The 137012-nt window shown below is 37.2% G+C and overlaps 3 protein-coding genes and 1 non-coding gene across 5 annotated transcripts in view; 2 read left to right on the plus strand and 2 right to left on the minus strand.

Moving 5' to 3' along the window:
* The window catches only part of LOC140160497 (uncharacterized), a 317603-nt gene extending 311040 nt beyond the window's left edge, over positions 1 to 6563 (plus strand). Inside the window, 1 exon segment of the mRNA XM_072183731.1 lies at positions 5783 to 6563. Coding sequence (XP_072039832.1) covers positions 5783 to 6443 — 661 coding nt within the window. The 3' untranslated portion in view covers positions 6444 to 6563.
* A 39916-nt stretch (positions 6564 to 46479) lies between these two features.
* On the minus strand, positions 46480 to 120338 carry LOC140160500 (bifunctional epoxide hydrolase 2-like). The gene is made up of 19 exons (XM_072183733.1): positions 120232 to 120338; positions 107122 to 107231; positions 106297 to 106381; positions 104883 to 105039; positions 98935 to 99131; positions 97845 to 97967; positions 97288 to 97356; positions 96641 to 96736; positions 94900 to 94978; positions 93903 to 93964; positions 92543 to 92628; positions 91022 to 91136; positions 89714 to 89788; positions 88575 to 88626; positions 62159 to 62261; positions 51036 to 51105; positions 49980 to 50060; positions 48376 to 48431; positions 46480 to 46708 (listed from the first exon to the last, which is right to left on the minus strand). Exons 1-19 carry the CDS (start codon positions 120238 to 120240, stop codon positions 46624 to 46626), a joined length of 1710 nt encoding a protein of 569 aa, XP_072039834.1. The 5' UTR covers positions 120241 to 120338; the 3' UTR covers positions 46480 to 46623.
* On the plus strand, positions 88772 to 88845 carry Trnat-ugu (transfer RNA threonine (anticodon UGU)). The gene has a single exon. It is a non-coding gene; the product is annotated as a tRNA-Thr (tRNA).
* A 5455-nt stretch (positions 120339 to 125793) lies between the features above and the next one.
* Positions 125794 to 132539, minus strand: LOC140160501 (uncharacterized). 2 transcript variants are annotated; one of them, XR_011859987.1, is made up of 5 exons: positions 131951 to 132536; positions 130577 to 130664; positions 129242 to 129317; positions 128590 to 128660; positions 125794 to 127830 (listed from the first exon to the last, which is right to left on the minus strand). XR_011859987.1 is itself a non-coding variant. In XM_072183734.1 (3 exons), exons 1-3 carry the CDS (start codon positions 132100 to 132102, stop codon positions 127648 to 127650), a joined length of 423 nt encoding a protein of 140 aa, XP_072039835.1. In that variant the 5' UTR covers positions 132103 to 132539; the 3' UTR covers positions 125794 to 127647. The 2 variants fall into 2 exon arrangements, 1 of the variants encoding a protein (XP_072039835.1); XM_072183734.1 differs by lacking the exons at positions 128590 to 128660; positions 129242 to 129317 and having other exon boundaries at positions 131951 to 132539.
* Positions 132540 to 137012: the final 4473 nt, after the last annotated feature.

Below are 137012 nucleotides of genomic sequence, written 5' to 3' on the forward strand. Positions count from 1 at the left end.
TTTTTTAAATACATTTTTTTACACATTTAAAATAAAATGCATATCAACATGGAGGCATTGCGGTCAACGCTTTGTGTTCAGAACCATGCTAACCATGAATGGTGAAATTGTAGTTGGAACTGTATTTTTAGTTGCTGAAGAATATTGTCAAGTTTTTCTGTGTGATGATAATCAGCCATTATTTGGCTCTCAGATATCTGTTTGCCAATGTTTCTGATTGTTTCACTACTTTACTGTACTTGCTCATTGAGTAGGTGGAGGAATGGCAAGCTATACACTCTTAGATAAGGCAGCCATTATATATAGGGGTTCTACGGTTGTTTGATGGCATGTAGAACTGTATTCATTTTTAAGCAAAATTGACCAGTGATGGCGCTATTTATCTTAAATCTTGTTTGCATCTTTACAAGGGATAGACACTTGTATAAGGGCATTAAAACATCATAAAAATGAGTAACATAAAGCAAGAAATTGTTTAACTACTTTTTATCATGAAATGAAAGGAATAACTCATTAGGCCTATTTACTAAATTAAATTTAAAATACATGTAAATAGCGCCCTCAATTTTCACACAAACAGTTTATAGGATAAAAATTACCACAAAAAGGCAGAAAAAGATGACAAATTTGATAAAGAAGAGAAAATCTAAGTTAAAAATAGCTACAAAAATATGTGTATATTAGAGTGATAGCTGTTGGTGTTGTAAAGGTCTAAAATGTAAATTATTTCATGATTTGTTAGAAACATTAATAAATGGTCACATCAAACAACCGTGTGTCCAGGACAGCTAGGTTTTGTGGATATTGCCCAAAATGGTTCTTTCTGGCTTTCACAGAACTTTTTCATGTCTAAAATAGTTCTTTCTGGCATTTGCAGAACTTTTGGAGTTCTTTGTAGAACAGCTAAAGAACCTTTTAGGTCATACTTGGAACCCTTTTTTCTAAAATGCTCTGGACATTCCCAAACTTAAACTTTGTGTATGCTTTTGTGCAGCCTATAATATCAATTGCTCTGTAAGAACAAACTCAAAAGAAAGCTTATTCATATATGCTCTGACAAATGATAACAAATCAGATTTTATCTATAGATCTGATCATGGTTTGATTATAAACGGATGTAGTTAGAAATTCATTGCCAAGATTATAAGATGACACTGAATAAGTTCACCTCTATTTCTCCCAGATTTTTAGGATTGATTCTAAAATATCACATGTTATGCATGTGTGATATGAATCAAGACACTTGAATATTCCACAGACAGTCACATGAATAGTTTTATTATAAAATGATAAGGCTATTCAAATTGCTGGGTACTGCAGCTTTTATCAAGATGAGCTGGGACTTCAGCTAGGTACGTTGCTTCTTTTGTTTATAATGGCTCTGAAAAGAGCTGTATATAGAAAGCTGCTCCTTTCAACCTCTCAAGTAATGGGTCTGAAGAAAGCCATTGACTTACATATTGAAGAGCTGCATATAATAGGTTGGTGATTGTCTTCTGAAGAAATGATGGCTCTGGAAAGAGTTGTTTATAATAGGTTTGCCATTGTCTACTGATGAATTTGTGGCTCTGAACAGAGCTGTTTATAATGGGTTGGATATTGTCTACTGAAGATTGGTGGCTCTGAAACGAGCTGTTTATAATGGGTTGGATATTGTCTACTGAAGAATTGATGGCTCTGAAAAGAGTTGTTTATAATGGGTTGGATATTGTCTACTGAAGAACTGGTGGCTTTGAAAAGAGCTGTTTAGAAAATGTTAGCTCTTGTTTACTGCGGAACTGGCTTTGAAAAGAGCTGTTTATAATAGGTTGGATATTGTCTACTGAAGAATTGGTGGCTCTGAAAAGTCATATAGAAAAGATTAGCTCAAAAGATTGTCTACTGAAGAAGAAATTTTAGCTGCAGAAAAGAGTTGTCTAGAATTGGCTGACTCTAGTTTACTTAAAATTGATGGTTCTGAAAAGTTATTGAAATCAATGATCTAAGGCGATCTACTCTTATTTAGAAATTCATTTGCAGTCCATCCTTCACCCATTCTACATAAGTATTCGGTAAAAACGACATGAAATTCACTGGATATGTCACAATCTTATCAGTTATAAGCAAGTCTATTTCGAGTTACATAAAATATTCATGTGTTATATTACTATGTATCAATGTTATAAATCAGATATAATATTAGATATATTTCTAACAAATTATGTGAAATTAAATAAATAATAAAGTTGCTACCTGGATACAGGTATATCTTTATATAGCAGGCTTGGCACACTGTTTCTGATTATAATTCATTATAATTCTTTCATTGAAACCTAAAACAAAATGAAAGTATAATCCTCAAGAGGATTATAAATTGAACAAGAATTCAATAAAAACAAATAAGTTGAGAATTATATTTTGCAATGATCTATAATCTGCATTTGCATTCATTGATCACATGTGCTAGCATCCAGGTACTGATACAGGGTGTCATCTGTCCGGGGCCAAGGGGGAAAAAGAGAAGAAAAGAGAACAGGGAAAGGAGAGGAAAGAGAAAAGAAAGTGGTAAAAAGGAGAGGAGGCATTATTTGGTCCTATGGCCTGGGGGAAGCAAGAGAAGGGCAAGAAAATGAAAGAGGGAAAGAGAACAGGGGAAGGAAAGGAAAGATAAAAATAAACAGGAGAGGAGAGAGGAGGCATTGGTCCTAAGGACTGGGGAGTAGGGAAAGAAAGAGAATCAGATAAAAGAGAACATGGGAAAGGGATGAAAGAGAAGAGAAAGGGGAGAAAATAGTTGGACATCTGTCCAGGCATGGGGAGCAAGAAAAGGGAAAGAAAGAGAGAGACAAAAAAGAATACGGAAAAGAAGAGAAAAGAAAGAGGATATATAGAGAAGCAAAAAAGTAAATTTGATATAGCTGAGCAGTAGGCCAATATCTACAATGAAACTTATTATTATTTTATAGCCAAGTCAAAGCTATTAAAGCTCATTTCTTGTACAAGTGTCTTTTATGGTCAGAAAAAATATCAAACACAATACTCATTTTCAGGCCTGTAGTCAAAAAAAAGTCTGCCAATTTAGTGCATAAAACTAATACAGTGGTAAAACCAGAAAAAGGTCTGAGACTGAGGCAAAACCCTGAAAATGGCAATGTTTGCCCTAAATGCTGTAATGTTTTTGTTTTCTGAATGGATGGGGGAAGGGCGACAACTCTCTAGTCCGAAGGTTCCCTAGTCTGAAGGCTCCTTAGTCCGAAGGTTCGCTAGTCCGAACACGTAATTTACCATTCGCTAGTCCGAATTCTGAAAAAGGTTTGCTAGTCCAAATATCGGGTTCTCTAGTCTGAGGGTTTGCTAGTCCGAATAATAAATAAGGTTCTCTAGTCCGAATATAGAATAAGGCTTGCCAACCCTAACTCTAAACCCTTAACCCTAACACTAACCCTTATTCTATATTAAGACTAGAGAACCTTCAGATTAACAAACTTAATTTGGTTTTCGGACTAGAAAACCTTCGTCCTTCGGACTAGCGACCCTTCTGTCTAGAGAGAAGTCACAGGGGGAAGGAGGGTCCAAGTTTGGGGGAAATGTTCCTGATCAAGGTATATGATTGGAGGTGATGGGGTCAAGTTTTTTGGGGGGATGGACATGATTAGGTTATCTGATTGGAAGATGGGAGAAAAACAAATTTTGGGGAAAATGCTCATGATCAAAGTATACGATTGGAGGTGATTCTCTGCTTCACTCTATGCACCAGAACTACACACAACAGGGTATATCACCACATGCTACATTATTTTTGAGATTCATACTGCATTACTCAGGCCCATACGCAGGGGGGTGCGGGGGACAAATTTCAGAATTTGCGAGCAGTTTTTATGCCTTTTTGGACAAAAAAAGGTCCACATTTTGTCCACTTTTCACAAAATCGCCCCCCTTGGAAAAAAGTCCACTTTTTTCAAAATCAGCACCCCCCAAATGAAATCCTGCGTACGGGCCTGGCATTACTCAACATAATACACTAGACTTCACTACACCACATGCACACCACACCACACCTCACTACACTACACAACAGCGAGTAATATAAATGTGACCATTAAAAGTAGGTTCAATTGTACTTTTAATGAGGACAAGTTTTCATTCAATTCTATTAAATGACTAAAATCTTTCAATATTATGGGATGGAACCAACCTATCCAAATATAACCAATATTGATTTCTCTGGTTTGGAAACCTTGTGCAAAGTCCCATTTGAACATCTCCCTATAGCTGTATTCACCTATCTGATTCCAAGGGGACATGTCTTGGGGTAGCTCCACATGTAATGGAACATGCCACTTTAACCGCCTGAGTACTACCTGCCCATCTAACATTGCCTCTGATTGGTCAATTACATGATATCTTCACTTTAATCACCAATCAGAATGGAGCTTTGCAAATAATTCACCCCAATTTTTTTGTGTGGTGCAATTATTCTAACAATGTTGCTGATTGGTCCAATTGATAATGAAAACTTCTTTTTGGCTAATAGACAGGTAGTTCTCACGGGGTTAAGAACCATTTGAAAACTCTGCTTCCTTCTCCATCATGATAGGTAATTTTACCAAGCCTTTGTGCCAACTAACCTGAGCTCAAAAAGAAACTTATAATTTTTCTTAAAATCCTGTCCATCAAAATGAACCAAAATTACACAAGGGATTACTTCAATACTCTACTCTAAACACATGTCAGTAACCAAGCAGTTGTCCGACTGACACAACAGCAAAATGCACTGACATGGAACAGTTTCCTGGACCATATTCTCAGCCCAATAATTGGTACCCAGCAAAAGAAATCTGTGCGTAGGTGGAATAATGTGGAACAAGACCTGTTTCTTGAAGAAAATGCATGAAAAGCAGAAAGCAGCCCGTTCCACAATATTCCACTATTTGAAAATTATCACCTGTGTAAGGATCTTGACGCATTCTCACTGAATTTTTGTGCTGGGTGCCAATTATTGGGCTGTGAATTTGGTCCAGAAGCTATTCCATGTCAATGCATTTTGTTGTTGTGTCATTTGGTAACTGCTTGGTTACTGACTTGTGTTTAGAGTAGAGCATTAAAATAATCCCTTGTGTAATTTTGGTTCATTTTGATGGATAGGATTTTAAGATATGACCTTGTGAAATGTTATGAAAAGTTTCTTTTTGAGCTCAGTTTATGATGAACAAATCAACTGTGTTGGGTTTTTACTCAATGGTTGAGTTGTCATAGATGACCCAATGTTTAGCAGGAAATACACAGCATTATTACAGTGTAACAGTATTGCCAACATACCCTACAGTCTTTAAAAAAGGTTCCAAAAGCATCTTTATTTGTCCTCTCTCAGGCAAACCCTTTGCTGGTTCTCAAAAGTGACCATAAAAGGAACTTTTGGTCACTCTGAGGAACGTTTTGGTTTTCTAAATAGGCTGCAGATCTTCTAATGGTTCTCTAACAGGTTATTATATTCCAGGAACCTTTTTTTGGTTTAAGTAGAAACCTTTTGGAACCTTTTTTCTGAGAATGTATGTCCAAATAGTTTAGATACTTGATCTTCAAATAAAACCAATTTCCCCTTCTTGCTATGTATAATAAGCATGCATTTAGCTTTTTTGTAGTTATTATTAGATAAAAAAACATATGTATTATAAGTATAATACTTTAGATACGCAATTTAAAGTAAAAAGCCAGTTCCTCTTTTTGCTATTTAAGCTATTTAAGCATGCATGTTTTGTAGTTATAATTATATGAAATTAAGATTTGTTTTTTTGTTTTCCAGGGACAATGACAAAGGCGGTGAAGCAGACTCCTCGTATGCATTCCTACCAGAAGACATGATCCTGACACCTCCAGTTTCGCCTTCTCCTGATGAGCTTCTGCTCCCGTATTCTTTGCGTGGACACGAACAGCGCCTCTTCAGTTCACCCGATGACATGCAGGCAGCCCGTAGTCATCAGGACGATCCTACATTAAGCCATTCACGGAGTGAAGCAAAAGTCAAAGGAAAATCATCTTCGCTACCTCGTTCGTCACCAAGTTGTCACTTTCCTAGTAGCCCGAAAATTGCGCGTTGTGATGACGACGTTGCAGAAGAACTCAATCGACAAGGTATGCATAGCAGACAGAGTAGTGAGGACGATGATTTAATTTGGATGGAACTCCATCCTCCGAGGGCGCTCTCTCCTAGGCATATACGAGGGTTATCAAATGAGAAGCAAATTTTCACTCCTTCGTCACCGAACTCTCAGCGTAGAATCTCGTCCCCAGTGTCCCCACTTGCTACACGGCCGCCAGAGAGACAGCTTAGTTCACCAGCAACATGTACCGAAGGGGGTTTTCTCTCTCCAAAAGGTGATCAAACTACTTACGCAATGAGATTTACATCTCGGAGTCCACGTTTGGTACGCCGGCGACAGATATGGACACATGCGCTGAAATAGATAGGGACGTGAATTTAACCACTGTGTGGGTGCCAAATGCGGAAACTGGTGATAAAGCGAGCCCAGAGGGTGCTATGGATTCTAGTGGGGACTGGAGCTCATCCAGTCCAACACATTCAAGTATAGTGCCCTCTAGAGTAAATCGTGTGCCAATTGCAGCCATGGAGGATTTGGAGGTAGATTCTGCTAGTGATAAATCACCATCTCCTGAACAAGATAAACAGCGAGAAAAATGGAAGCATAAATGGAAAGCTGTTCAAGAAACAAACCCCATGGATGTTGGGCAAGAGACTTTAGTATGAACCTTGACTACCGTGTTGTGCTGCTGCCGGCCATAACATGAGTATCTTGATATTTGTAATATAAGATATAAATATATATCTAAATTGTATTGGTCATTTTGCAGTCTGTCAAAACAAAAATTGTGCAAATTCTGACAAGCTTGATATTTAAAGAAAAATACCAGGCTTCAATGGTTTCTACATAATTTATACTTTTTTCTGTCATGGGTGCCAAAGTATTGTCCTTGTAAGATAATAATAGTTTCCTATATTAGAAGTGGGAAATATTTTTATAGACACTGATGGAGCAACTACTGACAAATACATGTTTTTTTTTTGCATCCACTGATGAGAATATGAAATAACTAACACAAGGTCTGAGGACTGGTTTACATGCTAACTGTTAACCACATGGGCACTATTGCCTTAATAAGAACTATTTTGATTGGTTAAAAGAGTGGAATATCATGTATTGAGCCAATCAGAGATATGGTAAGAATTATAGCCAGTAGGGCTGAAATCTAAAAGCTTTATTTTGATTGGTTACTCAGATGATGATATCATACAATTAACCAATCAGGGGTACTGTAAGAAAGGCTGTAGTGTCCACAGGGTTAAAATATTGCCTGTTGAATGCAAGACAGTTGTAAGTGATGTGTTATTGTAGTACTAAGGGACTGTGCAATAATAATGAGCCTGGGGAAGGTAAAAATGGGGTGGGGGGGGGTAAGAATTTTGGCAATCCAAAAGGGAAGCAAGCAATTTTGGGTTGGTCTAAAAAGGCTTAGAAAACCAGTGCAGAGATGTTCAAATATGCAAAATGCCCTGCTCGTTATGCTCACATATATGTAGACAATTTTAGGTTTGCAAATTGGGTTCCCAAAAAATTGGTAGATAAAAGGTGGGGAAAGATTATTTCGCAGGCTAAGAGTGGGGCAGAGAAAGACTGTTTTGGCAGGTCAAAAGGGGGTGAAACAATTTTTAGCATACCGCTTGGTCATAATCATTGCACAACCCCTAATGGCCTTTTGGTATTCAGCTGACAAACTATTATTATATGCTAAATACTTAATGTGCCATTTGTGTAACAAAAAAAGTTTTCAGATACAACACTGAGCATTTGCAAGATTTCTTTTAGGATTGTAGTATGCTATCTTATTATGTTTCAACTTGGCATATCAGCTGGCAAATACTTTTTGATGTCACATTGCACAGAAAATGTTCAGCAATCAAAAATGCAGTAACAGTTATTGTATGTAAATGAACAGGTGTGTCATTATCCTTGTGAGAACTTTGATACTTAACCTCGCAGCATAAAGTCATCATAAAAGTTTCTTATGTGTTGCATCTACAAACAGTGGACTACCTGCAGGTATTTTTTGGGAAATTGGAAAATATTGATATGATTTACTCATGTGAAACTAAAAGCGAAAAGCATGTTTCTTTGTATCAACTGATTTTTACAAAGCATGAAAGTGATGAAGTTGCACATGTGTTATAAAGATGGCCATTGCGTTCTTTAGAATATTTTTCTTCTGTACTAATTAATGTTTCTGGAATACCTTTGGTATGCTTCTGGAATATATTTGGTATGAATACCTTTGACCTCTGGAATACCTATGGAATATATTTATGGAATATATTTCTGGAATATATTTGGTATGAATACCTTTGACATATTTCATGAATGAAGGAAAACACATAATAATTGCTTGACTTAGGAAGATTCTGGCTGTGTAGGCTTGAATGAAAGATGGTGAGTGAGTAATGGGCAAGCTGAAACAAGTTAGAATTAGTGTGTTGTTCTGTGATAGATAACAATGATACAAGTAGCATGAGTGAGTAACTTAGGTTGAGTTAGAGTAAGTAAGTGTTTTGTAAATGATATATAAGTTATTAACAAAGTGAGTCATGATTGAGCAACAGATCAAGCGAGTGAGCTATGAATGAAATACTGAGTAATTGTCTGTCTCTGAGTAATACTAGATGAGTCCATCCTATAAGATGTGAGTCAAGTCTGAATGAGTAACAGAAAGTAAGATATGAGTGATTGATTGGGTGAGTAATGGTCTCTATGCTAATCAGGATGTAAGTCAATTTGAAAGTAAGGTAATTGGTTCAACTGTGTGCATGTGAGTAACAATGATTGGATAAATGAGTGAATAAAGTTGCGAGTTGAAAAATGTGACAAGCTGTCTTCATGTGCGTGGGGGTGTATGTGTGTGGGATGTTGGTAAATACTGGCAAACGAGGACCATATCATGAGAAATCTGTGTGTAACAGTGGACACACATGAACCATGGATGTCCTCAGTATAAAAATACAATATTTAACAATGACCCCAGTAGGAGGTGGATAGTATTTCTTCGGGACAGAAAACTTAAAACAGTCCACAGTAAATGTGTTTTTATAGTTGGCTAGTAAAACTTTAAGTGGTATGCCCCTATATCACTTTTTTCATTGTTTGCCAGTGTTTTATGTATAATGTATGCATGTGAGTAACAGTGACTGGGTAATATGGTGAATGAAGTCAGGAGTTGAAAAAAGTGAAAAAAAAAAATGTAAGGGTATAAGCTTTTGAGGTACAATGACTGAGCAAACGCAAGTGATGAAGTGATGGATAATATTTTGAAAGATTGACTTTGAATGTAAGAAGTGTAAAGGTATGGAGAGAGAGAGCATGCAAGAGAAAGAGGATGAAATGTGAAAGGAATGAAGGAGGAAGAGGGAGTAGAGCGGAGGATGAAAGTTCACAGAAAGAGAGAACAAGGAAATTTGGGAGAGAAGAAATGAAGGTGGTATACAGAGCAGCCCCAATAAGGTTAAAGGGCATAACTTATATGTACTCCACTAACATGTTAATTCCTTTTGCCATAGGTTTGGTCAATTTTTCCAATGACCCTCATATGGTAAAAAGATATAATTTGTACGGGCAATAAGAGTGCACGGTGAAGTTGGCTCGAGATTCGAGATTAGACATTCGTTATTACATTGAATATTACACTTTTAATTATATTTTGCATTGATCAAGTGTACTTGAGTAATATCAGACATATTTTAGACATTCAAAAATTTTGAAGCCCAAAATGGTGTCAAAATACTCTAGAACACTTGATCGATACATAAAAGTTGTTTTTAGGCCCAAATTCGGTCAAATAACGGAGTTTTGAAATTTCTGGGCCAAAATTTTTGTAAGCTCAAAATGATGTCAAAATACTCTAGAACACTTGATCGATACATGAAAGTTGTTTTTAGGCCAAAATTCGGTAAAAAATCAAAATTTTAAAAGTTTAAAATTTCTGGGCCAAAATTTTTGAAAGTCCAAAATGTTGTCAAAATACTGTAGAACACTTGATCGATACATGAAAATTGTTTTTAGGCCAAAATTCAGTCAAAAATCGAAATTTTAAAATTTTCAAAATTTCTGAGCCAAAATTTTTTTTAAAGTCTAAAAATGGTCTGAAATTTTCTGAAATTACTCCTGTACACTTGATTGATGCATAAAAACGATTGAAAGTGTAATATTCAACGTTATAACGAATGTCTAATGTCTAATCTCGAGCCAACTTCACCATGCTAATAAGAGTACATTACTTTCTTTTGTCAAAGTATTAACCAACCTATGGCAAAAAGAGTACATTTTAGTGATGTAGGTATACAATACACCCTTTTACAATTTTAGGGGGGGAGAGAGAGAGAGAGAGAGATGGAGAAAGAATTGAAGCAAGAGAAGAATAAGATAAGAATAAGAATGGCATGCTTATAAAGTTCATTCCATCAAGTGACCCCAATGCGCTGTACAGAAGATTGAGATGTATATAGAAGTGGAAGACTAGAAATCAATTAATGTTGAGTGGAATGAATATGAGCAAAGAACAAGAGAATGGATGACTGAATTAAAGAGAGTACTATTGGTAGTGAGTGATGAGTGACTGGGAGAAAGGGAGTGAGAGAGGTGATTTATTTTTGTATTTTCATGTGTGGAAATCTTGAAAATTTTGATGGAGTATTGAGAGTGTGGATTGAATGAAGTTGGTGTGATCTTAGAATGCATGGAGTAAAACAGTAAGTGTGGATAATAAGTAAGACAAATTACGGAGAAAGTGTTTATGGATTATGGTGTATGTTTGGGTCTTTATGAATGAGTGCAGGCATGTGTATCCATATTTAAACTGTACTTTGAAGTTATGCATATCATACACATACCAACTGTGGAGCTTGATCCAACTATGGAGCTCCACGGTTGAGTTAGCTTTAAAATAGTGTCTTTGAGCAATAGCAGGGGTATAACACCCCCCATTTTGTGATACAGAGACCTCCACAGTAAGTTGATTATGTACTTTTTTGTGTAAAACTCCACGGTTGAACTCCACGGTTAGAATGTGGGTGTTTGAAACTCCACAGTTGAAACTCCCCTCTTGGGAGTATACAAGAGTGGATGGATGTGCGGATGGGTGGGGGTGTACATTGTTTGTATGTGAGGGTCATATGTGCTTGAGACAGTATAGGGGTGTCTGAGTGGGTGACATGTGAAGGGGTCTGGGTGCATTTGTAAAGACCTGTAAATGGGGATACACCACGAAAATACCTGGAAAACCGAGGACACCCACAAACTGTGGACTTCCACAGTTGTCTCTCCCTCAGCAAGTTATCGCAAAACAATGTAAAAATGCAAATAAGGCTATGTGTAGTTTGCCATGTAGGGTCAGGTCTTGATCAAGTGGGTCCACGGTTTGATGTTTAGCTTCAGGGAATGGAGGTACTCGGTTAGATAGAAACAAGTCGTAGATCCAAAGTTGTCAAAAACAAAAAGTCATCAGTTGCAGGTCTATATAAATAGGAATGAGTGTGTGTATTATGATCACTGGTAAATGAGGAATCTGTGTAACAACAGACACAGCAACTGCAGACATCCACGGTTACAAAATCGAAAAGGGCATGAAAATGTTACATCTGAAGGGTCCAAAGTAAGGTGATCTATACAACTCAAAATGTGTGTGTCCATAGTTGAGTAGTGAAAAAACTGAGGGGTGTATCTCTGTTTGCTGGTGGTGTGCAGGGAAGAAATTTACAATTCTCACAATGCATTTCTTTCCTGTACTGATTTGCTATTCAGTCCGTATTCAGTGCAACATAGGTCCATAGTGACAAAAATGCCTCAATTGCAAGATCAAGCTCTGTTACATGAGGTTTTTTTTCACTATCAACCCATGTTGCATTGAATAGCAAATCAGTGAAGGGAAGAAATGCATTATGGGAAGTGTAAGGTGTCTTCTCTTGGTAGTGTGTGTTTGTACTACAGGAGTGGTTGGATGTGTGAAATAGAGAAAGGATGAAAGATTATGAGAGAGAATTTATATACAAATTGTTCACAAACACATCAATGTCCATCAGATATGACACATAATTGCAAAGGACATCAAGAACAAGGAAATCTAGTACAGAACAAAATGTGGCAATTTGCCGCTGCTATGTCTGCCATAATTGAAAAACACCCATTGAGGGTTCCGAGCCTGAGGGTCATGACATTACCTCATTCGACCTATTAGTAATGACCCCACCTGGGGTCATGAGACTTTTCATGAATAATGAAAACACAATTTTGGCATAAGGTTGCAAGTGATAGGGTAGTATTACAAAAGTTACGAACTAACCCCTGAATATTAAAGCTTGCCTTAAAAGTGTTTTTTTTTAACTCACTCCAGTGAATACCCTCTTAAACTTTCTGCGGAGAGTCATTGTAACTCACAATTATTTTCCGAAACTATATCACATTTTTAAATCCATTTGTTGAACAGTGATATTGTGTGTTAATGTAATGTGAAATCCAATGATGAAATTCATGGTCATGTGATCTAGTCACATGATTATGTGATGAGTGTTTGTACATTGCATCAATGCATCATATTTTTATGGTTGCTTAAATATTGAGCAGTCTTTCTCCGATCATATTGTAGCTTCAATTTCCAGCAAAAATTTAGCATGATGAGTAGATTTGTTCAGTGCTTTAGTCTGCAAAGAGAGTAATATTGCGGGTATATTGTATATTGAATGTAAAACTAGCACTTAATTAGTAGTGATTATGATGAAATTGTGTGTAATATTACTAAGAATGGGAGGTCAATGTACTTTGTACTTGCTTACTTTAACAATTATACTTGGGCCAAGAAAAACAAATGTTATATTGGCGTAACTCCATCCTACCCTGATTATTGGGAAGAAAAGGCACCTAAATTGTTAATTTTGGGTGCATTTTTTTTTGGGAGGAAAGCGCTCAAATTGTTCATTTTGGGTGTATTTTTAAAAGGAAAAGCATCTAAATTGTCCATTTTGGAAAATGCACCAAAAATCACACAATTTGGGTGTTGGTTTTTAAGATTAAAAAGTGTAAAAGAATCTCCCGACCTACCATTAATGTTTTTCAACTCATTACGCCAATATAACAATTTTGTTTATTGTGGTACCACAGGTATACACAATTTTTTCAAATAATAAGTATCATGTCTTTAAAATTTTCTTCAAGCATATCTTCTTGAGTGTATATGATGTATTACTTAAGACTGGATGATGAGACTATATTGTTCTATATTTTGTATGTATAAAAATAGTGCTACTTGTTAATATTACTATCGTGTGTAAGATATGAATTACGGGGTTTGAAAGAAAGCCCTATAAGCAATAGCTGCCTTATAGAAATTTGACCATTTCTTCATTCTATATTGTACATAATCTAAACATATGGCACCTGGCAGCTATTGCAGATAGGGCATTCTTGCCACAATATGATTCACTGTACATGTGGAAAAAATAGAGAAAAGTGAACAAATAAGAATATAAAAAAACATAATGTAGGAAAGTTTGTATTTCATTTGAATGTAAATGAAACCAATAAATGGATCCTGGGTTAACCTACCCAGTTTGACTGAAATTCCTTCCCACAAGGTAATAGGTGTATTGCATAACAATAGATACCGCTTGGAGTTTAATCCATCTCCTATGTTATGCAATATGCATATTGTATAGATGAGTTGACCTCAATGTTTATCAACAAAGGCAAGGGACTGATATATTGATATGCTTGAGCGAACTCCATTTCTCTGTTCAATAGCCTTCTTGTGATGAGGTGGTAGTTTTAAAAGCATGGGCCCTGAACAAAATATGATGCATGCGCATACTGCCAGGCAAAAAACAATGGAAATTGTGATGATGCATGCACATACTGCCCGGCAATGATGTCAGAAGTCAACTCATCTATTGCTTGTGGGAAGAAATTTCTGTCAAACTGACTTCCAGTAGATAAATCCAGGATCCACATTGGTTCTAAATGCCAGAAAATGTGGGGACCAAAGTCATTTTTAAACCAGGTAGGATTTTAATGAGTAACATTAATTTGGATTATTATGGACCAAAGTTTTTCCTTATTCACAAAAATGGGCCAAATTTGTAGCCATAGGAAGAAAAACTCCTAAATATTTATTACATTTTCCTCCAAAATTGTAAACAAAGGGTTTGTAAATAAGATGAAACAACTATTAATTGTTATATAGTATCACCCCAAGGAGTCATAGTTCAATAATGCCAAGATGAACTTTGATCTCTTATGTATATTATTATATCTCCTCATTCTCCAAGGCCTTAGTTCATTTGAAAGGTAACAGTTGTATGAGAAGGTGAACTTTGTCAATGGGAATCTGCTTAAATTCAGTTGTTCTAAATGTAATACCACTATTTTCATGTCGAAAAATATTCAACAACTAAAATGTTATATACTTATAATTTGGAATTAATTTCTTCAGGTTTTGACAAAATAAGAACTGTTAGTGTGAAACAGTAAATTTGACACATGTTCCAACTTTTGGTTAGAATCAGCCAGATTTGTTGTGTTTGTACTAAAACAAAGCAATTTTATTTTATTATTGTAATTGCAATATGTCTCCCATAGAGTTCCGTAGTTAAACGGTTAATATAGTATGTGGGTTTTCTGTCATTTTACCTCATTATTTCAGCTTAAAATGGATATAGAAAACCTTCTTGACAGTTATTATACAAATATTATTTTATCATTTTTGTAAAAAGTAGCAAAATTACAATTTCACAGAAATCATATAATATTACGGCTTTTAGTCAAGAAAATGAAATGAAAGGGAAAAAAACTGATATCGCGTGACAAATGATAGGTTGATCGTGTTGCATATCCCCACTATAAAAAGCAGCTGGTGAGATGATATTTGATCAACCAATAAAAAAAAAAAGTAATAAGTTATATGATCATCACATATAATGAGTTTCTTCATGGAAAGAAATTAGTCTTTACAATCACTGTCTTTAAATCCTCTCAATCCTTCATTAGAAATGTCAAAAGAATATGATCTGTGTATGGTCACAATCGGAAAAATGCTGTAGTGATTGGATGGATGGCTTAAATTGGTTGTATTATGTAAGGCTTATGATTTCCAACGTTGCGTGATTATTGCGTCTATTGAGACGTGTGAAGTTAATCGGGGGACATTATTATCATGGTCATGTAGCATTTTGTATTAAGCATTCTAAACTGTGGCACTGATGTTGGAATTGACATGCAAACAGGACAAATTGACTATGTAAAATGTGAGCTACCACTGCGTGTATAAGAAGAAAGTAGACAAATGCAATGCTTGCATTAGCATCACCTTCTACGCCGTTCACTCCTTGCACCAGCATTCATAAATGGGAATTGAACCAGTCATAACATTGTGTAAATTTACGCAATTCTTCCACTCATGTCTGTTGCCAGTTTGAGGCGCTACCCAATATGGCCGAACCGTGCCAAGGGGTGCATTGTCAATCTTAAAAGCTTCAATTTGTTGTCTTGAATATAACTTAACACAAAAGTATAGACAACAACAGTTACTCCCATTAAGGGAAATATTGAAAACAAACCCTGAAAATGAAATTGAGCAGATTTTTAGTGACAATTCATCGTCTGCGTCACATACTGTCATATCTCAAAAGGCTGCCTTGGGTGATTGTTTTAATCATTGTTGTATTTCATATTGTTATTTTATATTTGAGCATGCTTCATTCTTTTATAAATTGACATGAGATTTTAATATTGTGATAATACTTCAAAATTAATATTATATAAAGTTAATTTTACAGTATATGTCATCACAAGATGACAATAATAAAAACAATCACACAAGGCAGCCTTTTTGAGATAAAGCAGCAAGTGAAGCAGACGACAGATTCTGTTGTTGAATGTTTTCCTATTATTTCAAAGTGGTATTTGAAATTCTCACTTGTTTCTTCTCACAGCATAAGGAGATTATTATGGGATGTCAGTTACTAGGGATATGTTGCATTTATGTATGTAAGGAAGGGTGTGAAAAGACTCGCTTTCTACGGATGAATGGAGAGTATGTATGAATATTACATGTGTAAAGAAGGAAATATGACCAAAAGTATATATTTTGTGTTCACCAAAGCTTGAAAACTGGAATGAATGACATTGATTGGACAATTTTAGCTATGTATGTTTGATGGATAAGGCAATTTAATTTAAAAGAACAAATAATGTATAATTATGTTATGCTACTTTCAAACCAAAATCATTCAAATTCCAATGCTTGTTTGTCAAATTCATCAAAAATACATTTTGCATTCGGTTTCCGAAATAAAATTGATAAAAACATGCTGCAAGGTTGTTATGCTCTACAGGGTGTGTGGTAAATAAAAGCTTAAGCCTAGGAGATAGCATCTTGGAAATTTCTAATAGTCAGTGGCGGCGCTACGGGGGGAGGGGGCAAGGGGAGCATTTGCTTCCCCCCCCCAGTTTTCCCCCCCACTTTTGAAGCAAAACTCCCAAAATTACGTAAATTTTCACTTTTTGCTGCAATTTTGCACAAAATTTGTCGATTTTGCGCCCAATGCTCCCCCAAAAAAAAATTCCTGGTGCCGCCACTGCTAATAGTCTACTATTTTTTTCACAGAATTAGTTAAGATGGCTATTTTGCATTAAGATGATGTCAGATCAAGGCACTTTTTATAAGAAATTTATACATTTCATCAAGAAAATTTACAAAATCTGATCAATTTTCTGTCTATATAAGGATGTATTTTCATTCTACAATTTGACAAAGTGGGGTTATATTTATTATCTAGTATGAAAAGAGCTTGCTTTGTCTTTTGTTTTCTTATTTGTATTGTTTTATTTTTATTGTTATTGTTATATTGGTGCCAACAATTGGTCACATGTTATACATAATATATAAATAAATCTATATAAATATATAAATATATATGTATATATAATATTGTGCATTATTTTGTACAGTGTTTTATGAAGGAATATATATTATATCGGCATAACACAACAATTGTTATGTAACTCTTTATGTAAATGAAGTGTCGGTAAATAGTACTTAAAACAGAAAAATACAGTAAGAAGTTTACATGTAGATGATATAAGAAACTATTTAAAAAGTTTTAAAAAAGGGTAAATTTTCTTTTTTATTACCCAATTTTTATACACCAACTTGAATATTTGCAAGATTTTCACTTGCAAGACCTTTTGTGTAGCTTAAATAAGTGTAATGTTGTTAATTGTGTTTTTCTTGTTTTTGACACTACTTGTGTAGCAGTTGTTGACTCTAAGGCCATACAGTATTCCATTCCTGTTTTAGTATAAACAAGTCCATTTTACAGTGTAATACACCATCAACCATGCTACTGTTTTTCATCAAGTTGTCATTTCTTCTATTTATGGACAAAACCATCAAGGTGTGTATTGTAAAAGTCTCAAAATTAGTTCTAAAAAAGTCATCAAGTCCCTTTCTTAATTTGATGTATATAAATATTGATACTTTTTTTTGTTTTAATTTAAATTTTCATGGTTGCCAATAATAAAGCATTTGAGATCAATTGTAGAATGTGTGTCAACGACTCTGCCTTTTTTTACAGAATAAAAAGTAAGAAAGAGAATAAGGATTTGGAATAGGAATACGCTGTTATTTTGAATATAGCCAGACTTCTCTTGTTCCATTGACACAGTTTGTGTGAATGTGAGTTCAGATTTATTGCTGCATGTAATGCTGTAATGCAAATTATTATTTGGTACTTTTGTTCTTATTCCAGGGAAAATAGACAGTCATGTCATGTGACCACTGGCTATCACCATATCTGAATCATGAATATTCAGATTATGTAATGCAAATAAGATTTATTGATATGTTAATCTCAGTGATGTGCATTTAATTAGATTGCCGAATTCAACTCCCTGGATCAAAATGAACCTGTGTATGTTGCTGCTGACTGTCAGTTTCTGTGTTGGTAAAAACAAGCTCTGAGCTTAGATGTTATTTTAATGTAAATTTGTTTCTAGCTATTCATTGCAGGAGCTACCTTGTGAACACACAATTTATTTCAAAAATGGTTTCTAACATTTTTCAAAAAGAACTGAATGTCGGGTTGTCATAAGATTTATAGTAAAATGTTTTAAAACATTCTAAATAAAAGAAAATATGTTTATTATCTGTTCCAACTTCAAAGAGGTATTAGAGTGATTTGATGAGATAGGTGCCCTGTTCAATTCTTAGCAAATCAAGGCTGTATTTACAGTAGGCCTACACCCACAAACCTCCTGACGTGAATGAAATTTGTCCAGTGTGACGTCAGAAGGTATCACCGTTGCTGGAATGTATTAGAAAATGTTGTCAAAATGTTATTATCAAAACTCTTTTGCAAGCAATTAAAAAATAAATAAAATTGTCATATTACAATGTTTAGTTGGTAACTTTTAAAAATGCAGTCAAGTTCAAAATGTTTTTTAATCTTTATAACCATTTAAAAATTTCAAAACGTTTCCTGGCAAACTTTGCTCCTTTTTAAAAATGTTACGAAATATTTTTGCACATTTGCAGGTACAATAATAAAAATTTCAAACACACAAAAGTAAAACATGGAAAAAGAGTGGTCTGAGGCAAACATATCAGTATGTGTACCTAGTGACAATCCAAGATTACAGTGCTGCAGTTATAAAAGGAATTTATGTATGTGGAATTACAATGGCTATAATGGTCAATCATTATGGATTTCATGCTTTCATACACAAATGACAAAGTGTTTCATTCTATTTGTATGTTTTTGTACAGGGGTAAATATTTATTCACAATTGATGTGAAAAAGTGCCCCCTCTAAAAGGCCAGTGGTAGAATGTGGGTAATATGGTACGCACAACGAGAAATATGCATGGCATATCGTAAGTTGCAAGCAAACACTTATTGTGATGTATGAAAAATATTTTCCCCCATCCATTCTTGTATTTGTACAGCAGAAATGTCAGTATTACTTAATCATATTAATAAAATATGTACTACACTTACCCATATCTGGTTGAAGTGATTTTGTTGTTGCTTTTTGGAAAAAAAAGATGAGTGAATGTCTTAGTACTTTTTTGTTGGGAGGTTGACTCCCTCCTCCCTCCCTCCCTCCCTCCCTCCCTTCCTGCCTCCATCCCTTCCTCCCTAAGTTTGAAATGTTGAAAATTCCAACCTGAAAGGTCAACTTAAACTTTGACCAATGTTTTCACTAGTTTTTTACAAATGTAATCACACTTTTTGTCCCCCATCCCTCAGTGATGAAAGGACTTTTAGGCAGGTCCATCCCAGGAAAAAACTACTGCATTCTCCTACCAGAACCAAACTTGGCACATATGTGGGTTAATAGAATCAAAATAGCTTTTGTGCCACCTCGATTTTTCCTTAAATCCAAGATGGCACTGTACCCCAAATCACCAAGTGTATAAAAATCATAAAAACATGTTTTGGCATCTTTAAGAGGAGCAACTGCCTCAATTGTTGCCTAAAATGTATCCAAATGTAAGAAAAATACACACTTATTATTTTCAGTCAATGTATTATCACTTCCTGGAAATATTCAAAATGACTGCCAGTTTTAGGTTAAAAATCATTGAAAACAAACCAGGTTTTGACATTTTTATGTGATGGAATGGCACCATTTCAAATCTTAACTGTATAAGCAAAATATACAAACTGATCAATTTCAGTCAATGTCTCCTCACTTGACCCTGAAATATTCAAAATGGCTGCCATTTGTTTGTTTGTTTTGTTTGTTTTATTTCTTCTTTAACCTGGGACACTCAATCAGTTGAAAACACAATTAATCATCTGTTCTTCCTTGAGGCCCAGGGATCAATACAACATTTACATAACATAATTATTAAGGTTTTAAAAATACTACATACATTCAAATACATGATAATATTGCAAATTTAGATAAATACAATGCTTACAAAATAAATCAAATTACAATGCCATTTGCACTGTACAGGTTAAAAATCATGATTAAAAACATGTTTTGCATCTTGACATGATACAAATGACACTATTTTCGCCCAAATTGCAAAAGGAAAATATACAAACCGATAAATTTCAGTTAATGTCTCCTCACTTTGAAATATTCAAAATGCCTGCCATTTGCACTGTACAGGATACAAATCATTAAAGACATATTTTGACATCTTTATATGATGCAAATGGCACCATTTCCCCAAAAAATGTATAAGCAAAATCTACAAACTGATCAATTTCAGTCAATGTCTCATCACTTGACCTTGAAATATTCAGAATGGCTTCCATTTGCACTGTACAGGTTAAAACTTATTTAAAAATGTGTTGACATCTTTATGTGACGCAAATGGCAGCATGTTCGCCTAAAATATATAAGCAAAATATACAAACTGATTAAATATCTCATCACTGTACAGGTTAAAAATCTTTTTAAAAAAATGTTTTGACATCATTATGTGACGAAAAGAGCATCATTTGCACCTAAAATGTAAGCAAAATATACAAACTGGTTAATTTCAATCAATGTCTCATCGCTTGACATTGATATATTCAAAATAGCTTCCATTTGCACTCTACAGGTTAACAATCTTAAAAAACATATTTTGACATTATTATGTGAAGCAAATGGCACCATTTTCGCCTAGAATGTATAAACAAAATATACAAATTGATTAATTTCAGTAAATGCCTCATTACCTGACCTAGAAATATTTAGAATGGCTTCCATTTGTCTTCAAATTAAACAATGTTTGTATATTTCGCTTATACATTTTAAATTTAGGTGAAAAGAAATGGTGCCATTTGCATCACATAAAGATGTCAATACATATTTGTTAATGAATTTTAACCTGTACAGTGCAAATGGCAGCCATTTTGAATATTTCAAGGTTAAGTGATGAGACATTGACTGAAATTGATCAGTTTGTAGATTTTGCTTATACATTTTTGGGGAAATGGTGCCATTTGCATCATATAAAGATGTCAAAAATGTGTTTTTAATGATTTGTATCCTGTACAGTGCAAATGGCAGCCATTTTGAATATTTCAAGGTCAAGTGAGGAGACATTGACTGAAATTGATCAGTTTGTATATTTTGCTTATACATTTTTAGGGAAATGGTGCCATTTGCATCATATAAAGATGTCAAAAATGTGTTTTTAATGATTTGTATCATTTACAGTGCAAATGGCAGCCATTTTGAATATTTCAAGGTCAAGTGAGGAGACGTTAACTGAAATTTATCGGTTTGTATATTTTACTAATACGATTTGGGCGAAAATAGTGTCATTTGCATCATATAAAGATGTCAAAACATGTTTTTTATGATTTTGAACCCATACAGTGCAAATGGCAGCCATTTTGAATATTGAATATTTCAGGGTCAAGTGAGGAGACATTGGTTGAAATTAATTAGTTTTGTATATTTTGCTTATACAGTTAAGGTTAGAAATGGTGCCATTCCGTCACATAAAATGTCAAAACATGTTTTTTCAATGATTTTTACCTGTACTATAAATAATATGGTGTGGTCTATTATGTACGCCAGTTGTATATTTGACGATGATTCTCACAAACATCTTGCATGGTAGCTACCAAGCATAGGCAAACTCATAGGCAAACAGGCCATCGAGTGCAACCCACACGTGGTATGGTCTATTATGTACGCCAGTGGTATATTTGACGTATGATTCTCACACACAACATGCATGGTAGCTACCAACACTGACCAAGCAATAGGCAAACTCATAGGCAAACAGGCCATCAAGTCAGGCAAACAGGCCATCGAGTGCAACAGACACGTGGTATGGTCTATTATGTACGCCAGTGGTATATTTGACGTATGATTCTCACACACAACATGCATGGTAGCTACCAAGCAATAGGCAATGGGATTATAAAGTTAATATGAGCAATATTCATGTTTTATGCAAACTACATAACAACACTTTATGGTACTTAATAAATGTCTTCTTGTGTCTTGTTATGTCTTTCTGTGTCATTGTATCATGTCTCTCTGTGTCTTTTCCTAGTTTTTTTGTCATTATGTCTTTGCCTGGCTTTTTGTGTCATTCTATGTCTCTCTGTGTCTGTCCCTAGCTTTTTATGTCATAATATATCTTTCTGTGTCTTTCCCTGGTTTTTTGTGCCATTCTTTGATTTTCTGTGTCTTTTCCTGGTTTTTTGTGTCATTCTTTGATTTTCTGTGTCTTTCCCTGTGACTTTTTGTGTCATTTTATGATTTTCTGTGTCTTTCCCGGGCTTTTTGTGTCATTCTATGTCTCTCTGTGTCTTTCCCTGGCTTTTTATGTCATTATATGTCTTTCTGTGTCTTTCCCTTGCTTTTTATGTCTTTCTGTGTCTTTCCCTGGCTTTTTGTGTCATTATATGTCTTTCTGTGTCTTTCCCTGGCTTTTTCTGCCATTCAATGTCTTTCTCTGGCTTTTTCTGTCATTCCGTCTTTTCTGTACAGTTTAAAAATCATTAAAAAACATGTTTTGACATCTTTATGTGACGCAAATGGCAGCATGTTCGCCTAAAATATATAAGCAAAATATACAAACTGATTAAATTCAGTCAATATCTCATCACTGTACAGGTTAAATTTTTTTAAAATGTTTTGACATCATTATGTGACGAAAAGAGCATCATTTGCACCTAAAATGTATGCAAAATATACAAACTGATTAATTTCAATCAATGTCTCATCGCTTGACCTTTATATATTCAAAATAGCTTCCATTTGCACTCTACCGGTTAACAGTCGTTAAAAAAACATATTTTGATGTTATTATGTGAAGCAAATGGCACCGTATTTGCCTAAAATGTATAAACAAAATATACAAATTGATTAATTTCAGTCAATGCCTCATTACCTGACCTAGAAATATTTAGAATGGCTTCCATTTGTCTTCAAATTAAACCATGTTTGTATATTTTGCTTATACATTTTAAATTTAGGTGAAAATGGTGCCATTTGCATCACATAAAGATAATTTGTATCCTGTACAGCCATTTTGAATATTTCAAGGTCAAGTGAGGAGACATTAACTGAAATTTATCGGTTTGTATATTTTACTAATACGATTTGGGCGAAAATAGTGTCATTTGCATCATATAAAGATGTCAAAACATGTTTTTTATGATTTTTAACCCATACAGTGCAAATGGCAGCCATTTTGAATATTTCAGGGTCAAGTGAGGAGACATTGGTTGAAATTCATTAGTTTTGTATATTTTGCTTATACAGTTAAGGTTAGAAATGGTGCCATTCCGTCACATAAAAATGTCAAAACATGTGTTTTCAATGATTTTTAACCTGTACTATAAATAATATGGTGTGGTCTATTATGTACGCCAGTTGTATAGTTGACGTATGATTCTCACAAACATCTTGCATGGTAGCTACCAAGCATAGGCAAACTCATAGGCAAACAGGCCATCGAGTGCAACCCACACGTGGTATGGTCTATTATGTACGCCAGTGGTATATTTGACGTATGATTCTCACACACAACATGCATGGTAGCTACCAACACTGACCAAGCAATAGGCAAACTCATAGGCAAACAGGCCTCATCAGGCAAACAGGCCATCGAGTGCAACCCACACGTGGTATGGTCTATTATGTACGCCAGTGGTATATTTGACGTATGATTCTCACACACTACATGCATGGTTGGTAGGACCAAAGCAAACATTTTTGGGAGATGTATCATATAGAAGTACCAAGTATTATAATGAGGTTATAAAGTTAATATGAGCAATATTCATGTTTTATGCATACTACATAACAATAATACTTTATGTACTTAATAAATGTCTTCTTGTGTCTTGTTATGTCTTTCTATGTCATTGTATCATGTCTCTCTGTGTCTTTTCCTAGTTTTTTTTTGTCATTATGTCTTTCCCTGGCTTTTTGTGTCATTCTATTTCTCTCTGTGTCTGTCCCTAGCTTTTTATGTCATTATATATCTTTCTGTGTCTTTCCCTGGCTTTTTGTGCCATTCTTTGATTTTCTGTGTCTTTCCCTGGCTTTTTGTGTCTTATATGTCTTTCTGTGTCTTTCTATGGTTTTTTTTGTGTCATTCTGTGATTTTATGTGTCTTTCCCGGGCTTTTTGTTTCATTCTATGTCTTTCTATGTCTTTCCCTGACTTTTTTGTCATTCTATGTCTTTCTGTGTCTTTCCCTGGGTTTTTGTGTCATTCTGTCTTTTCTGTACAGGTTAAAAATCATTAAAAACCGTCGTTTTGACATCTTTATTTGCCATAAATGACACCGTGATTTTCACCAAAAATGTATAAGCAAAATATACAAACTGATCATTTTCAGTCAATATCGCATCACCGTACAGTTTAAAAGTCATTAAAAACACGTTTTGACATCGTTATGTGATGAAAGGAGTACATTGTTCGCCTAAAAATTTATGCAAAATCTACAAACTGATCAATTTCAGTCAATGTCTCATCACTTGACCTTGAAATATTCAGAATGGCTTCCATTTGCACTGTACAGGTTAAAACTTATTTAAAAACTATATGTTGACATCTTTATATTATGCAAATGGCACCATGTTCACCTAAAATGTAAAAGCAAAATATACAAACTTATTAATTTCAGTCAATTTCTCATCAGTACAGTTTAAAAATCATTAAAAAACATGTTTTGACATCTTTATGTGACGCAAATGGCAGCATGTTCGCCTAAAATATATAAGCAAAATATACAAACTGATTAAATTCAGTCAATATCTCATCACTGTACAGGTTAAATTTTTTTTAAATGTTTTTGACATCATTATGTGACGAAAAGAGCATCATTTGCACCTAAAATGTATGCAAAATATACAAACTGATTAATTTCAATCAATGTCTCATCGCTTGACCTTTATTCAAAATAGCTTCCATTTGCACTCTACCGGTTAACAGTCGTTAAAAAACATATTTTGATGTTATTATGTGAAGCAAATGGCACCGTATTTGCCTAAAATGTATAAACAAAATATACAAATTGATTAATTTCAGTCAATGCCTCATTACCTGACCTAGAAATATTTAGAATGGCTTCCATTTGTCTTCAAATTAAACCATGTTTGTATATTTTGCTTATACATTTTAAATTTAGGTGAAAATGGTGCCATTTGCATCACATAAAGATAATTTGTATCCTGGACAGCCATTTTGAATATTTCAAGGTCAAGTGAGGAGACATTAACTGAAATTTATCGGTTTGTATATTTTACTAATACGATTTGGGCGAAAATAGTGTCATTTGCATCATATAAAGATGTCAAAACATGTTTTTTATGATTTTTAACCCATACAGTGCAAATGGCAGCCATTTTGAATATTTCAGGGTCAAGTGAGGAGACATTGGTTGAAATTAATTAGTCAATCAGTCAATATCTCATCACTGTACAGGTTAAATTTTTTTTGAATGTTTTGACATCATTATGTGACGAAAAGAGCATCATTTGCACCTAAAATGTATGCAAAATAGTCAAACTGATTAATTTCAATCAATGTCTCATCGCTTGACCTTTATATATTCAAAATATATAGCTTCCATTTGCACTCTACCGGTTAACAATCGTTAAAAAACATATTTTGATGTTATTATGTGAAGCAAATGGCACCATTTTCGCCTAAAATGTATAAACAAAATATACAAATTGATTAATTTCAGTCAATGCCTCATTACCTGACCTAGAAATATTTAGAATGGCTTCCATTTGTCTTCAAATTAAACCATGTTTGTATATTTTGCTTATACATTTTAAATTTAGGTGAAAATGGTGCCATTTGCATCACATAAAGATAATTTGTATCTTTGAATATTTCAAGGTCAAGTGAGGAGACATTAACTGAACTTTATCGGTTTGTATATTTTACTAATACGATTTGGGCGAAAATAGTGTCATTTGCATCATATAAAGATGTCAAAACGTGTTTTTTATGATTTGTAACCCATACAGTGCAAATGGCAGCCATTTTGAATATTTCAGGGTCAAGTGAGGAGACATTGGTTGAAATTAATTAGTTTTGTATATTTTGCTTATACAGTTAAGGTTAGAAATGGTGCCATTCCGTCACATAAAAATGTCAAAACATGTTTTTTCAATGATTTTTAACCTGTACTATAAATAATATGGTGTGGTCTATTATGTACGCCAGTTGTATATTTGACGTATGATTCTCACAAACATCTTGCATGGTAGCTACCAAGCATTCGAACCAAGCATAGGCAAACTCATAGGCAAACAGGCCATCGAGTGTAACCCACACGTGGTATGGTCTATTATGTACGCCAGTGGTATATTTGACGTATGATTCTCACACACAACATGCATGGTAGCTACCAACACTGACCAAGCAATAGGCAAACTCATAGGCAAACAGGCCATCAAGTCAGGCAAACAGGCCATCGAGTGCAACAGACACGTGGTATGGTCTATTATGTACGCCAGTGGTATATTTGACGTATGATTCTCACACACAACATGCATGGTAGCTACCAAGCAATAGGCAATGGGATTATAAAGTTAATATGAGCAATATTCATGTTTTATGCAAACTACATAACAACACTTTATGGTACTTAATAAATGTCTTCTTGTGTCTTGTTATGTCTTTCTGTGTCATTGTATCATGTCTCTCTGTGTCTTTTCCTAGTTTTTTTGTCATTATGTCTTTGCCTGGCTTTTTGTGTCATTCTATGTCTCTCTGTGTCTGTCCCTAGCTTTTTATGTCATTATATATCTTTCTGTGTCTTTCCCTGGTTTTTTGTGCCATTCTTTATAATAATAATAATAATAATATTTATTTCAATTGTCATAAATTACAAACATGAAAAAAAAAAACCACTAAAAGCAATTTAAATGACAATCCAGGAAAGAAGAAATAGACTAAACAGTCCAAACACAATGTGTTCTTCTTTCCTGATTATAAGTACATATAAAAATAATAATAAATTCAAGATACATGTACACATTAAAAAAAAAACATTTTTAGAAAAAAAAAAAAAAAAAAAAAAGAGTGAACACTCTAAGACATAACATATGCACATAGGATGTATCAACAGAGCACAAGATAGGCCGCGGCAGCAAAATAAATTAATACACATGTGAACAATGTTACTACCTTAGAGTGGGCCTACATGTAACTCAAATTATACAACTATTGGAACTATGTAAGTTTCCAAAACATTTTTAGATATACATGCATATGAAAAACATAATTACATCATAAAATGTTCTTTACACATTGCCTTAAACAAGTTAAGGGAGGGCGCAGAGCGGACATCAGTGGGAAGTTCATTCCACAAACGTGGAAAGGAAACAAAAACAGAATTGAAAAAGGCATTGGTATTGATTTGCTGTGTCTTTCCCTGGTTTTTTGTGTCATTCTTTGATTTTCTGTGTCCTTCCCTGTGACTTTTTGTGTCATTCTATGATTTTCTGTGTCTTTCCCGGGCTTTTTGTGTCATTCTATGTCTCTCTGTGTCTTTCCCTGGCTTTTTATGTCATTATATGTCTTTCTGTGTCTTTCCCTTGCTTTTTATGTCTTTCTGTGTCTTTCCCTGGCTTTTTGTGTCATTATATGTCTTTCTGTGTCTTTCCCTGGCTTTTTATGTCATTATATGTCTTTCTGTGTCTTTCCCTTGCTTTTTATGTCTTTCTGTGTCTTTCCCTGGCTTTTTGTGTCATTATATGTCTTTCTGTGTCTTTCCCTGGCTTTTTCTGTCATTCAATGTCTTTCTCTGGCTTTTTCTGTCATTCCGTCTTTTCTGTACAGTTTAAAAATCATTAAAAAACATGTTTTGACATCTTTATGTGACGCAAATGGCAGCATGTTCGCCTAAAATATATAAGCAAAATATACAAACTGATTAAATTCAGTCAATATCTCATCACTGTACAGGTTAAATTTTTTTGAATGTTTTGACATCATTATGTGACGAAAAGAGCATCATTTGCACCTAAAATGTATGCAAAATATACAAACTGATTAATTTCAATCAATGTCTCATCGCTTGACCTTTATATATTCAAAATAGCTTCCATTTGCACTCTACCGGTTAACAGTCGTTAAAAAACATATTTTGATGTTATTATGTGAAGCAAATGGCACCGTATTTGCCTAAAATGTATAAACAAAATATACAATTAATTTCAGTCAATGCCTCATTACCTGACCTAGAAATATTTAGAATGGCTTCCATTTGTCTTCAAAATAAACCATGTTTGTATATTTTGCTTATACATTTTAAATTTAGGTGAAAATGGTGCCATTTGCATCACATAAAGATAATTTGTATCCTGTACAGCCATTTTGAATATTTCAAGGTCAAGTGAGGAGACATTAACTGAAATTTATCGGTTTGTATATTTTACTAATACGATTTGGGCGAAAATAGTGTCATTTGCATCATATAAAGATGTCAAAACATGTTTTTTATGATTTTTAACCCATACAGTGCAAATGGCAGCCATTTTGAATATTTCAGGGTCAAGTGAGGAGACATTGGTTGAAATTAATTAGTTTTGTATATTTTGCTTATACAGTTAAGGTTAGAAATGGTGCCATTCCGTCACACAAAAATGTCAAAACATGTTTTTTCAATGATTTTTAACCTGTACTACAAATAATATGGTGTGGTCTATTATGTACGCCAGTTGTATATTTGACGTATGATTCTCACACACAACTTGCATGGTAGCTACCAAGCATAGGCAAACTCATAGGCAAACAGGCCATCGAGTGCAACCCACACGTGGTATGGTCTATTATGTACGCCAGTGGTATATTTGACGTATGATTCTCACACACAACATGCATGGTAGCTACCAACACTGACCAAGCAATAGGCAAACTCATAGGCAAACAGGCCATCGAGTCAGGCAAACAGGCCATCGAGTGCAACAGACACGTGGTATGGTCTATTATGTACGCCAGTGGTATATTCGACGTATGATTCTCACACACTACATGCAACGCTCTGCAGGGTCTATTGTTCTATTGTTTCCGATTAGAGCGCTGACATATTGGAAAATGTTGCCAATCAATATTCATGAGTTTGTACATTCAACCTCCAGTTTTCGAAATTGGGTGACTTGTGTTTGACAGGTGTGAAATACATCTGACTGGGCGTTTTAATTACGTAACGAATAAAGGCATTGACATCCTCGAATGGCTGCCCAGTGCTGTTATGTGTTTAGTTATTATATAGGCCTAATAATTATTATTAAATGTATTCATCATTCCTTTCTTTTCCCTTCTCTGTACGTATTCTTTCCTGGGCCTACACTTTATATCACTCCCTCGCTCTCCTTGTCCCCTCTCACCCTCCCTCTCTCATTCCCATCATTTTCCTTATATTTCTATTTATCTACTTGTCTTTATTATATCTTTTCATTTCTCCCTTCCTCCAGCCCTCTCTCAATCTCCATATCCCCTCCTCCCCTCTTCCTCCCTCCTCACCTCCCAAGACTTAAAATTAAATGGAAATTTCTTAAGGATACGATACATGATTTACCGACAAGTGACTCATTTCGGAATGCGATCATGAATTTTGAAGAAAAAAAGTTTCCACAGGCTTCGTTGGGACTCGAACCAGCGATTCTAAACTTCCTTCGATTACGCGTCTAGCGCTTTACCACTCGGCCACCGTGGCAGTTGAGCGGATGAGTGTAATGATAAAAGATAAATCTCATAATGCCATCTTTAGCCTTTTGTTTACTAAAAAGACGCGTTTTGTAAAGATAGATTAGCCGTTTTATGCATAAATAGCACGAACGTTTGGGAAAGGTTTCAAACAAATAATAAAGACACTGATGTGATGATGAAATTGCGTAAGTCGGGAATTATCTGCGTCGCAATGTTTTGTTTTGGTTTTAGGAATTTGACCTTAAAATTTACGACTTCATGACATTATCATTCGAAATCAACAAAAGATATTTCAACACTATATGTCCTCATTCTTTCTCTAGAATGTTTTGTACATGTATGTGAAATACACCAATCCGAGAAGCGTTTACTGTATTTGGCCCTCTATTGACGGCAACACAGATGTACCAGAGCGGGAGATTTAATTCGTAATTCAATACTCATGATTGTGTATTGAATATCACTGTTGTGTACAATTCCCGGGTACAATTCTGTATAGCACACAATAAATAATGGATGGAACCCCCGACCTCGGGACACCGCAGTTTTACATCGGGGACACCGCAGTAATGGCGAAGTCGGATAGGTGTATAGCTTCAACAATGGTTCGCTGCATAATGGTAAAAATAGTCTTGACCTAAAAAAGGGCGAGAGGTACCATATTTACGGATTCAGGCTAAATTTAAAATTGATATAAAACGTTTGTTTTTGATCGATTACAAAAATTAATTTTGTCGTATAAAGAAATTGTATCTGGCGTGAATTACACTACAGTTTTTATTCCTAGGGCTCTTTGACTTCTTCAAATAATTTTTTTAATGATAGAGTGAATCCCCTGGCCCTCTATAATTACGCACAAAAGATCGACCCCCTTAAAAACAACCTTTATAGGCCTATACTTATACGTACATGTATACGTATAGCGATTACCATTATAGTGTAATATAGATAGGCCTAGGAAATGGCAGCCTTTATACATTCTAATGTTTAATCGATCAGCAAGAGCATTCAATTTATTTAAATGAAGCGCCTACAGTCAGGTGGGTGGTAAAGATGATTGCATCGACAGCTAAAGCCTCCTTTATCAGTCCAAGAGAACGCCAAATATGGATCAGGAGTATTACATAATAATACCCTGCTATGACAATAGCTGCACTATAGGTTAATCGTATAATCTCCTTATGTGGTTAGCATGGCTGGTCCAGGAAATCCACAAGGTCAGCCAATGTATGTACATGTATTCGGTACATGTACCATATCTTTTACAATGGGTGATAAATTTCTGGTTTGTTTTATTTCAAAACGCAACATTCGATATTCTAAAGCTTGGTCCAAATCCAAGAGAAGAACCAACTCTAGTAATTTATGTGGTTTCAAATTATATCAGACGTTGCCGTTTTGATAGAAATGGTGTTTGTTGATGTGCACAGTTTCCCATTAGATCATAACATGCTGTTGTACATCCAAGGTCAAAGGTCTTTTAATCCATATTTGGCGTTGTTCTGGGACTGTTTATAGACCTCAGACCCACACAAGCACACATTGGGATACGTGGATACAATGGTACCACTTTACACATGACTGCCCTTACACATGACTGTATTGTGGTCACTTATTGATACTCGCCTGTTGTGTAGAGCGTTAATATGATGCCGGATCAGTGACCAATTTAATGGCGGAACCCCTTTATTCGAAACAATGGTACCACTTTTATGAATAGCCTGTCGCAACTTCTAATCGGCATCAAACGAACAAAAGATTATATAATCTATTGCGACTCTATTTCTATTTAAAAGCTCTTTGACTACATGCATGGTTGGTAAGCAAACATTTTTGGGAGATGTATCATATAGAAGTACCAAGTATTATAATGAGGTTATAAAGTTAATATGAGCAATATTCATGTTTTATGCATACTACATAACAATAACACTTTGTGGTACTTAATAAATGTCTTCTTGTGTCTTGTTATGTCTTTCTGTGTCATTGCATCATGTCTCTCTGTGTCTTTTCCTAGTTTTTTGTTTGTCATTATGTCTTTCCCTGGCTTTTTGTGTCATTCTATTTCTCTCTGTGTCTGTCCCTAGCTTTTTATATCATTATATATCTTTCTGTGTCTTTCCCTGGCTTTTTGTGTCATTCTATGTCTTTCTGTGACTGTCCCTAGCTTTTTATGTCATTATATATCTTTCTGTGTCTTTCCCTGGCTTTTTGTGTCATTATATGATTTTCTGTGTCTCTCTATGGCTTTTTTTTTGTGTCATTCTGTGATTTTCTGTGTCTTTCCCTGGCTTTTTGTGTCATTCTTTGATTTTCTGTGTCTTTCTATGGCTTTTTTGTGCCATTCTGTGATTTTCTGTGTCTTTCCCTAGCTTTTTATGTCATTATATGTCTTTCTGTGTCTTTCCCTGGCTTTTTGTGCCATTCTTTGATTTTCTGTCTTTCCCTGGCTTTTTGTGTCATTATGTCTTTCTGTGTCTTTCTATGGCTTTTTTTGTGTCATTCTGTGATTTTCTGTGTCTTTCCCTGGCTTTTTGTGTCATTCTTTGATTTTCTGTGTCTTTCTATGGCTTTTTTGTGCCATTCTGTGATTTTCTGTGTCTTTCCCTAGCTTTTTATGTCATTATATGTCTTTCTGTGTCTTTCCCTGGCTTTTTGTGCCATTCTTTGATTTTCTGTGTCTTTCCCTGGCTTTTTGTGTCATTCTTTGATTTTCTATGTCTTTCTATGGCTTTTTTGTGCCATTCTGTGATTTTCTGTGTCTTTCCCCAGCTTTTTATGTCATTATATGTCTTTCTGTGTCTTTCCCTGGCTTTTTGTGCCATTATTTGATTTTCTGTGTCTTTCCCTGGCTTTTTGTGTCATTCTTTGATTTTCTGTGTCTTTCTATGGCTTTTTTGTGCCATTCTGTGATTTTCTGTGTCTTTCCCTAGCTTTTTATGTCATTATATGTCTTTCTGTGTCTTTCCCTGGCTTTTTGTGTCATTATATGTCTTTCTGTGTCTTTCCCTGACTTTTTTTTGTCATTCTGTCTTCAGATCCAGGGGCCCACCTTGGCCCCCTCACAGAGCAGCCAGCCACCAACAAAGTGAGGGCAATTGTTCCCTATATTTAACCCATATCTACCACAACATAAATGATAAAATAAACAACTCAAGATGTTTTGAATACAGAATGATCATTTATTTACCTTTTTGATGACAGCTGACATGATATTGCACAACATGTTACACATGAAAACACACACAAGTTGCATGATACACTCACAGAAAGACTAATTAACAAATCTCATCATTTCAAATGAATGAATATTATGATCAAAATCTTGATGACTGCAAATAAAATGACACATAACCTGACCTAGAAATATTCAGAATGGCTTCCATTTGCACTGTATAAGTTATTGTCTTCAAATCAAACCATGTTTGTATACAGGGGCGGATACAGGAATTTTCAATAGGGGGGGGGGGCACCATGGGTGCGAGTCACCACGGCGGCTCGGCAAGTTAGGTGGCGCTCTGCAAAAATTAGGGGGGCACCCCCCATGGCCTCTGGTATATTATGCTTATACATTTTAAATTTAGGTGACAATGGTGCCATTTGCATCACATAAAGATGTCAATACATATTTGTTAATGAATTTTAACCTGTACAGTACAAATGGCAGCCATTTTGAATATTTCAAGGTTAAGGGATCTAAAAAATGGCGTTTATTGCGTTTCGACAGTATTTTTTGTGGGACATGAGAGCACCTCAGACCTATCGAATTGCATTCTGAATCTGAAGCATGTCTTTCTGATATCAAATAATTTTCATTTTTGAAAATCACAATATAATACAAATTTTATGACAAATTATAAAAATGTGATATTTTTCAAATTTTTGATATATAACAGTCCTCGAAGTAAATTATATAAATCTAATGACATATTCTTAAAGTGTATGTAGCAGGGAGGAAAAGCCGACGGTCAATTGAAAATTTTGACCTTTCATATTGAAGATATGGATTTTTTCCCCAAAAGACCTAATTTTGTTTGGTGTTTTGGGAAAAAAATCCATATCTTCAATACGAAAGGTCAAAATTTTCAATTGATCGTCAGCTTTTCATCCCACCTACATACACTTTAAGTATAAATCATCAGATTTATAAAGTTTACTTCAAGTACTGTTAAATATCAAAAATATCAATTTTAATGATTTGCCATAAAATGTGTATTAAATTGCTAATTTCAAAAATCAAAATTATTTGATATCAGAATGACATTCTTCGTATTCAGAATGCAATTCGATATGTCTGATGTGCTCTAATGTCCCACAATAAATACTGTCCAAACGCTCATACCCCAGCCCTTAAGTGATGAGACATTGACTGAAATTGATCAGTTTGTAGATTTTGCTTATACATTTTTGGGGAAATGGTGCCATTTGCATCATATAAAGATGTCAAAAATGTGTTTTTAATGATTTGTATCCTGTACAGTGCAAATGGCAGCCATTTTGAATATTTCAAGGTCAAGTGATGAGACATTGGCTGAAATTAATAAGTTTGTATACTTTGCTTATACATTTTGGCAAAATTAGTAGCATTTGCATCAAATAAAGCCTGATGTCAAAACATGGTTTTTTATGATTTTTAACCCATACAGTGCAAATGGATGCCATTTTGAATATTTCAAGTTCAAGTGATGAGACATTGGCCAAAATTAACAAGTTTGTATATTTTGCTTAATATACATTTGACAGAGTTGATAAGAGGCACAGTGTTGGTGATGGTATAGATCCTTTCATTACTAGCATGGACAGTGCACTTGATATTCAGCATTATCCTGTAACATGATGTACCAAAAGTGTTGATCTTATTTTCCATAAAGATGTCAAAACATGTTTTTATAATGACTTTTTATACATTTGGTGATTTTGGGCGCCATCTTGGATTTAAGGAAAAAATCGAGGTGGCACAAAAGCTTATTTTGATTCTATTAACCCAAGTAACATAATATGTGCCAAGTTTGGTTCTGGTAGTAGTTTTTTCCTGGGATGGACCTGCCTATTTCATTTATTATTCATCAAACTTTTGGTTTGTTCCCTTATTCCTCAGACATAAACTCAAATTGGAAGACTATTGTCAGATTTGCTCAAAATAATGTCCTCACTTTTTTGTTTCATCTTAAAGGCATATAAACTGAGCTCAAAAAGAAACTTATAATTTTTCACAAGGTCATATCTTGAAATCGTGTCCATCAAATTGAACCAAAATTACACACAGATTTACTTCAATACTCTACTCTTAACACATGTCAGTAACCAAGCAGTTATCCAACTGACACAACAGCAAAATGCACTGACATGGGACAGCTTCCTGGACCACATTCACAGCCCAGCCCTGTTTCATGAAAAAAGTGTATGAAAAGCAGAAAGCAGCACCGTTTTATCATCTGTGCAAGGATCTTGTGTGCATTCTCACAGATTGTTTGTCTTGGGTGCCAAATGTTGGGCTGTGAAAGTGAAGGAAGTCCAGGAAGCTGTCCCATGACAGTGCATTTTGCTGTTGTGTCATTTGGACAACTGCTTGGTTACTGACATGTGTTTTGAGTAGAGTATTAAGGTAATCCTGTGTGTAATTTTGGTTCATTTTGATTGACAGTATTTTAAGATATGACCTTGTGATTCAAAAGTTGTACAAAATTACAAGTTTCTTTTTGAGCTCAGTTTATATTGCCCGGACAACATCATATCATTGGCAAGCTAATATTATGAGGACAATGAAAACTTTTTTGAGAAAATAAGTCGTTTAAAATTTATATTCCGCAAAAACCAACTGTAAGCAGTGTGTTCCTTCGAACGAGACAGATTTGACCTAGAAACTATTGTGATGTCATGAAATGAAGTGTGCCAGCTTTGAGAGAATGGACTGTCAACACTCTCAATGCACAGAACGTATACTGTTTTTGTTATCAGAAAAAAACTCTGAATCAAGTATTACACATTTAATGCTTTTTACACATGGATAAAATCAGGCCGCTGCTTTATTATATATTAGTAAATTGTGATATTACAATTCAAATGTATATCAACTTGATTAGAAATATTTGGACTAAAATATACAAAATATTTTAGATAAATGTTACCGTGCGAGCTTAGAATTTGAGCCTGATGTATATCCATATTGAATATATTATGCAAATAAGCAATTTCAATGGCCTATTGTTGAACCTTCCTGATTTCTCGTGGTACAAGTCGCGCATTATACACATGACTGAATATCAAAAGAGCTCATATCGAGGGCTCATGTGTATGTAACTCTTTGTGAACATTTATACTCTTCATTTACTGTGACATCATCAGTCTCCTGCATTGGAAATCAATTTCGCTTCGAACGGGGGAAGGACCGTGCGAGGCAGCATTTTACTAACACAATTTCTCTTTTTTCAGGAGAAATACGAATAAAAAAATTGCAACAAGTGTCAACTTGTAATGTAATAATTATTCTCTTCGAATGGAGTTAAACTTGTTTTTGCAATAGATATGCCCTTTAAGTCCAAAATGTTACAATTATCACTAAATATGAAATTATTGTTACACCCAGAGCTGTTTTAAAGTTAATACTTGAAACATGAAAAGATTTGAACAAACCTTGACCTTGGAAACACTCCATTCAAATGTGTTACATATTGGACGATAAGTTATAAATATATTAAGTTGGAATACTCGGCACGCTTGTAGCTCCGCCATAAGCATACATGTAGCCTATATAACACAATCCAGAAGATTGCATGCACACACCTTACACTGTGTACACCCTTATGGGCTTAACAAGCACGTTCCCCGAATACGTTCATGCTTGGCCAGGAATGACCTACTCTACTTTTAGTAGATGATATATCTATTCGGTTTTTGGTAAATTCATTTTATGTATGAATTATTTTTGAATTAGCAAAGAAGGGATTAACGGTTTAGCTCAAGAGAGCAGCATATAAATTTTTTAACTGTGATATAATCGTCGACTGTTCTGCGCTGCACCGTTAGCTAACGCTGTATGCCGCCCTCTTTCACTTTAATACCATGCTGAATACCCGTAAAAAGATATGCTGCCATCAAGAGCTGAAGCGCTTGAAAAAACACTTCATACCTATGTGACTTTGTATATTTCTTTAAAAATATGCAGTCCTGATGCCTTCCGCTAGGAATGCAATGAACACCATTCGAACCTAATACCTATAGATTAAAATGCTAGTGCTAGTAATACGAAGGTCGCCGGTTTGAATCTGGCCAGATGCACTGTTTTTTTCCTTCAACGTTTATGTGCGCTGGCTGCTCTGGGTAAAGATTAAAATTTGTTCAGCTAAAGCACTTGATCCCTTGTTCTCTAATTCAAAATAATTCATATGTAACATGAATTTATATTTAAAAAAAAGCTTTTTATTGGATTTCACCTCTTTTTATTGGTCAAATTTATGTGTTTTTCTTTTCAGCCCAATTTGAGCTTTTTTACCCCAATTTCATGCTGAGTGGTTTGTCGGTATGCTTGCAGGGCAAAGAATTGATATCACTACCGAACTTGAGTTGGAATTGGAAGATAAAGGAACAAAACATCTGCCCCATTTTGCTTGGGCAGAAAATCTCAGTCAATTGTCATATTGGGCCAACAACAAAATCCTAAGAAGGAATACTGCTGCCAGGTATTGACCCTGGTCAGAACTGGCTGTGAGGTCTTTGTTATTCACTGCATCTGTCCAACAATTCAAATCGTCAGCCTGCTACGCTAATTGCCTAAGTCATTTTTTGTAATTTTGAGAACAAAGAACAAAATGTGGTTCAAGCATGCATCAGTTACGTAATCACCCTAATTATTTAGGATTATTCCCTTTCATTTGTATCATTATCCTTGTGCAAAGATTGGTGAATAAATATGTTTAAATGCATGCTTGAACCATATTTTGTACTTTGTTCTCAAAATTACAAAAAAAGACTTGGGCAATAAGCGTAGCAGGCTGACGAAATGCAATTCCTCTGCTGTGGATCGAACTCCAGAACATTTGACACCAGGGCCCAGGAGGAGAGGGCCATATCATTGCTGATATGATTCAACCAAATGAAATCAATGTGTACTTTAAAAGGACTTTTGTTATCGCACCGTATCCTAGTGCATCTTGAGGCCATCTGTTGTTCTGGTGGCAATTGGTCATTGACCTGTGAGAAGATGGTGTTGCAAGAGGGCTCTCACTGGTTTTAAGTCAAATGTATTAGGAATGTTTTCAAGCAGTACATAAAAATATAATTGTAGAATTCCTTCTCACCCCCATACACTGCTTAGTACATGCAGATATACAGTAAGCCAAAAAATTAAGGTACCAGTTATGTTCACCCCTGTATATTCTAAATAAAGACAAATATGTCCAAATTAAACCAAGCAGTCAATACCTGTACTCTTTAGCTCTGATTTAAGACCTTACTTGTTGAAATTGGCAGAGAATTAAAGACACTGTGATCTAAAACCTAAGGAAGGAACAAAATCAAAAGTTGCACTTTTGTGTTCTAATCAATGAAATGGTTTTAACGTGCTAATCAAAGGAAGCGCAGCGCTAGTTCTCTTGTTCACGAACGCTTGGTGTACAAATCAATAGGGCATTTAATGCAGCAAACTGCAACTTTTACATTGGTATCTTCCTTGGGTTTTGGGATCGCTGTGTCTTTATTTCTTGAAAAATTTCAATGAATGAGGTCTTAAATTCGAGCTAACAGATGCAGCTATTGGTTGCTGGTTCCAATTATGGCATATCTCTCTTTGTTTAGGATATACAGCAAGTGAACACAGGGGCGGATTTAGAGGGGGCACACGACCCCTCTAATTTTTGCAGATCGGCGCCTGACTCTGTGTATTTTGGTAGAGCGGCGCCTGACTTTGTAAGGGCGCTGAACCACGGCGGCGGCGACGGTGGTTCGGCGCCCCCTCTATTGAAAATTCCTGGATCCGCCCCTGGAACATAACTGGTACCTAAATTTTTTGGCTTACTGTATGTAGTGTATGAACCGCATCTCCTGGTTTGGAAAGTCAAGTAAAGCTGGTGGTCCCGTGTACAGGAACAGTCAAAACCCTGTGCACGTAGCTATTTGAAAAGAGAATGGGGACCATCCTGGTTCTGATATCTGTAATCAATCCTAGGTTCCAGGATCGTGCATAGGTAAAAGTGTGCATGTAAAGCCTGTGCAACAAAACTCAAATTGAGGTATGCACATAATGGTCGAATCCAATGAAAAGTGTACACGGCATGTTCAGGGCCATAATTTAAAAGTATTAAACAATTGGCTTTCATTTTTGTATTACGGTATGTTTATTTGCGTTGATCATACGCTTCTCGCCATATATAATAAGACCCCCTTCTGTGAAAACCTTAGACACAGAGATCCAAAAACATGCTATTTTGACCCATTTTTTCAAAATATTTCTTAAGGTATTTTTAAAAACATCTACATCAGTTATGAAAAGCAGTCATTGGATTGAATCTAAATTGATTTCCTGAAAGGTGTGTATTCAACGAGTGCCAGTTCAATTTTTCACATATTTGTACATTATGAATTTTTTGTGATATTTTTTTGAGTGGTATTTTTTTACATTACCTACGAATACAATTTTTCATAGCACTAGATATCTTTAAAAAATGGAAATCACTAATAAATGCGCGATTGATACAAGCTTTGATATGTCAAATACTGAAATGCATTGCATTCAAACATCTTTATTATTGTGTTTAGCTGCCAGAAATTCTAAATGGCACAAAGGTAGGTTTGGTAAAAAATATGCATTACCTCCGAATACATGTTAAAAGTTCTGTCATTTCCACAAACTGAGCGAATAGTAAATTATATTTAAGCAATAGGTGCAGGATAATACACTCTTTAATACTACCAAGTTTCAATAGCCTACATTTAACTATTTCTGAGATATTAACAAAATAAGTAAGTATTCAGTAGGCAGCTTTCGGTAGGCGAATGTTGCCTACAAATACAATTGGCATCATGACCCTATTGTGAAATACCGTCATTCATGCCAATGCCCATATCGGTACATAAAGAAGGCCTGTACGTTCGCTATCAAGTCATATGTCAATGAAAGTTGCGAATTCACATACATGCCTGCCATGCAAAACTGAATACGGCTTAATTGTTGAAAAATATGTACTGAAATAGACGACGGTCTGCTCATTTGAAAGAAAAATCAGATTCGAGGAAGATTAGAAGGGGATAAATACTTGGATTTGTCAGCTGTCATGTGTGCTTCATTTTAAACGTTTACTGACCTTCTGGTTTCTGAGTAATTTGTGTCCAAATTGATTTATTCGAAGGTAATTTTGACATTTTTTACCTACGAATACCATGGACAAAAACTGTTCTCATTGTCTCGTGATCTAGACAACACAGTGATGGAGCCTGGTATAAAGCTAATTGTAGTTGCCCTCAAACGAAAGGCCACAAGACGTAACTGACTCCACGATGGACTTCACAAGTCTGTAATAACGCAGAGTGTCATCGCCCCGATATCTTCATGGCAGAAATCGCCATGGTAGGTTGAATCCACCGCCACGCATGGCCATTTTGTATCGACCTGTTTAATAGTTTTGAGTCGCATAATGGGCGAAGGACATCTGACTAAGGCTACTGACAATAGCCCGATTAGCTCGGTGACTGACCTCACTGTGTGTCAGTCGAGCATAGTACGCCATAGGTCATATTCTTTTAGACTACTTCCACGATTGGCCTATACACTGCGCTATATAATTCGGCACATATAAATCAAAAATATTGTCAGTTTTTGACTCAAGACGCAAGCTACTGTCTCAAGACGCAAGCTAACGACTATCATATCTGTTCAAAATATATATTCATGTGCATTGTGCAAGGAACCACATCTGGTTTCTTTATACGAAATCATTTACGGGAGATATTCATCATTTTCTACCCTGGTATCCAAAGATTTTCTTCTCATATCAAACTTGTGCATAGCAAATTCACGTGTTTTCGATCCCGGGTATTTATTTTAATATCTCTGCTGACAAAGTAATTATTAGCCAGGCGATGTAGGTGTGTAACGGTTTTAAGAGATTTGTGTGCAATTAAGCAAATTAAAGTCACTTTAGTGCCTTTGTTTCTTACTTCAATCCTCATTCAACCACCATTGAACCGACATTATTAATACATGATAGTAGGCCTGCTAAGAATACGCGATTTTGGAGGCCAAAAAACGCACCCCGATTTTCAAAAAACGCAAAAATCCGCAATTTCCCGCCAAAAACGCAAAATCTAAAAAAAATATTAACAAAAATTTTGTGGATTTGGAGAGTCCCTGGGCCTAACATCAAGTGCTACCATCATTAAAAAAAAAATTAAAAAATAAAAAATAAATGAAAAAATAAATAAATAAATAAAAAAATAAAAAAATAAATAAAAAAAATTACGTTTAAAAATTTTTTTTTTGCGGATTGAGAGAGTCACTTGACCTTGAGTGAGGTACTGCAATCATTTGTGGTTGATTTTTAAAAAATTGGAAAAAGGATACAAAAAATTACAAGTTTGTATCCAAATGGGACCAATTTGTAACTTGTGTTCACTGCATAGTCTATTGAAGATATAAAAATGCATTGGTTTTGTACACAAGTCTATATCTTAGATAGATTTTGAAGTGAACACAAGATACAAATTGGTCCCATTTGGATACAAACTTGTAATTTTTTTTGTATCTTTTTCCAATTTTTTTTTTTTTTTTTTTAATGATGGAAGCACTTGATGTTATGTCCAGGGACTCTCCAAATCCAAAAAAAAAAAATTAAAAATCGTAAAAAAAAAAAAAAAATTTTTTTTTATAGATTTTTCAAAAATGTCAAAAACGCAATTGGAGTCAAAATACGCAAATTGCGGCGCAAATAACGCAATTGCGTATTCTTAGCAGCCCTACATGATAGGGTCTCTAGTATCAATAAACACACAAAGAAAATAATACATTAAAAGTGCTTTATAAAATGAAGATTTGATTGCGATATCCACCAAAAGTCTAATTCTTACCTACAAATACTGAAATGTTACTTACGAATACAGCATAATACATGACATGTATAATGAAGTGTCCCTACCAATGAAAATTAATTGTCAAAAACTTTAAGCGGTATCCCCAGACAATATTATTACCCATATACGGATTCATTCAACAATTATTTATTATGTAAATTTGCTGTTTAACTACTAAAAACATCATATTTTTTTTGATCTATGGTAATAACATTTATTCATTTGGACGTACCATCTGAAACAGATCTAAAAACTACCATTTTATTCATTCATTAACACAATAGCAAAATTTGAACCTCTAAACTCAATATAGATATTGTTAAATCGATCATGTTACCTACAAATACCCGGGTTTCTTCACCATCATTTTATAAAGTGTTAGGTGTATGCTTATAGTTCCTAATATTCCTGAAAACAAATATCCCATTCTTTCTTATACAATATGTAAATTGATTCATACTCATTTAATAAATAAAATACAGAAACTGACCTAAACATCATTTTCAAAAATAAACTAGCATAAATTGAATAAGATTATATTGATCGCGTTATAAAAATGAAAACAAATATTTTCTGGTTGAGCTAGCATTTTCCTGACACCCTGTGGTCTACATTACATGGAAAAAGCAATAATGGGAATATTCCATTTTTTTAGGTTGATTAGTATTGCGATAGTGAAAGCATCCTAGTGGTATTCGTAGGTAAGATTGTGTTATGATGTCACATTTATTATCTCACGTCCTGGATTTATTTTTCAAGATTAGTAATGGCACTTTTGGTTCCTATAAGGCCAACATGCCTTCAATCAATGGGCAAAAGGAAAAATTTGTGTAGACATTTTTATTTTGGACTTTTTTTGGCCCGTGTACACTTTTGGTTGGATTCGACCATATAGGAAGAAGAAGAATTGTAGGCTCCTAGGATAAGGTGTGATACCATAAGGCCCAAAAAAAAAAAAAAGTTTGTCTCAAAGCTCACAAGTGGTTTGAAAACAAATGCGAAATGCGAAATGCAATTTTTTTTTTTTTTTTTTTTTATTCCTGGCTTTTTTATGGTATTTGAGAAAAAAGTCTGATTTTCGCCCAATTTTTCTGGAAAAAACTAAAAATTATTTTTTGAAAAAAAAAATTTCCGATTTCTTTTTGTCAAATCGTGTGATTTTACAAATCTTGTGTATGAGCTTTGACACAAACCTTTTTTTTTTTTTGGCCTAACCACTCAAAAATATGAGTTGATTAGTTTTATGATTAATTATACCTGAATGAATGACAAACTTTACAAACCTATTTCATTTATAGAATACATAAAGTTGTGTTTCTTCTTTCATAGAATATAGAATATATATATTAATCAATTAAATTGTCATATACAAACAGATATTTTAAAAAATATATCAAATCAATTAAAAAATACAATTAGGCATACAATATAAAATGTTTATCAGCTTAACAGATTTTTAGTGTCATCTGGAGTCTTATGACTTTGAAAAGTGCAATAATCACTTTTGTATTATTGCACTATATAAATGTTATATGTATTAATAATATGTATATCATTTGTTATACAAATGGCATATCATTTGGTTTGGCATATATGTTTTGGTAAATATAGTTGGTATATAATGGTATATATGGTTTGCTATATAATGGTTTGGTATACAGTAAAAACTTGATAGTTAGCATATATGTGCTTACTATCGAGCACTTTTGAAAACATGAAATTGTACCAAAGTCCAACGCTTTACCAACTGAGCTAATGGGTTGAGACACACACTTGCAGGTTTACTTGTTCGTATATTACTATGTGTATCAATGATTTGCTCAAAACCCTTTACACTTTTGTGAATGGGGCTCTTCATGTTTGCATCTTTTAAAAAGCGCTACGGTATACCATTATACAAAATAACTTATCTAACAATAAATTTGCCTGAGTTGAATTTTGTTCAGCACAAGCAATAATTTGCATGCTATAAACAGGGCTTGCAAGTTAAATTTCCCACAATTTATAGCACGTTTTTATATTTTAAAAAGACACAATTTCCCTCCAAATACCAGAATTTCCCTCCAAACACCATGATCTTACTCTTCCAAACAGGAAGTGTAAATTTCAAATGGAGTCACCTGAATGAATGACTCCATTTGAAATCCACACCCATGTGGGATATTAAAATCATGTCTTCTATAGGGGTGTATGGATTTCAACTGGAATATCCCTATGTCACATACAACTGAATTATTGTGTACAATAAGACCTTGATGAGTATTTGACTAACAAAAGCTGACATCCATGAATCTTGCATAAAAATCAGGCTAAATGCAATGACAACAATCACAAAGCATTTTCAGACATCATGAATTATTCAACAGATATGCAAAACAGATTGAAACATGAAAATCATAATTTATGTTAATATACAGTGATCTATCAAGATAATCTGCAGAGGCAACTGGTGACATCTGCGCAAAGTTGTATCAAATTGCCATGATTTATTTCCAGTAATACTCATAAATTCTTTGAATAAGTTCATCAGGACTGATATAGTTAAATTTAATATCAGATTTTGCTGTACAAGTCCAGAATTTTACTCACGTTTTAGACGTTTCATCTTCCGTGCGGATGATTTCATCAGTAATGTGCTGATACAGCCGCTGCACCACCTCTGGTCCTCCTACTCTCATCCCCAGGGTGTGTTGTTGTTTGCAGCAGCTGTATCGGCGCATTACTGATGAAATCTTCCGCACGGAAGATGAAACGAATAAAACATGAGTCAAATTCTGGACTTGTACAACAAAATCTGATATTTAAAAAAATACTCATATTTTCCCATTTTGCAATATTTTCCACCAAATTGATGTAATTGCTATTTTAAGCATCATACATAATAACGTGCCATTTAGTTCTACAGGATTCTGAATATATACTTTACATGGTTGTATTTTATCATTGTTCAACTTATAACCTCATTCAGTGATTTCCTTCACAAAATAGTCACACGGCTCCATAATCATAATTATAGCTTACATCAATGTGCATTCGCCTATTGAACGGTTCGGCCATGATACAAGGAAAGCCTCGAACTGGCATGACATTAAAGGAAGTACTATATGTAACTTTACGTACATACTTTACATACAACCATTTACTAAATAGCCCATTTAGTGATCCTAGCTCACATCAATGTGCATTCGCCTATTACACGGTTCCGCTGTGATGCAAGAAGAGCCTCGAACTGGCATGACATGAAAGGAAGTATTATGTAACTTTACATACTTACTTTACATACAACCATTTACTAAATGGTCCATTCAGTGAACCCAGCTAAAGTGTAAACAAAAAACAAAACCCATTGTGTATAAATTGCTTTAAAGTCATTAAAATTGTCAGTTTAATTTCAAATTGGTATTTTTGAAATTAAAAGTCAACAAAAAACAAGGAAAACAATAGTATTAACAAAGTCAAATCCCCATTCAAATACACTCTAATTCTATTTAAGGGATCTAAAATGAGCGTTTTTTGCGTTTCGACAGTATTTTTTGTGGGACATGAGAGCACCTCGGACCTATCGAATTGCATTCTGAATACTGAAGCATGTCTTTCTGATATCAAATAATTTTCATTTTTTGAAATTCATGATATAATACAAATTTTATGACAAATTATTAAAATTTGATATTTTTCACATTTTTGATATATAACAGTCCTCGAAGTAAATTTTATAAATCTAATGACATATTCTTAAAGTGTATGTAGCTGGGAGGAAAAGCCGACGATCAATTGAAAATTTTGACCTTTCATATTGAAGATATGGATTTTTTCCCCAAAAGACCTTATTTTGTTTTTGGTGTTTTGGGAAAAAAATCCATATCTTCAATACGAAAGGTCAAAATTTTCAATTGATCGTCGGCTTTTCATCCCACATACATACACTTTAAGTATAAATCATCAGATTTATAAAGTTTACTTCGAGTACTGTTAAATATCAATTTTAATCATTTGCCATCAAATGTGTATTACATTGCGAATTTCAAAAAAATCAAAATTATTTGATATCATCAGGACATTCTTCGTATTCAGAATGCAATTCGATATGTCTGATGTGCTCTAATGTCCCACAATAAATACTGTCCAAACATTCATACCCCACCCCTTAAGTAGAGATATTACAATTTCAGGTAAAATATCCTACGTAAAGGTTTGCCCATTGGTGCTATGGGCTCCCTTGACACAAGTGGAATTTTAGGCACAACCTAAAAGTGCCCTCCCGTAAAATTCCCAACAGCAAATAAGGGCACGGAACCTTAACTCTTGTTGGAATTTCAGAGAAGGGAGCTTTCTATTTGCTAATGAAATTAACCAAAGACAAAGGAGCCCAAGTGCGCCATTAGGGGAATCTTCATGGTATTTTGTCTTTAATACATAGTGTTCAGCTTAACCACTAGCATGCAATGTTAGCACATCTATAACACTAACAAAGGTGCACAAAAATTAATTGGATGATTTTTACAATTTTTCATGAATTTCAGCAGTATGAATTTCAGTAAAAACGTTCAGTAAAAAAATCAGCAGTATGACTTTCAGTAAATAATTTACTTCAACTGCAATATAGCTCATTCTTGTATACCATTCTTTGAAGGTCAGTGGATCACATGTTGGTTGTCCCTTCACTAAGATCCACAACATACAGTTCTTTAACCCCAATGCATTTGTACATTCATTGAATAACCTTTGAAAATTTGGGTACAAAAACTCATACTCTGCAACTTGAGGTCAAATTTGCACTATGATTGTTTAATTGAGGTTATTGAAAGATGCCATTGGGATGAGGCCATTCACAGCATGGAGGTAACATTTGGCAGATGCTGATCATGTACTTTGTTCAACCATTCTACCAAAGCCTTGTTCAGTTCAGCAGGTCTGTAATGGTAATAAGAAACATAAATGTAAACACTTAATATAATGAAGCATTTTCTTAAGAAGCAAGTATTAAAATATAGATGAATCCAACGAGCCAAGTGATGGTCAGAATTTAGTCGGCCATGACTGGGTCCCCGGCGCACCAAACTGGTGTTATGTGACCGCCCAATTGGGTGGATTAAAGCCGCTTAAAAATTGATGTTATGTTGTATTGTGTTGTAAACTTTCATATTGTCTATGTGTAACACTGGTGATGAAATGCAGTTTAAAAATCCCCACCAAGGCCACATCATTTCATATTTTTGGTGGGATATACCCAATGGGGACCCAGCTATGGCTGCCATTGAGGTGTAGGAATGCATGAAATTGGATGCGGGTGCGGATCAATGTGAACTTTATATTTTGACAAAATATTTTCCTAGTCTCATGGAAAGACCCTTTTTGGTCAATTTTCCTAGACTAAAGAAAAGACTCCCCTTTTGAGGCTTCTCACTCAATTACCCTTTTTTTGGTGTAAAATCTCCCGGGAAAATCTCACCAAACAACCCATAATTTCTGCAAATCCAAAGTCAAACACCACCCAATTTTGCAAATCAGACATCAATTGTACAGGCTAATGAATATGGATTGGAAACATTGTTCAATGTCAGCAACAAAATGGAACAATCCTTGAATCAAGTGTCACTGTGTACCAAGATTCAAGTCACGCCTGGAGCATGATCAGATGATCATGCGAGTTGTACATTTGGTTTGAATTTTGCAACAATGAGTGACATTTCATTATGATTATTTCATTAAAGTCATCCAAAGAATTATATATGTAATGTAATCAAGTCAAATGAGTCTGACAGACATTCCAACTTTGAAATCCAGTTTTCCATACTCAGATGACCAAAAAAACGTATTTTGCACCCTAAAACCATATTTTTGTAAATTTGTACTTTCTCTACAAATCACTACATTAAAACACTTGTTTCCTTCCCCTCTTTGGATGTCATTGTTTACGTTTTTGGTGTCACACACGAATGAAAAGTCAAACACAAACACCACGATTATTGAATGCTTCGTTGCATGTGTGAATAGCGCTCACATCTACGATGCCAATTGGTCCACAAGGCCAAATTGATACTTTGTTTACAAAATATCAACCAATCAAATGACAGTTACTTTACCATGCAATTAACCAAGTCAAACAATGTCAGTTCAGATCGTAGTCAAAATTCAGTTTTCAATTTTATTACATAAGCCATTCTCTTCTTTATTTTGCTGAAAACCCCATCATAATGAGTTACACGTTGGCCATTTTAGTGTTGCACAGAACAGTAAAATACAAAGGAAGTTGAATACTATTATTGGCTACCGTAAATGTTCGCCTAATGGCATTATGGGCTCACGTGTCATAACTGGAACTAAAAGTGCCCTCCTATAAAAATCCCACCAGCAAATAAGGGCACATACCTTTATTTGCTGGTGGGATTTTTAGAGGAGGGAGCTCTCTATTTGTACATGAAATTTTCCCCAAGGCAAAGGGCCCAGGTGCACCATTAGGCGAATGTTTACTGTATGTCTCAAAATTAATATTACCGACATCCGACTCATTTTGCTAATATGCTTGATCGGATGATCGCATTTTATAGTTTTAATCTTTCCAGGACAAATTAACTTACTGTTCCATCTGAGTCCAGTGTCCACACTTAAGATGAGCTCGAGATAAGTTGGGTATCTATATAAATAAACATATGTTTGTAAATATTATAAGCAGTTTAGCATAAAAAATAAACCATGGAAAAGAATTTTAACAGAATCACTGCAGCATGTGTGTCTGGAGGTGTGTGTGTGCGTGCGGATGGGGAATGCATAGGAAAATACCAGATCCATGAGGACCAACCCTGATAACCATGATATCCTTGGTTAATTCTCCTCCCTATTGCAAACACTGTAAAATGCATATAAACAAAGACCAAGTCTTGTATGCTGCAATGCTGGCCATAAGTGTTGGGACGGTTTGATAGGGTAATGTAAATAAGCCCCCCACTCCCCCCGATCAATGTTGAATCCGACTTTTTTGGTCACACAAGCCTTGTGGCACCCAACATTGATTGGTGGGGAAGGGGAGGTTGGGGTGTTAGGAAAGGGTTTTGGCTTGACACCAAAGAAACCTCCACTTTATCACGTTAATAATAACGGAAATAAGGTCATAATATAGTGTACGTTTTCCATAAGTGTCCCAACACATTTTGGCCATGGTTGTGGTACATGGTCAGGTCTCAGCGTTTCAAGTGTAAAAAAAGACATATGAAACAGGGATACATTTATGTTCCATCCCGATAAACTGGGAATATGCCTGTAAAGGGTATATCCCTGGTTTTCTTACAATGCTAATGGGGCTATACAACCACCTAAAGGCATTAGACATGCGGGTGAGATCCCATATTGCATAGTACAGAATCAGACGATATACACATAGATCTGATTCCATACTATCTAGCTGGGGTACACACACCAGCAAAGTGGTGATATTATATCCACACATGCATAGCAACATATCATATTCAGCGGTTTGGATAGTACCAGTTGGATAGCTACACACAGATGTCCCTTGTTCACACTTCTTACAAGTAGGGGTGTGTACGTGTTGAGTGGGTTTGACCTCTCTATTCACCCATTGCATGGTTTAGCCATGTGCAAGGAGAACCTCGATCTGGCAGCATGCATGAATGGGAATTGAACCATATAACATTGTATAAAGTTATGTAATTCTTCCTTTCAAGTCATGCCAGTTTGAGGCTCCTTGCATCATGGCGGAACCGTGCAATAGACAAATAGTGGACTTGTCCCCATTAACGCTGATAAACTGTGGACACACAACTAGCCCTGGACACCCATGCTCTCTCATCTATGTCAAGAAGGTGCAAATAGCATAAAAATGCATTTAAAAGTGAGTCCGCTATTGATAGGTATAGAGTTAATTCACAGTGTAAACCAAATTAAATAGGTCCACGGTTTGACATTAAATTTCTGTCCTCATTTTCCCAAGGTTTTTTTTGTTGTTGTTGACAGGTCATGTGGGGTGGGTGGGTGTGGATATGTAGGGGGTATGTATGGGTGTATGTGTCCAGAGGCAAAGCTAGAGGCAATAAGAAACATACCCCAAGCAGTAATTTTGGAGGGAAAAGCCAGTCAACATTTTTTTTCTTTGATAGCAGATCCTTAACAAGCAAACCAACAAAATAAGCAACTTCTGGCAACATAGCTTTCATGAGTAACTTACCCATTTGTCCATATGTCTGGATGCAGCCTCAGGTAGTACTAAATCATATTCTGCAGTTACCATCAATGCAGGAGACATTATCTGTAGAGAGGTTACACAATATCCAATCAGAGCAAGAATGCCATTTGAAGTTCAAATTGGGAGGGTACATGCAGAACCTGAGAGTTTTCCCAGGGGAGTGTAGAGAAATTACTGGCATTTTTAATGTTGTGAGGACATTAACAAGCTCAAATGGTCAAAGCCACTGCTCCATACAAATGAGCATAACAGAATGTGCTGTAAATATTTGTTTCATTTCCTCTAGTAGCTTCTGGTAAAACAATGTCTCACTTTCCCAGTATTTTGGTATAAATAAGTATATTTTTTTGTTGTTGAAAAAAATACCCAATTTCACCCAACTTTAAGCCCATATCTAAAATGATAAATATGGGTCCACTTTAAGATTTGTGGAAACACGTCCCTATCCAAACCATCCTTGAGTACCCTGGGGGGAAAGCCCCCAGGAGCTCACTAGTTTCAGCCTTTTCAAGACATCTGGAGAGCTGCCCAAGGACTCATATATTCATGATTCAGTTTAAACCCCCCTCTCTCACACCTCATTCTATCACCCCCCTTCCATCCCCAGTTCATCTCTCCTTTTCTTCCCATCACCCTTCTCTTTCCCTCTTTGGGGATTGCCAAAGGGTGTTGCACCCCTACAGTGATGGTTGGTGGGAGAGGGATAACAAAATACACCAATAAATATTATTTCAAAACAATTGTACCTGGTATTCTTTCAAACATACAAATGTCTCAATAGTTCATTGATCAGTGCCCATTATTTGAATTGCAAAATAATTGATCATGAAATAAAGGTGCTATATAAGGATTTTACAAGCAAACAAACAAACAAACAGCAGTTGATGGGCAGGAAAAACCTCCTATGTATCATTTGCCCCTGAACATGTTTAAAGCAAAACCTCCTATGTAACCTGTTGGCAGTTTTGTTTTAAACATGTTCAGGGGCCCATGACACATAGGAGGTTTTTCCTGCCCAGCGACACTATGTAAACTAACCTTCCTGCCAATGGCCTTCAAGCTCCATTTCCAGTTGGTTTCAACATTTCTGTACCAATTCAGAGGTCCTCTGTTCATGGGATAAAAAAGAGAACTTGCTATTAGGCCTCATTAAAGCCATATTGTATTATTTCCAGAAAAATAAATTGGTATTTCTTTCCATAAAATGTTAGCTTTTACTGTCAGATATGTCCCCTTTTAATTTTGAGCTGAACAACTGAGGTAAAGTAAAGAAAATGGGAATTTACTATCAATGTCGATGTCGCCAATGCATGTCACTCCGTCGGTCGTGCTACGGCACAGTCCTTTAATGTGTGTATAACCGTCCCGCACGTTATGTGCACCCTGTGTTATGAACATTGCCTACGAATTCCACTAATATTTCCATCACAATAATTAAATGACGGATCCTGTGCTTAATTCGAAATCTTCATTACGTTTCACTACCTGGAAGAAATTGATCAAAAATTGAATTCCCTCCTAAGGTTCATATCTGTCAATGAGTTGACCAGATCACAAGGATGGCATTATAGCTAGAGGCAGTATATAACACAAATGGGTCAATGAGTTACATAAAAATGACCTTGTGTGGTATTTAAGTCCCAGGAAGTGAGTTTTGCCTGAGGCAATTTGTGGTTAAATGTTGATCCCTCACTACAAGAGTTATTACCGTCGATTTGGATAAAAAAGGAGGCGAGACATGATCAAATCTCTACAGGTAAGAAAACGTAATGTTGGATTTTGACAAAACTACAACACCTAAAGTCTTGATTTTGAAGTACATTGCAATCATGTAAAAAAACAGAATTTTGACAAATATGGGCATTCTCCTCAGGAAATGTTACAATATGGCTTTAATAACATGTTTTATTTGAAAGTGGTTCTGATGTTCAAAATCTGACATGGAAATTTTTTTCCAATCATTTTTTTCCTTTTAATTTTTATGTTAAATAATATTTTATTGGCTGGTATTATCGCACTGTTTGTTCACAGAATAAATCACAGATACAAAGTGTATGATTTGAATCCAGTTTCATATCTTGGACAGCAAACCATTGCCCCTTTTCACGGTTTCAATGGTAAAATGTTTTTTTCTTGCAATTTCGGTGTGACAAATTTTTAATGCTCATGGTAACTTTGAAACAAATCTTATCAGTAATGTGGTAAATACATTCATTAAATTTGTTCATCAGATCAAATTTTCAAATTTGATTTGTCATCCACATGAATTTGTACCTATTTTGATATATCATTCATAAGAAAGACAAAAGATAGTTTGCTTGTCCTTGTCCAACCGACACTCTCAAACATCACAAACAAAAAATAACTGATTTTTTTTTTTACTCTTTTCATTAAAAATCTTGATCTATTCTGTCCAAAACATTGTCTGACATGCAGAAGCAAAAAGTAATTTTCTGTGTCTCAAAATATAACACAACTGCAGCATCACATGCCGTCAATTTGCAACCATCCGGTCATTTGAGAAAAGAAGTTTGTACAGACAAAAGTGTTCAATTGAAGCATCAGTGTTCCAATATCTGTCATCAGATCGAGCCTGCGGTCTTTAAACATGTTTAACCACGTGAGAATACATGAAGTTGGCAACCTTTTACCAACCGACCAACCCATCTATATAAAGTGGTCTACTGACAAGCAAACAAATTTTGTTGTTGCCTAATCACAACTGGACAACAGTTTCCCTAGCCCCAGTTTGTGGCCCTCACAAACTTATCGAGCATGTAACGTGAGCATCCGAGCGCGTAGCGCTAGGCGTTCAACCAAAGCGCTTTAGCGTTGCTGACACAACCTCTCTGGATAGTATTAAAAAGCAACAGAGCCCCAAAGAGTGCTACAGTTTCCTATGAAAGTAGCATTTCTAATGAAACCTTCCAATGAGTTTGTGAAATGGACAAATGTCAGAATAGTGAGTAAACTTGCCCTTGGTTTGGACATGCAAAACTTGACAAATTTAATTTAAAAACTTTCATAATGTTTACTTTGTCATAAAACTTAATTAAAGCAACTGAACTCACATTTTATTGGAGTATGACTGGAGTACAACGTGAGAGCAGTTGATTAGATTATCAATTTTCATTAATTTTGATTTGTACTCTTGAATGAATGATATCCTTTACAAATATTAATTTATCATTCAAACATGACATTTGTTACTGAATAAAAATCCCTTTAAAAGGGAGAGCTTGGCCATAGATTACCCAAACTTAATGAAATATATCAAACAATGAATACACAGAATATACTATATATGCTAGAGGAACTCTCATTGTAGTAGGCCACTCGGTTATGTGAAGTCAGCACTGGTCCCTTATGATACAGGCATGAGAATTTTCAGTTTAAAAACTGAATTCAGTTTTTTTTATAGTCAAAATTTCCATAACTTTATTTAATTTCAGCCTGTTTTTGGTACTTTTGCCCAATTTCACGCCAGCATTTTCAGTTTTTCAGTTTTTTTAGGAAAGTGCAGTCTCATGCCTGATGATAGAGTGACTAGTACCATAGACTATGGTATTACACCCTCTATAACTGTCATGTGAAAGATCAATAACCACACAAATTTTTACAATGTTTTGTTTCATGTCCCAAGAACAAAATAATTGGCATTTGGTAAAATTTATCTTGGAAACTAAAGCAAGTGCCATATGTTAACATGGTTACGCTTATGAATGAACTTGTCAACACCCATTGAAACTCATTATCCCTAGGTCAAAAAACAATCACTACTGAACACTGCTTTATGAGGGAAACAAGGTTACCAGGGAGGTTGTTATTTCATCCCTGGGTCAGCACGGTCAAGTCAAAGAGTTCAGTCCTGAATATATATATAGCTAAATGAATTATGTCATGGTGGAGTGAGGCTACTTTTTAGCCTGCAAATCCACCACTTAAATTTTAAGCATTATCATACGATGAAGCAAATACATGTTAACAAGTCTCCTACTTCTTTCTGCTTTGGTTCAAAGGTTGAAATACTCCAAATCTCACACATTCACCTCACCATCTTAGTACCAACCTGAATTCAGATTTCTTGTATTCTTGTACATAATACTCCAAATCTCACTCACTCACCTCACCATCTTCGTACCAACCTGAATTCAGATTTCTTGTATTCTTGTACATAATACTCCAAATCTCACACATTCACCTCACCATCTTAGTACCAACCTGAATCCAGATTTCTTGTATTCTTGTACATAATACTCCAAATCTCACTCACTCACCTCACCATCTTGGTACCAACCTGAATCCAGATTTGTTGTATTCTTGTACATAATACTCCAAATCTCACTCACTCACCTCACCATCTTAGTACCAACCTGGACCCAGATTTCTTGTATTCTTGTACATAATACTCCAAATCTCTCTCACTCACCATCTTAGTACCAACCTAAATGCAGACTTCTTGTATTCTTGTACATAATACTCCAAATCTCACACATTCACCTCACCATCTTAGTACCAACCTGAATCCAGATTTCTTGTATTCTTGTACATAATACTCCAAATCTCACTCACTCACCTCACCATCTTAGTACCAACCTGAATGCAGACTTCTTGTATTCTTGTACATATTACTCCAAATCTCACGCATTCACCTTATCATCTTAGTACCAACCTGAATCCAGATTTCTTGTATTCTTGTACATAATACTCCAAATCTCACTCACTCACCTCACCATCTTAGTACCAACCCCGGCGTACCAACCTGGACCCAGATTTCTTGTATTCTTGTACATATTAATACTCCAAATCTCACTCACTCACCTCACCATCTTGGTACCAACCTTGACCCAGATTTCTTGTATTCTTGTACATAATACTCCAAATCTCACTCACTCACCTCACCATCTTGGTACCAACCTGGACCCAGATTTCTTGTATTCTTGTACATAATACTCCAAATCTCACTCACTCGCCTCACCATCTTGGTACCAACCTGCACCCAGATTTCTTGTATTCTTGTACATAATACTCCAAATCTCACTCACTCACCTCACCATCTTGGTACTAACCTGGACCCAGATTTCTTGTATTCTTGTACATAATACTCCAAATCTCACTCACTCACCTCACCATCTTAGTACTAACCTGGACCCAGATTTCTTGTATTCTTGTACATAATACTCCAAATCTCACTCACTCACCTCACCATCTTAGTACCAACCCTGGTACCAACCTGGACCCAGATTTCTTGTATTCTTGTACATATTAATACTCCAAATCTCACTCACTCACCTCACCATCTTGGTACCAACCTGGACCCAGATTTCTTGTATTCTTGTACATAATACTCCAAATCTCACTCACTCACCTCACCATCTTGGTACTAACCTGGACCCAGATTTCTTGTATTCTTGTACATAATACTCCAAATCTCACTCACTCGCCTCACCATCTTGGTACCAACCTGGACCCAGATTTCTTGTATTCTTGTACATAATACTCCAAATCTCACTCACTCACCTCACCATCTTGGTACCAACCTGGACCCAGATTTCTTGTATTCTTGTACATAATACTCCAAATCTCACTCACTCACCTCACCATCTTGGTACCAACCTGGACCCAGATTTCTTGTATTCTTGTACATAATACTCCAAATCTCACTCACTCACCTCACCATCTTGGTACCAACCTGGACCCAGATTTCTTGTATTTTTGTACATAATACTCCAAATCTCACTCACTCACCTCACCATCTTAGTACCAACCCCGGGTACCAACCTGGACCCAGATTTCTTGTATTCTTGTACATATTAATACTCCAAATCTCACTCACTCACCTCACCATCTTGGTACCAACCTGGACCCAGATTTCTTGTATTCTTGTACATAATACTCCAAATCTCACTCACTCACCTCACCATCTTGGTACCAACCTGGACCCAGATTTCTTGTATTCTTGTACATAATACTCCAAATCTCACTCACTCGCCTCACCATCTTGGTACCAACCTGGACCCAGATTTCTTGTATTCTTGTACATAATACTCCAAATCTCACTCACTCACCTCACCATCTTGGTACCAACCTGGACCCAGATTTCTTGTATTCTTGTACATAATACTCCAAATCTCACTCACTCACCTCACCATCTTGGTACCAACCTGGACCCAGATTTCTTGTATTCTTGTACATAATACTCCAAATCTCACTCACTCACCTCACCATCTTGGTACCAACCTGGACCCAGATTTCTTGTATTTTTGTACATAATACTCCAAATCTCACTCACTCACCTCACCATCTTGGTACCAACCTGGACCCAGATTTCTTGTATTCTTGTACATAATACTCCTAATCTCACTCACCTCACCATCTTAGTACCAACCTGAATCCAGATTTCTTGTATTCTTGTACATAATACTCCAAATCTCACTCACTCACCTCACCATCTTGGTACCAACCTGGACCCAGATTTCTTGTATTCTTGTACATAATACTCCAAATCTCACTCACTCACCTCACCATCTTGGTACCAACCTGGACCCAGATTTCTTGTATTTTTGTACATAATACTCCAAATCTCACTCACTCACCTCACCATCTTGGTACCAACCTGGACCCAGATTTCTTGTATTCTTGTACATAATACTCCAAATCTCACTCACTCACCTCACCATCTTAGTACCAACCTGGACCCAGATTTCTTGTATTCTTGTACATAATACTCCAAATCTCACTCACTCACCTCACCATCTTGGTACCAACCTGAATCCAGATTTCTTGAATTCTTGTACATAATACTCCAAATCTCACTCACTCACCTCACCATCTTAGTACCAACCTGGACCCAGATTTCTTGTATTCTTGTACATAATACTCCTAATCTCACTCACCCCACCCTCTTAGTACCAACCAAAATCCAGATTTCTTGTATTCTTGTACATAATACTCCAAATCTCACTCACTCACCTCACCATCTTGGTACCAACCTGGACCCAGATTTCTTGTATTCTTGTACATAATACTCCAAATCTCACTCACTCACCTCACCATCTTGGTACCAACCTGGACCCAGATTTCTTGTATTCTTGTACATAATACTCCAAATCTCACTCACTCACCTCACCATCTTGGTACCAACCTGGACCCAGATTTCTTGTATTCTTGTACATAATACTCCAAATCTCACACACTCACCTCACCATCTTGGTACCAACCTGGACCCAGATTTCTTGTATTCTTGTACATAATACTCCAAATCTCACTCACTCACCTCACCATCTTGGTACCAACCTGGACCCAGATTTCTTGTATTCTTGTACATAATACTCCAAATCTCACTCACTCACCTCACCATCTTGGTACCAACCTGGACCCAGATTTCTTGTATTCTTGTACATAATACTCCAAATCTCACTCACTCACCTCACCATCTTGGTACCAACCTGGACCCAGATTTCTTGTATTCTTGTACATAATACTCCAAATCTCACTCACTCACCTCACCATCTTGGTACCAACCTGGACCCAGATTTCTTGTATTCTTGTACATAATACTCCAAATCTCACTCACTCACCTCACCATCTTAGTACCAACCTGAATCCAGACTTCTTGTATTCTTGTACATAATACTCCAAATCTCACACACTCACCTCACCATCTTGGTACCAACCTGGACCCAGATTTCTTGTATTCTTGTACATAATACTCCAAATCTCACTCACTCACCTCACCATCTTGGTACCAACCTGGACCCAGATTTCTTGTATTCTTGTACATAATACTCCAAATCTCACACACTCACCTCACCATCTTGGTACCAACCTGGACCCAGATTTCTTGTATTCTTGTACATAATACTCCAAATCTCACTCACTCACCTCACCATCTTGGTACCAACCTGGACCCAGATTTCTTGTATTCTTGTACATAATACTCCAAATCTCACTCACTCACCTCACCATCTTGGTACCAACCTGGACCCAGATTTCTTGTATTCTTGTACATAATACTCCAAATCTCACACACTCACCTCACCATCTTGGTACCAACCTGGACCCAGATTTCTTGTATTCTTGTACATAATACTCCAAATCTCACTCACTCACCTCACCATCTTGGTACCAACCTGGACCCAGATTTCTTGTATTCTTGTACATAATACTCCAAATCTCACTCACTCGCCTCACCATCTTGGTACCAACCTGGACCCAGAGTTCTTGTATTCTTGTACATAATACTCCAAATCTCACTCACTCACCTCACCATCTTAGTACCAACCTGAATCCAGATTTCTTGTATTCTTGTACATAATACTCCAAATCTCACTCACTCACCTCACCATCTTAGTACCAACCTGGACCCAGATTTCTCGTATTCTTGTACATAATACTCCTAATCTCACTCACCTCACCATCTTAGTACCAACCTGAATCCAGATTTCTTGTATTCTTGTACATAATACTCCAAATCTCACTCACTCACCTCACCATCTTGGTACCAACCTGGACCCAGATTTCTTGTATTCTTGTACATAATACTCCAAATCTCACTCACTCACCTCACCATCTTAGTACCAACCTGGACCCAGATTTCTTGTATTCTTGTACATAATACTCCTAATCTCACTCACCTCACCATCTTAGTACTAACCTGAATCCAGATTTCTTGTATTCTTGTACATAATACTCCAAATCTCACTCACTCACCTCACCATCTTGGTACCAACCTGGACCCAGATTTCTTGTATTCTTGTACATAATACTCCAAATCTCACTCACTCACCTCACCATCTTAGTACCAACCTGGACCCAGATTTCTTGTATTCTTGTACATAATACTCCAAATCTCTCTCACTCACCATCTTAGTACCAACCTAAATGCAGACTTCTTGTATTCTTGTACATAATACTCCAAATCTCACACATTCACCTCACCATCTTAGTACCAACCTGAATCCAGATTTCTTGTATTCTTGTACATAATACTCCAAATCTCACTCACTCACCTCACCATCTTAGTACCAACCTGAATGCAGACTTCTTGTATTCTTGTACATATTACTCCAAATCTCACGCATTCACCTTATCATCTTAGTACCAACCTGAATCCAGATTTCTTGTATTCTTGTACATAATACTCCAAATCTCACTCACTCACCTCACCATCTTAGTACCAACCCCGGGTACCAACCTGGACCCAGATTTCTTGTATTCTTGTACATATTAATACTCCAAATCTCACTCACTCACCTCACCATCTTGGTACCAACCTGGACCCAGATTTCTTGTATTCTTGTACATAATACTCCAAATCTCACTCACTCACCTCACCATCTTGGTACCAACCTGGACCCAGATTTCTTGTATTCTTGTACATAATACTCCAAATCTCACACACTCACCTCACCATCTTGGTACCAACCTGGACCCAGATTTCTTGTATTCTTGTACATAATACTCCAAATCTCACTCACTCGCCTCACCATCTTGGTACCAACCTGGACCCAGATTTCTTGTATTCTTGTACATAATACTCCAAATCTCACTCACTCACCTCACCATCTTGGTACCAACCTGGACCCAAATTTCTTGTATTCTTGTACATAATACTCCAAATCTCACTCACTCACCTCACCATCTTAGTACCAACCTGGACCCAGATTTCTTGTATTCTTGTACATAATACTCCAAATCTCACTCACTCACCTCACCATCTTAGTACCAAGTACCAACCTGGACCCAGATTTCTTGTATTCTTGTACATATTAATACTCCAAATCTCACTCACTCACCTCACCATCTTGGTACCAACCTGGACCCAGATTTCTTGTATTCTTGTACATAATACTCCAAATCTCACTCACTCACCTCACCATCTTGGTACCAACCTGGACCCAGATTTCTTGTATTCTTGTACATAATACTCCAAATCTCACTCACTCGCCTCACCATCTTGGTACCAACCTGGACCCAGATTTCTTGTATTCTTGTACATAATACTCCAAATCTCACTCACTCACCTCACCATCTTGGTACCAACCTGGACCCAGATTTCTTGTATTCTTGTACATAATACTCCAAATCTCACTCACTCACCTCACCATCTTAGTACCAACCTGGACCCAGATTTCTTGTATTCTTGTACATAATACTCCAAATCTCACTCACTCACCTCACCATCTTGGTACCAACCTGAATCCAGATTTCTTGTATTCTTGTACATAATACTCCAAATCTCACTCACTCACCTCACCATCTTAGTACCAACCTGGACCCAGATTTCTTGTATTCTTGTACATAATACTCCTAATCTCACTCACCTCACCATCTTAGTACCAACCTGAATCCAGATTTCTTGTATTCTTGTACATAATACTCCAAATCTCACTCACTCACCTCACCATCTTGGTACCAACCTGGACCCAGATTTCTTGTATTCTTGTACATAATACTCCAAATCTCACTCACTCACCTCACCATCTTGGTACCAACCTGGACCCAGATTTCTTGTATTCTTGTACATAATACTCCAAATCTCACTCACTCACCTCACCATCTTGGTACCAACCTGGACCCAGATTTCTTGTATTCTTGTACATAATACTCCAAATCTCACACACTCACCTCACCATCTTGGTACCAACCTGGACCCAGATTTCTTGTATTCTTGTACATAATACTCCAAATCTCACTCACTCACCTCACAATCTTGGTACCAACCTGGACCCAGATTTCTTGTATTCTTGTACATAATACTCCAAATCTCACTCACTCGCCTCACCATCTTGGTACCAACCTGGACCCAGAGTTCTTGTATTCTTGTACATAATACTCCAAATCTCACTCACTCACCTCACCATCTTAGTACCAACCTGAATCCAGATTTCTTGTATTCTTGTACATAATACTCCAAATCTCACTCACTCACCTCACCATCTTAGTACCAACCTGGACCCAGATTTCTTGTATTCTTGTACATAATACTCCTAATCTCACTCACCTCACCATCTTAGTACCAACCTGAATCCAGATTTCTTGTATTCTTGTACATAATACTCCAAATCTCACTCACTCACCTCACCATCTTGGTACCAACCTGGACCCAGATTTCTTGTATTCTTGTACATAATACTCCAAATCTCACTCACTCACCTCACCATCTTAGTACCAACCTGGACCCAGATTTCTTGTATTCTTGTACATAATACTCCTAATCTCACTCACCTCACCATCTTAGTACCAACCTGAATCCAGATTTCTTGTATTCTTGTACATAATACTCCAAATCTCACTCACTCACCTCATCATCTTGGTACCAACCTGGACCCAGATTTCTTGTATTCTTGTACATAATACTCCAAATCTCACTCACTCACCTCACCATCTTGGTACCAACCTGGACCCAGATTTCTTGTATTCTTGTACATAATACTCCAAATCTCACACACTCACCTCACCATCTTAGTACCAACCTGGACCCAGATTTCTTGTATTCTTGTACATAATACTCCAAATCTCACTCACTCACCTCACCATCTTAGTACCAACCTGGACCCAGATTTCTTGTATTCTTGTACATAATACTCCAAATCTCACTCACTCACCTCACCATCTTGGTACCAACCTGGACCCAGATTTCTTGTATTCTTGTACATAATACTCCAAATCTCACTCACTCACCTCACCATCTTGGTACCAACCTGGACCCAGATTTCTTGTATTCTTGTACATAATACTCCAAATCTCACTCACTCACCTCACCATCTTGGTACCAACCTGGACCCAGATTTCTTGTATTCTTGTACATAATACTCCAAATCTCACTCACTCACCTCACCATCTTGGTACCAACCTGGACCCAGATTTCTTGTATTCTTGTACATAATACTCCAAATCTCACTCACTCGCCTCACCATCTTGGTACCAACCTGGACCCAGATTTCTTGTATTCTTGTACATAATACTCCAAATCTCACTCACTCACCTCACCATCTTGGTACCAACCTGGACCCAGATTTCTTGTATTCTTGTACATAATACTCCAAATCTCACTCACTCACCTCACCATCTTGGTACCAACCTGGACCCAGATTTCTTGTATTCTTGTACATAATACTCCAAATCTCACTCACTCACTTCACCATCTTAGTACCAACCTGAATCCAGATTTCTTGTATTCTTGTACATAATACTCCAAATCTTCTTGGGTTAAGAGAGTGCTTAAAGTTGGCTTCTCTGGCAATCCTACCAAAATACCACCTAAAAATAGCAAACAAACAGCACAAAACAAAATCCTTCAAATTATTTGATTTTAACAAATTTAATGATTTATGATGGGGAAATAGAAGAACCAGCAACTGACTATTGACCAGCTGCATAGTCATCTCAAAAGGAGGTTGTAACTGCTACGAGTGTGTTGCTTACAGCTTTCTTATACTACTTTAATTACTGCATACACTTTGTAAATCTGGCACGTTATATTGCATGCAAGAAAAGATTGGGAGACTAAAATACCCTTTGCGCATACGTTTGCACGGAGAACCTCGTTTTAGTAGCAAGAAGGCGGGTACATACAAAGCTCAATCGGCTCATCCACATTTCTGTCATCACTTGGAACTGTGGCAATTGCCCTTTTGATCCAAACATCCATCTCAATAAATTGATATAGGTGAGCAAACTCAAAAATAGCGCAAACAGCGTGAGCGTACACAAAGGAAACTTTTAGCGTAAGATAAGCGATGTCGCCAGGTCTGAACACTGTACCGGCATCAGCTGAATTCGAGTACGCTTGTGTGTTTATTAATCTATGCTTTCTATGATGCATAAATCATTTTCAAATAATTTCCCAAGTAAAAATTACATTTAGCCCAGGCCCGTAGACAAATTTTAAAAACAAACAAACAAACAAACAAAAACCACCACAAAACAATTATCCTGACCTGAACAAAAGACACACATCCAATCTATGTAATCCGCATTTATTCATGAATTTGGCTAATTTTGATTAATGTTTCATAGAAGAACAATTGTCAAGGACAGAGGGAAACAGGTTGCATGGTAGGCCATCAAATTGCAAAACTAAAGCTGTGCATCATACAAAGGGGTTAGTATTAGGTCCTATCTGCAATAGCTGCCCTATACATATTTTTGACAATTCTACATGCTAGCATTCTATATTGTACACACCTGGCAGCTATTACAGATAGGGCACTAACCCCTGGATATTATTATCACACATTCACTGTCAAAATCATTCAGGGAAAAGTAATCACTAGGATCCACAACATGCTCATCTATCAGGGGTACAGAACCCCAATACATTTGTACATTCATTGAATGACCTTTGAAAATTTGGGTACAAAAACTCATACTATGCAACTTGAGGTCAAATTGTGCACTATGATTGTTTAATTGAGGTTACAGAACTATGTCATTGGGATGAGGTCATTGTGGTCCATAGTGAATGATTGGGAGAGGTTGTAGAATTAGATATCCACCCATATATGATCATTGCTCTCTATAGAAATATGCTGATCACTATAACTGCTTAGGATAAAATACCAGGAAACAGGATCAACAAGTTTAGGGTTTTGGTGCTGATGATATCTGTACTACTATCGCTGCATGCCTTGAAAAATAATTGAACCAGGATGGTTGAAACTGAACCGGATTATTTGATTTGGTATGGAATTGAGTGTTGTTAATAAAATAGAGGGCTGTTTATGACCGTCTCATCAAGTTAATGGTCCATGTTACTGGCAAAAGACAGAAAATTACCCGTGATCAGAAATAATGGAATTCTGGAAGTGGCATGACTGAACTTGATGCTACATCTACCTGCTTAATAGGATGCCAATATTATATATGAAGATCAGGGCTCAACATTAATTGGTCAACTCATCCAATCTCTATGGTTCACAACTTGCAAAAAACAGCCTTTAACTGTGAGCAAGCACCAATGCAACTTGCCAATTTCAATTTGGCCGAATGTATTTACATTCAAATTTTGTTTGATCAGCAATAAGAAGAAGACTATAATTATACAACTAGACATGGGCAAGTAAAGACTATGGTACAATTTACCCGACACATTTACAACTTGCCAATGGGCAAGTGCTAAATTTGGACCCAGATGGAAATATTTGTGTAGACACATTACATCTAGTTGTAGCCATGTTTGGTATAACCTCTGGTAAGGTGTGTTTCCTATGGCTATGTTCTGTAGCATCACTGGTATGCTTGCTCTTCAGTCCATCTCTGGTTAGCGATAACAAAGAATATCGTGCAACTAGGCTTCTGAGCTTACACTCCAGTAATGTGCATCAACATTTAAATGAAAGGCAAGTATTCTTTTACTTTTTTACATATTGGGCTATTACGCCTACAGTTGAAATCCATATATACACCCTCTATGGAAGACATGACCTTAATCTCCCATGCAGGGGTGTGAATTTCAAATAAAGTTCCCTGAATGGGTGACTCCATTTGAAATCTACACTCCCTGTGTGGAAGATTAATGTCGTGTTTTCATAGGGAGTGTATATCTTCAATATGAAAGGTCAAAATTTTCAATTGATCGTCGGCTTTTCCTCCCAGCTACATACACTTTAAGAATATATCATTAGATTTATAAAATTTACTTGAGGACTGTTATATAACAAAAATGTGGAAAATAGCACATTTTAATAATTTGTCATAAAATTTGTATTATATCGTGAATTTCAAAAAATGAAAATTATTTGATATCAGAAAGACATTCTTCATATTCAGAATGCAATTCGATATGTCTGATTTGCTCTCATGTCCCACAAAAAATACTGTCGAAACGCTCAAAACGCTCATTCCAGATCCCTTAAAGGAATTTAAATATTCTTTACAGTTGTTTCAGTCTCAGACTATTGATTTTACTTATAATGCCAAGCACCCCCAAAATGCTAAATCATGTTTTTCAGTCAATTATTTGTCTTACTTCAAAATCTTCCATAACCATGATTTGAGCATGGTATTTATAGAACAGGGATCTTACCAACTGAGTTTTCAAGGAAGCTTGTGTATCAAAATTAAACCAGAGATTCCAAACAGTGGTGTAGTGTGAGTCATTAATCCTATTTTTTTTTGGGGGGGGGGAGGGGGCGTCCATGACGGTGGCCACCAGCCCTGATTTGGGGCACAAGCAATATATCAGCAATTTTCCTTTGTGATTTTCTAAATTTTCAAATTGATTGAGGAGGGCATATGCCCTCCTGTGCCCATGTGACGCTACGCCACTGATTCCAAATCAAATTTTTCTGCTTCTCTTGCTCCCATATAGTGACCAACATTAATCAAATAAAATTAAAGTGTTTATAATTGCTACTGTGAATTTTACCAAACAAGATCTCCTACCACTAGAGGTAATTGAAGTTGCTGAGAAGTTTCATCATGAGATCCTAAAAACTGAAAATTTGGAACTTGGAATAAGTGAAGGTCCATACTACTACTAATCACAGAATGTTACAAATATCATGAGGAAAAAAAGAAAGTATTTTATGATATTTAATGGTAGATATTACAATTATATTCTGTTATTTATCAAACCAACAGAAATGACTACACAACCGATTACACATATGACATGACATCTTCAATGAATCCACCATTGATAACCAATCCTTCCTCACCAATGTCTCCATCATGGATTGAGAGGGGTCCAGTCTCATTGGATGACATCTTGGCATATAACACAAGTGATCAATGGGAGAAATGTTACAAACCTGTGGTAAGATATCTCACATTCTCAGTTTTTTGTATCACATCATATGCATTCTTTTGGTTCATTCATTCTATGCTCTCTGTATTTCTCAATAACATTCCTGGGGTCTCCCCGTCAGTCCAAAACACCGTCAATCCGAACCACTGTCAGTCCGAAAATCTAATTGAAGTTAGGGTTAGGATTAGTGTTAGAATTAGGCTTAGGGTTAGGGTTATAGGTCTAAGTTTAGGATTAGGGTTGACGTCTTTTTCAATAAGATTTTCGGACTGACAGGGTTTCGGATTAACAGTGTTTCGGACTGAGGGGTGTACCCACATTCCGATGTTGACAATTTGGTCCATAGTCTCTCTACCTTTGCAAAATCCTGCCTGCTCATCATATATATCTCTTGCTACAGCTTGTTCTTCATTACTTAGATGATGATATTCAGAAGCACTTTACTTGCATGACAAATCAGGCTGATGGTCCGGAGATTGCCACACTCTTTCAAATTTCCCTTCTTTAGCAGTGGAACAAATACTGCCCTACACCAGTCTTTTGGCCATTCCTTCTTTTCCCAGATAAGCTCTTCTTTTCCAGTTGCCTTCCACAACTCTAAAGCTACATTATGCTAGGTGGTTTAGAATTTTTTATTTGTTCCATAGCAAGCTTGACTTCAAAAGAACATCACTATTTTTATTTAATGCAGAAAATTTTAAGTCCAAAAAATCTAAAAGCAGCATCAAACTTTATAAGTCTGAAATAACTTTCAAGATATTGTTATTCACTTTTACAGGACTGCCCATCAAGTATACAAAGCAGAATGCGTTCAATATTTAGTACTCGTATGCGCTTCATCAGAGATATTCCAATGGTACTCAGTGGTGATTCTCTCACACAAGATGTCTACAAACGCCTCCAGAAATTTAAAATACCCTTCGGTTGGAAGAATCTTACTTATGAAGGTACAGTTGTCATACAAAGGTAAAGGTAAAGGTTCATGATACAGGTTGGAGAGCCAATCTCTCTAACGAAGCGACTTAAGAGTCAGGCTCTTCCTTGTATACAATGTTGCTGTGGGGGTCTGCCACTCCTCCTTTACAACAATTTCAATTTGCCACTGAAGATAAAAAACTATTCTATACTTTTTTAAATTAGTCATGGTGAATAGTATGCAAAACAACATGCAAAATATTTACCAATGAGAGGGGACAATTTTAACAGTGATGACCTGTTTGATATTGTATACACAAGTCTAGTGCTTTTTAGTCAATGGATGTGGCTTTGCCTTTAAGTGCAAATTTGATTGATTCCTGGGGTGCCGTCTATGGTAGAGGTAAAGTGGATGAACCCAAGTTCACAGGCCAGAGTGCCAATCTCTCTTTTGAAATGATTGGGCTAGACTCCACCATATCGTCAGCCTGCTACGCTAATTGCCTAAGTCATTTTTTGTAATTTTGAGAACAAAGAACAAAATGTGGTTCAAGCATGCTTCAGTTACGTAATCACCCTAATTATTTCGGATTATTCCCTTTTATTGGTGTCATTATCATTTGTTCTTGTGCAAAGATTGGTGAATAAATATGTTTTAAATGCATGCTTGAACCATATTTTGTATTTTTTCTCAAAATTACAAAAAATGACTAAGGCAATTAGCGTAGCAGGCTGTCTATATAATGTTGCTGCGGTGGGGGGATCGATAGATCTTCTCAATAGCAAGTCTGTTACCTTTGCGGCATTGAATAAAGCCAGTACTCACAAGTACACCTGGGTGAGGACAGGTGTGATAAGCAAGCAAAAGAGGGCGGTATACAGGGTTAGCTAACAGTGCAGAGTAGTATGGTCGATGATGATCACTGTTAAAAAATTGATATGCTACACTCTATAACTAAAGTGTTGATCCCTTGTTCGCTAATTCAAAAATAATTTACCAAAAGACAAAATACGAATTTGGCTGTCTGCCAAACTCATAACAATATATCTGATATATTTGACTTGACAGAAGTAGAAGATTTTACCTCCTCCTACTATGACACAACCAGTGGATGTATTCTAACCAAGCCTCAAGACAAACCTGGCTGTGTTACATGTGCTGTTGTTGGTAATGGTGGTATCTTGCAGGGAGCTAAGCAAGGAGAAGCCATAGATGCACATGACTTGGTCTTCAGGTAAGAAGAAAAGCATTGTGTTGCATTGCATTGCACATCCTAACCAATATGCAAATCCTAACTCACCCATACCCTGCACTCCACCTCCCGCTAATTCTTACCCTCGCCCATTTTGAGTTTAACACATGTGCCTCAAGTTTTCTGGCACTGATATGTGACCTGTTCTGTTCACATTAGAGCACATGAGAGCACTGTATTAAAATACCCAGAAATGAACCAAGTTATGAGACATCACATAGTAAAATGAAGACCTCCATACTACACCTATGCCCCAAGATTGCTTGCAATGAGATTTGAACTGTCATCTATCCAACAAGTCTTTAATACCATATGTATCTGCCAAGGCTATTCTGACATTAAGAGCATTTTGAAATTGCTGTCACATATACATACATCCCCGCACACAAACAGACATACAGACAGAGTAGTCATTACATAGGCTTACGTTTGAGGAGAGAGAGACAAAAATGTATTGCTTTGAACCATGCATATTCATCTAAGTAATAATTAATAAATCAATACTGTAGATAAGACAAATGATTTTGAATTCAAATTTTTGTTTAAGGACTAATCTTGCCATTACAAAAGGATTTGAAGAGGATGTAGGCAACAGGACATCAGTGTATGTGTTCAGTCTTCATACCCTACAAGGTTCCATGACGAAAGGCAAATCTATGGGATTCAAATCTGCACCAGTCGATGATGTACGTAAGCTCATAACTGATTCAGAATACTTCTAGAAACACATTTTTTACAAACACCAACGTTGATATCTTAGAAGCTGTATTTCTCCCATATTCATGAGAGTAGACTGTTCTATTTTGCATGTTGCTAACAAATAAAACAAGGTATCATGAGTCTCATGTGTTGCTGCTTTTACACTTGTGGTGATAGACAGAATAAGTAATGCAACCCTTGACATTCATTAAAGTTGGGTGACCCCATTGACAGCCTTACTTCCCTCTCCCACTTTACACGCAAAATGCAGATCAGACGAAGGTCCGTATAAACTATATTTCTTATAACCCTGGTGGAATTTTAGGCCTGAAATATGTTTTGTTTAGGTGGTATGAACCTGAGACGAATATAACTACTCGTCTCAGGTATGAACAACAAGGCGGTTCTCGAACCACGAGTCTCGCCTGCTTTTGTGACCGCCTGCTTTTGCGATAACTGTTGGTAGAGAGGTAAATGAATTTGGCGGTTATCGGCTGAGCACGATTATCTGGCCGATGGTAACTGTACCCACCAAGTTTCATGCCCATGCAACAGTTTTTACTAATTTGACCTCAGATGACCCCTGGTGGCCTCGAAATGACCTTCCAAAAATTTGGCTTTAAATGTTGACTGTACCCATCAAGTTTCATGCCCATACGAGTTTTTACTAATTTGTCCTCAGATGACCCCTAGTGACTCCGAAATTACCTTCCAAATATTTGGCTTTAAATGTTGACTGTACCCACCAAGTTCCATGTCCATCCAACAGTTTTTACTAATTTGACCTCAGATGACCCCGAAATGACCTTCCAAAAATTTGGCTTGAAATGTTGACTGTACCCACCAAGTTTCATGTCCATACGACAGTTTTTACTCATTTGACCTCAGATGACCCCTGGTGACCCCAAAATGACCTTCCAAAAATTTGGCTTTAAATGTTGACTGTACCCACCAAGTTTCATGTCCATCACGACAGTTTTACTAATTTGACCTCAGATGACCCCTGGTGACCCCAAAATGACCTTCCAAAAATTTGGCTTTAAACGATGACTGTACCCACCAAGTTTCATGCCCATACTGAGTTTTTAATAACTTGACCTCAGATGACCCCTGAGTGACCTCGGATGACCCGTAATGACCTTCCAAAAATTTGGCAAAACCAAAGAACTATTTCATCAAAGTAATAAATCAAAACAGAAAGATGCTTCCTTTACGAGTTATCACTCATTGAAAGTGCTACTTTGCTATACTTTACATGGAAAGCGACTATCTTAAAGTCGTCATATTTCCTTAATTACATGACCGATCAAGCTGTTATTGGGATATGTGATGCACAGTTGAAAATTAACTATTAAAAGATTTGGTGACCTCAGTTGACCTTTGACCTTGTATGTTACCTTTGACCTCACGAAATTGGAAAAAGTATGTTGCGCTGAAAAATCAAATTTGGCAATACCAAAGAACTATTTCATCAAATAAATCAAAACAGAAAGATGCTTCCTTTACGAGTTATCACTCATTGAAAGTGCTACTTTGCTAGACTTTACAAAGAAAGCGACTATCTTAAAGTCGTCATATTTCCTTAATTACATGACCGATCAAGCTGTTATTGGGATATGTGATGCACAGTTGAAAATTAATTATTAAAAGATTTGGTGACCTCAGTTGACCTTTGACCTTGTATGTGACCTTTGACCTCATGAAAATCTAATCAGGTCAGTACCTCTGGCCACGCATAACTCCCCACCAAGTTACGTCACTGTACCCCATACGGATCTCCAGATAATCTGTTCACAAGGTATTTTGTTTATTACGCATATATTATGCAAATTAGGTACTTAATTACCACATTTTACGCTCAAAATCTAATCAGGTCGAGAACCTCTGGCCCCGCTACTCCTCACCAAGTTACGTCACTGTACCCCCCATACGGATCTCCAGATAAGCTGTTCACAAGGGTTTTTGCTTGATACGCATCAAATACGCATAAATTATGCAAATTAGGTACTTAATTAGCATATTTTGCGCTGAAAATCTAATCAGGTCGAGAACATCTGGCCACGCTTACTCCCCACCAAGTTACGTCACTGTACCCCATACGGATCTCCAGATAAGCTGTTCACAAGGGTTTTTTGCTTGATACGCATCAAATACGCATAAATTATGCAAATTAGGTACTTAATTAGCATATTTTGCGCTGAAAATCTAATCAGGTCGAGAACATCTGGCCACGCTTACTCCCCACCAAGTTACGTCACTGTACCCCATACGGATCTCCAGATAATCTGTTCACAAGGTATTTTGCTTATTACGCATAAATTATGCAAATTAGGTACTTAATTACCATATTTTGCGCTCAAAATCTAATCAGGTCGACACCCTCTGGTCATGCTACCCCCTTTAAAGTTTCATCATCATAGCACTTACGGTTCTCAAGATAACGCGTTCACAAGCTTTTTCCGAACACACACACGCACACACGCACACACGCACACACCCCCACACACACACACACACGGACACACACACACCATAGTGATTACTAAGTCTCTCCCTGAACATTCAGGCGAGACAAAAACAAGGTAATTTGGTGCAGTGTCTAAATCATGCAAATTAGGTACCGTACTTAATTAGCATATTACAAATGTCTTTTGAATTAGAACAAATACACTGCCATCTATTCAACAAGACTTATTACCATATGACATCTAAAAGGCTATTTTAATCCACATACATCATTTTTGCATGTTGGGTATTTGGGTATGCACATTTTTATTACAAAAGACACTTTGATTTCAAATATCTCCTCCACAATGACAATAATTTGAATAATTATGATTTCAGGGGATAGTCTACCTTGCATTTGGAACTAACCAATGGGATTACACATACTATACATCAGAGCTGAAACCACGACTTCTTCCACGTTACTATGTGATAGGAAATGTCCATGACTACCGGTAAGTGACTCAAGCAGTTTGATTCCATATTGATTGATGTCAATGTATGTCTTATGTACAGGTATGACATATGATTTTCACTTTCAAATGAAACAAATCAACAAAACAAACATATCGTCAACAGGTCCTTAAAACTTTTGAAACCACACCTTTTTCAGCTTTGACAGTTAGTAATTGCCATGGGCATGAAGGGTGTATTTACATACACTGATCAACCTGTCATCATTGGCCGCTATTCACAGCTGGACTTGGGCCGCTGTACGATCACACCATATTATATGCCCTCTGACAATTCACAGGGGCTGAAATTTTGGTATTCAATTTCAGAAAATGAGATCAGTGGAACAACATTTATTACTGCTAATCAGGGATAATTTAGCTTCCGTTTCTAAGGATCTGTCCACCAAATGTTACCAAAATAAATAACAAAACAGCAATATAAATTTATGTATTTTTTTCCATTGTTAAAAATATGCACTTTTTTCCAAATGAAACAAATCAACAAAACAAAATACCACAGTATAACAACAAAACTCTAATATAAATTTGTATATTTTTTTCATTGTTACAAATATGCAGGAGACCCAAATATTTCTCAATTGGACTAACCAGCAAAAACCTGAAAATGTTCCATCCAGACTTCATGCGATATGTAGGCTGGAGGTAAGTGAATATGACATAAGCATGTCAGTGTAATTGGCATACAGATAGTACTAGGATCCACAACATGCTCATCTATCAGGGCACAGTTCTTTAACTCCGATACATTTGTACCTTCATTCAAATGACCTTTGACAATTTGGGTACATAAACTCATACTCTGCAATTTGAGGTCAAATTTTGCACTATGATTGTTTAATTGGGGTTATTTAACTATGCCAATGGGATGAGGCCATTTTGGTCCATAGTATAGGATGGTCTTGCTCCAGGTAGTCGGGCAGAGTTTCTGTTTCAGCTATCAGTGGTTTGGCCATGTGATCACGCGGACGAAAAGTCTAGCTAACACCATTCTGCAGGGAGGTACAGATGGGGTAAGGAAGAAAAGAAAACCAAAGAAGATGTGGATTGATAACATCAAAAACTGGACTGGATTGAACTTTGACCAGCTCATATGAACAGCCGAGGACAGAGAACTGTTGAAATATTGCACATCTAAAGCCATCACTACATTGCCTCCTAGCTATGGGACATAAAATTGATAGATAGATATATAGATATAAACAATGTTTCTATGTTCCAGTGAATGATGCGAAAGCCTCTTCTCTTGTTTGTATTCTTATGTCATTTTCTTACTACTACCTTATTTCATCGAATAGTCGCCCCCGGGGGCGTTACATTTTCCAAAAGGGGGGCATTTTTTTACAGGAAATACAGCATCTTCATTTTAAACTACAACTGCTGTGCAATATTTCCAACCAACTTTGATGGAAAATAGAAATAAAAAGAACTCCAATACCAAAAATGAAGACAAGGTGGTCATTTTGAACACAAGCTGGTTAACCAAGTCTGCATCAAGCTCTACAGCCACCAACACCTTGGTTAGTGCACCTGCAGTCAATGGTACTACAGTCCACATGCAAGATAACGGAGAACAGTTTGAACATTCAGTCATAGATATCCAAGTGTCCAAATTTGAAATAATAGATGTGGACTTGTAAGCCCATTTTAAAAAATGGACTATTCCAGTTGAAATCTACACTACTCCTGTGGAAGATTTTGGAAATATCTTCCACAGAGGAACTATGTTTTTCAAATGTAATTGGTCAGGGTTGATCATTTTGAAACCCATACTCCCCTGTATTATGGCTTTACCTATATTTTCCACAACTGGAGTGGGTATTTCAAATGGAAGTTACCCAATTTAAATGAAATAGCCCAATGCATCATTCAAGGTGGCAGAGTACCGTAAAACCCCGTCTACAGGCATATAGAGTGCTTCTGATGAAAGCTAAATTAATCCCGGTGCCATTATGGAGTTTGAGCAAATAAATGACAGATCCAAGCATATACGAACAGGTATTGTTGTAAGACCAATATTTTGTATTGGCATATTTACGCTAGTTTCGTATGAACTTACCTTTAATCAAAAACACTATATATGCTTTTAGACGAGGTTTTACGGTATACTATGGGACACACAGACTCCACAAATTTTGGTTAAGCTTCTCCGATAAATAATAAAAGTGAACCAAGTAATGTGACATTTTCTTAAAGACCTATTATAATTGGATCATGATCAAATGAAGGCTACATATATACTGCAGCATACCTGTTGTATTTTAATTGAAACTTATTTATTTCAAAACTTCCAATTCCGGTTGGATTCAATCCAAAAGAAGAAATATCAGAAAACTTGGGGCAGGTTATCGACCTACTACTGGTGCATATGCTGTAATGGCCGCTCTACACAGCTGTGACAAGGTACTACCGTAAAAACTTGATAGTTAGCATATGTGCTTACTATCGAGTGCTTTTAAACATGCAAACATGAAGTGCACCATCCACAAAAGTGTGAAGGGTTTTGAGGAAGTCATCGATTCACATAGTTATATGCGAACAAGTAAACCTGATAATTTGTGTCTCAACCCCCATTAGCTCAGTTTGTAAAGCGCCAGACTTTGGTACAATTTCATGTTTTTTAAAGCGCTCTATATAGTAAGCACATATGCTAACTATCAAGTTTTTATGGTATTAGTTATTGGGTGAAGTGAAGATATGTTATAGAAATTACAATGTACGAAAAAGTTGGGGGGGGGGGTTAAATACCCACAGTCAGAACTCTTGTCCCCTCTACCCGATGCCCCCAGTAAAAACCCAAAATTATGTCCACTTGAAATTGTGATGTGCCCTGAGTAATTTAATTTGATGATTTATCTTTGTTTACAAAGTTACATGAGTGATGACATTTTGGGGAATTCCCCTCTCAAATTGAGCAAAACAAGTTGAATCATATCTAATTTGGAATATTTGGAAACCCCCTGAAAATGATGTAATGGGATTTCCCCTAAGGAAGTGATGTAATGAGAAAGGTTAATGTTATAAGTAAGACTTGGGAATTTCCCAGATTGAGCATAGTGTGAAGGCAGTAAATGGCCCAGAATAGAATGGGTTTTTTCCCAGGCTTGGTATATAATAATGTAAATGTAAACAAGGATTCACAGTTGATAGTGTTGATCTGGGCTAGCTAGCTAATATGTTTACAGTCCAATTCCTTCAAAGAAAGGAAATTGCAAGCCAGAAATATTTTATGTAGTCAAAGTACTACTATTTGCCAGTGTTGTCGGAGAAGGTTTAGAATGCGTCAAGGAACGTACTTCTTCCAAGAAAGGAAATATATTCTTCTGTCGATTTGCTGAAGTCTGGTGTTTTGATTCAATGCAACTGTCAAAATAAGTGGGGACAACTGCATCGCAGTCCTGCTTCCTGAAGATATTGTGTGAAAGGTGGAAATAGCACCAAGTTTGGAGAAAGCAGCGCAAGGAGTTGAGTTTGGAGCAAGCAGCGCAAGGAGTCAAGTTTGGAGGAGAAAGCAACGCAAGGAGAAAGCAACGCCATTTTTGTGTGAGGATTTCATACGCAAGGATATTCATAAACTCAAGTGTTCACTGGACTTCGCTGGTTTTCGCACCACAAGTGAATAGGGATATATTACATCAGTCGTCCAGAACATTACAAGAACTTTATGATCGCCAAGAAGAAGAATGCTGGCTAAGTACAAAATAGATAAAGAGTGATTATATTTGATTAGTGTATATGTGCATTTGTTGTCATTATATTGTACCAAACAAAACTTGCTTTCAATTAAACTATTCTGCGAAATAGGTCAATTAGTTTCCTGCTTTACACAGGATTGAATAGGGATTATCATAGTTCAACTGCCAATTAATGATTAAATAAACTTCTTTTTAATAAGTACTTCAAAGATTTTAAAGTCCGCTGAGTCCCAAGGTCAAATACCATGAAATTAAGGATTCCAAAATTTGATTTTTTTTATGGGAATGTCATCTTTAAAGGCCTATAACTAAAAAACATGCTGGGTGACTTGTTCCGGGTTTTGTTGGAGCTGGTCACATATGTCTTACAATTTTTTCTTCTATGCTTTACTACCAACAGGTTGATTTATATGGGTATTCAGATCACCCTGACAAGTATACGGAATATTATTTTGATAAGAAATACATGAAGCACAGGAATTACGCTAATCATGATTTTCTGACTGAAGCAGATCTTTGGGATCGTCTGGACAGGAATAACATAGTATCGTTATACAGGAGAACTAAGACTGTATTACTATATAGGAGAACTAAAAGTTTGAAAACCTTGCCTAGACTTTGATACTTTGATGTGCTATAAATGATAGAGTGCAAAAAAACTTTTGCTTGCATATTTTACAAGTTATCTTGTCACAAAAATCATGCAATGTTGTCAAAAGTAAAGGATGATAAATTAAGGTTTTAGTAAAAAAAATGTCAAAATCATGCATAAATCATCCTTACATTTAAAAAAGGTAAGACTTTCATGCTTACGAAAGCTGTATCTGGTGCATGGTCTTTTAAGTTGCATCTTTTTGCACTAAGGAATCCAAAATGTATGCTTTTGACTGCAAATCTTTGTTTTGTTTACACATTTGCTGGTGGTAAGTAATGACATACCAAATGTGACTTCACTGCATTAGACATACATCTTTGAGGTAAAAGTGGAACTCTAAGATCCAAATAGATTCTCAAAGATCATGATCCACATGAACTGCAGTGTAATCTAAATCTAAATGCAATTAAATGCAAAGGCCCTGCTAGACTAAAGCATATAGGCCGCCTTCTCTCGTTTCAATATCTAATATATAGTTGGCTGCTAAGACACAGTGAGAGAGTATGCAATCATGACTAGGTGATATTACCCATGCACCAACTGTGGACTTGGGTAGTCCAGTGGTATAACTCTTCACCAGTAATTGTGAGGCCTGAGATTCAACCCCTACGGAGTCCAGATTTTCTCTCTTTCAATTTGTCAGTTTGCCTAAGCTTCATAAAGTCATTTAATGTTCTTGTACATGTAGGCATTTACAAGATACCTTTTAAGTATATCTGGTGATTTATTATAGAGCTTGTAAAATGTGCTAAAGAGAACCAAAAAATGATCAACTGACCCTCCCTTTTGTTTTGCTTTTGTTTTGTCACCTAAAACCGTGGAGCTGGGTGCAGCCGGGTGAACAAGACACTTCCTACAATCAACGAAATATGTCTTGGAACGCTTGCGTGTAAATAACAGAAAACTCTCACCCCTCTCCCCGTTCAATGTTGAGAAATGCCAATGTCTTCAGCGGTTTCCCAATGTGTTCCAACATTGATTGATGGGGAGAGGGAAAATAAATCATTGTTGTAGATGTCATGCTTGTTTCCTGGCAAAATATCGTCATTTCCATGATCATATAAAATTCTGCACAGGATTTCAACAGAGTGTACCAAGCGCCCAAGGACTTTTTTCAGTAGATTGTCTCTGCGAATGCAAAATATATCATCTAAATTTCGCTTTTTGTCTCATAACTCAAAAAGCGGAATGTCGTATGAGCTTCACATTACACACGATTTGAGAGTGGATTATATGCTTTGGAATCATAACAAAATTGTTGCTAAAGAAATTGGTTTATTTAGGAAGTGGTCACTTTAATCACCCCCTATGCTAAAATACACACATTTAGCAATTATAGCTCTAAAATGCTCTAAAATGTCGTCTTTGTCCCATAACTCAAAAACAGAATGTTGTATGAGCTTCATATTGCACAGGATTTGGAAGCAGACCATGTACTTAGGAATCATAATACAATTGTTGATAAAGAAATTGGTTGGTTCAGGGAGTGGACACTGAAACACCCCATACCCTAACATACACGCATTTAATGAAATGTTTATGCTATATCTCAAAACCGAGAAATCGTATCACGGCTCTAAGCTGCATGATTCCGAGTTGTTTAATTTATTTTAAAATTAATATTTAAAGTTCACCTTCATAGCACTTGTCAGATAGGTGAGCGAAGCGTTGAGACAACAGAAAAATGAGTTTTAATTAACTACTAAAACCGCATGTACGTTAAGATTGTAAGGAAGTAAATAATAAACTACGACTATCTTCAGTAGATAGCATTAACTTGTTTTTGACATGATGTAACAACTATCTTCAGCAGATTTGTGCTGCACATTTTTGTGTATGGGGTGTGTGTATAATGTGGGGGTGTGTGCGTGCGAGGTGTTGGGCGTGGAATGTATTTGGGGTAGGGTGGAGGAGGTTTGTAGGACTATTATAAAATCACATTTAAATCGGAAAGTATTTCATTTGGGGGCTTTTGGGGAAGAAAGAAAGAAATAATTAAATTAATTAATCAAACATAGAGAAAGAAAGGAAGAAAGAAAGACAGAAAAAATAAATCAAAAATGTATACTTCATGTATTTATGATAAACAAATATTTTCACCGGGTTCACCGTCGCAAATAATAAATGAAACAGAAAAAGTAATACCGCCTGGGAATCGAACCCAGGACCTCATGTTTACAAGACCTATGCCTTAACCACTTGGCCACGTGAGCCATTGATTAAGCTGCTTGAAATTCGAACCTATAAGCGGTCACTTCAACCCTTTTCCACGTTCATGTTTTTATTTATTTCAAATGTCTTTCGTTCATTCATTCATTCATTCATTCATTCATTCATTCATTTTCTTTCCTTCTTTCTTTTTTTTTTTTTTTTTTTCCTTTTTCTTTCTTTCTTTATTTCTTTCTTTCTTTCTTTTCTTTCTTTCTTTCTTTATTTTTAATACAAAGAAAGAAAAAAAGAAGCATAGAAAATAATGAATGCATAATTTAGCAATGATTCACGCAATTTAAACACGAATAGTCAAAGGGTGTAAAGTGTAAACCCATAATGGTAATCTGTAATGGTAAACTGCTACATTGAATAACGTGCATACTGAGCAGTTTGACCTGCATTCATATTAATATATACGTATAGATATTTATTTCAATTCAAAATGGCAAACTGTTAACAAATGTCATAAATGCGATCAATTTGTCATTCCTTTTGTATTCAAACATTCTCAATTGGTATAGCCAAGGTAACGAACGTCACGCTTCATGAGATGCGGCCTAAAAACCATAAAATTGTCGATTTTGGACCATTTTGTCATTATGGTAAACTGATGCACTTTGCCATTTCCACTATACAGGTTTACACTTTCCCCGATACTTGACTCATATAAAAGACCAAAACTGGTTACTTCGACATGAAATGACAGCGTGGCGCATAACGGTTTAGACCTTCGACTCATAATCTTTTGACTATTGATTGATGTGAATGGTTCGAGTCCCGTGGTGGTCGATTTTTTTCTTTAAGTGTATTTAATTGTTGTTTTCTTTTTATTTCTCACATAAAAGCATATTTTATTATAAATAATATTAAGAAATGAGTTGTTTCAAATTGTTACATCATAATCTTTCTGATTCGTTCGGATAGGCCTATACTCAGCAAACGCAAGTTTTACAGAAAACATTTACATGTTAGCTTATATTATAAAGGGTACAGAACGTTTTAATAAAATTCAAAAACATTTTAGAAAACATGCTGCAAACATTGTAATATTTCTTTACAAATTATATTTGTAGTGTTTTTGAATTAGGAGACAAAAACGAGATTTGACTCAGTATCATACAGTAGAGAGTCATAATTACAAAATGTGTGTAATTTAGCAAAGGAGGTGTTTTCAGTGACCATTCCCTAAATATTCCAACTTCTTTATCAACAATTTTATTATGATTCAAAGGAATATTATATACTTCCAAATCGTGTGCAATATGAAGCTCATACAACATTTTGTTTTTAAGGTATGGGACAAAAATGACATTTTAGAGCAGTTTAGAGCCATAATTACGAAGCGTGTGTAGTTTAGCATAGGGGATGGTTTCAGTGACCACTCCTAAATAAACCAATTTCTTATTCAACAATTTTGTTATGATTCCAAAGCCCAATATCCACTCTCAAATCGTGTGCAATATGAAGCTCATACGACATTCAGTTTTTGAGTTATGACACAAAAACGAAATTTATATGAAATATTTTGCATTCGGTAGAGACAATCAACGAAATATGTCTTGGACGCTTGCGTGTAAATAACGGAAAACTCTCCCCCCCTCTCCCCCGTTCAATGTTGAGAAATGCCAATGTCTTCAGCGGTTTCCCAATGTGTTCCAACATTGATTGATGGGGAGAGGGGAAGGGTAAATCATTGTTGTAGATGTCATGCTTGTTTCCTGGCAAAATATACGTCATTTCCATGATCATATAAAATTCTGCACGGGATTTCAACAGAGTGTACCAAGCGTTCCAAGGACTTTTTTCGTAGATTGTAGTTTAATATCTTGGAAATTAGAAGTATAGCAAGTTGTTAATCATTTCATTTTTGTTTATAATTGTCCAGTATCTGAAATATTAAAGAATTAAAATCTGTCTTGAACAAACATTTATCTGACCTTGTAGATATACCTAAATGTACAAATAATCAATCTGATATAGAATAAATCAATTTATAAAAACAAACTTTCTCTGCATATTGCAAAGTAGCCTATTGATTTGTGTATTGATCACATCAGAAACATGTCTGATAGTATCAAGAATCAATCATGACATCATGCAGGGTTGCCAAACCTGCAATTTGGTAGCCCAATTTGAAAACGTTTTTAAAAAGATTTTATCCCCCTACTTTTGACCATATCATGTCCCACAGAAACCAATATTTAGGAAAAAAATTGTGACTTTTCAACATTGGCTCATGTGACTTCCAATATACTGTCATTAGTAACCTGTCCTGAAGAACCCAATGGTTAAAAGATAAATTGGGTGACTTTTTCAATTATTTGACCTGCTATTTGGGCTGAAAAGGTCTTGGCAACCCCAAGCAAATCATCGATACTATCTATCAAAGGTTGCATGACAACAATATCTTGTCAACTTTTAGTCTTATCAAGAACATCAACTTTGGGTAAAGAAAATTCAACATTGTAGCAATCATCTCCTGGTTATGTACATTTATTTCATCAGCATCTGCAGAGCAGCATTATGATATGAATCATCTCCTGGTTATGTACATTTATTTCATCAGCATCTGCAGAGCAGCATTAAGAAGATATAGGATAACTTGTGCAAGGAAATGCAGCATTAATTTGTATGACAGACTCTGTGATGTTTCTACTTCTTATGCTGGTCAATATTGTCAATTGATGATCAGAGGAGCATCCAATCATTACAAACAATGTGTAAACCAGCCTGGTTAACACTTAATCAAATGAGATATCAACACACAAGACATTGATAACTATACCTGATTTCAGCACTTTGAGATATATAAAGTGGATAAGATTGGACCTTATATAGCCATGGTAAGCATAGCGTAAAACATAATGGCTACTAGAAGTAGAGAAAGGCGGTCAGAAGGTGCTGCCACCATGAAGACCGTCGGTGAAGGTGTAACACTGTTCGGCAAGTATGATATTGAACAAAACTCTACAGTAAATGAACAAACTGGGTTATTTCTTCAACAATTCACTAACAGCGTTAGCCGTGCATTGTATAAGGAAAGATGCGCTTTCAAAGGACGTAATTTTGGAAATGATGACCTCCTTCAGGCAAAAGGTCATGACTTCTTTGCCTCCCACAAAAACAAGGACCTAAACTCATCGCACCATGCTAATTTCTTGCCATCCCTTGATACACTGACTTATCTTCAAGAACAACTCTTCGCAAGCCAAAAAGAAGTGAAGGAAGTACACACAATCAATACACCCCATAGTTCGTTCAGAGGGGATCGCATGGCAGAGATACCACTAAGAACCACAAAACTACCACACAGTAGACTTCTAAGCAGATCCTTAAACAGCTCCTCGGATGACCTGCGCCTACCTAAGATTATGAACATATGTGATGCGAGAGGTAACTTGTGGGAAATTTCAGAGCACAGACCTTATACAAGAATGCGCACCGCTGTCTTATCGCCGGAGAGCGACTTTCAAGGCATAAAACATAAAGTCAATATCAAGTTACCTTCTTGTAAAGGAGAACTTGCGAATGAAAAGCAAGATTTTGCAAATGTTGCAAACAATGTGAACAGAAGTGATAAACAACAATACGCGATGACGACAGATAAGGTATTACTACGTAAACAGAATCAGGATACAAGTACAGGTGACAAAGCTGCTGGTATACCTTATAGTAAAAATGCAACAGACAATGTGTTCCCACCAAAAAGACTTTCAATGCGATCACGTGACAATCCTCAAGATGATTCTTTAGAACCTTCATGCCGTATTGCTCCTTCAAATCCAATGCCATGTCAGCCTTGCACAAACATGTCAAACTTAGTGTACCATGACGATTTCGAAAGAAAATCGGTGTTGAAAAAATTGAACGCTGACACCAGAGCAAGAAAACTGAGCTATGATGAGTATATTGAGCAGCTGTCAGAATTGAAATACTGCAGCTGCCAGAAGGAGACACTACAAAATTTGAGTGTCGATAAAAGACGGAGGCTATCACTGAGAAAAAGTTCTGATGCCAGTGGAATCTGTTCATACGACGAAAGATCAGAGAGTGAAAATCGCGCAATATACACACGACAGGGTGCGTCATTGTTTCCCCCTGAATTGGAAGAATTATACAAGCGAAGTAACTTAACAGTTTTTACAATGAACGAGAAACTGAATATACCCAAGAATTTATTTGATCAGGAAAAGGAATCGGTGCGATCTTTTTACCCAATGCATGACTGGGGATTTCTTCAGGACAAGGAATCACTATCACCCCGTCCTTGTTCCAAAAGAGTCAAGTTACGTGGTAATAAGGGTAAATCTGTGAGGACATCAAAACAGGATGACAGTAATCTGTGTTTGAGTGGTATCAAAATGGGGCCAATCAATATGTTTCATCGCAGATTTCCAAGCGAAGATGTATCAAGTCCTAAGAATTCATTGACAGATCCACAAAATTTAGACCATGTCCATCAAGAACTACCAAAAATGCATGCCTTAGATCCCTTGTAAAGGGAGACACCTTATCCCAGTGTCGAGGAGCTTAAAACTACCTTTTGCCAGCATTTTGGCACTTGTGCCAACTCTTTCCATCTATGCTGGATTTTTTCCAATTGGGTACTTACACCTTGTCCCATTTTGGATGCTCCTACCTACACTACTCTATATTTCATCCTTTTCTATTTTTTCATCCTTCTATCTGTCTACCTTCTCTACCTTAAAACTTCCTTTCGCAACACAGCTGGTTAGGAAAGGTGAGCCAAGTTAGTTGGCTTGGTAGTTTGTTTTTTGTCTGGTGTTGTTTTTGGATTGGAGCTTTCGTCCTAAGTATCGTAGAGGATGGGAGTTCTTATTCCACATACTAGGGTAAAGGCGCTGAATTCCAGTACTGATGGGTACATAAATCATATCACACTGGCGGTACAGGACACAGATCCCCAGTGTGAAGGTGACAGCGTAACCCCACACGGGCATCAGGAAATGGGCGATACTGTCAAATTAAATCCGGACTGTGGACTAAAAGGTTGTCCACAGACGGACAACATCATCCATTTCCTTTTGTCGGGTAAAAGCTAGTGTGGGTGCCAGCTTGTGTTGTGACTTTTACTTTTACTTCTTCTCTTCATCTTTCTTTCTTGCTGTCCCAATCATAGTGTTTTGTGTAGGATGTGGATTCTCAGGGGGCGCTGAGACCCCCTGTCAGTATAACAGCAAGAGCTGACTTCAAGAACTCCTCTCTTCCAACTCGGAGCTCATCCAGCCTCTACCATGTTACCTCGCCAGTGTGGTATGAGTAGGCAGAAGGAAGGGACACTTTCGTAGGGTGAACCTTCTTTAACCCAGCTATGGGTAAATAGCGAATACTAGCTATGGTTTAAATAGTCGTAAATGGTCAACAGCATTGATGTATGTGTTGCGCCGGAGGAATCAACCGTATGGTCAACGACAAAACACAATTACACAAAGCTCACATCTGGCATCCAGGGAGATGGTTTGTGTCAAGAGGAGGCTAGTACTGTAAGAACTCAGGAATGGCCCTCTACTGTTGGTACGGAAGGACCTGGCCACCCACCGTACTATTTGGCCTTGAATGTAAGCATGAGAGTACAAAGTCAAAAGAAAACGATGGTATCGGAAGGTGCGACCCGCAGGCCGGAAGATACGTCAATGGCTACTGGGGAAGAGAGAGATGCTGCTCAGAGTACACCTGCTGGTGATGACAGATCAGGATTAAAGCCTGCTACAGGAAGTCCTGTTCTTGACGGTCCCAGGAAGGAAAGGAACAGCACCCCTTTAAGGAAGCCAATAAATATTGCTACATGGAATGTACATGCAGTATGTCAGGAGGAAAGATTGAAGTTGTGGAGAAGGAGATGGTTGCAAACAATATTAAGATCCTAGGAGTAACAGAGTTGTGGTGGCTTGGACAAGGGAGGTTCACTACAGATGATGGAAGTATGTTTATCTATTCTGGAAAAGATACTGGAAGGAAAGCGGGGAGGTGTGGGTTTCATAATAGAAAGAACCACAGCCAAGTGTGTTTTGGGATATAATCCAATAAATGAAAGAGTGATGACTGTAAGACTGCAAGGACATCCTTTAAATATATCTATCATACAAGTGTATGCACCAACATCAGATGCATCAGAGAGTGAGATGACAGACTTCTATGAGATGGTACAAGGAGTTATGGATAGTATACCTAGAAGAGACTTACTCATCGTGACTGGGGATTGGAATGCTAAGATTGGCAAAATGAAGGAGAAAACTGGGTGTATAGGCCAATATGGACTTGGGATCAGAAATGAGCGTGGAGACAGACTGGAGGAATTTTGTGAAGCTAATAACCTAGTCATTGGGAACACGTTATTTCAGCATCATCCACGGAGACTGTGGACTTGGATGAGCCCAGGAGATAGAACAAGAAACCAGATCGATTACATCATGGTCAGGAAGAGGTGGAGAACATCACTCCAAAATGTCAGGACACGACCAGGCGCTGACTGTGGTAGTGACCATCAGCTACTTGTAGCCAAAGTAAAACTAAAACTGAGAGCTAAGAGAGACAATGCACCACCTACCAGGTATGATGTTGACAACATTCCCACTCAATATTCAGTAGATGTGAAGAACAGGTTTGATGAGTTACTGAAAGTTAATGAAGAGGAGCAGACCCCAAATGAATTGTGGGAAGACATGAAAGAAGCAGTCCAGAGCACAGCAAAGAAGTACATCCCTAGAAAGATGAAACGGAAACAGCCGTGGATCTCTCAGCAGACCTTAAACCTAGCTGATGACAGGAAGAGAGCAAAGGCAGATGGAGGAAAGGAAGAATGGGCACGCTTAAACAAAGAGGTCTCCAAAAGTGTTAAGGAGGACAAAAGAAACTACATCGAAAGGAAGTGTGTGGAAATGGAAAGATGTAAGGGTGACTCAAAAATAGCTTTTGGTATTGCCAAAGAACTTACCAAGAAGTGGACCCCAGGATGGATGTTATAAATGATGAGAAAGGTAACACTCTTACCGAAAGTGTAGACATCAAAAGGCGATGGGTTCAGTATAGTTCCCAGCTGTTTGAGGCACAAGATGACAAGGTGTATGTACAGTGTGAAACGAGTGAGGAAGAACCTCCACCATTGAGATCTGAAGTTGAGCTTGCCATGGAACAAATGAAAATGCTAAGTCACCTGGCATTGATAATGTAGCTTCTGAGTTGTGGAAGGCAACTGGGAAAGAAGGATAGACCTAATGTGGCGTCTATGTGGTATCATCTGGAAAAAAGAAGAAATGGCCGAGAGACTGGTGCAGGGCAGTATTTATTCCACTGCCAAAGAAGGAAATTTGAAAGAGTGTGCCAATCACCGGACCATCAGCCTGATTTGTCATGCAAGTAAAGTGCTTCTGAAGATCATCATCAAGAGAATGAAGAACAAAATGGAGCAGGAAATATCTGATGAGCAGGCAGGATTTCGTGAAGGAAGGGTACTAGGGACCAAATTGTCAATATCAGGAATGTGATTGAGAAATGCAGAGAGCATAGACTTCCTCTTTACATGTGCTTCATAGATGACAGTAAAGCTTTTGACTGTGTTAGCCACCCTCAGATGTGGGAAACTATGAAAAAGATGGGTTTTCCAAGTCATCTTGTGGATCTGATCAGCTGCTTATATGAAGACCAAGAATCTGCAGTCAGAACAAGTAGTGGAGACACAGATTGGTTCAAGATTGGAAGAGGCTTACGACAGGGCTGTGTGCTATCACCAAACCTATTTAACATCTACTCTGAAGACATAATGAGAACAGCTTTGGAGGGGTTTGAAGGTGGAGTGAAGTTTGGCGGTACAAGAATTACTAACCTGAGGTACGCCGATGATACCACTCTTATTTGTAGCAGCAGAGTAGAGCTGATTGATCTTTTGAAGCGCATCAAAGAGGCCAGTGAAGAAAAACACCTTCTCCTGAACACAAAGAAGACAAAAATAATGGTTGTAGACAGAGAGAAAAAGTGATGAGTTTGTGATAGATGGACAACAGATTGAGGAGGTGAAGCAATTTGAATATCTGGGTTCAATGATTAACAACAGTGGTGACAGCACAACTGAAATTAAGAGAAGACTGGCTATTGCAAGGACAACTGTGCAGGGCATGTCAAGCATATGGAAAAGCAGAGGCCTATCCATTGACCTCAAGGTGCGCCTACTTCGTGCAACTGTGTTTTCCATTGCCACTTATGGATGCGAGTCTTGGGCTATGACCAAGAATGATAGGAAAAGAGTAGATGCTTTTGAGATGTGGTGTTACAGGAGGCTTCTACGAGTGACATGGAAAGACAGGAGAACAAATTCCTGGATCCTTGACAAGATTGGTACAAGTCTAACCATCAGAAGCGGCATAATGGAGAGAAAGCTGAAGTACTTTGGCCATATTGTCAGGAAACATGGAGGTGTAGAAAAACAGATTTTGCAAGGGGCCATGGAAGGCAAGCGAGGAAGGGCGTCCACCAACATCTTGGACTAATGACGTGAAGCTGGTTTCTAACCAGGGAATGCAAGGTGCAACACACTTGGCATCGGATCGAGTGAGATGGCGTACTCTTGTGAAGACCACAGCAGCGCTACACAGCGCCACCTGACACAGAGAGAGAGAGAGATCCCTTGTTTGAACAAAATGAATTGGATACAAACAGGACTAATCTGGATTCAACTACACTCAGTGCAAAACTTAAACAGACGACAAAATATAATCGCCATAAAAGAATGCCCATGACAGTAAAACATGATAGTGACTTTAGTCACTGTGAAGATGAGATGAAGCCATCAATACATCTCTTAAAAGTAGATGTACAAGATCCATCTGGACATGATAGTTGTGATGTGGAAGAAGAAATCACCTGGAAGGTCCAGGATTTCAAAAATGATGAAACATGCAAATGTGGTGGGTCACATGACAATCAGAAAGTTCCAACTCTAAAAACTCAACATGTTATTTTTCAACCTCCAAATGCATTGTTGTACTAGAGTTTTGTGAACCAAAATATAGAAATGGACTATGGGGATGCCCCAGATCATGTGACCCTCAGTGAATTCAAGATGACTTATTTGTTACAGAATTAAATAAATGACCCAAATGATCAGTTAGCCTATAGGGATCAACTACTTTTATCTCATTGGGCTATTGCAGTTGAAATCCATACACCCTCTATGGAAGACATAACTTTAATCTCCCACACAGGGCGTATAGATTTTAAATAGAGTCACCCATTCAGGTAACCCTATTTGAAATTCACACTTCCTATGTGGAAGAATAAGGTTGTGTCTTCCATTGGGGGTGTATGGATTTCAACTAGAATGTAGCCACATTGGTGTTTCCAAATGATCCCACTTGCATTACTCACCATTACACTTTTAATCTTTTCTCCATTGAAAACTAGGTATATTTTCAGCCTACTATGTTAACTGCCCAAGTCATTTTTTGTAATTTTGAGAAAAAGTGCCAAATATGGTTCAAGCAAGCAAAAATATGGTTCAAGCATGGTTCAAACATATTATTCACCAATCTTTGCACAAGAACAAATGATATTATAATTACGTAACTGATGCATACTTGAACCATCTTTTGTACTATTTTCTCAAAATTACAAAAAATGACTTGGGCAATTATCATAGTAGGCTGACAATATGTGAGCCAGTAGATCATCAACTCCTGTACTGTGAAGTATGTGAGTTTAAAAGTAGGATGTTTGTATCTCCAATCATTCACACCTGAAACTTATGCTGGTTTTATACTTTCTGCCGCTTGCCACTGAGCAGAGTGACATTTCATCGTGCCACTTGCATTTGTCTGCAAGCAGCAGTCAGCGAGCTGTGTACTGCTGATTTGCATGACTCTGAAAGGCAATGTTACCACTCTGTGCCTATTGGCCAAAATCGTATCCTGTTTTCATACAGCAGCACAGCTCTCAAGTTTAATTGAAGTCATGTTCAAGCGATTTGATACTTTGGGCAAAGTGTTGGAGTGATCAATATATTGGCTTGCCGCTGGTCATCGGTAGCGTTTCTGATGCGACTCCGCAGTGCAACTAAATCGTCATCAGAGCGACAAGGCATCAAGCGGCAGGAAAGTATAAAACCAGGGAGCGATTACTGAATTGGGCACAACTCTACTATACTAGTCTCATTACAAGACTGCCCTACCACAACCCATCTCCGTAAATAAGACTGGACTCAAGTTTAGCAAGTTGTACCCAGTTCAGCAATTGTAACAAAACCAGCATTACTCCCAATTCTCAAGTCTTGAGCCAGTTCAACCATGCAGCCCACCAAGACATTCACCTTATGGCCATCTGTGGTACAGTAATACATTACATGATTAACTTTCTCCAAGGCTTTTTTGGTTGGTGTATACAATCTTTTAACCAGCTTCAATCTTACCTCTATCCCTGACACCAGCCGTACTTATAACTTTCTCACCAGGTTTGATATCCTAGAGGAGGATAAAACATAGAAAAACAGTGGCATGATCGACAAAATTATATATAATAAATGTAGTTGTTCACCAGATTCGCTTTCGAAAATAATAAAGGAGACAAGCAGAAAAAAATTCGAATTGCAACCAGCCTAATCACGAAGCTCCTGTGGCCAAGTTGTTAAGGCACAGGTCTTGTAAACCTGAGGTCCTGGGTTCGATTCCCAGGCGGGATCAATTTTTCTTCTTGTCTCCTTTATTATCTCTGATGACAAACCTAGTGAAATATTACGTTTATTAGGAGGATAAAAGTTTGATATACATTAGGCATGCTCTGATTGGAAGTATTTGAGAGACACCTTTGTTTCATCATAATGTACAACATTTTTTGGTTTTGGAATGATAATATAAACACAGCCAAATTAAAAAGTAGCCACTAGTTCCATCCCCATTTAATCAGAGTCTGATGAGTTTATGGCAAAATAATTTATATAATAGTTTTCTATACATGTTCCTTCGAAGGTTGACACCATATGTGATATCAAAAGTTTAATCATCGTGAGCATAGGAACCGTTGTTTGGAAATTCGTGCAATTCAAAAGTATCTTAAAAACAAAATTGGAAGATTATAATTTGTTTTTGCTTGTGAGTCTGATTTTTCAGGAGATATAGACTTGTAAACTCAAAACTTCTCAAAATATAGCCAGTTCTGGTTCTGAGATGTTCTGTCATGGCTGTTGTAATGCATGACAGCCACATTTGAGAATTAACCCCATGGGTACTACAGCCTTTCTTACAGTGCCTCTAATTGGTTAATTACACGATATAATCATATGAGTAACCAATCAAAATTGAGCTTTTAGATATCTTGACAATTTTAAGTTTAATGCCCTTCAGTCCTACTGACTATTTACCATATCTCTGATTGGCTCAATACATGTGTAAGTAACCAATCACAATAGTTCTCAGATGCTGATAATTAGGCTGGTAGTGCACATGGGGTTAAAAAACATGCAGTTCAGAAAAATGGACCAAAGCTGATAACACATGGGTTAAGAAAAACTCAAAATTCGTCATAGTTTTGATTTACATTCACCTTACTTACCTCCTTCTTGGTTGAACTCAAAAACAAGTTGAATGTTCTGTGCAAATCTCTTTCCAATTCTCGCTCAGCCACACCCTAAACAAAACAAGCAAACAAACAAAATTAAAACAAAGGTAGCCTACAATAGGTTATTTTCCAGAAATTAATGGCACCCCCTAAAGAAGACACGTACATTATTACCATTCATTTTTAGGAATTCCCAGACTAAAATTTTATCCCAAAATATGGGAATTCCCATTTTGGAAAAAAAGCATAAAAAAATTTGGGAATTCCCAGTGTCCCTAAAGAAGACAGGCAAATTTTTGCCAACATTTTTGGGGAATTCCCAAGCCTAAAATATTTTTCCTTGGGAATTACTCCAAGTCTTCTTTAGGGTTTTGAGAATAATGACCCTGTGGGGGGGGGGGATTCCAAGAGCAAAAATTGGTGAACATTTTTGGGAATCCTATGTCTTTTTTAGGGGCTGTACCTTAAATTTCTGGAATAGCACAATGTATAGTAATACAATGCCCACATTACACCTAAAAACTAGACATTTGTTTGCTCTAATCAAGAAAACCTAAAAACAAAAACACTGAATCATTTTATTTTTCAATTTCTAATTAAATAAATCTTTGAACTGTAATTTATCAAACACAAAAGAAAAAGATAATTTTATACTTGTTTTGTGTCTATATTTGTTTGAAAATAAAATTCTCAATCTCATTATTTCTGATGCTCTGAATGTTAATTTTGACATCAACAGCAACAATATATTGAATGCACAGAGGAGAGAGAAAACAGAGAGCGTACCACCAGTCAAAGTCCCCGTGTATTGTATACAGTTAGTTCTTGCATATTCATGAGGGCCGATTGTTCGATCGTGCCGTGTCAAACAATCATGCCAGCACTGCGTACCTTCGCGTATATGCGATAGATGATAGAACATGAAAATACACGGTAATTGCGTAGCAGTCTCGCCTGTCGCATTTCATGGAACAATCGGCCCTTATTATCGGATGACTTCGACTGGTGGTACGGGCTCTGTTTCTCTCTCCTCTGTGATTGAATGGCAATCAACCAATGAGCTGTCTAGAACAGGGGTTTTCAACTGGCAGCCCGTGGGCCAGATCCAGTCCACCGACCAGTGTGATTGGCCCTTGAACAGTTCTGAAATGTACAGTAAACATAACAAACCAAGGTGGCTCTTAAATACAAATCTGACACAATTTTGGCCCTCCATAGCCCGCAAACAAATGTAGTTGAGAATCTGTGGTCTAGAATTTACATTGGATATGTATAAGTGATATACATATATTATGTACTTACAGGGGTTTGGAAGTACAGCTGATAGTCAAACACTCCTGGCTTCTCATACATTTTCTTCAATGGATTACCATCAGGGTTGGGTGGAAAATAGGGTGTGTTTACACCTGCGACAGCCCTGTGTTTAAAAGAAACAAAAGTGATGAAATAATTGGCACAAATTACTCATAAAACCCTCTATATTGAGTCAAATATGAGGTACATCACCCCTTAAATATGTGACCAGATCTGATCCAGTCAGGCTAAAGTCGGCAATAATGAAACTGAGATATAGGCAAAAAAGGAGAAAAAACAATAAAAAACATAAGGAAATGGATACATAAAAGGATCTTAACTTAAAAAACCAAGTAATCAGGAGACCAGGGAATTCAACATCAGTAAGAGTGGATACTGAGCAAATTAGTAATGTTAGTAATTCAATTTTCAAGATTTCTGAGTGGATCAGATCGGGTCACATATATGGTTCTTTAAATGAATGATTCAATGTGATTCTTTCCCTTGCTTAACTTACTTGTCCATCTTGCTTTGCTACCTGCCTTTGTCTCATCTTCCACTATAGTCTGTATACCTTCCTTGAGTCAGTAAAGTAAAATCAAATTTTGAAATTTTCTCAAAAATTTTTTTGAAGGAATCTGTCATGCTAGTTGGATTTCTTGCATACTTTTATATGAAGAGCTTAGTTTCAAAACCCTTTACATCCACTTGCCCAATTTTGAGAACACAGCAAAAATCATCAAAAAAAATCACTGATATATGGGGGTTTGCAAAAAAAGCAGTTTTGGGCGGGATGCTTGGGTAGGATTAGCATCCCCCTAAAAACTGCTTTTGTTGAAAACCCCCCATATATCAGTGATATTTTTGATGATTTTTTATGTGTTCTCAAAAATGGGCAAGTGGATGTAAGGGTTTTGAAACTAAGCTCTTCATATACTTCTCATCATTACATTTAGATATACAATAAAAACAATATCAAAGTTACTAACTCGAGAATGGTAAACAGACTATTCATGAGATCGCACGGTCATCTCAAAAGCGAGATTCTATCTGCAAAGTGTGTGTTGCATGTACTGTACACACGCCTGTCAAACACATGCTTTAATTGCTGTGCACGTTTCTGCAAAAGCCTTCTGGTGCGTTGCTAGAAAAGCACGAGAAACAAAAATGCACTTTTTGTGCATGCGTTTGCAGGGAGGACCTCGTTTTGGTAGCAAGATGGCGGTTCCGTGCAAATGGTGAATAGCTACTTCTGTTGTCCTGTATTGTTCTGTATCATCTTGAACTATGACCTTTTTATTTCATACCTTTGGTAATCTTACATGGTTTTTGTGACAGTGTTTCTTTGCATTTTGATGAGTGCATGGCTTGCTATGATTGTTTGAACCTACCATGTACTGCATTGCACCAAACACCAACCATGCGCAAACATCAAAATATATTCATTCAAGAAATTTCTGGTGATTTAAGGTTAAATTTGCGCATGATTTCTGTTTTTCGTAAGTCTTTCTAAAAGATATAGGCCTATACCTTGTTCTCTCAGGATACCACACAGCTAAGTTCCAAACCACAACACCACCCCAGTCATGTCCTATAAAGGTGGCTTGTCCGATTCCCTGATAAGAACAACAATTATTAATTACTCCAGATCTTTTAAACATTTTATTAATATTCTACATTTAGGAGGAACAGTGAGTAAGTTCATAGAATGTGGTATTTTACTTTGTCACAGAGTAATGAGTTTGAGCTACATATGAAAGCTTGTATAACCTTGCTCCAATATAAACAAGGTTATGAAAGAACAAGCTTTCATATGAGCTCAAACTCATATACATCCTGCAGAGTAAATCATGGGTACAACCAAACTTGAATTGGCCGACCTAATATTTAAGATTTTTAGCATTTTCTGGGAACTTTTTAGTCCATTTTGACCATTTTTCTTAAAGTTTGCCTCGCTTTCCCCTGCCCCCAGAAAAATTCCTGGCAACACCACTGCATATAAATTAGTCTCCACAGCAGCCAGTTTGGTTCTGCTCCATCCACACAAACAGCCTGCCAATGATAACGAACAAGTTCTTTTTGATTGGCTAGCCGTTTCCCATGACGTCATCTAGCACGTGGTGCTCGCGTATCTGATTATTCAGCAAGGAGTTCAACCTGCTGGTAATCAAGTTCCAGGATGCATCGCTGCTGATCAGGTTCTCATAGACTTTACATTGTCTTAGCTAATCAGAAATGTCGTATACATGGTCATTGGCAGATTGTTTGTGTCATGGAGGAGCGTAACCAAACTGGCTGCGCAGAGGAGACTACATATAAATGTACATTCAACTTCAAATCTCATTCTATAATTGAAGACAAAGATAAAAAGACTATGAACTTTCATGCTAGTATAAAAAAAGACTAGTTTGCGTCTGGCGTCACTGTCAATCAAATTCTCTATGATCCTTGATTGGTTAATTAGTGCGTAAAAAAGGAAGGTCGATTTATCTGGTGCTGATCGGAGAAAAGGAATAGCAGTGAATGGCGAAAAATTACGTACTTTTACAAGGCAAAAAGCAACTTTTCTAGGCATTGTTGACATGGTGCCTTCAGCGAAAGAAAGTTAACTAGTATAAATACCTAACTTTTGAGATGGTTTGTATGTTTGAAGGTGCAAAATTAACAATAAGGAGCCTGGTTATACCACCGCGTTCAGCAAGTCATCATCACGACACTTGTAATTTGTAAACAAACCGATTTCGACTTTAATTGACAAATGACGTCAGACGCAAACTAGTCTTTTTATCTTTGTCTTTCATTCTAGCTTACTTCCAGTCAATTTAATTATTAAAGACTTCTGACCACAGAAAGGGTCATTTTGGCCATATAAGCGTATTATTTAACTTACCAATACATCCATCAATGATATGATATCAGCACACAGCTTCTCCTGAGTGTATTCTTCAATTTCTATTCATGTGAGAGAAAATATAGTAAATGGGCTATTCCAGTTGAAATTCATAAAACCCCCACGGGGAGTGTGAATTTCAAATGGGGTTACTTGAATGGTTGATTCCATTTGAAATTTACACCCCAGTGTGGGAGATTAAGGTTATGTCTTCAATGGTGGTGTATTGAAAAAAGTTTTATTGCACTTAATTAAGAGATAACATTTAAACATTAAAATGCAATAAGAAAGTTACAGTTTTTCAGATGAAGACCTGAAGAGAGGTGCTCTACACATCTTGACACCTCACCAAATTCAATACAATTTGAACTAAATAAGATCATAGGTGTAGATCCCAGGGTCGCAGTATCATTACAAAAAGAAAGGGGGATAGTCCATACAATGATCCTCCCTAATGTTGATGCCTGTATGTGGGTTTCTAAGCAAATTAACCTCATATTTGGCCATTTTAGCGCCAAAAGTGCCAATTTATGTGTGCTTCACATGAATATATTCCACTTTTGCACCATATTTCATCATTTTAGCTTCAATATGGCAAAAAAAAATTTGTACGCTTTGCGCGCATTTGTACCATAGACTTATACTGGATTCGCTGTACATTGTGCTTCCAGAAATTTTTCTAACTCCATCCCCCCTCAATGTCAAAAAGAAATATATCCAACTGAATAAGATACAATTATTTACACATGCATGAATGCTTATTTTCATTTCCGCACTATCATTCAAACAGACTAAACTTTGAGGAATTTAATAAGCTGTCAAAATGCATAAAATTGCAATGTAACACTGATATACTTGTAGAATTGAATTCTTTCTATAGCTATAAACTCAGAACATTCATCTGGTTTTTAAATTCTATTTATAACCATGGATTTATACCTTGGGCTTTTCACCATGATGCCAATTTTCTTAATATTACAGTACTATCATTTCTTACCATCAGGAGAACTGCTATCCCCGTAGCCTTTTTGGTCCAATGCAATGACGCGATAACCTGCCATAGCCAGAGCTGGGATCTACATCGCAAAATAGTAAAGATGCATTTGTGATGTGATCAAGCAAAATGAATCGGATTTTGGGAATATTAATTTTGAGATATAGCCAATAATAGTATTCAACTTTCTTTGTATTGTTCTGACCATATCTGGGAGGGTAAGTGATTTTTGGCATACATTTCTGGAGCACCTTTTCAATAAGATGCTCTAAACAGGCTTGCTTAGGAAGACAATACAGTAACATTCAAATATGCAACATTTCCTGCTCGCTATGTTCAAATTATATCTTGACCATTTAAGGTTTGGATTCACAACAATATTTTGGCAGGTTGGGAGGGGTAGGGGCAATCAATTTTTGGCATGCCATTTGGAAATTGTATTCATATATTACACAGCCCTTAAGCATGAAACAGGTAATTTCAATTATAAACTGAGCTTAAAAAGAAACTTATAATTTTTCACAAGGTTATATCTTAAAATCCTGACCATCAAAATGAACCAAAATTACGCACAGGTTTACTTCAATACTCTACTCTAAACACATGTCAGTAACCAAGCAGTTATCCAACTGACACAACAGCAAAATGTACTGACATGGAATAGCTTCCTAGACTACATTCACAGCCCAATAATTGGCACCCAGCACAAGAAATCTGTGAGAATGATTACAAGATCCTTGCACAGGTGATAATTCCCTTCCCTTCTTTTTTTGTTTTGGTGGGGCGGTCTTAGAGGTGCCTGGCACCTGTTCGCTCCAGCCATTCATTGGACTTTTTAAAACAAATACTGTTCCTTTCATAATACTGTGTAATTTTTGATGTAACTTATGTGCAATATTATATATTTTTTGTAAAAATTCAAAGAACAGACCTTCCAGAATAGGTAGTCGTTACTCTGAGTTTCATGCCTAAAAAGGCAATCGTCAGACGACACGATGAAATGCTTTGGGTGGACTACCATCTCTTAGGAATGTGAAAGAATATACATTCCGATAGACAGACTGACTCTGAATAGACTTTGGCTGTGTTGACACCATGGAATGTATATTCTTTCACATTCCTAAGAGATGGTAGTCCACCCAAAGCATTTCATCGTGTCGTCTGACGATTGCCTTTTTAGGCATGAAACTCAGAGTAACGACTACCTATTCTGGAAGGTCTGTTCTTTGAATTTTTATACGCTCTCCCTTTTGGGATTGAGCACTTTATTCAAAAGATAGTCTAACTTGAGTAAAATGTTGTTATATTTTTTGTAATTATGTGCCAGTAATAAAGTGTAATAAATAAATAAAATAAATAACATAAATAATTCCCAAAGAGTAAGTGCAATAGTAAGGAACAAGACCTTTTTATCATCTATGCAAGGATCTTGTATGCATTCTTACAGATTTCTTGTGCTGGGTGCCAAATATTGGGCTGTAAAAGGGGTCCAGGGAGCTGTTCCGTATCAATGCAATTTGCTGTTGTGTCAGTTGGACAACTGCTTGGTTACTGACATGTGTTTTGAGTGGAGTATTTTGGTTCATTTTGATGGACAGGATTTTAAGATATGACCCTGTGATTCACAAGATGTGAAAAATTATAAGTTTCTTTTTGAGCTCAGTTTATATACATTGCATTTTGTACATAAAGACACCTAACATATGCACAAAGACCATTTTCTTTTAATCTGTAAGCGACTTACCTGAAATCTCCATGAGTACCATGACTCAGGGAAACCATGACATAGAATTAAGACCGGTCCTTGCCCCATCTCAGCATAGTGAAGCTTAGTTCCATCCTGAAAGCACAAAATGATAAAAGGAAATTAAATTACAAAACAATGCATAATCATGATGCTATTACATTAGAGGGTCAGTCTATATACATGCTGTCTTCAGTGAACAGCTCTTTTCAGAACCACCAAACCTTTTACATAAGCAGACAGGCGAGGTCTGCTTGTTCTCTGTTGACAAGGGCAACCTTCAGTGAACGGCTCTTTTTAGAGCTATCAGTAGGCAAGGGGCAGCCTACATGTCTCATTCTTAGGTACTTTGTCCTGAAGAAGTCAGAGCTACTCCTGATGAAAACTTGACAGTTCTAAACTTGTCCAACAGCAAACACTCTAAAAACTTACTAATTGTTATGAACTCCTGTGGTAAAACATATAATTTTTTTTAACATGACGTCAAGTTTTATTTATAGCTTTTGGAGGCAAAATATAGCGGTTGCACATCGGAGAAGTGCATGGCTCATTATGGTTGTTCCAAGCAATTTTTGGACAAGTGGACAACATGATAAGTAGTCTTATTTTTCGAACATTGTTCACATTGATGATTTCAACAAACATACCTTAGTAGTAGCATAGCAATGTGCTACTTGTTGTGGTTTACATGGTATAGGACCTGCTTTCTCAAACACCTGAAATGTACAAGCAATACTGATATTAACATCTCACTCAAGACTAAGAAAAAGGTCAAATAAAACAAAATATTATTTACCGCAGAAGGTGATAATTATATTGAGATTGAAATCATGGCCAGGTGGGGCTGCTACCTGGCTTGATTAGCATCAATGCTTTTTAAAGACATACACAATCTTGAAGGTGTTAGTATTATCAAGCCCAGGTAATACTACATACAGTTGTCATTTCACTCAATCTACTGCAACTGCCCCCGATTTGGGACGGGCGGTGGAGGGTTGAATGTTTGATCCTGGGAACGGGGCGCCTTCTCCAGCTGCAAATAATGTAATCTTATTTGATTGAATTTTAACCAGTTCTCTTTTCCTATTCTAAAAATAGTACAAAATCACGGTTTTGGAGATACAACTATGCAATTGTATGAAACTTGAATATCTATTGAATCATGAATATAGAAGATAATTTACAAACTGTCAGAATAACTTACATTTATACCAGTGAGTTGCTGAAGTTCCTGCAAGGCTTTGTTGAAATCTCGAACCAAGATGGTGGACATCCCTAGCTCTCGGGCAGCTTTGACATTAGGTCCAAGATCATCTAGAAACACTGCCTGAATTATCAAATAATTAATCAAAAATATTTGAAAATAAATGTACATGAAGTTGTGTTCTTCTTTCGTGTAAAAGAGTGCTCAATCCTATGACGGAGAGCATGTATACATAAAATTAAAAGAAACAAATTATTCCATGTTGATTCACTACAGTCTGTTTTGCCCAAAGGCTCCTCAGGTGAAAATAAATGTATATATATCCTACCTGTGCATAAGGCATCTCACCAGGGATGTAGCTACATACCCCATCCTATACTATTTTTCATCCTGATGTGGCAGTGATGTCAAGTTGAGATAGCTGTTTTTATCGCAAATCCGTGCCTAAGCAAGCATTTTGAGAGAATCCTAGCAATTTGAGGCTGTGCCCAAAAAAAATGCACACTGACGTCACTGCCACATTAGATTGAAAAATGGTACAGCTAGGAAAATGTACACAAAAAGTTCCAAATGATAAAGAAAAATTAACAAAGGAACCACTTGCTTGTGCTATTAAACAGTTTATATTAGCTCAAAAGAGTCAATTATTAGAGTGGTCAAGCTAATTTATTTAAGAAAAAAATCCACTGTTGGAAAATTCCCCTGTTGGCACTCACAACAAAATATCCTGGCTACACCCCTGCATCTCACTGTATCAGTCCATTTTGTGACAGTTAATCCTCCCATTTATTTTATAGAAAAATATTTTTGTTATTCTCATATGGTATATGCTCAAAATTCTACCCTTGGTTTGGCAACCCAACCCCCTCCCTGACAGTCAAGTCTACATGCAGGGCTGTCAACTCTCACACATTTTGCATACCATGATTAAAAATTTAAGTCAGTTAGCAGTATTTCCATTCCGGTACGCCTGGAATATCTCTGCTTTGCAATTCCAAAAAGTTGACAGCCCTGCTTCATGATTGCCACCGGGGGCTGCTATAGTGCAAAACAAACAAAAAACCTGAACAAACAACAAAAAGCAACCTACCTCATTGGGTTGAACACCAAGCCTCTTGCAAGTCTCTAAGTAGATATCTGGATTAGGTTTGCGTATACCCATACGACATGACTCCACAAATTGGTCAAAGAACATACGTAGCAGGAGAAAACCATGCACATATTCCTCACCCCGTCCACCATTTTGATCCATAATGTAGTTATTGGTTAGAACACTTGTTTTGAATCCTGTTGTCGAGAAATATGTATGAATTTATTTATCATCAAAATTATTTTCTTTCCGTTGTTTGTGGGAGTTCATATTTTATCTTGAATGGGTGGTCAAGTTCTAAATGATATATGAAGGGTTGCTGACATTTTTTTAAGGAGTTATAATTTGGTTCACCTCAAGTTTGGTAGGACGTATTGTGCATATTTTGCTGGCCACAGTATCGAATTGCACTCGTAAAGTTAATTGTGAAGAGCGTACAATGGCGGTTTGTCGGCACGCCTGCACTGCAAGCATAAAAAGGCATTATGTCATTTCCAAACTTGAAGCGAACAAATGTATAGTTAGAATCTCCAGCCATGGACTAATTTTAAGTGCTATTCAAGTTTTGCTAGTGTATTCCAAAACTAAAATTAGGATTTGGGCTACTGGCAAGCATGTTCTATTAAATGGCATATTACACAGCGAATTTGCAAATTCGCTGTGTTCTGTCTTTTATACCCGCATGCGAAGCATGGACGGGTATATTGCCATCCTTGGGTTTCATCTCCTTCTCCTCCTTCTCCTCCTTCATCAAACACATCATTCTGTCAAGGCTAGCGCTAAAACTACAAAGGCCCTGGGGCCCATATGTGGTACACTTATGGGCCTTACCCCAGAGAAGTGCCTTTTGCCCATCTTGGCCCCAGAGGTCAAGGTCACGGGCCCCAGGGGCCCAAATGTGAAAATACAAAGCACGCCATTTCTCATCAAATGAAGCAGCCTCATGGCCCTGAGTTGGTACACTGATAGCCCTAGGGGTACTCTATATTTACAAATATACAAGAGCCCCATATGTTATATATTATGGGCCCCAGGGGCCCAAATGTTAAAATATGGTGCAACAGATTGACAAGCCTAGCTCTAAAAGTACAAGATCACTAGGGCTCATATGTGGCATATGTATGGGCCCTAAGTTGTAGATGTGCCTTTTGCCCATTTTGACCCCAGATGTACAAGGCTGGGGGCCCCAGGGGCCCAAATTTTAAAACAAAGGGCCGGCCGTTTCTCAACAAATAAAGTAGCTACTGGGTTCAGATTTGGTACACAGATAGGTCTTTAGTATTATATTGTCATATGTATATATAATCCCCATATGTCACATAATATGGGCCCCAGGGCCCCAAGCGCTAAAACATAGGGCCGGCCATTACTCAGTAAATAAAGCAGCTACAATGCCCAGCTTGAGTCTACTGATAGCACTTGAGAATCATACTTCAACATATGTACATGAGACCCATAAGTCATATATATTGGGCCCCAGGGCCCCAAATGTTAAAACAAAGGGCCGGGCTGCGTTTCTCATCATATAAAGCAGCTTTATGGCTCAGAGTTGGTACACAGTTTGCACCTAAGAACTACATTGTTATATGTACATATGAGCCCCATATATCACATAATATTGGCCCCAGGGCCCCAAACGCTAAAACATAGGGCCGGCCGTTACTCAGTAAATAAAGTAGCTACAGTGGCCAGCTTGAGTCTACTGATAGCACTAGGAAATTATACTTCAACATAATTATGTACATGGGCCTCATAAGTCAAATATTATGGGCCCCAGGGCCCCAAATGTTAAAACAAAGGGCGGGCGTTTCTCATCAAATAAGGCAGCTTCGGGCTCAGAATTTGTACACAGATAGCACCTGAGAATTATATTGTTACTAACACCCACACACCCATCCACCCCACACACGGAGGACTAAACAGACCGATCGTATGATATCATAATTGGAAATACCAGCGTGATGCGTTAAGGCTGTTCCAGTTAAATTACATACCCATTGGCTGTTCCATTTCATTTACCATACTCCCTCTGAAATGGCCCCCAAAAAGGCTGTTCCGTTTAATTTACATACTCCCTCTGAAATGGCTGTTCCATTTAATTTACATACTCCCTCTGGAATAGTTTCCCTAATCATATTGCATAGCCTCACTGTGAGTAAGAGAGACTGACAACAGCAACCTATGGAGAGTAGAGAGACGACTCCCCTGGGAGGGGACTTTTTTACAATTTCTTTATTTTAAGTGCTACGACAGTGCAACCTACATTCAATAAAAACTTGTGACTTGGACTTTCACTTTTTACACATTTTCTACCCAATTGGGCGACTTTTTACAATTACTTTATTTTAAGTCCTCAGCAAATAAGGACTGTAAGTTTGGGTACACCGATAACATGCGGGTATAGCCGTATTTGTGTACAAATATATAGCCTTCTAGTTCTTCTTTCTTTCTTCTTTCTGGCAATACGTGGCATTTTGCGTGATTTGCCACGTTTCGCCCAAGCTCTACTATGCTTTGACTGATTTTGACCATACTTGGTCACAAACACCACTGACCATGTCCCCGCATGTGACATGACATTGAACTCCATTTGACCTTTGACCTGCTCACAATGGCAAAAATGCGATTTTTACTATAAAATGCCTCTTCTTCCACAAATAACATTTGATGGTGACATGTTTAGGTCATGTGACTCGACTTTGGACGGTGTCTATAGGGTGTTCACAGATAAGGGGTCAAAGGTCATTAAGGGGTCATTTCGGTCTGAAAGCTAAAATATTCAAAAATCACTGTTTTACAAATTACATAGCAGAGTGTTGTCATTAGCACACATGCATTGCTACCAACCAGGGTCTTTGGGGTGTCTACAGTTTCGGGGTCAAAGGTCATTAAGGGGTTGCTTCCGGTCAAAAACCAAAATTCATCAAATATGTTCATTTTTTTATTATCTCAAAACGTAACCAGACCAGAGTGACATAAACTTCATATATGCATTAGTGTTACTCGATGCATGCACGGTATTTTTTTTTTTTTGGTCAAAGGTCATTTAGACGTCATTTCCGGTTTTAAGCTAAATAACTTCAAGAATTTTTTTTCCATAAGTAAGCATAGTAGATTTTTTAAATTTAAACTGTAACAATGCATTTTCTCGGTGTATATGAGGTGGTTTATTTTTATTTTGGGGTCAAAGGTCATTAAGGAGGTCAAAACGTCAAATTTGCCAAAAAAATGTTTAAAATTGGCCCAATCGAGCTCAAATTCACCAGGAACGATTCTTACGACATTCTAAACATGTTAAAAATATTTATGACCCCAAAGGTCAATGTTTACTTTGGGGTCAAAAGGTCAAAATATGGTTGCCAGATAGCTATTCGCTGTGTACCCAGATTCTATTTACTCTAGTTTTGTCTATAATTGCGTTACACCTCTGAAAGTGGGGGTGAAAAAATTGCAACACAACTTTTTAAAAGATAAACTTCTATTGCATTTTATACTCCTGCTTTCAAACAACCTTGCCTCAAATGAGTGGATGTTCTTTGCCATCCAGTAGTTGTAAACAGAGTTTTGGAAATAAATCTAATACTGGAACTTTCTTTTTGCAACTTTGCTATGTAGCATCTGGAACCACCAGACTTCATTAGGCAACTGACCCACTGGGCTGGTCATGGTGTGATAGACAGCTATGTATCATCTTAATGGCCCAGTCCCATGCATGAGATAAGTTAAAGTGGAGTCCCCCTCTCTTGTTTAATGACGGTTACTCAATATGCTCCCAAATGGCTTTTTAATGCCTATGTATGCCACTATTCAATGCCTCTCCTATGTACCAAGATGATACCTAGCCATCTATAACATGACCAGTCCAATGGGTCAGTTGTCTGAGGAAGTCTGGTGGTATACAAATACAACATGTTTTGAGGGGAAGTAGTCAAAATTATATACCTCATATATAGATTCCTGTCATCTGATTGGTTGAAAGTGCAGTCATTGAATTAACTATGCCCGCAAAATGAACTATGGACCGGTCCATGGAAATGAACTATGGACCGGTCACATGCGTCACGATCAAACTGCGCGTTTTTCCCAGCGTAAAATGATATTACGCACGTGTTAATGTTTTCACGCGCTATAATTACGCATAAATCGCAGATTGTAATCTGTGTGCCGTTCGCTTTGAAACTATTAATTTCTCTTCCCAAAATCGATGCTTAACCAAACAGATGACAAGAATCTTAAGATTTGGTATATAAAACAAATATTGACTGCTTTTTATTGGGGCATGGTTAAAATTATAGGCCCAGCGGTGATCTCAAAACCATGACTATGCCCCTCGGCTACGCCTCATAGCAGTCAATATTTGTATACTACTGGTCCCGAGGCATAGTCATGCCTCGGGGCATAGTCATGGTTTTGAGATCACCGCGGGCCTATAATTTTAACCATGCCCCTCATAGCAGTCAATATTTGTATACTACTGGTCCCGAAGTGTTGGATGATTTGACTACTTCCCGACGCCAGCGTCAGCGGAAGGTAGTCAAATCATCCAACACCGAGGGACCAGTATAGTTTTGACTACTTCCCTCCGCCGAAATGAAACATGTTGTATTTGTTTTACTATACCTCATAAATATTTTTACTATCACGGTAAAATCGTATACAAAAGTCAAAACACACACCAGTCAATGTGCCGACCGGAATGGTAAATATAACTTAAAATATTTTGCTTACCTGATTTTATTGCAGGATTTCTGTTCAATCAATATTTACATTTTGACCTATATTATTCATATTTTCTTTTGAACTTTCCATAAATAACATTTTGTTTCATAAAACGTCAAATTCGTGTGTTACTATCCGTCGGTAATCTCGGCAAAATAACTGCAGCAGACGCCATTTTCACGATAAACGCATCTGCAGAATCGCTGTGTGTGGCATAATGCTACGTCTGAAGGCGGTGACGCACGGGTCGAGACACCGTGTGGTAGTAAAGTGCGGAAGTTTTTACTACTTCCCCCTGCGTTCAGCGTAATTGCACAGGCGCGGGGAAGTAGTCAAAATACTCGGACGCTGGCGTTATTAACCAATAAGATGTCTGGATTGCCTAATAAATATTTATGAGGTATAGTAATTCCAGATACAACATAGCAAAGTTGCAAAAAGTAAGTCTCCAATTTACATGGCTTTTAGTGTATAAATATTCCTTATATTATATTCAATGGATGTCAGTAACTTATGCATCATATACCTGGCTGATGATACCAAAGTTCTATATGTTAGTTATTTTTATATCACTCATACATAAATTCTAGACAGTTCATTGGTTAATTGCCATTTATCATTTTTACTATCACCCTCTCCGTGTGATAATCTTTACCATCATAGTGCTCTGCCGCAGTGCGCCTGCGCCAAGCCGACGTGCGCTGACTCTTAGACTCGCCGATTTAGTTATGGGGTGGACCCCAATATGTAAAGTATATCACGGCAAAACATGGTGTTATGTTGATGAAAAAATGTATTTCCTACATTAAATAATAGTATTTTAGTAATAGAATTTATGTATGAGTGATATAAAACAAATATTAACTGTCTTAAATTTGTGTAATGGTCGAAATATAATCACTCGGTGAAAGATGTATTGTTCCATTCCACGAGCCGGAATCTTTCACCTCGTGATTATATTTCGACCATCACACTCATAGACAGTTAATATTTGTATAATATATCATAACACAAAGTTATTATGAGACCTGTTTACAATTGTTTTGAGCACAGGTACATCATTTGTGATCTCTGGTCCCATCTGCAAGGTGCTAAACGATTTCACTATCTCTGCAGCAGCCCTAACACTTACCATTATTTTTTAGTACAGCTACATCGTTCTTGAAACCTGGTACTATCTGCCCTGTGCTAAATGATTTCAATGTCTCTGTAACAACCCTAACACTTACCATTGTTTTTGAGTACAGCTACAGCATTCATAATCTCTGGTATCATTTTCCCTGTGCTAAATGATTTCACCATTTCTGTAGCACTGAAGTGACTTGGCAATGTTAAACCCTGCTCCTTGGCTGCAGTTTTACATTCACCTTCAAACTTGGCACAAAACTGGAAAATATATACAAAGAAAGTGGTCAGTGCATGGATAAATGTACTAAGATGCATAAACTACAAAATATTCATAACCTCATTAATAAACGCGATGCGTGCGATCCAATCATATTATATTATTTGCGAAAACGCGAAACGAAAATCGAGGTCATTAATATCTCACAATTGACCGCAAAATGCGTAATTGTTCCAATAATTGACTTCCGCATGTGCCGTATTGTGCGTCCAACAAACTGCGCGTGCACGCTGGCTGCCGTATTTGGATTGCGCGTTACCATATTTGCACAGATTCTGATGCACACTTTTGTTATTGGTCGTCTTGTTTTAGCCTGATCGATTTTGGGAAAGGGAAGATGTAAAAAATTTTGATTTTTACAAACTTTTGAGGACAATTTTGTGTTATTTTGTAAATGAGGTTAATAACTTTGCATCGGTAATATGTCGGGCATTGTAAAAAATCTAAACATTTTGCTTTGGACCTCGGAATATTCCTCCGTTCCAAAGGCAAAATGTTTAGATTTTTCACAATGCCCTCCAAATAACTGATGTGCAGTTATTAACCTCTAATTGTTACCATGCACAGTAGACTTGAGAATTTATATTTATTGACCATACCAAAGTCTTTCAGAATAATGGGCTAGCTGTTCCCAGTCGACCATCCCCACGATATCTGTAAATAGGTCTTTACGGATTGCTGTCAAAGGCTGGCAAGAAAACCTTTCTGGCTCCTCCGTCTAAGTAGTCTTTGTCAAAGACTACTCGCGATTGAGTCGCAAACCGCGATGGCCCACATATAGTGAGCGTAGCGTGTGTGGTTCCCAGTAGTTTATCTCCCTATGGATAATATAGGTACATGGTCTGTAGCACAGACTACTGTCTAGTGTCTAAGTGACCTGAGAGCAGGGTCATAGCTAGGATTTGACAAGTGCCCGTCATTTTCACCAAAACTCCCTGTCCAAAATTTGACCCTGAAAACAAAAACCAGACCTCTGCCCCTTCAGAGGGCTCAGTCAGTTCAAATAGCTATTGCTATAGCCTTGATTTATTAGTCTGGACTTGTTTTGAGTTCACAAAACTTATTCAAGCATTAGTATTAGAATTTAGCATCTGCCAGAAGCATTAATCTTGACTGTCCAGGAGCAAACTGCCCGCCCTAAATGACGGGTGGACAGGTGGCTGGCTAACACCCTGCCTGAGAGCAAACTAATAGCCTTGAAATTGTGGCCTATTTTGAATGAGTTCTTATCCACTTGCCTGTGATGCAGTTAGTTCTCCTATTTCCATCTGACAAAAAGCATTGTTTGGACGACCCTTGATCATCACACTCTCAAGGAAAAACCTTGTAAAACAAAAGATATTGTTATATTTTAATTTAAGTTTATGTATATTAAGCCACAGGTATAATTTGATTCTGCGAAACATTTTTGGTAAAGAAAAAGATAGAAAAATGTTGCAATACAGAATAATGTAGCTCACTTTCAAACCATACTTGTTGAAAAGAACCCAGTGTAATAACATTTTACAATATGTAATTGATTCCTATAATCCTACTCATTTGCTGAATCATAGGAAGTGCAATTTTTCATCATTTACCTCCCTTGGCTGTTTTCTATACTCACTGGTATAACCAGAGATGGGGGCACAGGGGCTTTTTGCCCAGGACCCTTGATCCGGCACCTCACTCCCCCACCCATTGCTGCCCCTTCATTGCAACAAGCTGTTTATATCACTGCTCCTATGCATTTTGAAAAAATATCTAAGATTGCCAAAGATCCCATATAATAATCCCAATTTTGGCCCAACCCCTGCATTTGTATTTCCCCTCTTCGATTAATATAAACAATTTGAAAGTCATGCCAACCCGGGCATGCCAACTAGCAGAAAGAGTTTTGTTCTTTTTGCTGCAAAACATGAAAGAATCATGTTCATTATCTTAAATGTCCAATCAGTATCACCTCAGTTCCAAATCATGTTGTAGTTGAAAAGAGATAGAACTATTATAATATCTGGGTTTAATAGTATTTCTAAAAAAAAAAACAGGAAAAAACCCAAAAAAAACACCCAAGTAGGCCTACTTACTTTGGCAGACCCAAGCTTTCAGCATACTTGGCAATTCCATGTTGTGGTGGCTGGAAGAGGACACCTCCCATATCAAATATGGCTGCCTTTAGTTTCCTTGTTGTAGCCATCTACATGAACAGAAAATAAGGAAATAAATCACTAAAAACTCTAGAGACAAAGGGCAAGAATAAACAAATGCACACTACACTACAGGCTGTGTCAAAAATGGTACCCATCAGTTTATATTGATTTTGGACAAGACTGTCACATGCAACATATGATCCACCTAGTGTGTGCATAAATGTTATAAATGGCCATAAAACTATGATCTTACATTAGGAAGAAGCAGGCTTTTCAATAAACTTCAATACTGTTGGGTATAAATCATTTTGATACACTATATATATAATGAACACACAAACACAAAGGGAGGGGCAAGGGGGCATCTTGAATTTGAAATGGAATTAGCACATTTACCAACACTATTTGAAACTCTCCCTCCCTCTGTGGAAGATTCAGATTAAATCTTTCTGAGAGGGTGTATGAAATTCAAATGGAGCTGCCTAATATGTTCATTCCACTTGAAATTTGAAATTCATACTTCCCCTGTAGAAGATATTTCCAAAATCTTCCACAGGGGGAATGGGGACTTTAAATGGAATGGCCCAGTGAAAGTTCCAAATTTATGTGAGCTTAGGGTAATGAAAGGTTGATGATGAAACAAAGAAGCTAATTTTTTCCCTTGGTATGCTCGAAAATGGGCAAATTTGGACCTTTTTGACCAAAAAGCCAAAAAAACCTGCAACGGTCACAAAATAGACCTTTTGGCCCTTTGACGGGAGGGGTGGGGGGGGGGGCTACGACCCTGACTGGTTTTAAATTACCATAAACTGCCACAGATATTCTTCAAATTGCTATCATTTAAAGTTCTTTTCCTTTGACCTTATAATAGTAATTTTAACTTTCCATAACTTTTATGGGACTTGCGATGTATGGGTGAACACCAGTAAATAGCCCCCATTGACTTTCTGCACAAACAGGGTACGGGAAAACGTCTATTTCTTGACTCCAGAGTCCAGAGTCCAGAGCGACTCAGTTCTTCAAAACTTGCCCTTTTTGCAAGTCGAAGGTCAGATGAAGACATCCATTGTAGAAATTATATACGGAGTCCAGCATTTTTTTCCAGAAAAATGCTGACTAGATCACCCTATAGCCTATACAGCTTACGCCACCTCACAAATAGCTTGGCGTTTCTAAGATGTTTGAAAGTTTAGCCAAATCGTCATAAAAAGTCGGATCCTGCTCATTTTTCACAGACAATCTATTTCCCATGCCTAAATGAGGATTAAATATGAATCAGGGCCTAATAGTTGGGTTTTAAGCCTTTTCTAATGTATTAATAAGTCGTGTTGCACGTTTCCTCATTTGAAACACTAGTTTTTTTCCTCCCAGGGTGTAGTGAGACTTGTATTTACTGGTGTGCACTCGTATGGTCACCAGGTTAGTTTTTAAAAAAACTGCCACATGTACAAGTTGATTGGGAATTTAACAATGTAGGTCTGTGTATGGAATTCATATTCTCTGCACTAAAAGATATAATTATAAAGAGAACTAACGAATCAGTTGAAAGCGGATGAACAGATTCCTGTAAAGGAAGATTCATGTGGTGTTTTAGTGCCCCAAACAAAGAAAAGTGAATGGATTGACTGGATTGAATGGATGGAAAGAAAAGTGATTGCATGAGGGCAATAGGATTTTGTTTGAGTGATCTCCTCGTTTCTCATCTCATTTCTCTGGTACAATAGAGAAAACCAGATCACATGCATGCATCAGGTGCGCAATAAAGCATACTGAAGCGTCCTCATGTTACACTTGCGTAAATTCATTATTTCATATTAGCACTCGCCAATAACGCGTATTAATTACGCAAGGAGCAGCTGCCATCAGTGCACAACTCGCGTAAGTGCTTCGCACTGCATGATGACCCAGGTCCCAGGATTATATCACACAAATGGCTATCTGCAGCAAACTTTGATTTGAAAAGGTCTATAGAGCATGAGAGAGAAGCCAGTGCCACAGGATCCGTGGGAGCCAGTTGGGAGCCCAACATGCAAAACCGTGAGCACCACCCATGCAGATAACATGCATACCCAGTGGGCACAGGTTAGGATTTTCGACGTTGTATCAACGTTGATACAACGTCGAAATCTAACCTAACCAGATTTCAACCTGATTTCAACCTAGAGATTGGTTGAAATCAGGTTGAAATTTCAACGTAGATACAACGTTGAAATTTCAACCTGATTTCAACCAAATTTCAATGCAAAAAATTAAGAAGGTTGAAATCAGGTTGAACTTCAACGTTGATACAACGTTGAAATTTCAACCTGATTTCAACCAATGTTCAACGCACAACTTAATGGCCTTTTTAATACATACAATATTATTAGGACGAAATAGGCCTATGCTTAGTATATTAACATGATTAAAGTAAATTATATCCATGACGCATGATCTCCCGATTTATACCGTACTTCGTTTCTCTTCTTCAAAAGTGGCCCGCCACGGCGTTCACTACCTCCAACAAGCATGTAATGACTTACGCGAAAACACCGGGTGGTACGGGGTATGCTATCTGACCCGTCGCCGCTCAATTGGCGGGCTGATTTTGATATGGGAATTCCTACAACTTGGTGGAAGCTGGTGCGACACACACTTGTTGGGGGATGCAAAAAACAGGGGGGTGCTTAAAAGTTTTGACCCTTCTAGGGGGTGGCCTTGAAAAAAAATAAACTAAACATTTTCCTGTGAAAATTGAGTTTACATGATTTTCGATGGGATTGACCCATAATTTTTATGTCAAAAAGGGGACCCTGAACTATTTGAGAACTGATAATTTTTTTTGCATCAGACCCCCCTAACAAGTGTTTTTGAACGGTCCCTAATAGGCCTATTGTTATTTCGCATAATCTTTTAACCATTTTACTAACCCGTGATATCGCCCCGGGTATCGCCGCCGGCGTAGCCGGTGTCAGAGGTGCAGAGGTCGGCACCCATACGCGGGAGGCAACCGGGTGTGGAGTGAGTGGGCCGTACGCAGCGGTCATGTAGTCGGGCCCCTAGCCCCTGGCTGGAGCCGGCCGCATCATAGGCCTCTATGTTGTCGATCATATGTGACTCCTCGCCACAACTGAGCCCGGATGTCGCCAGTGCCACTATTGAGATATGCTCCATCGAACTTAACAATAAACAATAGGAAACAAAGGATTTATTGACTGTTTTATTGATTTTCACTACTTAAATGTCAAGTACTATAGACATGATATACATCATTTTAAAGCTAATTTAAAGCAGAATATTTTGGTTGAATATCTCAAAAATGATGATTGGCGACTTCGGGCTCAGTTGTGACGAGGAGTCACATATAGTCGGCGAAAGCAGGGGAGGGGGAACGCACTCTCTCAATTTTTTTCATGGGACAGCAAGTGTTTATAGGTAGGCCTATACACGCACGTTTGGCAAGCTACGGTATTGTAGGTGGGTGCGTACGCTCGCGCACATTGCCGGTAGGCCCTACACACACGCGTTCGCAAGTGTTGGTGAGTACGCAAGCGGGTTCGCAAATGTTTGCGAGTACGCACTCACGTTTGCAAGTTTTCATGCGTACGCTTGCGAACATTGCCGGTATGCACATGCACACGTTCGCAAGTGTTTGCAGAAATGCGCACGTGGCGATGCACAAGTGTTTGCAAATGCGCATGCGCAATCTCAAGTGATTATATGATATTGCGGTTTATGGGCGCATGCACATGCTCAAGTCTTATGGGTACGCACATGCGTTCGCGAGTTATTGCGGGTACGCACGCGCGTACACAAGTACTTGCAAGCATAGACATACCACCTAGACCTATGACTGCCCATCCCTTACCACAGCGGGAGGTGAAGCCCCGTATCAAAGGTGATATCGACGGATTGGCGGGGTTACTAGGGCGCGAGATATATCGCGTACATTCTGACGCGCTTCGTTTTGCGTGGTTACTGCGCCGTTATCGCCGCGTCAAATGCAACATATTCCGTGAGACGCGAACATATCTGCTTGCTTGCGCCCAGGTGTGCGTCCTTGTCAAAGTCGTTGCTAAGCAGTGTCGGCTTCACTACGCGAGTCAAAGTCACTGGTCTAGGTGCTCGTTTGTCTGGGCTTGCAAGTACAAATGTACGTTCGCAAGTGTTTAATGGGCACGCATTTGGCATGCGAGTTCGCAAGTGTTTTCGTGTTTGCATGTGCGTTCGCAAGTGTTTATGAGTACTCGCGTGCGTGCACAGGTTATTTGCATGTGCGCATGCCCATTCGCAAATGTTTGCGAGTACGTAAACACGTTCGCAAGTATTTGAAAGTACGCACACGTTTGCGCAAGTGTTTGCATGTAAACACTCGTTCACAAGTGTTTATGCGTACGCATGCACGTTCGTAAGTGTTTGCAAAATGCAAGCGTGCGCGCAAGTGTTTATGGTACGCATGCACATATGCAAGTGTTTATGGATATGCACCTCCGTTCAAAAGTTATTTCGGGTACGCACGTGCGTGCGCAGGTGTTTGCAAGTATGTATCGCTTTCGCCCAACACTATGGGATATTGCCCAATGTACAGCAGTGAAAGTAAATCATGAAAATGGAGTTACACACGTACGAGTGACGTACATGAACTTGAGGCCTAAATTTGCAAATAAAACAGGTTAGTATAAACATTTAAATTTTCTTTAAAAGTCTACTGGAATTTTGGACATATTGCAGCATGTATATTTCAACTTGTTTTTCCATTTTGTATCATCAGGATATGTTAAAATAGTTAAGCTTACTAAGCAGTTAAGATACATGCCTAGCCTGTTGTTCATGTTGTTCGAGCATATTCTCTAACGCAATGCGAGGGTATCCGTGAGCAAATTAGTTGCTAGTGTTTTTCGAGCAACATGCCTGCTGCATGCTGTATATACGATGAATGCACCATTAGACAGACACAATACCGTCATGACAGTGCCTTGACTTGTACTTTGTAGAAGACTCGGTCAGTTTGGAATATTTGCTGGGGCAATGCAAATGTAATTAACAAACTAGGCATGCTAGGCCCCTAGCCCTAGTCATATCGTACAGTAAAAGGTCTTGCTTGGTACTGCTGGGAGCATAGATAGGTGAACCCTAGGCCCTAGACTACGCCCTAGTCATGTTCATGTCATGTGCATGTACATGATGTGCTAGGTCGTGTATTAAATGATTTTATATTTAGACATTACGTTACCGGGAGGGACACTAGGTTGTAACTCCGTCCAAGTTTTTTGATGATTTTAAAACATAAATTTCAATGTCAATGACAATGATTTATGAAGAAAAAGATACAGGGCCCAGGGACCTATAAATATGGCTAGGCTATTAGTAGTACCAGTAATATTTAGTTAGTAATGTTAGGGCTAGGCTAGTGGAATTTGTTGAATAAAGTTCTTTTCAAATAAATAGGGCTTTGGGCTCGGATAGCGGCGTTTTCACGTAGGCCCCTATTTTGTGTGGGACCTGAGAGCACATCAGACATATCTAATTGCATTTTGAATACGAGGAATGTCCTTCTAATAATATCAAACAATTTTTACTTTGTGAAATTCGATATACTATTTTTTTTTAATGTATAATATTTATGGCAAATGATTATCATTAAAATTGATATTTTGAAACAGTCCTCAAGTAAATTGTATAAATCTAATGATATGTGGGGAAAATCTATATCTTCAATATGAAAGGTCAAAACTTTCAATTGATGGTCGGCTTTTCATCCATCCCAGGTACATAGACTTAAATTAGGATTTCGTGATCCTATCATCCTCTTTTTTATGATCTTTATCAATAGTTAATAATCCACGAAAAAAGCGTATTCCCAAAATTTCAGTTGATTCCGATTTTGCGTTAGCGAGTTATGCATGATTATGTGTATAATAATATATACTGGTCTATATAGGCCATTGTTGTAATTTCGTTCTGGACATACCAGAACAAAAATTTAAATTTGACGATATTTTTGCTAAACAAATTAATCTGCAAGAAAATTTTGGTACATAAACAGTATGTAGCCAGAGGTTTCCATTGGTTTAAAAATCTCCACTTTTTTCGGAGAAAAGTGGTGGGGATGACCGGATGAGGGTTTGGATCACGAAATGCCCTTTTAAGTACATGTCATTCGATTTATTAAGTTTACTTTGAGGACTGTTAAATGTCAAAAGTTGCAATTTTTAATAATTTGCCCTAAACTTTTTTATTGTGTCGCGAATTTCAAAAAATCGAATTTATAAATATCAGAAGGACATCCCCCGTATTCAAAATTTTCGATATGTCTGATGTGCTTTCAGGTCCCACAAAAAATCTGTGCAAAGGTATAGGCCTATAGAGCCATTTGAACAGAGGCCATTTTGAATACAAAGTGTAGGGAAATTTATTAGTATTGTGCACCGGAAGAAGACCTTAAAACCTATTCTATATGGCCTATATTACTGAGATGTCAAACAGGTTTTACCGGCGGATTGACCCCGGTTCCTAAGCTAAAGCGTTTAGAATTTTTAACTTTTCACGTAATCTCTGTATTAATTAAGGACTGACATTTCATTTGAGCTTCAATTTTGGGGAACTTTACAGATTCAGTTTTTTATTAAAAAAATGTTGAAAGGCGATGCCGCTATTTCAACAGCAAAACTAGCATTAAAACTTGTTCCGTTAGCAGTAATTCGGTCAGGGCCTACTTTTCTTGTGAAATCGATTTGTATAATTTCATATCTATTTTAGTCATTAATAGGTTAGCATCTTTCATTTAAATTAGAACATGCCGACCTCACGAAGAACATGGTCCCTAAGGACACCACATTGTCTCCAATATAGCCATATACTTTTAACCGGAACTCATCACAATTGCACCTTTTCGCAGTGATTTGGTGTAATGCGCCTTAGTCTGACTTGCCATTCAATGTAAATCAGCTCAGCGAACTCAGTTTTGTTTTTTAAACATGTATAGAAACTAGAGCAAAAATAAGCTACAATTTCCCTCTTTTTGGTCCGAAGAATGGCCCTAAGAAATGTACAGCAGAATGACCCTATAAACAGTCAGGAGTAACTAGTCTACCTTCAGTAGGGCTATCTTACAACTTACATTACGCATATTTAATCATACTGCATATCTATGTCAAATATAATGTTTCTGTGTAAATTATGGAAATAGTTGTGTTTTTATTTTAAATGATAATCCCTAAATTGTTATTTTTGTCGTTACAGCTGATGTGTCGTTGCGCCACATGATAAAGGAATCAAAACAAGATCAGTGAAGATTGGCCATGCAATAGACAGACTATAGTCCATGACAATGTACAATGTATAAAGCATCAAGAAAATTGACTTAACATCAGAAAGGTTAGATGCAGCCAAAGATTTCGGATGAACTGGCCACTTGAGAGAGCTGTAATTTTAAAACAATGGCATGGAGCAACTCCTAGATCAACCCTCCTTCTTCCTGCAAATTCTGCCTTTGGGTCCATCGTAGAGCAGACGTACTACTCATCAGTTCAAGTTCTAACCTTAAGTTGTTAGTCATGAAGGGTCAAAGGGTCCTTCATTCCATCTAAATCCCGCAGATGGAATGTACTCCCGCCTCAAATTCCAGGAATTGTGAAACGGACCAGCTTGAAAACGGAGGTTAACAGCTATCTAGGCGCCAACCCATCAGCTTAATGATAACAGCTGTTATTGCCTTGATATGTGTCTTAACATACAAAGAAAGAAGGTGAACAACTAAGCAAGCAATACAGATTCTGGTCTAGATTTTCTTGATATTGGTAGTGATGACATCATCAATGCGAAATAAACCTACTGATAGGGTTGACGTTTTCGATGCATATCTCCTCCAGCTAAAACTGAGCACGACAAGGATCCTTTAAACATGTGTTGAAGGGTATAGAGTGCAAGCGCAGAACAGTTCCAAAACTATTGATTACATTCTCTGTATGATCTGATCATCAGTCTAAGAAAGTTAGTGTGAAGTTCTTCCATGAGAAAAATAAAAGTATTTAGTTGTATAATCTGTCAACAATTTCCAGTTTAGTTAGCGTATCAAAAGTCAAGACTTAGAAACCATATGTTAAAGATACCTTGCATGGTATCAGAAGTTTTAAGTAAGTTGTAACGTGAAAAGAAGATTTTTACGCGTTTTCTTCAAGTTAATATTGAATGGATATTCCAAATGCGCAAGCCAGGGAAACCCCTTATTAACATTAAATACGAGGTTCATTCAAAAAGTTCTACCTCCATCGTCACCTCTCTATCTTACGTGTCAGGCAACTGAAATTAAACATGCCAGCAAACACAAAATGTTTTCGAGATCATTCGCAAAAGGTTATAAAAGGTTGTCAGAAAACGTTTAAATGTCGGGTTATATAAAGGTTATATTAAGGTTATAAAACGTTTTCATAACATTAAAAACATTTTTGATAATCTTCTGCCCAGCAAACACAAAATGTATTACAGAAACGTATGTCGGGTTATATAAAGGGTATAAAAACGTTTTAATAACATTCCAAAAACATTTTTGAAAACTTGATACAAAACATTCTGAACAGAATGTTATTTTTGGGTTGAAAAAAATATTTTGCGAAAAAATGTTTGCCTAAAATATTTGCAATAACGTTTTAAAAGCGTTTTCATGACATTTATATAACCCGACATTTAAATGTTATTAAAACGTTTTGAAAAAAAAACATTTAAGAACATTTCTGTGTTTGCTGGATGCAAATATTTTAACATAATTAGTTATTTAAAGGGGCATTTCGTGATCCACAGTCTCATCCCCCCACTTTTCCCAAAAAAAGTTGAGATTTTTACACCACTGGATACCTCTGGCTACATAATGTTTATGTACCAAATATCTCTTGCAGATTAATTCGTTTAGCAAAAATATCGCCAAATTTGAATTTCGTTCTGGTGCACCAGAACGAAATTACAACACATTGTCTATGGAGCAGTGTAATACACATAATCATGCATAACTCGCATAAACGCAAAATCGGAATCAACTGAAATTTTGGAAATAAGCTTTTTTTCGTGGATATCTACTGAAAAATGTCATAAAAAGAGGATGCTAGGATCACGAAATCCTCCTTTAAGTGTTGACAAAATATTTGGCAAAAATGTTTGCGTTGATAGTTTACAATAGCATTTTGAAAACATTGTTAAAATATTGTTGTAGTGTGTTTTTATACAAAACATTTTAAAACGTTTTCATGATCTTTATATAACCCGACATTTTAATGTTATAAATACGTTTTTACCTAAGCCAAAAGCCAAAATATAACTTATCTAAAACGTTTTTGTGTTTGCTGGGATGATTATACCCTTACATCTTGGCTACAAAATAAAAGTTATTAAATGTAATGTTTGGTTTTTAAGATGTGTTTGTTGAAGCGAATACAGATTTGGTGCGTCGGAAACGGTCTGAAAAAAAGGCAAGTTTGATTTAAAAGGTGGCCTACATCTATGTGGAAGTCATTACAGATTTATTTAATTGCTGTATTTTTGTTCAAATACTTTAATCAATATCTAATGCTTGCATGTAGTGCAATTTAACTGGGTATCGTCGTGTATTTTGCACCCTCAATTCAGTATGATCAGTGCTTTAATTAGAGCCTATGTGCGCTGATAAATTTGGCGGCCATTTAGGATTTGAAGGTTAAAAGTAGGTCCAATCATCAAATTGAGGCTTATTACGGTAAACTGATATGAAAAGGTGAGAAATTAGCACAAGGTTGCATGTTTACTCAGTGGTGGCCATCTTGAAAAAACAAATTGGTCAAAAATTTGATTTTTGGACGAAATGTGATTTTGGTCAACATGAGATTTTTGGTCAAAAATGAGATTTTTGGGCAAAAATGAGATTTTTGGGCAAAAAATGAGATTTTTAGTCAAAAAGTAGATTTTTGGTCAAAAAGTAGATTTTTGGTCAAAATGAGATTTTTGGTCAAAAATGAGATTTTTGGTCAAAGTGAGATTTTTGGTCAAAAATGAGATTTTTGGTCAAAAATAAGATTTTTGGTCAAAATGAGATTTTTGGTCAAATATGAGATTTTTGGTCAAATGGGTGCCTACTGCACGGGGCCCTCTGCACCGACCACAACGCATGACCGCTGTACACGACCTACCAACTCCACACCGGGTTGCCTCCCGCGCGGGCTCCCGCGTATGAGTGCCAACTGCGCATTCTGCACCGACTCACGATGCGGGCGATATACCCGTGGCAATTCCCCAGGGCGATACCAGGCCTATAATCATGATACAATACACCAGCCGGTCGATTGTGAAACTCTACACGGGTAAGTATCAATTTATTACTATTATTTAGTACTTAGGCCCTATATTTGAATGGTAATTTACAAAATCGGGATAAAATCGGGTTATAATCAGGTTGAAATCGGGTTGAAATCGGGTTGAAATCAGGTTGAAATCAGGTTGAATTTCGACGTTGATACAACGTTGATACAACGTTGTATCAAGGTTGATGCCCATTTGCAAATACAACGTGATTTCAACCTTATTTCAACGTCGAAATCGGACTTTGATACAACGTCGATACAAAGTCAGAAACTGACCTGTGTGCCCACTGGGATATATTGGGCCAATCTTGGCTTTCCATTGGTAATCTTCATAATGGCATCACTGTGGCAGCCTAAATTGGTCCAATATAGGCACAATATATTGGTTGTGAACAACTGCCAACATGAAACCAACAATCGTGATGCTATTGGCCCAATATTGGGCCACATTCGTCATGATCAATAAGACCAGACTTGGCACTATTTTGCTGACCCATATTGGGCGAATCTTAGTTTCAATTGGCAATTTTTACATTGGCATCATGTTGGCAGCCAATGTATGTTATCACACCAATTTCGGTAACAATTTGGGTAACAATTGGGTAACAAATAAATATTGTGATACTAGCGTTTGGAGGACCTTCTCTAAATCCTAAATATTATACTTAAGTTTAAATAATAGGAAACAAAACCACGGTTGATAAAACGCAGGGCATATGCTATTTACCACCACGGATTATAAACATATTTTAAGGAAATACACAAGAATTTTCGGCACTTCCACTTCTAAGACCATACTTTTAAACATAAAGTATGTGTCACCATGCTATCAATACACTTGGTGGCTATTCAACACCACGGTGATGAGTCGTAGTGTTCCTCTTATAACGCGAAGCGGGCAAGAGATGATACATAGCGTCTTTTCCCGGGCCAATAACGTCCAATAATTACAGTATAAATCCATTGCATCAATATTGGCCCAATACTAAAATTACGTATTGTTAAAACATTGCCAGCCAATTGTTTGCCAATAAGAAATACGTCCAGGCCCAATGTTGGTTCAATGTCTGTGACAAGGTTTGGGCAAGCTGGGGCCAACATTGGCCCAAGCCCAATTTGGGACCAACCTTGGGCCCATGAGCAAATGATATTGGCGTGATATCAGTAACCAATGTTGGGCCATTATGAAACATACATTGGGCCACCATTGGACCAGTATCGCCATGTTATCTGGGCAGTTCCAATTGAAAAGTCCCGGCTCCAACCGGGAGTCTAGTGCTGTGTATATGTCACCGCGGTGTAGTGTGCATTCAAATCGGTACTTACTAGCCGTCAGAACGAGGAAATCTTTGCTCTACAAATGATTGCAAATTTGTTATCATTTTTCACCACAAAATATGATATGAAATTTGAAAACATAGGTAAGCAATTAATGCATAAATATATGGATAGGTCAAACAGGTTGTAAATATTGTCAATACTAATATTTTGCGACATTTACTTATTTTACTATAGTTTTCAGCACCACAGTACTTCAGCGGTCTGCCAATTTGTTGCAGTTTATTAGGCCAAGTAAAATAAAAAATATGTATATCGTCCCCGCCCTCACCGATTTTTGGAGAATTTCAAATATTTTTGTTATTTTTCCTGTTTGCTTCCTTACTTTATTTCTAAAATTGTTGTGATGAAAAGACATGTAAAGAAGTTCTTGGTTATCATTTATAAACACATTGCAAACACTTTCTTCAAGTTAGGGGTAGGGGTTTGGGGAATTAACAAACATATATGGGGGCCTCTCCGATGTTATGATGTGTTGACAAACACCTTGCAATTGCAATTTTACACAGAAATGAATGGTAAAAAAATAACACAATAACAAATAATAAGGACCTCCCTCACCGATTTTTTTTTTAAAAGTTCGGACGATATACATGTTATTTTTGTTACTTGGCCTTATGGTAGACATGTCCACATTGCTTATTATAGAGGCGACATTCAATCCAAAAAGTTGTGTCCACAGTAGCTCACAGTCAATGGCTTAACTGTGTAATCCCCATAGGGAAATACAAAAATTTGATATTTGGACACCAGAAACTTGACGACGTAGTCTAAAAAGTGCTGGTACTTTATCCTTGATAAAGAAGTCAGCATGCAGTGAAAGTTAGATTTCATAAAATAAAATCGCCTTTGTGTAAAATGGATCATCGTGGTAAAAAATGATGCATTACATGCTTTTTTTGTACAGTAAGTCAGTGCAAGGCATTGTCAATGATGGGCGCAGAAAAGTGCAGTTTTTTAAAAACAGACATTTGCTCATAACTTCGCTAATTTTTGACCTACAGACATGGTTGACCCCTCATTTTTTAAGTTAAATAATCACCTTTTTAAACAAAATAATTTCAATGTGAAATATCCTACTTGAAAATTTTGTGAACATGCCTACTTATGGCGTATGGTTCTGATTGGCCAATTGAATCACGTCATGGTCACATCAGCACCTCATTCGCTAGTCAAACTGCATGACCTTTTTACACGATAATCACAGCAGAGCAGACGGACACCGCTGAAGTAATTTGCTGAATGATGAACAGTTTACACTGGAGACACCCTTGATGATCAAGATGGTGAGGAATTCAGCAACTTTTACCCTGGCCTGCAGGCTGTTGTTATGTTAAAGCTTACTGAATAAAGGACTACCGTTATGCAAAATAATTTTCAACACACACAAATATAATAAAATTGCCTTTTTCATTCACCACGTCCACGAGAGAACAGGTAGATCTGTGAAGGCTGGTTGCATGCTGCACTATTCGGAGTGATTGATCAGATCAGCTGGTTCTGATTACCTGGACCTGGACCTGGCATGCTGGGTTTGTTTACATTGACGCCCCCAATAAAATACAAAAACATTCCTTTAAAAAGACTAGCAGCCAACACCGTCCCTTTATGAATGGTCTGTGGTCGGGGCCCCGGTCGGGCATCTCATTTTCATAAAGCTCTTTTTTTTTTCAAATACCCTTTATCAATGTTCTGTTCAGTATTCTATAAAAAATGAATGGAGGGGGGGGGGCACTTCGATATGAAATGGATATAGGTGCATTCGGTGAGAGTGTAATATGGGGTCATTGGGTGAGTGTACCTTTTTTTAAGGGACTTGGACCTTTGGGTGAAACAATATGGCTTCAAATTCCTTTGTTTATTCAAAATAAGTAACAAATTCAGTGGTTAAATGAAAGTTACTGTTCAAATTGAAAAATAAAGGGTGTGACAGATGAACTTTGGGTGAGTATGTCAGTATTTGTAAACAAATACGGGCCTATGGGGTCTTTCAGGTGACAGAAATGCTGAATAGGGGGGTCTTAACAGCCCCGGGTTAACAGCCCTACATACGCGTCGCCTCCAAAGTGGAAGTCCCCGGGAAGTCCCCCCATCCCACCCCGGGAGGGGGACATTGGGGGAGAATGTGAATTTTAGCCTGCGGTCAAAAATCATGAAATTTCCTAAAAATGGTTTGTTTGTTTTTTATTTTGGGGGCTTTATGGAATTTCAGTGACTCAAGGCAAGCGGTACTTATTTATGATAAGAAAAGAGGTGCCGCTAGAATGTACGGTACCTCATTTCTTAACATTATTATAATGAACCACTTGTCTTGAATCACTAAAATGTCAGTGAACTTAGTGAAGTAATTGAATTCCTTGGCACTACCTAACTTTTGAGAAAAATGCAATTAGGCCTAGTCACACATTTATCAGGGGTGTAGTACCACCTTAATGTTAATACTTTTTGATGACATTGAAGCATTAATCATGCATGCATAGTTCTATGTACGACCTGATGACCCACTTCTTCATCATTTCAACGCGTTTTTATGTTAAATCAACAGTCAAATTAAATATGTCACGTCTTTACAATGCAAATTTACTATGAACAATGATTTTGCACTTTTTGCTCACTTGTGTCTTGTGTCTCGTACTTTTAAAACGCCAAGTCACCGTAATTATTTACATGCCATTGGGCAACATGAATTCCTACTAATAGGCATGATGAACTGAGCTCGTCTCTGTCTGTTCAAAGTTGGTTTTGAGCCTCCTTTACAGGGTCAAAGTGTGTTTGTTTCCATGTGATACCATAGCGATAGCAGAAAAGTGATTAAGTCAGTTCCCAACCTAGGCATATTCACAGTTGTGATATAAAAACACCCTTTTCAGAGAAAAACATCATGAGAGCAAACTGTTGATAATTATAATCTACTGCTGATATCAGTAGGCCTATTGATGAAGTGGCTATCTACTGCCGATATACCAGTAGGTATTGAGTCTACTGCTTATATCAGTATTGATGAAGTATCTACTGCCGATATGAGTATTGAGTCTACTGTTGATATCAAAATTGACGAAGTAGCTATCTACTGCTGATATGAGTATAGTCTACTGCTGATGTCAGTATTGATGAAGTACCGGTAGCTATCTACTGCCGATATGAGTATTGAGTCTACTGCTGATATCAGTATTGATGAAGTAGCTATCTACTGCCGATGAGTATACCGGTATTGAGTAGTGCTGATATCAACATTGATGAAATAGCTATCTACTCTAGTAGGCCTACCAATATGAGTATTGAGTCTACTGCTAGTGATATCAGCATTGATGAAGTAGCTACTACTGCTGATATGAGTATTGAGTCTATATTGATGAAGTAGCTAGTACAGGCAGGGCTGTTCCTAGGGATTTTGTCGCCCTAGGCAAAGCCTCTCCACCAACGTATACCAAAAAAGTGCTAAGGGGGGTTAATTACCCCCTTGAAAACTCATCCGTTTCTCTTTTCGCGCCCTTTTATTTTGCTCCCATTTTTCTTTTTTATCCGCCCTCATTTTTTTTTTTTTATTCTTTCTCCATTCCCATTTTTTCTTTTTTCGCCCCTTTTTTTCGCCCCTCTGCGTTTGCCGCCCTAGGCGACCGCCTTACCTGGCCTCATGGTCGGAATGGCCCTGGCTATAGGCTACTGCCAATATGAGTATTGAGTCTACTGCTAATATCAGCATTGATGATGTATATAGCTATCTACTGCCGATATGTGGGAGTATTGAGTCTACTGCTGATATCAATATTGATGATGTAGCTATCTATACTGCTGATATGAGTATTGAGTCTACTGCTGATATCAATATTGATGATGTAGCTATCTATACTGCTGATATGAGTATTGAGTCTACTGCTGATATCGGCATTGATGAAGTAGCTATCTACTGCTGATATCAGTATTGATGAAGTAGATATCTACTGCCGATATGAGTATTGAGTCTACTGCTGATATCAGTATTGATGAAGTAGATATCTACTGCCGATATGAGTATTGAGTCTACTGCTGATATCAATATTGATGATGTAGCTATCTAATGCCGATATGAGTATTGAGTCTACTGCTGATATCAACATTGATGAAGTAGCTATCTATACTGCTGATATAGAGTATTGAGTCATATGGAAAAGTAGTCTCTTTTGCTCAAATAAAAGGGGTCCCACAGTTAAGCAATGGGAGAAAATTGTCTTTTTTCACTTTCAACTTCAATTATTATAAAGGGAAAGTTTTTTATTTTCTGGCTCACTCTTAATTGTCTTATGTATATATTAAACTTTACTTTCCCCGATTTTCAAGGAAATTGGATGAAAGACCTTGTCGTACAGGAGCACTAAACACCACGAGGTATTCCCAAACTCTCACTCGATTTACGGTAAGTAAATACACTGACATGCACCCGTGTCATTAAAGTAGCATGCTATAGAAAGCCCTCACTTGATAATAGTCAGTCCGATTGACTTGGCTCAAACGGTATTTCCTAGAAATACTTTGCCAGATTCTACTCTCTAAAAGGAATCTGATTGGTTACAAAATGCCATCGTACCGTAGGAAAAACCATACCCTCTTCCGTACAGCCCTGCTTAGTGTGTTGTGTGGTAATGTATGCATTGTGCATTGACCTCGAACGCCTCTGTACACACAGTGTGCACACACTGGAGTCGAGTATAATTTATTTAAAGAGACTTTCATAGGAAAACTTTTCCATATGTGCTGCTGATATAGGTATTGATGAAGTATTGCCGATATGAGTATTGAGTCTACTGCTGATATCAGCATTGATGAAGTACCGGTAGATATCTACTGCCGATATGAGTATTGAGTCTACTGCTGATATCAGCATTGAGCTATCTACTGCTGATATGAGTATTGAGTCTACTGCTGATATCAGTAGGCCTATTGATGAAGTCTACCGAGTCTACCGCTGATCAGCATTGATGAAGTAGCTATCTACTGCTGATATGAGTATTGAGTCTACTGCTGATATCAGTTTTGATGATGTAGCTATCTACTGCCGATATGAGTATTGAGTCTAATGCTGACATCAATATTGATTATGGAGCTATCTATACTGCTGATATGAGTATTGAGTATTGAGTATTGAGTCTATACTGCTAATATCGGTGTTGATGAAGTAGATATCTACTGCCGATATGAGTATTGACTCCACTGCTGATATCAGCATTGATGAAGTAGCTATCTACTGCCGATATTTTTTTAATATTTTTAATATTTTTCTCATCCTGCTCTGGATGAGACGTTGGAGATGTGCTTTGTCCAGGTCAACTTGCTGTCAACTGCGACTGACTTCCAGTGATATCGCAAACACCTGCAACACGACCGTGGAGGCAATTTTCATTCGGTTTTGTTGTTGAAAGTACAAAAAAGGCCTAAAAATCTTAAATCGGGCGGCCAACATTCATATTTCATTTCAAGCCCTCTCCCAATGATGACTGATCTCTTTAAGAGTCATTGTCGCTAAGAGTGTACCGTGGTGATACAAGTGGGTCATGGATTTTTTGATAAAAAATGTGTTGATAGTGTGTTACCTCAAGATACTATTTCCAAATTTTTAGTGTCCTGACAATTTCGGTTTGTGAGATAAAAATGCTTCAAATTTTGAACCAAAAAACCTTACATTCAAAGTGAATGGTAAATTGTTCGCCAACATGATCCCAATGAAATAAAGCGAATTTTGAAACCTTCATTTTATTGTAAAACAAGAATTAGTGTCATCAGATGTTTTTTTTTGTTTAAGCAAGGATAATTTTTTTCCATGTGTTTGGCAAGCAGAGGGTTGCTCCAGGTATTGTGGTCCAACTTGTGTGTAGGTGTGGTTTTCAAAACACATCTCAAAATATGCTTTTTCGTTTTCAATAGGGTTTGGGGAGGGGGTATTCATTTTGTACATGCATGTTAGTGGCGTAGCCGGGGGAGGGGCAACCGCTCGTCATGGCTGTCGGTTCATCGTTCATGTAAGGCCGTCGGTAGACGGAAGGTGTTAGTGAACAAAAATTGGGTTAACAATCAACTATTTTGTACCCAGGGTGACAGAAAAAGGTGAGAATTGTAAAAAAAAATGATATTTTGTATTTTTATGTTGGTACTATTATCCCTTTTTTTTCTTCTTCTTTTTCTTTGTTTGCTCTTCACTTTTTCAAACCATGCAAAATTATTTTTGGGTCAACAACTTCACAACTTCCGTCGGCAAAAAATATTTCCGTCGATACATTTACAAGTTGTGGCCCCGGCTCCAAAATCCTGGCTACGCCATTGATGCATGTGCAGTAGTTGGGTGTGGCAATTGTATTTCTGATCTCTTGTACATTTCATCTCGGTCCCGAGATCTGCTTCACAGAAGTTACTTCAAGAACTCCCCAGCAAAACAACTACATATGGAAGGAGCTTTGTTGTTAATGACCCAAAGATGTCGGATTCCCAACTGATAAACATCAAAACTCAAAACACATCTCGAAATTCGCCTTTTTAAATTCTCCATTGTAAACAGGGCTATTGTCTTCAGTAGATAGCATTGTTTCATTATAGGGCCTGCAATATACTTCTTCAGAATATAGCATTGTTTCAATGAGAGCAAAATGCCAACTGCAGTAGATAGCATTTATTGCCCTCTAAAGAACCAATTTTGATGTTTCAAATAACTATATGCATAAGCATAACTATAAGCATAAAGGATGATGGGACAATTACATGGGTTTCATAGCAACAGGAAAAATTTGGAGGGGTAGCATCTCCCCTTCGTTAAAGCCATATTGTAACATTAAAAGAAATAGAATTATATTTTTTTTGCTACAAAATGTTATGTTTTCCCAGTCGTGCATTAATTTGGCCAAAACAGGCGAGGTCCTGTGAGTGTATTGTCGCCTGTGCAAGCTACTTCATCAAAAACGACTCTGGTCGGTTCTTTTGATGTGTATGTACCAGAGTGTATGTACATACTGTGTTAATGCATTGCGTGCATGTTCAGACTAATATTTCCATCATAATAATTAAACAACATAGTTTCATACGTTTTATTCAACTGCAGCACCTCTTGTTATTTTTTTTGCAAGTTACCGTATTTCCTATATTGGTCAACCCCTTCTATTAAACACCCCCACCATTTGTTCAACCAAGACGTTTAAAAAATGCCGAAATCTCAATTTGTGTAAGTAAGCTTAATACGGTCCACATTGTGATCGGACATGGTCGAAAGCGACATCACAAATCCTGGAAGTGAACTGGTTCAACCTGAAGTCATTGATCTGAAGTTCATATTTTTTTACGAAAAATGACCTCTAATAAACACCCTTTTGGAAAATGCAATGCCCCCGGGTCGTTTAATTGAGGAAATACGGTATATTAGTTTATTCAAGTACATTACAATTGTGCAAAAAATAATTTGAAAAACACTGAGGGCGTCCTCCTCAGCAAGTGTTACAATATGGCTTTAAATGAGGGTTTACCCAAGTGTGAACTTTCAAAACAAAAGAAAGCAAACACACACAAAATTTAAACTTAAATTACTTTATTTATTGCAATTGAATTTAACAACAAACCAAGTCATTTTCATGAAGTGTTCAATTTGTACAACTATGATAATGGGTTGACCTTGAGATAGGCGAAAAACAGATCAATTCACTAAGAAAAAAATTCCTATCTGACCCCCGAAAGCGATCGAGCCATAGCTTCAAGGCCACAGAAAATGGTAACATTATTTTAATATGAAAATAAAAATGAAAAAAAAACAATGTACATTTATACAGAAACCTATTTAAAAATCTGGACTTTTGCTGCTAATTACCAATGGAGGTAGATATTCTTTACTGCACATACTTTTCTAACAATTTAAAACTTAATAAATATTAGGCGGCAAAAACAAGATCCTGTTCTACGGGCTGACAGACTTGCCAATTTAGGGTGGCTTGGTCAGGATTTTTTTTCTGTTAGAGGCTATAAAATGGTCCTAAAATGTTTTTCAAACATATTTTGAAACTTTTCAAAAAATTCATTCAAAATCAATCCACATCAGCCAAAAAACGGCTGCTTTAATTTCATACATATAAAAAAATATATCCTCAAAAGCTCCCAAAATGCAAAATCTGGGTACGCCGAGCCTTTGGAACATATTTTTGTCGCCTTACATCAATCAGTTTTTGAGCATTTACTACTAGACAATGAAATTACTAAAACAGCCAACTATATTTTTAATGCCAAATATACAAGCCTGCATAATTATTAGCAGCATAATTAAAGAGACACTTGATATATCTCATAATAACAAAATGCACTTTACAAATTGAACAAAAATTAAAAATTTGCAGTATTTTTAACCAAAGTTATATCTGATGCAGCACATGACAAGTGAGGACTTTGCAGGTGAGGTCAATTTTGAGTTCAGTATTTCTGCTTTGAAAGCATTTTGCAAGCTTTAAAATGACACCTCATTTGCTAAAATAGATCAAGGCATTCATATTTTATAAGTGAAAAGGCATCCCAAATTCTTACTATTTTCATTTTTTTTTTTATGTTTTTTGCCACAATGTCCTCCCTTTTGATGCATCACATATAAAATGAAGATAAAATGCAATCAATTTTCAAATTACAATGGCAACAAAAGTACTGGATGACCAGCATCCATGCCCTCAGCAGCAGCCTGTATTTATATATCTCAGCAGTATTGTTCACAGAATTGCATGTGAAGTTATTTAATCATGCAAGTTATTCTAATTGCTGAAGGTCGCTCCTTGTGGAGACACACTTGGGTCCTGATGGGACCAGGCTCAAACAAAATGCTCAAGCCAGGCTAAAAAAGCAAATGTTTCCCTGTTCTGATGTGAATATGGTACTTCCATTGTTCCATGGGGATATTGTTCTTGGATGTTTTTGAAGCAGTCCTTGTTTGCTTGGAACATTTGGTAGGTTTTGCTGTGATAGGTGGGTGCATGGTTGAACTAGAGATGGACCAGGCACAACGGATACCAAAACACTGAAAAAGAAAGTAAACAAGCGGTTAACTAAAAGGACATAATATCAAACTCGGTAAACAATAATCTGATCCAAAAAATGTGAATTGTGAATGTTTCAGCAAACACTGTTGCCTTTGTCAATACTTGATGAACACTTGTTCAATCATAATATTATATTATATTAAGACATACACTCTTCAAAGTAATTAAATGATCAAAAAAATTCATTCAATATTTTTAAAATGTTTTAACTGTCATGACAAGACTTTTTACAGTGTTTAGTAGAGCATGGACAAGGCCACATAATATAAAAAAGATACTTGATTAGGTACAAGTATGGTCAAGATAATCTGGATGAAATTTTTGAACCTTTACTTTGAGTTGTGTATTTTGTGTGCAAAATTTCAGTCATGTGGTCACTGTGGATGAGAGAACCCACTAGTTATTTAGGGAATGAACCAACAGTTCTTTGACGTCATTTAAAAGCTTTAAACGACAGTAATTTAGTTAGATCAAAATTCTGATCACCTTGCCTTTGATAAAATATCCTGCTAGGACCGAAAGCTCAGGCCATTATCCAAATTTGAATAAAAACTAGTAAAAATATCAGTCAAAGTTGATTTTCCAGTTTTGAATTGTCAACATTTCACACTTAGTTTTAGGACATCATTGAACTTTTGGTTTGTTCCTTATGTTGATCCAAATGATTTCTACTGTAGCAATTTTTTTTGTGGTTTACTTCTAATACTGTCTGTGGAAATCTTATAAATGATATTTACCTCTGTATGCAAGTATCAACATGGAGGCAAATCCAACTTCCTTGGATATACTTCCTCAGATCATGAAAATACTATAAGAAAATACAGACAAAGCATTTGATAAATTGAAATTATTATGATGACAAAGCATCCATTCCCCGTCAGGGGGCACTCAATCTTTATTTTGGTACTGGTGTGCAATTATGGAGTGCCAAATTTCTGGCAACTTGGAACCAATTTTCAGGCAAATAAAGGTTCCAACATATTTTTTGGTCTGATGAGCTCAAATTTGGCAAAATTAATAGCTTGTGGAGATCGATATAAATGAAAATTAAAGGTTGAATTTAACTCGATTTAGCATCACAATGTCAAAATTGAGCAAGATTTGTTGTGATCAGCTACCATTCAGCATAATTTTATGCAAGTTAAAGCTATTTTTCACTAAACTGCAACTAACTGTAATTTATTTGATTATGAGTGATTTACCATTTTCCCCTTGTGACATACATAGATTTTTAATGAAAATATTACCAAAATTTTTTTTTTTTTAAAGGCCCAAATTGAAGTTGAGAAATAATTAATCCTGGATACAGGCAGAATTGTCCCAAAGAGGACAATTCAATATTGCGTCACTGTAAAAAGAAACATCCAATTTTCTGTTAACTGTACTTACATGGTTCAGGGGCCTAAATTTCATTAATTGAAATCGTTAACGCCAAAACCATCTCATCAAAGCCAGGCATCGATATCTGCAAAATGCAACAATCAAATTTTAAAATATTACACTGATTTTCTAAATCATGTCAGCCCTCTCACCAAGCACACAAAATACAAAGAATGTGACAACACACAGAACATTTACCTTGATCACATGATAACCTCGGAACAATGCACATCACAAAAGGTAACAGAATCGTAGGAATTAATATTAAAGTTATGATGGGTAAAATTATCTAAGAGAGTGATAATAGGGAATCCTTGTTAAGACGTCAGTCAGGGTAAATTCTCGGCATGAAATTTGAGGTTTCAGTGCTCGAGTCACACTGAGGATTCCTGTCGTTTCCCTCCCTATAGTCGTGTTCACATTGTCGGACGACGCCCGCGGAACTTGGTCGGCGCAAGTTGCTAGGAGTAGCGGTAGGTACTGCCAGGAGTAGGTGCAATGTGAACGATGGTCAGCGTAAGTTCCGCCAGGCGTACGTCCGACGATTTACTCCTGACAAAAGTCAGGAGTAGCGAGCTGGGTGTAACTTCCGCCAGGCATAAGTTGCAATGTAAACATAAAATTACGCCTGGCACCCGGAGTAAGTTTGACCTTTTGTTGGTCGGAACTAAGAAATTACATATCGCGTGGTTGATAAAGGTCACAGAAACACCGGAAGTGGTAGCCAATGTTTACGCCGACCAGAAGTGAATACTTGGTGGAATTAGTCTGCATAGTGCTAGGAGTAGGCTAGGTGTGGGCACGCGGCCCGGACACGCGGTAGGAGTAGGGAAAATATTTGTGGAATTTTGATCAATGTTAGCGTAAGTTTACGCCGGGTGTAACTCAAAATGTGAACACGACTTGTATCGTAAAGATTCGCCTAATGGCACTATGGGGTCCCTTGACATAAGTGGAAATTTAGGTACAAGTGCCCTCATGTACAACTTCCCACCAGCAAATAAGGACACAGAACCTTAATTCTTGTTTGAATTTCAGAGGAGGGAGCTCTCTATTATAGGCAAAATATATAATTCTCGATCATGAGAGCCAACTTGGGTACGCACAGATAATTGCGTACCACACTAGACCACACGCTTACAGAGCAAGCACATCTTTTTAGAATTAGCCAATCACGGTCCAAGGTCAAGTGATTGTGTTGTTGCACGAAAAGTATGCCGACGCAGCAATACGCAAAAGGTACAAGAATTACATATTTCGCCTACAGCACATGAAGTTTACCAAAGGAGCCCAAGTGCACCATTAGGCAAAAATTTACGGTATTTACTTATAGGTGATGCTTACCTGGTAATCATTCTGTAAATTCCTAAAATGCCTATCACGGTAACCATGGCACCATTGCCATCCATCCCATGCTTGCTGGACAAATAACCTGCAAGAAGGAAAATAGGTAATTATTATACATTCATAACCTCATTAATAAACGCGATGCGTCTTGATCCAATCATATTTTATTATTTGTGAAAACGCTAACGCAAATTGAGGTCATTAATATCTCACAATTGACCGCAAAATGCGTAATTGTTCCAATGTTGCACACAATTGACTTCTGCGCGCCAGCGACAAATGCCCAACGAACTGCTTGCTGGCCGCTGGCTGCCGTATTTGGATTGCGCGCTACCATATTTGCACAGATTCTGATACGCACTTTTTGTTATTGGTCGTTTTGTTTTAGCCTGATCGATTTTGGGAAAGGGAAGATGTAAGAATTGTTTATTTTACAAACTTTTGAGGAAAATTTTGTGTTATTTTGTTAATTTTAAAGATCAAAGTGACGGTTATGAATGAGGTTAATAACTTTGCATCGGTTATATGTCGGGCATTGTGAAAAATCTAAACATTTTGCTTTGGACCTCAGAATATCGGGATATTCCTCGGTTCCAAAGGCAAAATGCCCTCCAAATAACCGGCGCTTGAGTTATTAACCTCTAATCAGTGATAAATTGTACTCATAATACAAACTATGAATATAAATTAACATTAAAATCCCTGCTGGTGAAATACATTAGGGGCTGTGCAATAATTATCAGCCCCCCCCGGGGGGGTAAATTTCTGAACGGCTCGCCAAAAATCGCTTGCCCCCCCCTGAACATGCCAAATTTTTGGGATCCCAAATTCCAAACTTTAAATGGTCTAGATGTATGTTGAAAATTTGCATATTTAAGCGCTTCCGGCCCGTTTCCCCAAGCCAGTTTAGGGCGTTTTATTAAAAACGCCCCCAGTGAATGCATGCCAAAAATCGCTTGCCCCCCCCCCCCCTCTCGGCTTGCCAAAAATTGCTTCCCCCCCCCTTTCGGCTTGCCAAAAATTTCTTGCCCCCAATTTTATCCTCCCCAGGGCTCATAATTATTGCACAGCCCCTTATTAGTAACATTTTAAAATAGATTTGATTGTACATGCGTTGCATGAAGTGCACTTTCAATTTTCTGAAAATGCTTTCCAATATAGTGTTGCAGTTGCTTTCTCATAAGATTCAAATTTGAAATAGAACAAGTATTCATAATCCCACATTTGACGCTGCATTAGCAGAGCCTGGGTTTAAGGTGGATGGATCATAGAAAAATTTTCAGGGTAAAATTATCCAAGAGAGTGGTAAGAAAGAGTCCTTTTAGGGCAAATTAATGAAATTTGGGGTTTGTAAGTGCTGTAAGTACTTACCTGGTAGTGGTGTCCTGTCCGGTGACCCAGTGGGTTGAGTTGAAGGCATAGATGTTAAATGATTCGTCCTGAGGGCTCATCCTGAAGTATGTGGCCAATCCAACTACTTTTCTTGAATGGTACAGCTCATCACTATTACTGCTCAATGACATTGATGATACATAGGCAGTCGGTAACTAAACTTCACTGATTTAGCAAATCCATGACCTAACAGAATAAAATCACTTACAAGCAAAAAAAAGTGTCAGTAAAAATGCAATGAAAACGGGAAGAGAATGCTCCAATCGCCAAGCATTAGACCCCCTTTCTGAAGACAAACAAAAGACAATCCAGGCAAGCATAACATGAAAACAACACTCATACTGCTCACCTTGTTTGAACTAAATGCTTCTCATGAGTAGGTTCTATGTACTGATGCAAAAATGCAGGTTGGTACCTCTAACCTAACCCCAACCCTGGCCCTAATCCTAGTTCTAACCCTCCCCTACCTCTAACCCTAGCCCTGACCCCACATCTAACCCCATGATCCCTTGGCCCTAAACCTATCTCTAACCCTAGCCTAACTAGATACCAGACACTGAACTCCCGCTCAATAAATAGATCTACTCACTTCAGTATTTCTTACAAGCATGATGAACAGCAAGGATAGTATCAACGCATAATGCAGGCTGAAAAGGCTCAGGAAGTCGACATGGGAGTGGGCTTCATACTCAGCAATTCAAGTAAAATGCTCCTCATATCCTCCTTCACTTCCTCATCCTCCTTCACTCCTCATCCTCCTTCACTTCCTCATCCTCCTTCACTCTTCATCCTCCTCCACTCCTCTTCATCCTTCTCCTCATCAGGGACAACACAAACACATACAAAAACATACAGAAAGCAAAATACTGACCATTTATTGCCTCCTCTTCTTTCCTAACTCCAATTCCCATCTCCACAAAGCCATCTGAAACACAGAAAAAAACCAGAATAGAAATGTTAGTACATAAAATAATACAGCTATGCGCACCCTCTCCCCCCTGCCACTTCCCTATACCCTGCACTTGAACACAACATGAACAAAACAAGATAGACACAAACACAAAGCATACATAAAAACATGACATGAAACAAAACACATAAACATAAAACAGACAAAGACCACAAAGTGCACAAACAAGACAAGAAAGACAAACATACACATAGACAGTACAGACAAACACAGGGAGGAAGCCAGCTCGATCTCAGTAGCCACCCCAAGATCGATGAAGGCGGGAGGAAACCAGCTAAATCTGGGGGGCCACCCGAGACATGCAAGCTGGGAGGAAGCCGGCTCAATCTATCTCGGGAGCCACCGAGACCGTTAAGCCAGCTAGATCTTGGGAGTCACCCTCGGATGGGGAGACACCCCGGGATGGGGAAGGGCACCTTCGCCGGCAGTACTGTCTTGGTGATATACAATAGCATTTGTACTGTACAATTGGTTGCAATGGGCTATTCCAGATGAATTCCGCACACCCCCTATGGAAGAAACTTCTGGAATTAGGGGTCAAATTGACAACCGAATTCACCCCTCAGCAAAACCCATGGAAGACACAACCGAATTTGTACAATTTACAAATTTACCTGCTGGAATTTTGCTATATCAATTTAGACACATCCAAAAGTAGGGGTGAAATAGACAGCCAGAATTCACCCCTCAGCAAAACCCGATGGAAGACACAACCGGAATTTGTACAATTTACAAATTATTCTACAGTCCAATCGGCCGGACAGGAATTTATGTCTGCAAGAGAGGTCAGAGACAAACAAGACACATAGAATCAGGAAGGAGTTAGGAAGCGCGGCAGGAAATACATGACAATGAAACAGAACAAACATGAGCACATAATTAAAAGCTTATTCAAGATTTTTTTCAATTTTTAAGATTCTGACTGCAAAATAGCAAATCAATTACTTACCAAACTCTAGTTAAATTTGCTTTAATTTAAAATCCATTTTCTGTGCCATTTATGTTTTTACATACTTGGAACCCTTCACTATTGTCCCCAAGTGGTCGCCTCCTGTCTTATAGTACCTTTTCGATCACCATTGTCATCCATCTTCTGAAATGTTAAGTTTAAAGTGTCAAATTTCCTCAAATTCCTGTCGTTTCCTTCCCTTTATTAATGCAGTGGCAACACTTTGCTTTGACACATCTCTGACACAAATTTATCAACTTGCTAACTTAATATAAAATTGATCACAAAATAAAATCATTTATAAATCTTTTGTTGTTACAATACTTATCTGGTAACCATTATCCTCTAAAATTTGGTGGAAGATGCCTATCATGGTATTATGCTTGTTTCACCAATAACCTGCAAGATGGAAAATGTGTATTGTTATAGGTTTGTGATAGGTTGTATGGGGGGGGGGGGGGTCAAACAAAATACCTGGTACATCAAAACTACAAATATAATTTTTAAAACATTAAAATACCTGCTGAGGAAATACATAGTTATTAGCATTTTAAAACACAATTTCATTGCACATGAGTTGTAATTTTCCAAAATAGCACCATTGCTTTCTCATCAAATTCAGAAACTATGTTGATGAGGGGTGGGAAGATACATTTTTCATGTTCAAAAACTTTTTAAAACTTTTTTTGAACTCTTATTGTAGGTGCAAAACAATTCTACAAATAAAGGACAATAATAATGATACTAAAACTATTCATGTGCAGTAAAATTGTACCCATGCTATTGATGTAAAAGATGTGGAATGTTTTGTCATTTTATGAAGTAAAATTATCAAGAAAGAGTCCTTTTTCGGGCAAATTCAAGAAATTTGGGGTTTTGTCAGTGCTGTAAGTTACCTACCTGGTAGTGGTGTCCTGTCTTTTACGGTGACCCAGTGGGTTAGATGTTAAGTGATTCGTCCTAAGTGCTCATCCTGAAGTATGTGGCCATTCCAACTACTTTTCTTGAATGGTCCTGGTTAGTGGTCTTTGCTGTTCAGCTCATCACTGTTTGTTTCTCGTTCATTGACATTGATGAAACATAGGCACTAGGCAGTCGGTAACTAAACTTCACTGATTTAGCAAATCCATGACCTAACAGAATAAAATCACTTACAAGCAAAAAAAAGTGTCAGTAAAAATGCAATGAAAACGGGAAGAGAATGCTCCAATCACCAAGCATTAGACCCACTTTCTGAGGACAAACAAAAGACAATCCAGGCAAGCATAACATGAAAACAACACTCATACTGCTCACCTTGTTTGAACTAAATGCTTCTCATGAGTAGGTTCTATGTACTGATGCAAAAATGCAGGCTGGTACCTCTAACCTAACCCCAACCCTGGCCCTAATCCTAGTTCTAACCCTCCCCTACCTCTAACCCTAGCCCTAACCCCACATCTAACCCCATCCCTTGGCCCTAAACCTATCTCTAACCCTAGCCTAACTAGATACCAGACACTGAACTCCGTTCAATAAATAGATCTACTCACTTCAGTATTTCTTACAAGCATGATGAACAGCAAGATTATTCCTGACACATTTTGCAGGCTGTAAAGGCTCAGGAAGTCGACATGGAGTGGGCTTCATACTCAGCAATTCAAGTAAAATGCTCCTCATATCCTCCTTCACTTCCTCATCCTCCTTCACTCCTCATCCTCCTTCACTTCCTCATCCTCCTTCACTCTTCATCCTCCTCCACTCCTCTTCTTCCTTCTCCTCATCAGGGACAACACAAACACATACAAAAACATACAGAAAGCAAAATACTGACCATTTATTGCCTCCTCTTCTTTCCTAACTCCAATTCCCATCTCCACAAAGCCATCTGAAACACAGAAAAAACCAGAATAGAAATGTTAGTACATAAAATAATACAGCTATGCGCCCCCTCTCCCCCCTGCCACTTCCCTATACCCTGCACTTGAACACAACATGAACAAAACAAGATATAGACACAAACACAAAGCATACATAAAAACATGACATGAAACAAAACACATAAACATAAAACAGACAAAGACCACAAAGTGCACAAACAAGACAAGAAAGACAAACATACACATAGACAGTACAGACAAACACAGGAGGAAGCCAGCTCGATCTCAGGAGCCACCCCAAGATCGATGAAGGCGGGAGGAAACCAGCTAAATCTCGGGAGCCACCCGAGACATGCAAGCTGGGAGGGAGGAAGCCGGCTCAATCTATCTCGGGAGCCACCCGAGACCGTTAAGCCGGCTAGATCTTGGGGAGTCACCCTCGGATGGGGAGACACCCCGGGATGGGGAAGGGGCACCTTTCGCCGGCAGTACTGTCTTGGTGATATACAATAGCATTTGTACTGTACAATTGGTTGCAATTCTACAGTTCAATCGGCCGGACAGGAATTTATGTTTGCAAGAGAGGTCAGAGACATACAAGACACATGGCCTTCTTTTCCTTGTTCTTGTCTTCAAATCTTTTCTCTCTTCTCTTTCCATACAGGCCAGCATGCTTATATAGGCTTTTTAGCCTGGCTTGAGCATTTTGTTTGAGCCTGGTCCCATCAGGACCCAAGCGTGTCTCCACAAAGATCGACCATTTAAACAAACAAACAAACATAGAATCAAGAAGGCCTTAGGAAGCAGGAAACACATGACAATGAAACAAAACAAACATGAGCACATAATTAAAAGCTTATTCAAGATTTTTTTTCAATTTCTAGATTTTGACAGAAATTACTTACCAAACTCTAGTTAAATTTGCTTTATTTAAAATCCACTTGCTGTGCCATTTAAGTTTTTACATACTTGGAACCCTTCACTATTGTCCCAAAGTGGTCAACACCTGTCATATAGTACCATTATATTGTCATCCATTCCATAACTGATATATTAAACTGCAAGCACTGATCTTCTGAAATGTAAAGTTTAAAGTGTCAAATCATTATTGAAATTATACATTTTGAACAACAAATATTATCAATCCAAGTTATGCAAGAACCCCTCAAGTCGTAATAACCAGTGGCTCAGGAACCGGGGGTCTCAATAATTTTGGTGAGGGGCCCAAGTAGCTAGGACCCCTCCCCCAATAATCTGAGGATA

Source organism: Amphiura filiformis, chromosome 9, assembly GCF_039555335.1.
Source record: "Amphiura filiformis chromosome 9, Afil_fr2py, whole genome shotgun sequence".
Classification (NCBI taxonomy): Eukaryota; Metazoa; Echinodermata; class Ophiuroidea; order Amphilepidida; family Amphiuridae; genus Amphiura; species Amphiura filiformis.

Bases quoted from the DNA above. Each gene is read 5' to 3' on its own strand.
- LOC140160500 (XM_072183733.1), bottom strand. The intron at 62,262-88,574 runs GTAAGATTGAAG...TGCTATTTTTAG, and splicing joins GGCTGGTGTCAGGGATAGAG to GTGGTATTTTGGTAGGATTG. The intron at 50,061-51,035 runs GTTAGTTTACAT...ACCTCTCTACAG, and splicing joins TGAAGGCCATTGGCAGGAAG to ATAATGTCTCCTGCATTGAT.
- LOC140160501 (XM_072183734.1), bottom strand. From the start codon at position 132,102: ATGTCATTGAGCAGTAATAGTGATGAGCTGTACCATTCAAGAAAAGTA. The intron at 130,665-131,950 runs GTAAGTACTTAC...TCCTTCTTGCAG, and splicing joins GGACAGGACACCACTACCAG to GTTATTTGTCCAGCAAGCAT. The intron at 127,831-130,576 runs GTAAGCATCACC...TTTCTTTTTCAG, and splicing joins ATTTACAGAATGATTACCAG to TGTTTTGGTATCCGTTGTGC.